Here is a 137,586-nt window from a genome sequence, read left to right as displayed (position 1 = left end):
TGACTGGTTTTCATTTCTTTTTTTTAAGTGTTTATTTTATTCAACAATTCTATACCTCACCAGGTATGCCTCACAAGTGCACTCCTAAATTCCCATCACCTATTTAACCAATCCCCCACCCACCTCTCCTCTGGGTAACCACCAGTTTGTTCCCTATAGTTAAGAGTTTGTTTCTTGGGGGGCCTGGGTGACTCAATTAAGCGTCCAACTCAATTTCAGCTCAGGTCATGATCTCAGTGTTGTGAGGTGGAGCCCCACATCAGGCTCAACACTAGGCGTGGAGCCTGCTTAAGATTCTGCCCCTCCCCACCTCCCTCTCTTTCTCCCTCTAAAAAAAAAGAGAGAGAGACAGAGTGTTTCTTGGTTTGTCTCTCTCTTTTTTCCCTTTGCTCCTTTGTTTTTTTCTTAAATTCAACGTATGAGTAAAATCATATGGTATTTGTCTTCCTCGGACTGGCTTATTTTTCTTAGCATTATACTCTCTAGATCCACCTATGTTGTTGCAAATGGCAAGATTTCATTCTGAATAATATTCCATTTTATATATATATATGCTACAAATATATATATGCTATTATATATATATATGCTATAATAGCAAAGTGCCAGTATGGCTGGATGGATAGATGATAGATGATAGATAGATAGATCTATATATCTCACAGCTTCTTTATCCCTCATCAATCGATGGACACTCGGGCTGCTTCCATCATTTTGGCTAATGTAAATAATGCTGCTATAAACATAAGGGTGCATGTATCCCTTTGAATTAGTGTTTTGTATTCCTTGGGTAAATACCCAGTAGTGCAATTGCTGGATCATAGGTTAGTTCTATTTTTAACTCTTTTTTTTTTTAAGATTTTATTTATTTATTTATTTGACAGAGACACAGCGAGAGAGGGAACATAAGCAGGGGGAGTGGGAGCCCGATACGGGGCTCGATCCCAGGACCCTGGGATCATGACCTGAGCTGAAGGCAGACGCTTAAGACTGAGCCACCCAGGCGCCCCACTGCCCATTATTTAATTAGGTGTTTTTTGGGTGTTGAGTTGTGTAAGTTGCTATATAACTCATACAACTTAAAAGTTGTAGAAGTTAGGGCGCCTGAGTGGCTCAGTTGGTTAAGCGACTGCCTTCGGCTCAGGTCATGATCCTGGAGTCCCGGGATCGAGTCCCACATCGGGCTCCCTGCTCAGCGGGGAGTCTGCTTCTCCCTCTGACCCTCCTCCCTCTCATGCTGTCTCTCATTCTCTCTGTCTCAAATAAATAAATAAAATCTTAAAAAAAAAAAAAGTAGAAGTTACACAATTATAACATTGTAACTTATACAATTATAACTTATACAACTTATAAGTTGCTCATTGTCATCTTTGACTCCTCTTTCAGATATGTCATTTGCAAATATCTTCTCCCATTCCATAGGTTGCCTTTTAGTTTTGTTGATTGTTTCCTTTGCTGTGCAGAAGCTTTTTATTTTGATGTAGTCCCAATAGTTTATTTTTGCTTTTGTACCCCTTGCCTCAGGAGACCTATCTACTAAAAAGTTGCTCTGGCTGATGTCAGGGAAGCTACTGCCTGTGCTCTCTTCTAGGATTTTTATGGCTTCACATCTCACTTTGAGATCTTTAATACATTTTGAATGTATTGTTGTATATGGTATAAGAAAGTGGTCCAGTTTTCCCAATACCATTTGTTGAAGAGACTTTTTCCCATTGGGTATTCTTCCCTGCTTTGTCAAAGATTAATTCACTATATAATTGTGGGTTTATTTCTGGATTTTCTATTCCTGGATTGCAAGAGTGGTTCACTATTCACAAATTAATGTGATACATCACATCAATAAGAGAAAGGGTAAGAACCATACGATCACTTCAATAGACACAGAAAAAGTATTTAACAAAGTACAACATCCATTCATGATAAAAACCCTGGGTTTTACTTCTAAGTGAGGCTGGAAGTCTGTGGAGGGCAGAGGGCAGGGGGGTTCATCTGATATGGCTTATCTTCCATAGTTTTATAAGTATCTTTTTTGGCTGCTGTTGAAATGAGCGAAAAGCTGAAAACAGTTGTTTGTTCAGAACACTATTGCTAGAATCCAAGAGAAAGATGATAGTGACATGGATCAGGGTGGCTCCAGTAGAATTCAGAGGAAGTGGTCAGATTTGGATGTAGTTGGGACAGTAGAGCTAACAATATGCACCTGGATGTGAGTTGTGAGAGAAAGAGGAGTCAAAGATGACAATGAGCAACTTGGGAGCATAGAATTGTCATTTACTGAGATGGGGGACATTGTGGGAGAAACAGATTTTCTGTGAAAGACCAGAAATTCAGTTTGAGACATGGTAAGTTTGAGATGCCTCTAAGTCACCCAAGTGGAGATGCAATGAGCAATTAGGTATGTGTGTGGAGTTCAAGGCAGAGGTCTGAGCTGAATATATAAATTTGGGAGTCTAAAGAGTTAATATCTGTACTGTACAAAGAACTCCTACAAATTGATAAGAAAAAAAAGAGATAAATGGACCAAGGATATAAACTGGCCATTTTATAGGATAGGAAGTGCAAGTGGCTAATAAGAAACTTCATTGGTAGTCAAGGAAATGCAGTTTCCTAAGAAAATGAGAACATTTTTCACCCTCGAATTTGAAAAAAATGGAAAAAAAAAAGATTTATATCTATTGCTGGTAAGGGTGTGAGAAAAGTACATGCATATTGCTGATGATAGTGTAAACTCTACATCCTTCTTGGGAACTTTTCTGGCAATATCAAAACTTTCAATGTGGTAATTCTTGAATATTTTTTTTTATTTATTTACTAGAGAGAGAGTGAGAGCAAGAGAGATCACAGAGGGAGAGGGAGAAGCAGACTCGCCACTGAGCAAGGAGCCCAATGTGGGGCTCGATCCCAGGACCTGGAGATCATGACCTGAGACAAAGGCAGACGCTTAACCGACTGAGCTACCCAGGCGCCCCAGTCAATGTGGTGATTCTTTAACATAGTAATCCTGCTTTGGAAATCTAGTCTACAAAAAAACTCATCAATAAGAATATTGGTATAAATTTATTGTAGCATTGTTTGTAGTAGCAAACAATGGAAGCAACCTGAATGTCTGTAAATAAGGGAATAAGGTATTGCCTTAAGATAGAATATTATGGGGATGCCTGGCTGGCTCAGTCAGTAGAGCATGCAACTCTTGATCTCGGGGTTGTGGGTTTGAGCCCTGTGTTGGGTGTAGAGATTACTTAAAAATAAAACCTTAAAAAAAGATGGAATATTATGTTACTACTAAAAGTAGTTCAGAGTTTATTGACAAGGAAGGATGACCATAATTTAAGGGAGAAAAATACAATGTAATTGTATAATGTTACATCTTTCTAAGCTATAGGGGGGAAAATCCTCCCTGTAGGTGCATATGTTTTTTCAGCAGAGAAATAACATTGGTTATGGATGAAATGGGTTTAATTTTTTTTACACTTTTCTGTATCATTAGACTTTTAATTCTTCTTCTTTAAAACTTCTAATTCTTTTACAATTAAAAAAGTACCATTTTGATACCACTCTGGTATCTTTGCAAATCCTAACTGCTGGCAGTATTCCCAGCCTGGGTATCGGCAGGCCCCTGGCCACCCAAACAAGCACAGCCATTTTAAGGGTATTGTGGGGCAGTTCTATGTTTGTTCCTATAATGCTGGTAGGGTGTAGAGTCAGAATACTGTGAAACAGAAATATAATGTAAAACCCATATGTGCTTTTAATTTTTCTGCTATCCACTTTCAAAAGAAAAAGAAAAATTAATTTTAACAATATATTTTAATCTAATATATCCAAAAAAACTATCATCATGTAATCAATATATAAAAATTATTAATATTTTACATCCTTCTCCTTGTACTAAGTCTGAAATTCATTGTGTTTTGTACACCAACTGCACTTACATCTCAGTTTGGATTAGCTACATTTCAAGTATTGAGTAGCCACATGTGGCTGCTGTTATTAGCTGCTACAGGTTGAGCCTTCCTCCTGAAATGGCCTTCAGATCCTGAAGAGACATCCTTCGGAGAAGCAGAACTTCAACATTGGTGATGTATCTGGGATTTTTTTAAAATAGCCCACCATCAAGCTGGTGGTGATAACTGGAGCTAATTCGATATTCTTTCCATTATGCCAGGTCAAAGAGTTAGATCCTCATTCAAATCACAATTTGCCTTGTGAAAACTTGAGCAAGATTCTTCACATCTATGAGGATCACCTCCTTGCAAAATAACTGGCCTTCCTACAAGGATTTTTGTGTTTTGTTTTCTCTTTATTTCATTCATTCATTTATTCATTCATTCATTCATTCATTCAGTAGGCTCCACACCCAGCACGGAGCCCATACTGGGGCTTGAACTCACTACACTGAGATTAAGACCTGAGCTGAGGGCGCCTGGGTGGCTCAGTCGTTAAGCGTCTGCCTTCAGCTCAGGTCATGATCCCAGAGTCCTGGGATCGAGCCCCGCATCGGGCTCCCTGCTCCTCGGGAACCCTGGTTCTCCCTCTCCCATTCCCCCTGCTTGTATTCCCTCTCTTGCCTCTCTTGCTGTGTCTCTCTCTGTCAAATAAATAAATAAAATCTTTAAAAAAAAAAAAAAAAGACCTGAGCTGAGATCAAGACTCAAGACACTTAACCAACTGAGCCACTCGGGTGCCCCTTGTTTTCTCTTTAAACAAGTTTTGTGTGTGCCGTAAAAATATACATGACCTCAAATCTACCATTATAACTATTTTTTAAATATCTTATTTATTTATTTGACAGAGAGAGAAAGCACAAGCAGGGGAAGTGGCAGAGGGAGAGGGAGAAGCAGGCTCCCCACCCAAGCAGGGAGCCCAACATGGGGCTTGATCCCAGGACCCCTGGGATCATGACCTGAGCTGAAGGCAGATGCTTAACTAACTGAGTCACCCAGGTGCCCCCCATTATAACTACTTTTAAGGACAGAGTTCGGTGGCATAAAGTACATTCATTCACATCGTTGCGGAACCACTGCCACACTCTATATCCAGAACTTTTTCATCTTTTCCAAGTGAAAATCTGTACCCATTATACTCTAATTCCCCATTCCCTTCTCCCCTCAGCCCCCAGCAACCACCACTCTCCTTCTGCCTGTATGAATGTGACTACCCTAAGTTCCTCATATAAGTGAAATCATACAAATATGTGTCCTTTTGTGACTGGCTTACTTCACTTAGCATAATGTCTTAAGATTAATCCATGCTATACCATATGTCAGAACCTCCTTCCTTTTTATTTTTTTTTATTTTTTTTAAAGATTTTATTTATTTGTCAGAGAGGTTGAGAGAGAGAGAGAGCAAAAGCACGGGGGAGTGGCAGGCAGAGGAAGGAGCAGGGAGTCCGATGTGGGACTCGATCCCAGGACCCTGGGATCATGACCTGAGCTGAAGGCAGCTGCCTAACTGACTGAGCCACCCAGGCGTCCCATAACTTCCTTCCTTTTTAAAGCTGAATACCGTTCCATTGTATGTATATACTACATTTTGTTTATCCATTCATCTGGCGATGGACATTTAGGCTGCTTCCACCTTTTGGCTGCTGGGAATAATGCTGCTATGAAAACAGGTGTACAAGTATCTATTTAAGTCCCTGCTTTCACTTCTTTTGAGTATATACTCAGAAGTGAAATTGCTGGATTTTGTTTTTTAATTAAAGTATAATTTACATACAACAACAATCTCTCTTCTTTTATGTTCTTTGAGTTTTGACAATACATACAGAATCACCACCACAGTTGAGATAAAGACAGGTCCATCACCCTGAAGTTTTCTTATGCTGTTCCTTTACAGTCAACCTCCCCTCAAACCCTAGGCCCTGGAAAACAATTGATCTGTTATCTTTCATTCTAGTTTTGTCTTTTCCAAAATGTTATACAAATGGTGTCATAGGGTATTTAGCTTTTTGAGTCTAGCTTCTTTCACTTAGCATAATGCATCTGATATTCATCAATGTCCTTGCCTATTTCAGTAGTTAGTTCCTTTTTATCAACGATTGACATTGTCTGGATGTACCACAGTTTGTTTTTCCATTCCCAAGTTGAAGAACATCTAGATTGCTTCCAATTTCTTTTTTTAAGATTTTATTTATTTATTTGACAGAGAGAGACACAGCGAGAGAGGGAACACAAGCAGGGGGAGCGGCAGAGGGAGAAGCAGGAGAGGCAGGAGAAGCCTGCTTGTGTTCTCTCTCTCTCTCAAATGCATAAATAAAATCTTTAAAAAAATAAAAAGACATTTCTAGTAAAATAGTACATATCATATGAAATATTTATAGCAAAATACGTCTGCTGGTCAGCTATAAATGGAGACTGATACAGAGCTATTGCATTGGCAGCTCGGATCGTACTAACACCAGTACCACTCACAATATCATTCTCCAAAATGGTGAACAACTTGGTAATATTCTAAACCAAAGAGAGAACAAGAGAAACCAGCGTATATTAAAACTGCACCAAAAATACTATGTTTATAAATACAATAATACATTAAATAAATTGGGTTCTAATTATAAACATGTTTTTCACCCATAAGGACATCTGGTAGGACACTTGAAAGTTGTGCAGGTTATGGAACAGTTCGTTCTTCATTGTGCCAGACTACCTTGCACACTGCAGGTTGGCCAGGGCCCCTAGCCTCCCCCTACTAAATGCCAGGAACCCCCCCCACACACACACACACACACTCAGCATTGTCACAACCAGAAAAATCTCCCTCACAAACTCTCAAAAGCCTCAAAAGAGCTAAGTTTGGGTAAAAATTCATTTCCTTAATAAAGCAATCTGATAGGAAAAGTCCTTATCTCTTTACAGTGACTAGAAGGAAATGTTAGAAATTCTGTCCTCCAGTGGAGGGAAGAGAGCCCAAGTTTACTTATGACATTTGCCTCAGTTAATTATATTAACAACCCAAAAGTTCTTTGGTTTAATAGATCATGGTAACAGGCCAAAGGTTTCAGGTCTTAATCCCTGGCATCTGGAAATGTTACCTTATTTGGAAAAGGGGTCTTTGCAGATTAAGTTAAGGATCTTGAGATGGGCAGATTATCCTGGATTATTTGAGTAGGCCCTAAATACAAGCACATGTATCCTTATAAGAGGGAAGCAGAGGGAGAATTGGCACAGATAAATAGAGGAGAAGGTGTTGGGAAGACAGAACAGAGAGAGAACTAAAGATCTGGGCCTTGAAAATTGGAGTGGTGTGGCCACAAGCCAAGGAATGCCAGCCATCACCATAAATTGGAAGAGGCAAGGAATATACAGTCTCTCTCTCTGGAGAGACTATGGCCCAACTGACACCCTGATTTCAGCTCAGTGATAGTAATTTTGAGCTTTTGGCCTCAAGAACTGTGAGAGGACGAAGCTCTGTTGTCTTAAGCCACCCAATTTGTGGTAATTTGCTACAGTAACCACAGGAAGCTGATAGTCATAAATTATATTTTCTTAACAACATGGATGAAGGAATTTTCACAGCATGGACGTACATGACGTTCCATAGATGTTCCTCCCTGATAAAGGGCAAGAGCTTTTCGCTTTTCATCTCCTTCCTTCCTGCTATCCACCTTGACCTTGTCATGTGTTAGCATGTGAGGAAGGGAGGATTGGCCATGCAACCAAAAAGGAGAGGGGTGCTAAGAGAAACCACAGTTCAGGATGATGTAGTGTCCTGACACCAAGAGCCACTGGACCCACTCTGAAACTTCTAGTCTGCTTATCTTATGAGATAATTAAAATGTCTTTACTGCTCTGGTCACTACTAGTCAGAATTCTCATTACTTGCAGAATTCATCCTAATACAGGATTCAACAGCCAATATTAAGATTGCAAGTAAGAAATAGCAATACAGTCATGTTACCTAAAAATATGGAAGTCAAGCCCAGAAGAAATGGCCAAGGGAGTTAGACGAATGCCATTGCCTCTAGGAACTGGATTTCAGAAGAGATGAGACAAGGAGTGCTGTTTTCATCATAAACCCAGTAGCACTATTTGACTTTTTATGTTGTATGCACATATTATTTAGATAAAAATAAAACTAAGGGGTGCCTGGGTGGCTCAGCCCCTTAAGTGGCTGCCTTCGGCTTAGGTCATGATCTAAGAGTCCTGGGATCGAGCCCCGCATTGGGATCCCTGCTCAACAGGGAGCCTGCTTCTCCCTCTTCCTCTGCTGCTCCCCCTTCTTGTACTTGATTTCTCTCAAATAAATAAAATCTTTAAATAAATAAAACTAAAAGTTAGGGGCGCCTGGGTGACTCAGTTGGTTAAGCATCTGCCTTCAGCTCGGGTGGTGATCCCAGGGTCCTGGGATCAAGCCCTGCATGAGCCCTGCTCAGTGGGGAGCCTGCTTCTCTCTCTCCATCTGCTGCTTCCCCTGCTTGTGCTCTCTTGCTCTGTCAAACAAATAAATAAAATCTTAAAAAAAAAAACTAAACTAAACGTTAGGGGTGCCTGGATGGCTCAGTTGGTTAAGCATCCTACTCTTGATTTCGGTTCAGGTCAGGTCATGATCTCAGGGTTGTGAGATGGAGCCCCGTGTTGGCTCTGCACTGGGCATGGAGCCTGCTTAAGATTCTCTCTCTCGGGGCGCCTGGGTGGCTCAGTTGTTAAGCATCTGCCTTCGGCTCAGGTCGTGATCCCAGGGTCCTGGGATCAAGCCCCGCGTCAGGCTCCCTGCTCAGCGGGGAGCCTGCTTCTCCCTCTGCCACTCCCCCTGCTTGTATTCCCTCTCTCACTGTGACTCTCTCTGTCAAATAAATAAATAAAATCTTTAAAAAAAAAAAAAAAAAGATTCTCTCTCTCTCTCTGCTTCTCCCCCCCTTCCTCTCTCTCTCTCTGTATAAAAAAAATAATAAAAATAAAATAAAATAAAATAAAATGTAAAGTACCTTTAGTGAAGGGATGCCTGGGTGGCTCAGTCAGTTAAGCATCTGACTTTGACTCAGGTCATGATCTCAGGGTCCTGGGATTAAGCCCTGCGACAGGCTCCCCCTGAGCAGGAAGTCTGCTTGTCCCTCTGCCCCTCCTTGCCAAACCACCCCCCGCTCTTACTCGCTCTTTCTCTCTCAAATGTATAAATAAAATCTTTAAAAAAACAAAGTACCTTTAGTGAATATAAAAGAAAATCTACAGGACACAATGGGCATTTGAAAAAAACTTTGAATTTTTTTTTTTTGAGAGAGAGAGAGGATGTGTGCCCATGCATGGGCGAGCAGTGGAGAGGTGAGGCAGAGGGAGAAGAAAGAGAATCTTTTTTTTTTTTTTTTTTTTAAGATTTTATTTATTTATTTGACAGAGAGAGGCACAGAGAGAGAGGGAACACAAGCAGGGGGAGAGGGAGAAGCAGGCTTCCCGCCAAGCAGGGAGCCCGATGTGAGGCTCGATTCCAGGACCCTGAGATCATAACCTGAGCCTAAGGCAAATGCTGAACGACTGAGCCACCCAGGCGCCCCCTTTTTTTTTTTTTTTAAGATTTTATTTATTTGACAGAGAGAAAGACAGCCAGAGAGGGAACACAAGCAGGGGCAGTGGGAGAGGGAGAAGCAGGCTCCCCACTGAGCAGGGCTCATGCAGCGCTTGAGGACCCTGGGATCCATGCAGGGCTCATGCAGGACCCTGGGATCACCACCCGAGCTGAAGGCAGACGCTTAACCAGCTGAGTCACCCAGGCGCCTCTAACTTTTAGTTTTATTTATTTATTTAAAGATTTTATTTATTTATTTGGGAGAGAGAGATCAAGCACAAGAAGGGGGAGCAGCAGAGGAAGAGGGAGAAGCAGGCTCCCCATTGAGCAGGGAGCCCGATGCGGGGCTCTATCCCAGGACCCTGGGATCATGACCTGAGCCAAAGGCAGACACCCAATGACTGAGCCACCCAGAGAAGAGAGAGAATCTTAAGCCGTCTCCACACCCAGCGTGGAACCTGATGGGGGGGTCGGGGGGGTTCAATTTTACAACCCTGAGATCATGACCCGAGCCAAAATCAAGCACCCAGGTGCCTCAAATTTAATTTTTAAAGTACTAAGTTTGTTATCAAATAAATTAACATTGGACATGTACATTTTGCTGACGTAAAAAGCACAGAAACAAAGAGATCAGAGAGATGGGGGAAAGATCTTATTTAATGTTACATTTATACAGATTCTACCTCCTCATGTAAATAAGCAGCAGCAGAAAGCTTCCTGAGATGGTTGCAGGTTCTTCCTTAATTCCTTAATGAATGAACGAATGAACAGTGAGTGAATAACAAAATAATAATAGTTAACAATGAACTAAATTTGCCAGGTGCTGTTCTTTGCACGGGCAATCTTATTTGATTATCATAGTAGGCCCATGAGATTGGCCTATTGTAATCCCCATTTCACAGAGAAGACTGAGAGGCATTGCCCAAGGTCACACAGCTAGAAAGCAGTAGACCTGGGATCTGGACCCAAAGCCCGGCTCATCGCTGCATATATGCATGAGTAAGAATGATTTTTTTTTTTAAAGATTTTATTTATTTACTTATTTGAGAGAATGAGATAGAGACCATGAGAGGGGGGAGGGTCAGAGGGAGAAGCAGACTCCCCGCTGAGCAGGGAGCCCGATGTGGGACTCGATCCCGGGACTCCAGGATCATGACCTGAGCCGAAGGCAGTCGCTTAACCAACTGAGCCACCCAGGCGCCCCGAGTAAGAATGATTATTAAACATGGCCATACATAGAACATAAATGCAGCATTGATAACATTAGCAAGGAATTCATTCATTATGTAAAGATGCTTCTTTGTGGTAAATACATTTTCAGAGCCAGAAAAAGATCTGGCCTTGGAATGTCTTTAGGATTATGGCCAAAAAAGAAGAAAGAAGAAGAAAAGCCAGCTTCTAATAGATTACTTGGGTTTAATTTGATCAAATCAAGAAGAAATCTACAAGCGTGGGGGTGTGGGGACGAGGAGGCAGCTTACACAATTTTTATTGCCTAAATCAGGTAATAAAATTAAGAGATTATGAAAACATACCTTACAGGCTTAATCTGAATTTAGGGACCATAGTTTGTAAAGCCAATGCCATCTGTAGGGTTTGGCCTTGGAGTTCCCTGTTACCACAGCAACTTTAAAGAAGACCCAGCAGGTACACTTATTGCGTAGGAAGAATTGGCCTTGACATGTGCAGCCTCAGAGGTGAGTAGCCCCTGTCCTGGGGACTGTAACGCCAACTTCTTTTCAGCTGAAAAAGTGTCCCTTTAGTGGGTAATCTATATCTTAATACTGGGAAGATGTAGAATTAAAACCAAACATGCTGAAGTAAATGAAACACATAGTGGTAATATTTTTAAGCTCACAAGTAGATTTTTGTCATATTTGGGGAAACCTGAATATATTTGGCATTTAAAGTATGTGTGATGTTAAAGAAATGTTGACATATTAGAGAATCTGACAGATCAGTCTTGGTTTTCTAATTTAAAAGACGTAATCAAGAAACTGATTTTATGAGCCAATCACAGAAGAACAAATATTGTATGATTCCACTTACATGAAGTCCCTAGAGTAGTCAAATTCAGAGACAGACAGTAGAATGGTGCTTGCCAGGTGCTGGGGGAGGGGGAATGGCAAGTTTGTGTTTAACAGGGACAGAGTTTCAGATTAGGAAGATGAGAAAGTTCTGGAGATGAATGATGGTATTGGTTGCACAACTATGTGAATGCAGGTAAGCCAAAAAATGTACACTTAAAAATGGTTACAATAGGGGCACCTGGGTGGCTCAATTGCTTAAGTGTCCCACTCTTGATTTCCACTCAGGTCCTGATCTCAGGGTGCTGAGATCAAGCCCTGCTGTGGGCTCCCCACAGCAGGGGGTGGAGCCTACTTAAGATTCTCCTCTCTCTGGGACACCTGAGTGGCTCAGTTGGTTAAGCAGCTGCCTTGGGCTCAGGTCATGATCCCAGGGTCCTGGAATCAAGTCCTCCAGGGAGCCTGCTTCTCCCTTTGCCTGCTGCTCCCCCTGCTTGTGCTCGCTCTCTCTCTCTGGCAAAAAAAATAATTAGTTAATTAATTAATTAAAAAAAAATTCTCCTCTCTCTCCCTCTCCCCTCATCACCACTTGCTCGGGGGCATATGTACTCTCCCCCTTCCTCCTTCTCTCTCTCTCAAGGAAAAATAATAAAAAGGTAAGATGCCTGGGTGGCTCAGTCAGTTAAGCATCGGCCTTTGGCTCAGGTCATGATCCCAGGGTCCTGGGTTCCAGCCCCGCATCAGGCTCCCTGCTCAGTGGGGAGTCTGCTTCTCCCTCTGCTACTGCCCCTGCTTGTGTTTGCTCTTTCTCTCTCTCTCAAACCAATAAAATATTTTTTTAAAAAAGGTTAAAATAGTAAATTTTATGTTATTTTTATTTTGCCATAATAAAAAATGATTTTTAAAATTTTATTTATTTTTATTTACTTAATTTTTTAAAGATTTTTTTATTCATTTATTTATTTATAAAGATTTTATTTATTTATTTGACAGAAAGGGAGAGAGAGAGCACAAGCATGGGGAGTGGCAGAGGGAGAGGGAGAAGCAGGCTCCCCACTGAGCAAGGAGCCCAATGCAGGGCTCGATCCCAGGACCCCGGGATCATGACCGGAGCCGAAGGCAGACGTTTAACCAACTGAGCCACGCAGGTACCCCAGATTTTTATTTATTTTAGAGAGAGAGACAGTGTAAGCACACGTGGTAGAGGGGCAGAAGGAGAGGGAGAGAGAGAATCTTAAGCTGACTACACACTGAACACAGAGCCCAATGCGGGGCATGATCTCAAGACCCTGAGATCTCGACCTGAGCCGAAACCAAAAGTCAGACACTTAACCAACTGTGCCACACAGGTGCCCCTATTTTTATTATTTTTTTAAAGATTTATTTGAGAGAGAGAGAGAGAAAGGGAGGGAGCAGAGTGGGGGGCAGAGGGAGAGGGAGAGAGAGTCTTAAGCAGACTTCATGCTAAGTGCAGAGCCCAAGGTGGGGCTTGATTTCACAACCCCAAGATCACGACCAGAGCCAAAACTGAGTCGATGCTTAACCAGCCGTGGCCCCCTGCCAATAAAATTATTTTAGATGCTAAAACCAGTAGGCAAAAGTCTGATGAGAAACGAGACATTTACATAGTCTCCAGGCAGCAGCTCCCTGCAAGATATTTACTAACTGCAAAGGGAAAAATTTTAAGGTTACAGTGAAGAAACTCAGAAGACCCCACCCTAACCAAGTGATCCCATTAAATCACAGCAGTAATAAGATATGTCAACACAATGTACTGAGAAAGGCACAACTTCACTTCAGTGGTATTCAAGCCAAAGAGACATAACCTCAACCTAATCACAATATGTAGACAAACCCAACTGAAAGACAACCTACAAAATACCTGACCAGGACTCATCAGAAGTATCAAGCCAAGAAAGTGAAGACAAGGAAAGTCAGAGAAACCGTCACAGATTGGAGACCAGGGAGACAGGACAGCTAAAAGCAACGTGCCATCTGGGATGAGATCCAAAAACAGAAAGCGATCATTAGCCGTATATCTGTAACGTCTGCAGTTTAGTTACTAGACTTGTGTCAATGTTAATTAACTGGGTTTGATAACTGCACTATACTTAAACTAGTATTAGAAGAAGCTGGGTGAAGAGAACAGTGAACTCTCTACTGTCTTTCTTATGTACATGATTTTAAAATATTGAGATATAATTCATATACCATAAAATTCACCCTTTTAATGTACAATTCAGTGGTTTTTAGTATATTCACAGGGTCGGGAAACCATCACCACCATCTAATTCTGGAACATTCTAATCACCCCCAAAAAAGCAACCCTTTACTCATTAGCTTCCTATTCCCTCCTTGCCCTAGACCTTGGTGACCATTAATCTTTCTGACTCTGGATTTACTTATTCAAGACATTTCAAATAGAATCATACAAATACATGGCTCTTGGACTGGCTTCTTTCACTTAGCAGGATGTTTTCAAGATTCATCCACACGGGAATTTTTTTGTTACTCTAATATAATTTCAAAAGAAAAAGTTTCTAAAACCTGATTTTTGGGTTGTGATTTTTAGCTAACACATATAATCTTTTTTAAGTTTGTAAACAGAATAGTTTCACTGTAGTTATAAATTTAAGAAGGACTGGGCCTCTTTAGCCGCAGTTCCACACTTGCTTCACAGTTGGGCCTTCAAGATGTCTGAACCGTGTTCTGTGGTTTAAAACCAAAGTTTAAAAAACTACACGGTTAGGGGGCGCCTGGGTGGCTCAGTCAGTTAAACGGCTGCCTTTGGCTTGGGTCATGATCCCGAGGTCCTAGGATCGAGCCCTGCATTGGGCTCCCTGCTCACCCCAGAGCTTGCTTCTCACTCTGCTCATGCTCTCTCTCTCTCATAAATAAAAAAAAATATTAGCCTGGTGGTGGGTATTGAGGAGGGCACATTCTGCATGGAGCACTGGGTGTTATGCACAAACAATGAATCATGGAACACTACATCTAAAACTAATGATGTAATGTATGGGGATTAACATAAGAATAAAAAAATAAAGAAAAATAAATAAATAAATAAGTAAAAAAAATAAAATCTTTAAAAATAATAATAAGGGCGCCTGGGTGGCTCAGTTGGTTGAGCGACTGCCTTCGGCTCAGGTCATGATCCTGGAGTCCCGGGATTGAGTCCCGCATCGGGCTCCCTGCTCGGCGGGGAGTCTGCTTCTCCCTCTGACCTTCCCCCCTCTCATGTGCTCTCTCTCTCACTCTCTCAAATAAATGAATAAATAAAATCTTAAAAAAATAAAAAAATAATAATAAAATAAAAAAATAAAAACTACACAGCTAAAGGGCACCTGACTCAGTGGAGCATGCAACTCTTTTTTTTTTTTTTAAGATTTTATTTATTTATTAGACAGACAGAGAGAGAGAGCACGCAAAGCAGGGGGAGCAGAGGGAGAGGGAGAAGCAGGCTCCCTGTGGAGCAAGGAGGCCAATGCGGGGCTCGATCCCAGGTGCCGCCCTGGAGCATGCAACTCTTGATCTCAGGGTTATAAGGTCGAGTCTCATGTTGGGTGGAGAGATCACTTAAAAAAAAATCTTGGGGCGCCTGGGTAGCTCAGTTGGTTAAGCGTCTGCCTTCGGCTCCAGTCATGATCTTGGGGTCTTGGGATCAAGCTCCGCATTGGGCTCCCTGCTCAGTGGGGAACCTGCTTCTCCCTCTCCCCCTGCTTGTGCTTGCTCTCTTTCTCAAATAAATAAATAAAATCTTTAAAAAATAAATAAAATACAGTCTTTAAAAAAAAGAAAACCGGGTGCCTGGGTGGCTCAGTCGGTTGAGTGACTGCCTTCGGCTCAGGTCATGATCCCAGGGTCCTGGGATTGAGTCCCACATCAGGCTCCCTGCTCTGCGGGAGCCTGCTTCTCCCTCTCCCACTCCCCCTGCTTGTGTTCCCTCTCTCGCTGTGTCTCTCTCTGTCAAATAAATAAATAGAATCTTTAAAAAAAAAAAAAGAAAAAAAGAAAAAAAAGAAAACCTACATGTTTAAGAGTTTAAAAGAGAGAAAAGCTAATGGGGATGTTGATTCTTTAAGAGCAGTAATAGAGTGGTAGGGTTTGATAAGAGGTTTGGCCATAAGAGGGTTAAACCAGCTGTCATTCCCGAACAAAGGTGAGAGGAGGTCAGGGGCTGGCTGTGGGCAGAGTCCAAGAGGAGCTCCTGCAATGATCTGGGGCGGGGAAAGACAGCCTGGGCCCCAGGCTTAAAAGGGGTTTGGTTCCCAGGAATCAAGGGAGCTGGAAAGCAACCAGCATAGGCTGGCAGGAAAGAGCAGGGTCCAAGGGCTAGGGCTGGATGCAGAGCCAGCAGCCCTGAGGGAGAAACAGGCAAGCCTAGGGAATGGGAGCAGAGCCAGGCACATATTAGCAAGGCCGGCTATCTGGAAAATCACCTGCCTAGTTCCAAGCAGACACAGTGAGGGGCAAAGTTTGTATTTTGACAGCCCACTGTGTTATAAAAACAGTTTTGTCATGGATGAGCAAGCTTGACAAAGTCAAGTGGGAGGTGGCGGGGGGGGCAAAACGACAAGTGGGGAGGCCCAGAATCCCTGGCCCCGCACATTAGCTTGGATACTGGCCATCCCTGTGAGACAGGGGCTTGGCTGGGGCAGCCTCCAGGGGCCCCATTTGGCCTCAGAAGCACAGCTACTGTTCCCTTAACTTCCCGCATGCTGGGTCTGCACCAAGCACTTTGCTTATTAGGTTAATTAAGAGTCTTTTACTTATGGGCACCTGGGTGGCTGTTGGTTAAGCGACTGCCTTCGGCTCAGGTCATGATCCCGGAGTCCCGGGATCAAGTCCCGCATTAGGCTCCCTGCTCGGCAGGGAGTCTGCTTCTCCCTCTGACCCTCCTCCCTCTCATGCTCTCTGTCTCTCATTCTGTCTCAAATAAATAAATAAAATCTTTAAAAAAAAAAAAAAAAAGAGTCTTTTCCTTATGGGCACCTGGGTGGCTCAGTTGGTTAAGCGACTGCTTTTGGCTCAGAGTCCTGGGATCTAGTCCCGCATCGGGCTCCCGGCTCAACGGGGAGCCTGCTTCTCCCTCTGATCCTCTCCCCTCTCATGCTGTTTCTCTCTCTCTCAAATAAATAAGTAAATAAAATCTTAAAAAAAAAAAAAAGTCTTTTACTTGTGAATTAAAAAAATCAACTCAAGCCAAATTAATTTAAAAAGCAGGAGGAGGGGATGCATGGGGAAAATCCAGGAGCATCTCCTGACCCCCAGGTCAGGAAGCAGCTGGCCTCAGGAAAGGCCCAGAGCGGGCACTCGGGGGCGTCGGACATTATCCAACAACTTGTAGGTTCTCCCTGTGCATCTGCCTCATCCCTCTCCTCAGCAGACAGGCTTTTTCTGATACTCAGTTGACAAGGCAGAGGGCCACCTGCAGCTCCCCAATTCCCACATTACATGTCCAACCACAGGGAGAAACTAAAGCAGGATGTGCTTTGACAGAAACATGACGGCTGTGGTCCTGCACTATGACCCCGACAAGGAGGATGCTGCCAAGGAGGGTGTGTGTAGATTTGAGTCCAGTCTTGTTTGGCTCCAAAGCCAACAGGTGGTCCTCAAAGGGAGGAGAGAGGCACAAGGACTGTGTTCAGCAAGCCCACAAAGGGACACTGGGACACGGACAAAACCCAAAGTTCTATATGAAAATAAAACTTTAATTTGCCAAGGGAACATTGCAGCGACCCTTCACCCCCTGTACCCGAGTTCTCCTGGGGCCGGGCAAGCAGGGCCTCCCTTCTCTCTGGAAGCGGATGGTGCTCAGCTGGGGGAACAGTCATAAACCCAAGGCTGAGGCCGTGCTCAGAGGTGGGCAGGGGGCTTGGCCGGCTCCTTTCGTCCCTCACCAGCGATAGGCCGGCCTCGCTCCTCCCAGATGGTGAGGCCATCGCAGGAGCAGATCTGCTTGGGGTTCTGGAAGAGGCCAGCAGAGCGTGCAATAATGCCACAAGCCAACCTGAGGAAGAACGGGTGGGCAGGAGTGGGCCCTGGGCACTGGTCCGGGCTCCGCCGGGGTTGGCCACGCATTGCTGGCCAAGCGCAGCCTCCTGCTGGGGGTGGCATCACTCACCTCTCTCCTGAGTTCCCCGTGACCTTGGATAAGGGATGGCCACCCCGGCCCAGGTCGTCTTCTCCCTCGTCGATGACCAGGCTTCGGCCGATCACATCCCATACCTTTGAGGGCACATAACAGCCTCAGACAGCCGACCTGTTAGAAGAGGTCCCCACCTTCTTTTCCACCATACCTTCAGCTGCTCATCCTCTATCCTGAAGCTGGCGCGGCCATCGGCATCAGCGTGGACGTTCCCCAAGTCTCCACGGTGCTGCAATGACACCCAGGGGAGAAAAGAGGGGCGCATGGGCACAGCTGCTAGCTTCTGGCTTCCCAGGATCCAATTCCCCTTCCCAAAAGTACCAGTGTCCTCCTCTGGGTACAGTCTGATAGGATAAAGGGATGACCTAGGACACCAGGAAGGCAACTGGATGCTCCCTCCAGGGAACTGAAATCCTGGACAGCGACTCCCTTCCTAGGAAGTCATGCCCACTGGACCACACTGTTGTCTCCTGCCAGGCTACTGCCCTCGCTGCATCTCAGCCTCAGAAGAGGTCGCTGCTGCTTTGAGAGCCCAGTTCTCCAGGCTCTTGTTGACTCTAAGCCCTTGGCAGTCTATAATTCCCCCGGGCATAAGCTGGCCAGGCTTGGCTTCCTGACCACAGAAAGCAGCCAGCATCGTTCCCTGACTCCCAGCCTCCAGGAACAGAGAGAAGAAACACAAGGAGCAGGGGGCCTGTTCCCCCCCACCCCTGAAGCTGGCTCTGCCTACCTTCTCCCTTTTAAGGTAATACAAAATGTCCTAACACATCTACCGAGCACCTACGTCAGACATACGCCGCCGGCATGGGGGTGGGGTATGCGTGCCGTTCCCACCCTCAAGGAGCTCAAAGCATGGTGGGGAGACAGACACCGAACAGACCAGTGAGTATGAAACACAGACTGAGTACGGCGGGGAGTAGGTTTTCTGCTGACCAGACCCTACTGGCAGGTCAGAGCCCCGTATCTGTGCCAATAAGCCGTCGCCAACCGGACACTTCAGGCCGGGCCTTGCTGTGATGCACGGTCAAAGTATGTCACTGCGTGGCGGGGCTGACAAGCAGCAAGATGCACCGCCTCTGCTTCATTCCGTTTTCCAGAAAGACATCTGTGCTGACACCTGGACCTCTGTGTTACCCTGCACTGGTAGCCTTTCCGGTAGAAAGATCAAGGAAAGGGAGGTGATACCGAGCCCTGAGGAACATCTTCAGGACTGGGCTGAAGGAGCGAGCTGCCTGGCAGTGTGGCTCAAAGGCATGACCCAGCAGCAGGGTCCTGTCCCTCCCCTGCACTTGGCCAGGAAGAACTGGGCCACAGGGCCTTGAATGTCACACCAAGCAGCTGGGCTGGGCCTACATACCCTCAGGCACTGGGGAGCCAAAAACAGCTGTGGACAGGGGCATGCCATGGTTACTGTGCTTTGGAGCAACCCCTCTAGCACAGTGCATGAAGAGGAAGGACTGCGGGGAGGCGAGAGAAGAGAAGGCACCTTGGAGATTAGTTGGAGATGTGCAAAGGGACAACCAGGCTCTGGGGTAAATGCCCACGCTGACTTCACTTCCTGCTGGGCAACAGCAGATGCAGAAATCCCAGAGGAACTCATCAGGCATCATGGTGGCCTCGGCAGTCCAGATGTTACTCGAGTCTTCCTCCACCTCTGCCAAGGACTTGGGGACGGTAGGGCAGCTGGTTCCAGCCCCTTCTGCTTCCCTGCCCTGAGAGGGGCCCGGGCCCCAGCAGGCCAAGGCACAGGTGGCAAGGCAGTCTCTCACCCCTCTCATCTCGACTCCACAAGAGACGCAGTGCTCCCAGTTCCCAAATGCCCCTTGCTGGTTCGAGGGCACTGCCTATGGAGTTTACCCCGCTGTGCCTGACGTTCGCACTCTCTGTTCTTCACCTGCCTAATTTCTGTGTAGCACCTTTCAAGGCTCGATGAGGACGACAGCCTCTACGATGCACCTTCCCTTGTATTTACATCCTCGTGTGCCTCCACTGAGTGTGGGCTGGACCTAGGGTCACTTGCTAGATTCGGTTACAAAAAGAGAATGGCTTGGCTCAATCTTGGATGCCCTCTCTCACGCACTTGCTCTGAGGGAAGCCCAGCTGCTGTGTCGTGAGCCGCCCTAGGAAAAGGCCCACGTGGCAAAGGACTGATGTCTCTGGCCAAAAGCCAGGGAGGACCTGAGGCCTGCCAACAGCAACCCGAGCCTTCAGATGACGGCAGCCCCAGCCAACGCCTTGATTACAAGTCACCCTAAGCCAGAGGCCCCAAGCAAAGCTGCACCCAGGGTCCTGCTCCAGAGAAACTGAGATGATGAATGTTTGTTTGTTTTAAACCCCCAAGTTTGGAGTAATTTGACGCATAGCAATAAACCGTGGCTACACTGAGCACAACCACGGCACCACAAAGTGGACCCAACAAAAACTTGTTTGGCTTCTCCAACTTGCCAGGGCAGAAGGGGAAAGGAGTCAAACTTCTAACCCTTTGAAATGTCACAGAACCGTCCAAAAAATCAGGTATGTGAAGAGAGACACATGCACCATAGGGGCACCTGGGTAGCTCGGTCCATTAAGCATCAGACTCTTGCTTTCAGCTCGGGTCATGATCTCAGGGTCATGAGATCGAGCCCCACAACGGGCTGGGCGCTCACCGGGGTGTCTGCTTGAGTTTCTCTCCCTCCCTCTGCCCCTCCCCAACATGTGTGCTCGCTCTTTCTCTCTCTCAAATAAATAAATAAATCGTAAAAAAAAAGAAGAAGAAGAAGAAGAAGAGGAAGAAGAAAAAGCAGGCCTTCCATAGTCCCCAGACCTTGCAGGCCAGAATCCAGCAGGACTCTACTAACATTTATTTGACCACCACTGACTGTTTTTACAATGAGCCTACTCCTATGGCTACAAGAACTGGTTTTCCCGTCTCTCTCGTTAAAAAACAAGTCTACCTTAATTACATGAAATGATGTCTTGATTTACTTCAAAATAATGATGGAGAAAGGCTGGAGGTATAGATGAAACAGGACCGACCAAGAGTTGGTCACTGTTGAAAGTGGGTGATGGGGACACAGGACACAGGAGCTTGGGACAAGTTTCTGTACTTTGGAATGTTTGGAACATTCTATGCTGAACTAAGACATTAAAAATAACCAAATTTACCTCAGGAAAAAACTGAGTTAACTTACAGCAGAATGCGACGTTAACTAACAGAACAAGCCGTACGCAGATAAGCAAAAACCAAGGCAGCATGCAACTCACTGCCGATGGGAAACTGGTGAAAAGTGAAACTCCAGGCCGGGAGTTGCACCATCAGGAATGGCCTTTTTAGTTCAGGTAAGATCTTCAACTTCCACACCTTCAGCTTCTCCAGGAAGCTTCCTCCCACTGCCCATGTCCTGGGGCTCAGACTGGATCGGTGCTTTACTCTGGGCTCCCAAGGCCTCCTACAGGCTCCTGCAAGGAAGGATCACCTCTCTGCCCTGCAACCACGGGGTTCTCAGGGGTCTCCCTCACAGGACTGTGAGCTCCTGGGGCGTAGGCCTTGACCACAGAAAGGGTTGATATTTCTAAATGGAACAAAATAAAGCAAGGGGACCCCACCAAAAAGGAATCACATGCTAAGGCCCTGGGAGCGGCCTGCCTTGCCTGAGGCTTCAGGCCCTCTCATAGCCTAAGTCTCACCCAGATGGACACTTACCCGGTCAGAGTCCTGAGGGCCCCCGTGAGATGCTCCATCAGGGTTAAAGTGGTCCCCACAGCTGAGAAGAAAAGGGAGCAGGTGGGCAGCAAGACAGTGGCTCCCAGGCCAGCTGACCCACCCTCTCACTTTAACTCCATTTATTTCACTTGCTCACTCACTCACTCACTCAACAAACAGACTCACTCTGTGCCAGGCTTTGGGGTGAGGGCACCAAGAATCAGATGTGGGTCCTGCCCTCAGTAAGCTTTCAGGGGAGACACAGATGAGGAAGCAACTAAGTGCATCACAGCACGACAAACACCATGGCATGGGGACCTGCCCTTCTGTGTCTAGGAGTCACTTCCACTTCAGAGGCAATAAGGTGGTTACGAATAGGAATGCTAAGGTCAGATTTGGGTTCAAATCCCACCCCACCATTCACGTGCCCTGGGGCCTTTGACAAGTCCTTTAACCCTCTGAGCCTCCGTTTCCTCGTCTGTAGACTGGGCCTGGGTGTATACGCCTCACGGTACTTGTGAGGACCAGGTGTGAAAGTGTGTGCAGGTGGCTGAATACAGCCCCAGCACATTGTGGATGCACGAGTGGAGGGATGAAGATGCCATGGGGGAGGTTACAGATGACTCACCTGTTGCAGTTCCCTGTGAGGTCTCCAAACTGATGGACATGGAGTCCATGCAGCCCAGGCTCCAGGCCATCAATGGTCCCTTCGATGAGGCAGCGTTCAGGGCTCAGCTGTAGGAAGCGCACCACCCCTTGCACAGGACCAGGGCCCTCCAGAATGGCAACTGCTGCCCCCAGATTCTCTGTAAGGTATCAGATCCCCAGGCTGGCTTACCACCTCAGCTAGCCCCACACCTCCATCAGCTCAGGAAGGGCAGGGAGAGAGCTCCACGTAACTTTCATGCCTTCCCCAAAGCCACTCGAACCCCAAACCCCCAAATCCTATGGTTTATATGTGTACCAGCTCCAGGCCACCTCCCTCCCAGAGAGGCCAAGGCCAGGGCCATAGTGGCTACTCACGCAATAGGCCACTGCCCATGCCCTTGAGCACTGCCTGCCGCCCTGTGCCTTCCAGAAGGGCCTGCACCTCTTGGCTGGGCAGGGTGGTCTGCACCAGGACCATCTGGTTCTCCAACTGCACTTCCACACTCTGGACACCTGGAAGGAGAGAGAGGGGAGAAGGCAGCAGAGGGCTGACACCCCGGCGCTGGGAGCAAGGAAGAAACAGAAGGTCATTCCCCATCCTCATCTTCACCAACCTTCCCCTGGCTGGAGGTAAGCTCGGAAGCTGCCTTCCGGCTGTGTGAAGCCCTCATCCTCTCTGAGTCTGTATTTTTATAAATAAAGTGGGGATAAGGCCTCCTTACCCCCAGGAGTGTTGTTTGTCCTTATTACGTGCCAGGCGTTCTTTATAACTTAAGAAACAGAGATAATTATTATTATTATTTTTTAAAGATTTTATTTATTTATTTGAGAGAGAGAATGAGATAGAGAGAGCACATGAGAGGGGGGAGGGTCAGAGGTAGAAGCAGGCTCCCTGCTCGATGCGGGACTCGATCCAGGGACTCCAAGATCATGACCTGAGCCGAAGGCAGTCGCCCAACCAACTGAGCCACCCAGGCGCCCCAGAGATAATTATTTTAAGATGTTTTTATAAAAGCGGGCCATCAATAAATAGTCCATTACTCATGATAGCCACAAGGTGAAAATAACCCAAATGCCCATCAATGGATGAATGGATAAAGAAAATGTGTATCCATTATTTCTCAGCCATAAAAAGATGAAAGGGAATGAATTGCTCATAATGCTACCACAGGGAAACACCTTGAAAATATGATGTTAAGTGAGCGCCAGTCACAAAAGCCCAAATGGTAGGTGATGCCATTATGGATGCAACGTCCAAAACAGGGAAAACCTACAGAGATAGAGAGTAGATTAGGGGGTGGGGCAATAGGAGGCTGATGGCTAAAGGGCACGATTCCTTCATGAGGGGCTGAAATATGCAAGTGATAATGGTGATGGCCATACAACTCTGAACATATTAAAAACCATTGAACTGTACACTTAAAATGGGAATATTTTATGATATTTGAATTATATGTCAATAAAGCTGTTATACACATCAAAAAAGAGAGGTGAGCTATCAATCACCATCATCGTGAGAGCTCACATCAACCACAAGTGCACTGGGGGCTTTTTTGTAATTTACCCATATTAGCTCATTAGACACTCAAGTAACCCTGTGAGGTGGGTCCTATTATCCCTATATTATAGATGAGAAAACTGAGGCACAGATTTAAGAATCTTGCTCAAAGGCAGCGTAGTAAATTGTGGAACTGGGAATTCGTCTCAGGCAGCCTAGCTCTGGCGCCGACCCGGACACCGCTCACCCTGATCAGCAGCCCCCACCCTCCAGGCTGGGTTGGGACCCCCTCCTCTGTCCTCCTGTAGCAGCTCCCTCTTCCCCTGAGTAACTCACGCTGCACTGATTATAATCCTCTGTGAGTGCGGGAGCTCTGTGTGGTCCATAAGGGTCAGGTTCAAAAGTTAGTGTGTCTCAATTGCCTGCCAAATCCCCGACATCACCCTGTGTGCACAGAAGACTATGGGATGATTCTGACACACGCTCGGCTTTGGGGGCCACCGACCCAACTCAGAGAAGGAAGAGAAGGGGCTTCTCTTTCATTCAGATATTTAGGGCTCCCAAGCCTTTTAAGAGAACTCTCCAACCCTTAGCCAGTGCACAGGCGATGGATTGGGAACAATAATGCTGCTCTCACCTGCAGGGCTTACACCATTCTCTCTTTGATCTTAGTGTTTGTTGCTCTGCAGGGTAAAGCCCAGGGGAGCCCTGGGCAGTCCAGAAGACAAAGGTTAAATAAGCCGATTAACGCTGTTGAGATGGTGCTCTGTGAACCGAAGGCTACAATGATTGTTGGTGTCCCCTTCCTCTTTGGTTTCCCTCTTCCGTATTCTCTCAACAAATGTGTGCTGGGCGTGGAGGAGGCCAGGGTCAGGAAAAGCACTGGTCCTTGTCCTCAGGGAGCTCACAGCCTGCTGGAGAAGCCAGGCTATGCCTGGATTAACCATCAGGCAGAGACAGAAGTCACAACCCCCAGGGTACGGGCAAGGTACTCTAGCTGTTCAGATTCTGTCCAGCTCAAAAGGGGGCAAAACTGGGCGATTAGGGAGAGGTAGCACCCGAGAGAGGAGTATCTGGCGTGTGGCTACAAAAGCTCTCACAGGCTGGTTTCTCCAGATCCCCTGTGGTGGTGGCAGGGACACTGTCGGGGGAAGGGCGGAATTTGTAAGACATCAGAGGAACACACGCAGCCCCCCACACACAAGTACAGGGTATTCTGTGAGAAGAAACCACCCAGGTTACCAAACTGGCCTTCACTTCACACAAAATTTTATCCTGCGCCAGCAGGCAGCCTGTGGAGCGTCGGGAGCTCTGGGTCCACCTAGAGATGCCTCTGGACGTCCATGGCTGCAAAGGAGGTACAGGGAGGATGACGGGGGAACTCTTGTGGTCTGAGCCTCCAGGGGATGCCAAGAGCTGTGCTCTGCCTTACACACATCAGGATGATGATTCTGTCCTCATCTGACAGGTGAGGAAACGAGGCTAGAGGGTGACACAACTGGCTTGAGGTCATAAAGCTTAGAAGGCAGACTGTCCAGGGGCGCCTGGGTGGCTCAGTCGTTAAGCGTCTGCTTTCGGCTCAGGTCATGATCCCAGGGTCCTGGGATCGAGCCCCGTGTTGTGCTCCCTGCTCGGCAGGAAGCCTGCTTCTCCCTCTCCCACTCCCCCTGCTTGTGTTCTCTCTCTCTAGCTGTGTCTGTCTCTGTCAAATAAATAAATAAAAAATCTTAAAAAAAAAAAAGGCAGACTGTCCAACCCCCAAGCTGATGCTCAGTACCCTCGCCCCAGAGAAGGTACGGTTGAGCCCTCAAGGCTGATTTTCGGAGGCTCCCAGGGCCCAGTGAAGCACACAGTGCGAGAAACTTTGTTTGCTCGCCTCATTTAACAAGCAGACACTAAGCATCTATCACAGGCAGTGTTCCAGGCTGTGGAAGCAGAGCAGGGAACAAGTCAGGCGACATCTGTGCCCCATGAAATAGCATGCGTTCCAACGCAGGGATACAAATGTCAAATAAACACGCAAGAGAGATGCAGATAGTGAAAGATGTGATCAGGAAATGGGTGTTAGGGAACAAATGGGGGGTGAACCACTGAGGCTGGTCAAGGAAGGTCTCTCTCAGACTCTAAGCAAAGGCCTGAATGTAGTCAGGTAAGGGCCTTCCAACAGAGGGAATAGCATGGACAGGAGCGACACTGACATGTTCTAAGAAGAGAAGGCCAGTGTGGCTAAAGCTGGGAGTAAAGAGAACAGCAGGACAGGGAGCTGCAAGTGGAGACCAGTCAAGCAAGGCCCAACGGGAAAGAATCTGGATTTTAATTTTAATGCAGTGGGAGGCCATTGGGAGAAGGCACAGTGTACAGCAGTTGAGAGTGTGGACTCTGGAGTTGAAATCCTGAGTCTGACACATACTAGCTGTGTGGCCTTGGACAAGTTACTCAACCTTTCTGTTGAGTTTTCTAGTCAGTTGCTTCATCTGCAAAAGGAGATACTACTACTACCTACCTCAGAGGATTATTAAAGGCCTAAATGAGCAGGGCAGTGATATTATCTAAGGTATAATTTTAAAAATCACTTTAGCTTCTGTATGGAAAAGCTATTGGAGCGGGCAACAGAGGCAACAGGAAGCCCAAAGATGAGGTTCTTGTGTGGGTCAGGGAGAAGTAAGGTGGCTTGGATTCGTGTGAAGGCCAAAGTATGGGAAAAGAGAGGCTGAATTCTGAATATATTTTATATACAGAGCAGACAAGACTTTCTGATGGACTGACTTCCACGCAGGTGGGTTACTGTCCTGGAGTCTGATTCTCTGTTCAAGTGGGAGAGCCCAGTGGGGCAGCTCCCCATAATTATGCACTTCCTGAACTCTTGAACTGCACCTGAACCAAGAAGGCTGGCTCCCCAGCTGAGCAAGATTCAGTGCGGCTGGTGCAGTGTGTGCCCAGGCCAGCCCTTGCTTAGCTCAAAGCCCAGTAAGAAAGAAAACGTAAGGCCACAGGGAACTCTAGGGTGTGTGATAAGGGTTCAAGGAAGTGGGCCTTGGGCTGGGAGCTAGCTCCTCACACTTATTCCTAGAGGAGCAGAACCCTCTTCCCCAAGCCCCAGGCCTCCTGGAAAGGGCAAATTTCTCTCTCTCTCTCTGTCGCTCTGCTTCAGTATCTGTCCCCAAATGCTTCTGCCCAATCAGATTGCCACCTGTAAGCCCTTCCTCTCATAATTTCTAAGATTTCGTGGGCTCTCACTGCATGCCAAAGATTTTTCTAAAGTGCTTTACACGTATTAACCAACTTACTCTTCGTGACAATCCTCCGGAGTAGCTTCTATTATCATGCCCATTAAAACACTGAAGAAACAGGCAAAAGTAGTAACCATGCATGAAGTCTAAGTGCCGCTAAGTGGCAAAGAAGGGATTTGAAGGCAAACAGTCTGACTCTAGGGCACATACCCTTATCCACTACTGCTGCCGTGTACCGGCCAAGTGCCACCACTGGCCCAGCTTAGAACCCATCTTCTCTCTTCCCCGAACTGCTCTTCCATGAGCAATGCTTGCATGCTCATCCTTACCTGAGGGCAGGGACTGTATCTGAAACATGTGTGAACACTTCTCCCTAAAAAGCCCCCAGGGTCTGGTCCATACATGCTGAATGACTGGACGAACATTTAACAGAATCAAAGGCAGGCAGTTCCCAGTGCCGTGCTGGTGGCTCTGCCTTCTCAGATATTTCTGATTGTGCAAGGTCACCTCCAGACCAGTTAGCTGGCTTATAAGAATTGGGAGCTGCCTAGGATGGAACAGGGCCAGGGCTGCTGTTTGTTTTGTCAAGATTACGCAGTTTCGCAAGCAAGAGCTGCCTGCTATCCAGGGAACACCCTCTGTAGGTGGGGCTATCTATACTCAGCCTAGCTCCTCATTCCCTGGGCACCTGAGATTAAGACACCAGTGTGTCAGAACCTGTAGAGGGCTCTGGCAGGGCAGGCTTGAGATCGTACTCTAGGCTCTGCCTCTGGGTCTCTATGTGACTCTGAGGACATTCCTTCCCATCTCTGGGTTTCAATTTCTACATGTGTAAATGGGAGTAGTGTTGTTGGTCTAAGAGATTTGCCGGCTCCTTCTAGAGGCCTCCAGACTGTCCGCACAAGTTTTTCTGGCTCTTACCTGCCACCCCTTGCAGGGACGTGCGCACCGCGTCCACGCAGCTCTGACAGGTCATCTGCACTGTGAACTCCAGCTGCAAGGGCGGTAGGGACTGGCTGATGAGAGTCGGGGACCCCTCTTGCGTGACTCTGTTTCGCTACCTCCCCTACGACCACCCCTAAGGCCTGGGGAAACGCTCTCACGTGACCCCTTCTCAAGCGCCCTCTTTATCAGTCGTGATCGGTCCAAGACCAAACCCCCAACGTTAACGCCAAGCTCCCTGCTAGTCTCGCACCCGTTTCCCGCGGAGGCCCCAGGCCCCGCCCCAGGTGCCTACTCCTTCCCCTTCTTCTGCGTTAACAATCACCCCAGGGGCCGAGGCTCTCTGCCCAGAGAGGCTCCCACACGAGGCCTCGACCCTCACCGTGCAGGCGGTCCCGCGGTCCCCGGAGTCCGAAGCCATCCCGGACCCAGCCACCACCCGTTGGACCTGAACTGCTCCGGCGCAGAGGTGCAAACCCCTAACCGCGTCGCGGGGAGGCGGAGCTTCGGAAGCCGCACTTTGCCCCGCCTCCTGGTGCGCGCGCGCGTCAGGCCCGCCCTCCGACGTCACGCGGTGGACGGTACTGGCTGCGCAGGCGCGCTCGGGCCCTTCGGCCGCTGGTTGCCTTAGTAAGCGCTTGGCCTCTTTTGCCCAGACCTCCCGCGCCTCCAGGGCAAAAATGGAGCCCTATAAAGGGGAGCCCGAGCTTCAGCGGTTTTATCACCGGTTGCTGGGCCCGCTGTCGCTCTTCCCCCGCAAGGCGACGCGCCCAGAATCTCAGAAGCGCCTCCCGCCGGAGGTGCCGATGCTGTTGCCCTTGCCGGTCTCCCGGCTGACGGTGGCGTCGCTGTGCAGCCAAGTGACCAAGCGGCTGGCCCGCAGTGGGCTGTCGGTGCGCGTGCCTACCGAAAGCCGACTCCGTTTCACTGAGGTCATCCTGGACGAGCTAAAGTGCAGCTGGCAGGAGCCTCCCACTGAACCTAGTCTGAGCCACTTGAACAACCAGAGACTGCGGAAGCGGCTCCTGGCCTACGTCCTGCTCAGCAGCGAGCAGCTATTCTTACGCTACCTGCACCTGCTGAAGACCATGTCGACCCGCAGAGGTGTCTTCACTGAATCAGCCACACTCACCCGTTTGACCGCCAGCCTCGCCAGGGACTGCACAATCTTTCTCACCAGCCCTGAGGTCTACCGTTGCCTGCTCGCCGACTTCCTCACCCTGCTGAAAGTAGAACAAGCCCACGGTGGCATGCATAAGCTGCGCCCGGTAGGCCCTACTGGGGCTTTCAAGCTTTACCCTATCCCATGGCTTCATAGCACCAGCTTTGCCCAAGTACCAAGCAGCAACCTCAACCTAAACTACCTCATCCAACTCAGCCGCCCGCGGGAGTTTCTCAGTGAGCCTGAACTGGATCCAGTGAAGGAACTGAAGTCCATCCCCCAGCTGCAGAGGAAAAAGCCTCTCCAATGGCTGTCCTCTATGCAGAAGAAGAGAGAGAGTAACTTCAGTTCTGCACAGATTGTGTCACTGCCCCAGTACTCTGTGACTCCCACCAGCAGGGCTCCCTCCACCTCGCCCCACTTGCCCCTCTACTCGCAGCTCCGGAGGGGCCATTCCATGCCCTCTCTGCGTGAGGGCTGGAAGCTAGCAGATGAGTTGGGCCTTCCTCCACTCCCCCCTTGCCCCTTAACCCCACTGGTCCTGGTTCCAGAAAGCAAAACAGAGCTGGCAGGGGACACAGTGGCTGAGGACCTGAAGCAGATGATAAAGAACATGAAATTGGAGAGGACTCACTACTCACCACTGGACTCAGGCCTGCCCCCACTCCTGGGGGCCCTGACCCGCCGCCCAGCTGCAGCACATCGCATGCAGGAACTGCAGAGAATGTTGAAGAGCCTCGAAGAGGAAGAAGCCACTGGGCAGTGGGGCCTCCGGTGCCCCAAATCCTTTCCACTTCAACCACAGCCAGTGACTGTTACTTTGAAGCTAAGAAATCAGGCTGTGGTCCAGGCAGCTGCTGTGCAGATCTCTGAGAGAAACTTTCTGGACTCCTTCCACGTTGACGGGGCCGGAGTCCTATACAACCACCTGGCTGGTGAACTAGAACCCAAACTTATCGAGGAAATGGATATTGATTGCTTTGTTGGCAATAACATCAGAGAGGTCTACAAGGAGTTGATGAGCCGTGTCTCTCTTGACCACTTCTCTTTTGACCAGGGACCCCTGGTTGAGCCTGCAGCCAATAAAGACTGGTCAGCCTTCCTGTCCTCAGCCTTTCTACGTCAAGAAAAACAGTATCGCATCATCAATCCCAAGTTAGCTGGGCTTTATTCCCAGGGAGCAAACATTTTACAGTCCTATGATAAGGCAGCCTCCCTCACATCACTCCAGGCAAGCAAAGGCTGGGAGAAGTGGTCCAACAAAATCTCATGGATGAACTGGTGGAAAACCACCTTGTCTGTGGATGACTACTTCAAGTACCTCACCAGCCAGGAGACAGATTTCCTCCATGTCATCTTCCAAATGTATGAAGAGGAGGTTCCTGTGGAGACCATAGCCCCTGTCAGAGAGTCCCTAAAGATTCAGTACCCACCTCCCTTACTGGAAGATGAAGAGCCAGACTTTGTTCCAGGAGAGTGGGATTGGAACACAGTGCTAGGGCACAGCCTGGGAAATAAGAGGATCAGCCTCCTGGGAGAACCCTACAAAATCCTGAGCCTACAGAAGCGTCTGGAGCGCCTGTGGTCCGTGCTTGAGGTCCCCAACAAAGACCGGCTGGACTTGGCCATCAAGTACAGCTCCAACGCCCGTTTGAGGCAGCTGCCTTCATTGGTGAGTGCCTGGGAGCAAGCCCTGAAGCCCATTCAGCTGCGGGAGATGTTGCTGGGGAGACTAGAATCATTTGAGCAACAAGCCTCTGACCCCAACCGCTTCTTCCAGAAGACTGACATGGGCCTGAGTCGCTTCCTGGAGGAGAATCAGTTCCGTAACCGTCTACACAGGAAGATCAATCTAGTGCAGGCTCCTTTGGCTTCCCTCCTGGAGGAGATTGAATTAATCTTTGGGGAGCCAGTGACCTTCAAGGGGCGGCGATACCTGGACAAGATGAAGCATGACAAGGTGGAGATGCTTTACTGGCTACAGCAGTGGCAACGGGTCCGCCACCTGACCCAGGGTCAGAAGGCCTCCCACCAGCCAAGGCTGTTCAAGAAGCTCGGCAGCCAGCCTTTAATAACTCCCGGGAATACTCCCATTACTCTGTGACAAGGCCAAGTGCCCTCCCATCCCTCCCTAACCCCTAAACACCCGGCAGATCCTCCAGACCTCTTGACCGCTTCAGAAGACAAATTATCTGGGAGTGCAGGATTTGGGAACATTATGCTTCCAACTACCCAGGGACTGAGATTAGTACTTTATTTTGACTATAAAGTGCTCATAAAAGGATCCCCAAGCCCAGAAACCCAGTATTCCCATTTATTTCAAGCCATGCACATTGCAGCCGAAATCTCATACATCCAAAAAACTGAGACCATCTGTTGGAGTTCATCGTAATGGGAAATGTCAGACAGAGGCAAACCTTCACCTTTGGAACCCCTCAGCTTAGCATTTATCACACTACATTTAAGTTCGCTGATTAGAATCCCAAATCAAGAGGTTCTATGACATGATGCTTAAGAGCTAGGGCTCTGGAGTTAGGAGGTACGGATTTAAATCCTGCTTTGTAACCTCAGGCAAATTCCCTAACTGCTTGGCCCCTGGACCATCATAAGATGAAGGCGTTGGGTCCAGGTTGTCACTACCACTTCTAAGATCCTGTTGGTAGAGCTAAAAATTTGTATTACATTTTTACCAGTTAACACAAGCACATGGTACAGAGAACACAAGGGTATATACTGAAAAGGAAGTCTCCTTCCTGTCTCAACCTCCCATACCTCAGTTCCCCTCCATGGGGAACTGTAAACATCTACATTACTCAGGAGAAACAGACCATAAGCCATAAACATAGTACCCAAGCACACTGAAAAATAGAGTGCCAGAAGGTGGTAAATACTGCGGACAAAAGAAAAAGGAGAGTAAGGTAAGGAAACAAAGACTGAGGGATGTCGTTTTAATTAGGGTAGTCAGTGCAGGCCTCACTGGGAAGGGAAGGTCTGAGCAAAGGCCTGAAGGAGAAAAGAAGTGAGCCCTGTGGACATCGAGGATAACTTCCTCAACACCCACTACAAAGCCCTAAGGCAGACAGGTGCATGGAGTGTTCCAGAAAAGCAAGGTGGCCAGTGCAGGTGGAACAGAGCAAGGGGGAGAGAGGAGTCAGGGCGGTCATAAGATGTGAAGGGGCAGGTTAGATTATGTAAGGCCTCGTAGGCTATTGGATGAACTAGTTCAGAGAGAGCCTATGCATATATGAGCATGTAGGCATATATTATCCATGCATATGTGTATAACTACACCAATAGTGGGACACTATTATGCTATTTTGCCCCTTTCTTATTTTACCTAACATGCCTTGAGCTTATCTCATATCAATACACATAGAGCTGCCTTATACTCATGATAGCTCTATAGTATTCCACTGTGTGTATTTTTATTTTATTTAACTAGTCCCACATTAATGGACATTTACAAACACAAAATGCTCTAGAAAACATCCTTGTTCATCTATTTAGAATGTGCAACTATTTCTATAGTATAAGTTCCTGAAAGTGGAATTGTGTATAAGCATTTACATAAAAGCATAAGCATTTGTAACTTTGATAAGATATTACTGATTGCCCTCCACAGAGGTGATAACAATTTGCAGTATTGTTAACATTGCAGGAGTATATTTCTTTCCCCACGCACCAATAGAATGTTATCAAATTTTTCAACCTTTACCATCTAGCAGGTGAAAAATAGTATCTCATTTGAGCTGTGTTCTCATTTCTCTTATGAGTGAAGTTGCATCTTTTATATGTTTAAAATCTGTATTTCCTTTTCCATAAAATGCCCATGTGCTTTGCTCACTTTTCAACTGGTTTTGACTTTTTCTTGATTTTTCAGAGCTCTTTATATATTCAGGAAATTCAGCTAACATGTTAATAGTTAACACTTGCTAAATTCTTACCTTGTGCAGAACACTTTCCCTACATGATTTCTTAGACTCCTCACAACTACCTTGTAAAGTACATATTTTAATCGCCATTTTGTGCTGAGGATATGAAGACTTGGATAGGTAAAGTAACTTACCCAGGGTCATAAAGGTAGTAAATGGGAGAGCCAGAACCCGAGCCCAGGTCTGACTGACCCAGAAGGCTACAGGTGTCTTTCTGGTATACTGATTCTGTGAGATACGGTAAAAGAGCTCTTAGATACAGCCTAGCTTATCTGCCTGCATAGGTACTGTGAACGCCTCTGATTTCCTTCACTCGTCATTGGCTGACACATAAACTTCCACTTTGTTTTCCCAATAAAACAGCATTTCTCAAGCGCTTCCAACCCAATTCCCCTTAGAATGGAGGAACACAAGCATTTTGGTCAGGTTTGAGGGACTGGGGTCGGGGAGGGTGTGTGGGTGGAGGGAAGCAGTGCTAGCTAGCCTGAAGCCTGAGTAATTTCTCTCTCTCTTTTTTTTTAAAGATTATTTATTTATTTATTTGACAGAGAGAGACACAGCGAGAGAGGGAACACAAGCAGGGGGAGTGGGAGAGGGAGAAGCAGGCTTCCCGCCGAGCAGGGAGCCCGATGTGGGGCTTGATCCCAGGACCCTGGGATCATGACCTGAGCCGAAGGCAGACGCTTAACGACTGAGCCACCCAGGGGCGCCGAAGCCTGAGCAATTTCTTTATAAAGTCTTTGATTTTTGAGATTTATGCAAAATATGCATTCTACTCCATAGTATGTCCATTTTTTAGATATAAAAATGACGCTTGAAATTACTTCTCTTTGAATTAAACTGGCCCTCCAGGTAGCTATGCTATATTTAGTATTTATATTATGGCTTCACATCTCTCCTGGCATAATGCTGCATTCTCCAGAAGTTACACATAACCCAGGCAAGAAACACTACAGCAGGGGTCAGCAAACTTTTTTTGTAAAGGGCCAGATAGGAAATATTTTAGGCTTTGTGATATGTTCTCTCTCACGAGGCTCAACTTTGCTTTTGTTCTGTGAAAGTAATTATAGACAATACGTTGAATAAATGGGGTAGGGCTGTGTTCCAATAAAATTGTATTTGCAAAAACAGGGCCAGATTTGGCCCTCATGCTGTAGTTTGCTAACCAAACACCAGCGCATGAGCCCCTTTATTGTTTTTTTTAAAGATTTTATTTATCTATTTGAGAGAGAATGAGATAGAGAGAGAGCATGAGAGGGGGGAGGGTCAGAGGGAGAAGCAGACTCCCTGCTGAGCAGGGAGCCCAATGCAGGACTCAATCCCGGGACTTGATCCCGGGACTCCAGGATCATGACCTGACCCGAAGGCAGTCACTTAACCAACTGAGCCACCCAGGCGCCCCTGCATCAGCCCCTTTAAAAAGCAGAGACATGGGGTGCCTGGGTGGCTCAGGCGTTAAGCGGCTGCCTTCGGCTCAGGTCATGATCCCAGGGTCCTGGGATCGAGCCCCGCATCAGGCTCCCTGCTCCTCAGGGAAGCCTGCTTCTCCTTCTCCTACTCCCTCTGCTTGTGTTCCCTCTCTCGCTGTGTCTCTCTCTGTCAAATAAATAAATAAAATCTTTTAAAGAAAAAAAAAAGCAGAGACACTCAGGAGGAGCGAGATAGGAAATTTGTGCAGCCATTTCCCAAAGTGTGTTGCATAATAAACTAATTATGGGTGACAGTCCTTGAATGAGGGTTCCATGGTCAAATAATTTTGGGGAACAGTGCATATGCATTTCTGCATTCCCTCAGAGACTGACAATACATATTAGCATATTGAAAGCTCTGATAGGTCTTGCAAAAAATACAGTTGTTTAACTTTGACCAAAGAACCCTTTTATTCCTTGATAGCCATTATGATTACTGGGAAGTAAGTTTTGGGAAACAGTACCTCACTGTGAATTAGTCCTTTGGAATTCCCACTGACAGTTCTAGATAGGGTTAGTGCCCAGAGATAGGACAGGGAGGATACATTCCTAGACACACAGGCCTAGTTGGGATATCTGGGTCTCAAGTGGCATAAAAAGGTATCTTAAAACCCAAGACAGGCTTGAGATGAGAAGCCACAGGAAATGGAGACTCTTAGGCCTGCTTCAAAACACTCACTCAGTAGGTTCTGCCCTTCTACCAGGCATTCAGATGTGGAAATATATAGACCTAGGACCGCCTCTCCCAAGGTTTCAGACCTAAGCCCACGGCTGTGTGATCCCGCACTGCTGATCCTGTTTATGGTTTATAAAGTGCTTTTCACGTTCATTTGGGTGAGAACCAATTGAATATAACTTGCTCCCGAAGTCGTAGAGTCTCAACTTAAACCCACGTCTGGGGACTTCAAATTCTTGGCCCTGCCTGTCCGGCTGTGGTGGGGGTCCTTGCTCCTCGCCAAGCCTCCCTGTAGCCAGAGGCTCCTGACCCCATCCCAGCAAACTCAGCTGTTTGCCAGGTGTCGTGCTCAGGTGCTTTAAGGATATTCTGAGCCCAGGTGTTTCTAACTCCACTAAGCCTACAGCCCCACCCCTCTTGGCCCTGAGGTTTCTGCGTTGGTCCATCTTTTCCTTGTCCTATCATTTACCCTTTTTCTTCATGTTGACTTACTTTTTAAGCTTATTTTAAAAGGCAATTTAATGGGCTCCACTCTGTGTGTGGAGCCTACTTAAAAAAAGGAAAAAGAGGGGCACCTGGGTGGCTCAGTCGGTTGAGCATCCAACTCTTGATTTCGGCTCGAGTCATGATCACAGGGTCGTGGGATCGAGTCCTGAGTCAGGCTCTGAGCTCAGCTCGGAGTCAGCTTAGGATTCTCTCCCTCTCCCTCTGACCCTCCCTGCTGTGCTCGCTCTCTTTCTCTCCAAAATGGATAAATGAATCTTTAAAAAAGAAAAAAAAAAAGGCAATTCAAATCATATTAGCTAACACTTATATAGTGATTATTAAGCACCAGACTTAGTTCTAAACATTTTACACACAGTAATTCATTTAGTCCTCATGGCAATGCAATGAGGTAGGTACTACTATTATTTCAAAGTCCAGATGAGGAAACTGAGGCATAGAGTGGTATATGACTTGCCCAAGGTCACACAACTAGGGACATGGTCTAAATTCAGACCCAGGGGTCTGACTCCCTAATACATGCTTTTAACCACTATACTGTTTCTTATCATAAAATCTAGAAAACAAGTCTGCCCAGTTGAAGGCCATAGGATGATTCTGTATATGATCAAATTTCTGACTTTCATTTTTGCCTGTACCCTGAGGAAATCTGGCTCTCAGTCAACCTGATTCCGAGAAATGACTCTGAGGCCCTCAGCATGATTCTTTCAGGTCTAGAGCCCTTTGCCTGAGCCTCTCCCGAGGGCCAGATGCTCTGCCTGGGGGAGGGAGGTAGGAAACTGGAAGAAACCAGAGAGACCCACTCCCTGTTGCTGAGGAGTTTAAAGTTTAGTGGGGAAGATAATTTCAATAATGTAGCAAGTAAAGGGCACAGTGGGACCCCACAAAAAGGACAGAGCTGGGGGTGATGGGATCGAGCCCCACATGGGGCTCCCTCTCCAGCCAGAAGTTGGCTTCTCCTTCTATCTCTCCCCCCATCCCCCACTTGTGCTCTCTCTCTCTCAAATAAATAAATAAAATTTTAAAGATTTTGTTTATTTATTTGACAGAGAGATAGAAAGAGCCAGAGAGCACAAAAGGGGGGTGGGCGAATGGCAGAGGGAAAAGGAAAAGCAGGCTCCCCGTCGAGCAGGGAGCCCGATGCAGGGCTCAATCCCAGGACCCTGAGATTGTGACCTGAGCCGAAGACAGATGCTCAACCAACTGAGCCACCGGGTACCCGAATAAAATCTTTTTAAAAAATACAGACAGGGCGCCTGGGTGGCTCAGTTGGTTAAGCGACTGCCTTCGGCTCAGGTCATGATCCTGGTGTCCCCGGATCGAGTCCCGCATCGGGCTCCCTGCTCGGCAGGGAGTCTGCTTCTCCCTCTGACCCTCCCCCGTCTCATGTGCTCTCTCTCTATCTCATTCTCTCTGTCTCAAATAAATAAATAAAATCTTTAAAAAAAAAGAGAGAGAAAAAAAAATACAGACAGGGATGGGGCACCTGGGTGTCTCAGTCGGTTGAGTATCCAGCTCTTGGTTTTGGCTCAGGTCATGATCACAGGGTCCTGAGACTGAGCCCCACGTCAGGCTCCATGCTCAGTGCAGAGTCTGCTTGGGATTTTCTCTCTCTCCCTCTGCCCCTCCCCCTGCTCTTTCTCTCTCTCAAATAAATAAATAAATAAATAAATAAATAAATAAAATCTTTAAAAAAATGCAGACAGGGCTCTCCCATGTTCTGGTGGGTGAGACACAGCAGTCGTACAGGTAAAACAAATCGTATGTGTTATGATGACAAATGTTATGAGGGAATAAAAGCAAAAGGGCAATAGAAAGTTCAGAGGGTAGCAATTTAAAATAGGGGATCAGAGGAGGGAGTATTTGAGCAAAGACTGGAAGGAGTGGGAGGAGCCCTGTGATATCTGGGGAAAGAACATTCTAGGGGGGGGAATTCGTGTAAGTGCAAAAGCCCTGAGGTAGGTGTGTGCCTGGTGGGTCTAAGGAGGCTGGTGTTGCTGGAATGGCGTGAACTAGGTGGAGAATGTTTGGGAATTAGGTCGGAGAAATAATGGGGTTTTAACAGGCTTTAGTCAGAGAGATGACATTTGGCTGCGCCATGGGCGATGGTTAGCAGGCTGCCAGGCTGGAGGTAGGCAGACGAGGGAGCAAAGCCACTGCATTGGGATGATGAGCAGGAGTGGAGTGTTTCAGAAGCAAATTTGGCAGCATCTGGTGATGACTGGGTGTGGGGATGAGGGCAGAGAGTCAAGTGCACCTCCTGGGTGTGTCTGGCTTGGGCTCTGGTGAAGCCCTTCTTGAGATGGGGAGAGGAAGGGTTTGGTGGGAGTGAGTGGGATGGGGGTAAGGGAAGGTGTTGAGTTCAGCCCTGAAAAGGTTAAGTTTGAGGTGCTTGCCAGGCATCCAAGTGGAGATCCAGGGGCATGTGTTTTTTCATAGACTCTGACAGAAACTCTGCTAAAGATAGGAATCCTCTTTGAACAGCATGCTTATCCTCATATGCCTTGTGTAGCTCCTCTCATATCTCAAATCTGTAATTTTCTAGGCTATTTTTAGAGTGAAAGTATCAATCTGGGACCTAAAATATATGTAGAAATGATTGGTTTAAAATTTTACCAAGGCTAGGGGCGCCTGGGTGGCTCAGTCATTAAACGTCTGCCTTCAGCTCAGGTCATGATCCCAGGGTCCTGGGATCGAGCCCCGCATCGGGCTCCCCCTTTTTGAAGGGTTCACTACACGCCAGGCCCTGTCCTTAACTGGCTCCGTGGGAAGCCTGCTTCTCCCTCTCCCACCCCCCCGCTTGTGTTCTCTCTCTCGCTGTGTCTCTCTCTGTCAAATAAATAAATAAAATCTTTAAAAAAATAAAAAATAAAATAAAATTTTACCAAGGCTATACTTTTTTTTTTTAAGATTTTATTTATTTATTTGAGAGAGAGAGAATGAGAGAGAGCAAGCACATGAGAGGGGGGAGGGTCAGAGGGAGAAGCAGACTCCCTGCCGAGCAGGGAGACCAATGTGGGACTCGATCCAGGGACTCCAGGATCATGACCTGAGCCGAAGGCAGTCACTTAACCAACTGAGCCACCCAGGCGCCCAAGGCTATACTTTTTTAAAAAGCTTAATACGAAGTTCACCTAATACCTAATACCACTGAGTCAGGCATTGCTATGAACTCTTTCTAACCTGCGTCACACCAACATCAGCCCCTGTTTTAGAGATGAGGACGAGAGGTACCATGGTTGGGCTCCAGGGTTCATAGCACGATTCAGGGCAAGAACACAGGCTCTCGGGGAGCTTTGCTGCAGCCCTTAGACAACTTAATCTCTCAGTCTCAGAGGCCACGAGCTCAGAAGAGCTAGGCTCTGGTGACAGAGGAGCTCTTCCTGAAGCCCAGGACTGGCTCAGGTGTTACTGGGAAATCTGTTTATAGAAAGATACCCGCTGAGGACCAGGATTTGGCCCTGGGGGAAGTTTGAGATCCAAGAGTGGACGTCAAGAAGCTTAGTGTGAAGCTCAGAAGCCAGAACACTGCTTTAATTTTTATTTTTTTTTTCAAGATTTTATTTATTTATTCATGAGAGACAGAGAGAGAGAGAGAGGCAGAGGGAGAAGCAGGCTCCCAAGGAGCAGAGAGCCCGATGCAGGACTCGATCCCAGGACCCTGGGATCATGACCTGAGCCGAAGGCAGACGCTTAACCATCTGAGCCACCCAGGCGCCCCAGAACACTGCTTTAATTTTTAGAGGCGTGTACGGGATGTGAATTCGGGCTAATTTTCATCCAGTGATGCCAGACTCCCCTCTGGCCCTGCCCCCCTGGCTCAGGGATTGTACTTTGGAAGACAGTGGCTGCGTAGGAGGTGAGCGGGCACAGGGATAGCGTCCCGTAACTTCTTGTAGGGATCTCGGCACTCGCAATGTCCAGGACCGAACCTCAAGAGCGCCACCGTGTGGCGGTGATGAGTCACAACGGTAGTCCGAGACTCCAGACCCCTGAGAGGTGCGGGAGGAGGTCTGCCCACAGCCAGAGCCTCACACGCCCAGCCCCCAATCACTCGCTATTTCGGACTGAATAAATCAGTGAGGATTCTGGACAACTTAGAGCCGGGAGGGAGAGGAGGAGCCTCAAAATACAGACATAGCTAGGCAATGGAGTTTGAGGAATTATTTAAGAAAGATACAAGAGTTTTAGTATAAGAGTGCCATACAGAAATGGATTTACATGGTAAATGAATATGAAGCTACCATTCAAGGAGCGCGTATGAGAGGCTGCCTGATCTCATTCAGTCTACAAGGACGCTGAGGCTCAGAGAGGTGAAAAGATGTGTCTCAAGTCATGTAGCAGTCAGCTTAGCCTACCAGTGGATCTCAACTGAGTCAGATCCAACAGGCCATTTAACAACAGATACTTTGCGGCGCCCTGTCTACACCCCCAGCATCTAGATAGTGCCTCGTGCATAACATGCACTGGCCTGTGTTTGTTAAATGAACGAAATGAAATTTATAGATATTATCCTACCTACCCACATAATTTTAAAAATCAAGGGAAAATAAAATGGAAATAATTTGTGCTATAGAAATCTGCATTTCGGGGCGCCTGGGTGGCTCAGTCGTTAAGTGTCTGCCTTCGGCTCAGGTCATGGTCCCAGGGTCCTGGGATCGAGCCCCGCATCGGGCTCCCCGCTCCGTGGGAAGCCTGCTTCTCCCTCTCCCACTCCCCCTGCTTGTGTTCCTGCTCTCGCTATCTATCAAAAAAAAAAAAAAAAAGAAATCTGCATTTCCACATGTACATGCCCAGTCAGGATCACAGGAGAAGATATAACTGAATCAATCGTTGTGAACTGAGTAGCTCCGAAGACACAGTCTCCTGAAATGGTGAATGCCCTTTGTAAAGATCTGGACTCATACGAGGAAAATTCTCTTGATTTACCCTTCAGTAGCATTTTTGAATAATTCAGTGTATACTAAAGCACATATAACAGGCGTTAAGGTACTTGGTGCAGATAATTAGAAACAGGTTTTTCCCACTTACTTAAATGACCGGTGGTACATTAGGAAGTTGTGTAGGACATGGAACAATTCTTGGTAATGTGGATCCATCCCAAACATTGAAGGACGTTAGGAATCTCTGGTCCCTATCTGCTAAGGACCAGAAGAGCCCCATCAATGTGATAACCAAAAATACCCCTACAAATTTCCAATTCCAAATTTCCAGGGACAGCAGATGTCCCTTTGAGACTTCTGGTAGGTTAAAAACCCAAATGTCTACACTTAGCTCTGTTGATCTTTCCCTCTTTCAGGGGCCCTCCCAAAGACCTGGGCTTCAACACTCTTACTTCTCATCCCTCCCTTTAGGATTCTCTCTGCAAGTGGTTTTTGGTTTTGTTTGGTTTTTTGTTTTGTTTTGTTTTTGCTAGAAGGTTAGAACTGATGTGATAAATGATATAGTTTTGGAACATAGGTGAGGTTTGGTGGGTTGAGGTCCAGAGTTGACAGCCAAGAAAGAATTCTTGAGATGTCCTGGGTGCAAAATGGTGGTTTTATTAAAGCACAGGGACAGGACCCGGGAGCAGAAGGAGCTGCTGCATTGGGGTTATGAGGTGTGACTGATTATATACTTGGGAATTGGGGCTAAGGAAAAAGGGAGGTTTTCAAACAAAATTTTGTATGCTAAAGAGGACCTACAAAATATGGGAGGCCTTGCCATGATCAAGTTAAGTTTGTTGCTCTCTCTAGCAAAGCATTAACATTAAAGACAGTGGGAGTTTCCTTCTGGAAGTTAGGTTATTGATAAGAATGCTTTTTTCTTGTAAATCACGAAGACATTTGTAAACTGAGGGAGACACAGATCTTGCGGGACTGTGAGCTCTATGAGTTAATCATTTGTTTTTCCTTCCCTTAGCTTTAGGGCAGCCAGGAGTGCCTAAGAAACGTCAAACATATCCCACCTGGGAGGGCGAGATTGCGGGGTGTCAGTTTGTGCTTTGCTCTCAGCTTGCCTTCTGCTCCCTCATCGTAAATGAGGTACAGTTCTATCTTCCTATTTCTACAAAAAAAGACTCAGAGAGGTGAAGTAACTTACTCAAAGTCATGGAGCCAATCTGAAGTGGCAGAACTAGAATTAGAACCCAGGTCAGTCAATCTGACTCTAAAGCCTGGGATTTTACCATCTTTTCTAATCCTTTGTCACTGTCTTCCATTTCCCAGTCCCAGAAGATTTCTGTTATGGTGGGAACCAAGGCTCAGAGGGGTCTGGAATGTGCTCAGACCATACAGTTGTTAATCATCGTTCTCATAAATCGGGTCAGCATTTGCGGAAGGAAACCCCGCTGTTTGCTCCCCTGTCCTAGGAAGGTCTGTCCCATCTGGCCATGACTTGGGTATTGCTTCATCTCCTGGATATTTTCATTTCTGGGCAGCATTTGCCTCAGTGTAAAGGGTGCAGACCTTCTCAGACCCTAGGGGCAGAAGAGAGTGAAATAAACCCCTTAGTCTGGGACTTAAGAATGAGCTGCAAGCAGCTACCATTTCATTGAATCAGGTCTTAAAAGACGTGCTGCAAATTTTACACACCATCTTAAATATTTTGGGGGCATACCCTAACAGAACATACTTTTTTTTTTTTTTTAAAGATTTTATTTATTTATTTGAGAGAGAGAATGAGAGAGAGAGAACACATGAGAGGGGATAGGGTCAGAGGACGAAGCAGACTCCCTGTTGAGCAGGGAGCCCGATGCGGGACTCGATCCAGGGACTCCAGGATCATGACCTGAGCCGAAGGCAGTCGCTTAACCAACTGAGCCACCCAGGCGCCCCCAGAACATACATTTTTAAAAAATGAAAAAAAGGGGGTGCCTGGGTGGCTCAGTTGGTTAAGCATCTGCCTTTGGCTCAGGTCATGATCCCAGGGTCCTGCTCAGCAGGGAGCCTGCTTCTCCCTCTCCCTCTGCCCCTCTCCCCTGCTTGTGCTCTCTTTCTGTCCCTCTCTCAAATAAATAAGTAAAATCTTAAAAGTAAATACATAAAAATAAGATAAAAAAATTAAATAAAATGAACTTCATCCCAGCGTAGAAAGTCATGTATGAAGGCGTACTTTTTCAAACACGAGTGCTCCTAAGATTCATCACATATTCCAGATTCCTTACCTAGACCTCCTGAAGCCGAACCTGGGACCTTGCATTGTCAATTCCTCTCCCACCCTTTCCCCACCCCGTTGCTCCCAGGTGACCCAGCCCTTAGTCCATTTAGCTTGCTTGGAGGAACAATGCTCCCTTTATGCTCTGGCTTTCAATAGCCCTCAGGGTCTGCAGAGGCCAGTTTGAGAAGCAGAATCTTTATTGGTATTAGAACTGGATTCAAACCCTGCTTCCCTTATTTACCATTTCTGCAACTTAGGGAAGTTACTGATTCTCTTGTTGCCTGTGTTTCCTGTCTCAAGGGGGCGGTTGTGGGGTTACATGGGCTAGTGCAAGTACATAGTGAGGACACTGAGGGCCTAGCACATAGTTAGTGCTCACTTAATGTTAGCCATTATTTTTACTGTTAATATTTTGGTGTGCCGGGCACTCTTCTGGGGAACGGCTGTGGCAGGCAGGCACTAAGGTGATCCCCATGATCCCAGCCTCCTGGGATTCACATCTTTGTGTAGTCTGCCCTGTAGAGGCTGCTTTTGGGCAACAGGCTTGAGCAAAGGAATATAGAAAGGGCCCATGGCAACCACCACTGAGCTGAATACACCCACCTCCATAGGCCCTAACTGACCAACGGGCTACTTACAGCCAGGCACGGTTACCAAAAAAGGGAGAAGCCCCTGTAACCCCTCACCTTCCTCCTTTAAATAGGACCCCCACCCACAGCTTCGTTGCAGTTTCTGCTTCGCTGTCCCGTCCTCCGCTCCCTTGCTGTATTCATACACTTCTATCTCCTTTGTCCTGCCTCGGGTTCACTGTCCACACCCCAGCTTCCTCCCTATCCAATAGGGAGAGACACCACATTCCCCCCTCCCCTTGGGTGTGAGAGGGATCTGTGGCTTGCTTCTTCTTCTTCTTTTTTTTAAGATTTTATTTATTTATTTGAGAGAGCGAGAATGAGAGAGAGAACATGAGAGGGGGGAGGGTCAGAGGGAGAAGCAGGCTCCTCGCTGAGCAGGGAGCCCGATGCTGGACTCGATCCCGGGACTCCAGGATCATGACCTGAGCCGAAGGCAGTGGCTTAACCAACTGAGCCACCCAGGCGCCCTGTGGCTTGCTTCTAAAACCGGTAAGAGTACATGACGGCAGGGCAGAGGTGATAGACACATGATAACGTGTACGTGATTATTTACAATCATTACAAGATTGTAACATTCTCACTTCCCCTTACTGGCTTTGATGAGGGAGCAGAAGGCTAGCTGAAGACAAAGCACGAGCTGACACCCTGTGACCTCCCCCCCCACTCCTGGGTGGGACCTGCGTCAGGTTCTTCCAGGAATCTCCCAACTATCTTATTGTTAATACCTTGCTAGAGGGGAAAACAACCTTCACTTGACAAAACGGCAAGGCCTCTGGCGTCTTGTAGGTATTTTGTAGGCTAGTCCTCTTTAGCATGTGAAAGTTCTTTTGAAACCTCCCTTTTCCTTACCTCCCAACTCCGAGTATATAATCACCACTCCTCAAGACCGAGGTGCAGCAAGCAGTTCTTTCTGTCCCCCGGGTCCTGTCCCCGTGCTTTAATAAACCACCATTTTGCACCAAAGACGTCTCAAGAATTCTTTCTTGGTCGTTGGCTCCGGACCTCACCCCACTGAACCTCACCTATATTCCAAAACCACATTAGCTTTGAGGAAGCAAGTCCATGTTGGGAAGGCTCGCGGGGCAAAAAACTGAGGACAACTGATTGCCAATCAGACAGCAAACAACTGAGGCCTCGGTCCAGCAGCCCTCAAGGACCTGAATGCTGCCAATAACCACTGAGCTTCCAAGCAGATCCTTCCCCAGGCCAGTCTCCTAGGACACTGTAGCCTTGTGAAGCAGGCTTGTGATTCATTTTGTAATGTTTCACACAGTAACATAACTAATACACCACCCCTCACCTTCCAATCTCTTTGCTCCTGCAATTCTATCCCCTTTCTCCTGAATCATCAGTATCTCCCTTAACATTTGGTCACTAACACCAACCCGTAAGCATGCTCTAGGGTCTGCCATCTTTTTTTTTAAGATTTTATTTATTGGTCAGAGAGAGCACAGCAGGGGGGGTGGCGGCAGACAGAGGGAGAAGCAGGCTCCCTGCTGAGCAGGGAACCCAATGCAGGACTTGATCCCAGAACTCTGGGATCATGACATGAACCAAAGGCAGCCGTGTAACCGTAGAATCTGCCATCTTAAAAAAAATACTCTTCCAGGGACGCCTGGGTGGCTCAGTTGGTTAAGCGACTGCCTTCGGCTCAGGTCATGATCCTGGAGTCCTGGGATCAAGTCCCGCATCGGGCTCCCTGCTCGGCGGGGAGTCTGCTTCTCCCTCTGACCCTCCCCTCTCTCATGTGCACTCTCTCTCACTCATTCTCTCTCTCTCAAATAAATAAAATCTTTAAAAAAAAAAATACTCTTCCAGTGCCTCTTTTTTTTTTTTTAAGATTTTATTTATTTATTTGACAGAGAGAGACACAGCGAGAGAGGGAACACAAGCAGGGGGAGTGGGAGAGGGAGAAGCAGGCTTCCCACGGAGCAGGGAGCCCCATGCGGGGCTCGATCCCAGGACCCTGGGATCATGACCTGAGCCGAAGGCAGTCGCTTAACCGACTGAGCCACCCAGTCGCCCTCTTCCAGTGCCTCTTACTTGGCTAATTATCACCTCATTTCTCTACTCTCCTACATGGCAAAACTTCTTGACATCCTTGTCTCTAGCCGTTGTCCACATTTCTCAAATTCTCCCCTCAACCCACCATTCTTTTTTTTTTTTTTTTAAAGATTTTATTTATTTATTTGAGAGAGAGAGAAAGCATGAGGTGGGGAGGGTCGGAGGGAGAAGCAGACTCCTCGCTGAGCAAGGAGCCCGATGCGGGACTCGATCCCGGGACTCCAGGATCATGACCTGAGCCGAAGGCAGTCGCTTAACCAACTGAGCCACCCAGGTGCCCTCAACCCACCATTCTTAGTGAGGTCTCTAGTGACCTACATGTCACCCAATCCAAAAGTCACGTCTCTCTCATCTTACTCGCCTTCTCAGTGGCATTTGACACAGTCAGCCACTTCCTCTTCCTTGAAATACACCCTCTCCCACTTGGTGGACACGACCTTCTCAGTCTTCCTCCCCACTCAATGTCCACTTCCTCCCAGTCTCCTCTGCTACCTCCCTCTTTCCTACTCAGCTTCTGAATGTTGGCATGCCCCTGGTTTTGATGCAGATAGGCCACGTCCAAGGACCCAGAGGGGGTCCTGCAGGACCAGCCAAGAGGGTCCCTGGCTTCACACAGGATGGAAATCAAACGCAAGCCGGCTGGAGGTGAAAGCAGAGTTCATTGAAGATACAGAGAGAGCAGAAACAGGTGGAATGTCCACGAGCCTCGGAAAGGAAGAAGAGTGAGTCTTTGGGGGTCTGGAGTTTTTATTGAAGATGGCGGTCTGGTGTCCTCCGTAAGTCACTTGTACCCGGAGCCAGGGGTCTTAGTGTCAAGGTATTTGGAGTCAGGGGTCTTGGAGAAGTTTATGACCCTGACCAGTCACTCCTTAGATGTTACCTGTTGTGCTAGAAGACTCCAAAGAAATTATTGACTCCTTGGGCACCTGGGTGGCTCAGTCAGTTAAGCGTCTGCCTTCGGCTCAGGTCATGATCTCAGGGTCCTGGGATCGAGTCCTGCATCAGGCTCCCTGCTCAGTGGGGAGTCTGCTTCTCCCTCTGCCTCTCCCACCCCCCACTCCTCCCACCCCCACTTGCGCACACTCTCTCTCTCACAAAAATAAATAAAATCTTAAAAAAAAAAAAGAGGGGCGCCTGGGTGGCTCAGTCAGTTAAGCGTCTGCCTTCAGCTCAGGTCATGATCCCAGGACCCTGGGATGGAGCCCCACATCTGGCTCCTGGCTCAGCAGGGAGCCTGCTTCTCCCTCTGCCTTTGCCTCTCCCCCTGTTCATGCTCTCTGCTCTCTGTATCTCTGTGTCTCAAATAAATTAAAAAATAAATTTTAAAAAAGAAGAAAATGTTTAAAAAGAAATAAAAAAAGAAAAAGAAAAGAAATCACTGACTCCTTGACCTTCACCCAGAGGACATACATAAGGCCTGTGTAAGTCAGGGGTGCAGAAAAAGGAGCAAAGAAAAAAGCCCAAGCTTTTTCTCTCATGGGGTCCCCTCAGTTTCCCTGTCTCGGTTTCAGTTTCCTACTTAGAAGGTAAGTTGTGAGAATTGCCCAAGGTAACATGTGCACCTTGGGAGGAGTGGGGGGATGGGAGAGGCAGAGGGAGAAGCAGACTCCCCAATATCCCACCCCCCATTAATTATCGTTATGCTCTCTCCCCTCACTCTGGTGACAAAACGAGCCACCCTTTTCCCCATGCACTCTTCAGGTGGTTCCGACATTCAGGAACAAACTCTGAGAAAGATGACTGTTTCCCGCAAAAGCCAATGTGGATCTCCAGAAACCTGGATCTAAGAAAAGTCCACTGCCTCTGCTGGGGACTCAGTAATCCCTTTTTTTTTTTTTTTTTAGATTTTATTTATTTATTTGAGAGAGAGAATGAGACAGAGAGAGAGCATGAGAGGGGGGAGGGTCAGAGGGAGAAGCAGACTCCCTGCTGGGCAGGGAGCCCGATGCGGAACTCGATCCCAGGACTCCAGGATCATGACCTGAGCCAAAGGCAGTCGCCCAACCAACTGAGCCACCCAGGCGCCCAGTAATCCCTAGTTTTAATTCATTCAGCTTCAGACCTTTCAGGAGATGAAGTGTGTGTGAGCGTGGGTATGTGACCTGCCACAGACGCTAGTAGGGGGCCTGGGTTAACGATAGCAGGCATTTCCGAGATGCTTCACACCATTTATCTTTCTAGAAAATGAAGCTGTGCATTAAATAACAGTTGGGTGACATCATGTCCACTCCAGGGCTTGCCGAAGGAGTCATTGATTCATTCAACAAACATCTATTAAGCAGGCAGTAAGTGTGTTGGGCGCCGTGCTAGGTGCCGAGGAAGCGGCAGTGAACAGGACGACAAGGTCTCTGCCCTGACCAGCTCCTGGCCTACCGGAGGACAGCCGCAAGTGAAAAGGAAATTGCAGCCCAGTGTGAGAGGAAGTTCAGGAGCTAGGCATCTAGGAGTCCAGAGGCAGTAGCCCAGCCAGGGGCAGTGGGGGTGGGTCAGGGAGGGCTTCCTGGGGAAGTGTCCTCTACACTGCGAAATGAAAGGTGTCTGGGTATTGGGCGGAGGGAAGAACAGTGTGAAATTTTCCGAGGTGTGCAAGAGCTTGAACTTCTGAGGAGTTAACAAACAGAGGGAGGCTGACATTTCAAGCGCACAGCACAGGACCGACTGGATGGCACTCGAGGGGCTTTAGACGCGGCATTAAGGACCTGGGATTGTCTCCTGTAAGAGACACAGACGGTGCCCCAAAGAGCTTAACCTGCATAGCAGGGAGAAATAAGCACGTGCTGGAATCCTTCAGGCCATCCCGTCTCAGAGCTCAGCCGGGATGGAGCTCAAAGCCAGCTCTGGTCTGGCTCCAGCACTTATTTCTGCGTAGCTGGAAAGTCACTTCACCTTTTTAGATAGACCTCTGCTGCTGTAACAAGTCAGGTTTGGACCGGGTGACATTTACTATTAGTTCTCCGCACTCTCTAAGCCTAAACTAACTCTCCATCCCCTTCTGGGATTTCCTCAATTCCCTTAAACTTCCTCTTCCCTGCTTCCCTCCCCAGCTGGGAACACCTTGCAGGGCAATTTCTCTTTCTCATCTGTCTCTCCACTGGAGTGCGAGCTCCAAGCCGGCAGCACTATGCCTAACGCATCTGTTCATCTATCTTCTTGCTAGGCCCTGGCACACAGCTGTGAAAGCTTGAATAAACCGAAGCACAGTCCTACACCCGGCACCCTGCTTCAGTGGTTACCGAATGCTTGCGTGCTTGTGTTAGATCCCCACAACAGCCGGAGGCACTGCCAGTCCAGGGGATACTACCTGCCATTTTGCTGACGAGCGGAGGAGCCTCTAAAGCCAGCTGTTAGTTACTATTGTCATTCCCAGGCCAGCATCCTTTCCCCTCCCTAAACGTCTCTAAGACCTAAGAGGATTATTCCAAGACTGCAGCTCGGCCCGTGTGTCCACAGACCTACCGAACTGCTGCGAGACTGCAGGGTGCCCACCCCACCCCTGCCCTGCCCTGCCCTGCCCTCCCCTCCCCCGCTTTGGCGACGACTCGCCTGCGCCGCGCGCGCGCCCCACGTGCCTCGCGTAAATAAGCGAGTGCGCAGGCGCACCCGACCCGCGTCCACTGGCCGGCGCCCCGCCGCCCCGGGCGCAGGGGGAGGGACGCCGGCCCCTCTGGCCGCGGGCTACTCCGCCCCGTCAGTTGGTCCGCGCGTCTGTCGGTCGGTGCGTCCGCGCCTCCGGCTTCGCCCTCGCAATGGCACGCTGGCTGCCGCTGCTGTCGCTGCTGGGGCTGCTCCTGGGCGCCGCTCCCGCCCCGCCCCGCCGAGCAGCCGACGCTCAGGCCCGGGAGGCGGCGTACCCGGAGCTGCTGGGGCCAGCCCGCTTCGCCCTGGAGATGTACAACCGCGGCCGGGCAGCCGGGACGCGGGCGACGCTGGGGGCCGTGCGCGGTCGCGCCCGCCGGGTGAGGACGCGCCGGGGGTGGGGGCTCCCGGGGCCGGTGCGCGGGGCCCCTGGTCGGAGGGTTGGGAACTTTGGCCTGGACCCCGGGTGGGGGCGCTGGACGCCGGAGAGACGAACTTCTGGTGCTCGGGAAAGGGAAGGGGGTAGGGCGGGGCTGTGGGAAGGACGGGCTGGGGAGGGAGTGGATGTGCCTGCCTCACCCGCCCCTCCATCCAGGCGGGCAAGGGGTCGCTGTACTCCCTGAAGGCGACCCTAGAGGAGCCTCCCTGCAATGACCCCACGGTGTGCCAGCTCCCTGTGTCCAAGAAAACGCTGGTGAGTGATAGGGGCTCTTGTGATTCCCCCGCTCCCATGATGAGTTTGGGTCAAGTGTTGAGGAGGCAGCAACTACCCCACCCTGAGTCATTTCCCAAGGCTCTGAGGGCCAGAGACTAAAATGCCCTAAGAGTGGGCATGACAGGGTGCTGACTGCCTCACTCTGCGCCGTGGGGGGGATCGCCTTGTTCCTTGGAGGTGGTCTTCACATGAGGCCCTTCCAGCGCCATCTTGCCAAGGCCTTGCTCCCATCCCAGCACCCAGACTGGCTTCCTCCTCTCCCTTCAGCTCTGCAGCTTCCAAGTCCTGGATGAGCTAGGAAAACACATGCTGCTGAGACGAGACTGTGGCCCAGTGGATACCAAGGTTACAGGTGCTGGGAGAGCCCAAGGAGGCTGGCATAGTTCAGACCAGACTTCACGCAGGGTTCAACCTTGATTTCTTCTCTGTTCCAACCCTATTCAGATGACGAAAATGAGACACTGAGTTCAGTCCTTCCACTGTTGAACAAGGAACCCCTGCCGCAGGTGAGGCGCCCATCTCCATCTGGCAGCTGGCTGCTGCTTTATTTCCTCTTCTCTTTCTCTCCCCCGGGCCTGGGCTCCCTGGTGGATCTGTGAAGGATTCCTTGTAAAGACCCCTGTGCCCTTTACAGGATTTTTCTGTGAAAATGGCTTCAATCTTCAAGGAGTTCGTTACCACCTATAATCGGACGTATGAGACGAAGGAGGGTGAGGACCCAGCCTTGGCTGTACCTGGCCCAATCAGATCAGGACCTTCCCCCCACTTGGTACCTTGGTGTCGGGGAGGGGAAGGACACACGAGGCAGAGCATCCACTCAGGGACCCCTTAAATCCCCAAGTTCTTGCCCAGCCTCACAGGACTAGACCGCTACCTCAGGTACCTGGCCCCTTCTCCCATCTGTTTTTCTTGTCAGAAAGCATGGGTCTTCATCATTCTGGATAGAATGGGAAGGGGTAAAGGCCAGATTTTCTCTGCTGGTGCCCCCACCTCCCCAGCATGATAGTCTTTTTCCCATGACCCCCTGGCTGAGGATGCCCTTTGGACCCCATTTCGGTTATGCCTTCACTCCTGGGGTACCATCAATTCAGCGTGGCCCCAAAAGTTGTTCCCACCTGCCCCTCGTCACTTGCAGGTCTGGACCTCTCCTCACCTCCAGCCCTCCCCAGAGTTCTGTCTTTGAAAAGAGCTTCAGGCCTGACCCAGAGCCCACCTCCTCCCCAGGGATACCCAAGTGCCTTTCCTTTTATCATCTGCCTGGGGTCCAAGCCTTTCCTCTCCTGCTCCTTGGTTCTCAGAAACCCAGTGGCGCATGTCTGTCTTTTCCAACAACATGATTCGAGCGCAGAAGATCCAGGCACTGGACCATGGCACAGCTCAGTATGGGATCACCAAGTTCAGTGACCTCACAGGTAGAAGTGGTGGCCAGAGCCCTCATGGAGCCCGGAAGAGTCAGGGTCTGCTCCCAAGGCCCCTGATCAGGGCTGCCTTATACTCTCCCCCGCCCCCATCCCCTGCCCACCTTTGCCCACAGAGGAGGAGTTCCGTACCGTCTACCTGAATCCCCTCCTAAGAGAGAACCGCGGCAAGAAGATGCGCCTAGACAAGTCCGTTAGCAGCTCTGCCCCACCCGAGTGGGACTGGAGGAGAAAGGGGGCTGTCACCAAAGTCAAGGACCAGGTTGGACCCCTAAGAGGCAATGGCAGGACATGAGGACTGCACTGAGGTTGAGAGGGGACCCAGCCCGTCTCTCCTTCTCTCTTGCAGGGCATGTGTGGCTCCTGCTGGGCTTTCTCAGTCACCGGCAATGTGGAGGGCCAGTGGTTCCTGAAACGGGGGGCCCTGCTCTCCCTCTCTGAGCAGGGTGAGCATCCCACTCTACACCCTTGACCCCCTGCCCAGCCCCTCCAGAGGGCTCCTCAGGACCAGCCTTCTGTCTCCTAGAGCTCTTGGACTGTGACAAGTTGGACAAGGCCTGCCTGGGTGGCTTGCCCTCCAATGCCTACTCAGCCATAAAGACTCTGGGTATGCATTCATGGGATCGGGAGGGGCAGTGGGACTTAGCATGAACTGGGTTCAGGTCTTAATGCTGACCCTTAACGAAGACCTTGAGCAAGTCAGCTTTTTGACTTCATCTGTGAAATGGGGCTCATCTTGCCCACTTCATAGAATTGCTCTAAGTATCAAGTGAGGAGGTAATACATAAAGTCCTTGATGCATAGCAGGGGTCTTGGTGTTTTTGCTGCTTGGAGGTCCATATTTCTGTAACACCACTGAGTCAGGTAGCAACACACCTCACCCATGAGAGGAGGTAGTGACTTAAACTGGCAATTCAATTCAGTGGTGGGCCTCAGCGGCCATGGGATGAAAGGCTGAGGGACTGGGGTGGCTGTACAGAGACTGAGAACCTGGTGGGTCTGGGCCACACTGGGAGCAGACTTGTCTGAGCAGGACAAGCAAGCCAAGATGAAGAGCCCCAGGAGTGCTGGGATGAGTAAGGATCAGAAGTTGGGCATCGAGTCCCATCCCCTGCCATATTTCTCCCTGATTCTTCCCTCAGCCCCCTTAGTCTCTGTTTTGTCATCCCTAGAGGGAGGCTGTTGTTCAGAGGGCACGGCCTTGGTCTGGGGCGGGCAAGGACCTTAAGACCTCACAGAAGGGGCTGGGTGTAGCCCCTGGCCAGGAGAAGACGAGTGTATGCTACACGGGGGCCCATATTTTCTCTCCCCACCCCATCCCACCCCCACCATTCCCCAGGAGGGCTGGAGACAGAGGACGACTACAGCTACCGCGGCCACGTGCAGACCTGCAGTTTCTCTGAAAAGAAGGCCAGGGTCTACATCAATGACTCAGTGGAGCTGAGCCGGAATGAGGAGAGTGAGTGAGGGCCAGGGTGAGGGTGGGGACAGACCAGGTGGGGCTGGGGCCTGGCTGTCCCTGACGCTGTTCCTCGCCTTTCTCAGAGCTGGTGGCCTGGCTGGCCAAGAAGGGCCCCATCTCTGTCGCCATCAATGCATTTGGCATGCAGGTAAGGCCCCAGCTCGGCTGCCCCTGCCTGTCCCTTGCCAGCTCCCTTCCCGCTTCTCCTTGGAGGTGGCCCCCTACTCTTTATTCTCCCCACCCCCAGTTCTACCGCCACGGGATCTCCCACCCACTGCGGCCCCTCTGCAGCCCTTGGCTCATCGACCATGCTGTGCTGCTCGTGGGCTACGGCAACCGTGAGTTCCACTGACCCCCTTTCTGACCATCCCCCTCAGATCACGGGCAGAGGTTGAACCGCAGCCTCTCAGGACCTCTGGAGAGGGAAATTGAGGGAATTCCTGGGAACCCTGTCCTTATCCCTGCTGCGGTCCATGGGCCAGGCAGGAGTCATCTGTTCCCTCTCTGGATGGGAATGCTGAGGCAGTGGAAGGTTGAACTGTTACAGATAAATGACCTGCTAGAGGCGGGGTGGGGGTGGGGTGGGGTCTGTGTGGCGCTGGGTGCCCTCCCCCACCCAGAGCCACACCACGTCTCCAGGAGGGTGGCAGGTGGGCCTGTCTGCCTTTCTGCTCCTTTCGCAGTAGGTCACAGCAGATAGTGGGAGAGTGCAAAGGGCTGGGGGCCCTGACTGGAGAATTGGGGGCCCCTGACCCCCCTGCACTCTGCACTGCTCCCCAGGCTCTGGCATTCCCTTCTGGGCCATCAAGAACAGCTGGGGCACTGACTGGGGCGAGGAGGTGAGTCTTGTCTCCTTGGCCCCGGCTCTCCAGCCCCACCTTGCCCTAGCGCACTCACCTGCCCACCTGCCTTCCCGCCAGGGTTACTACTACTTGCATCGTGGGTCCGGGGCCTGTGGTGTGAACACCATGGCCAGCTCGGCAGTGGTGAACTGAGGAGCACCAGCTCAGGACCTGGTGCTGACCAGAGCAGCCCCTTCCTCAGCCTGACCTGCGTGTCCAGGCCCCTTCCCAGGAGGCAAGCTGGCTGAGGGACAGGCACCGGGTACCTCAGGGTGAGCAAAAGGCACTGGGCTAGGGCAACACCCATACCCCTCTCCACCCCACCCCTACCCTGAAGTTCCCCAATGGCACCTTTGTTGACTTGTGGTAGCTAGAAGGCTCTTGGGGTAAAGGATGATGTCCTGGCAGCTGAAGCTGGCTGGGGCAAGAACCTTGGGCTTGGGTGAGGAGCAGGTTGGAAGAAGATATTCTGGTCATAAACCCAGCTTTGTCCTCAGCAGGCTCTGGCTTCCTGCCCTGCCTTTCCTCTGTCTGATGCTATAACTTTTCTGGTTCCCCCTGGATTTGGGGACAGTGTTTCTTTCCACATCTAGAGAAATTATTGTAACTTCCTTTTTCTAACAGCAATAAAGAGGTGTCCTAGGCCCCAGTGTGGTGTGAGTGCTCGGTACCTAATGGCAAAGGGGGGTGGTAGGGACTCCTGGAGGGTTGAGGTTGGGCAGCTGGTCCTGCCCAGGAGCCTGAGGACCCAGCTTCTGCTTCAGGAACTGAAGAGATGGAGAAAATCTCATGGATCGGTCTTTATTCAGAAGGACGTGGCTGGCCATTCTCTGAGGCCCTTGCTCCAAGAGATGGATGGGATCAGCCAGAGGGAGCTCCCTCTCTCCGACTCATGTAGAGAACCGTAGGGATTGAGGTCAGAGGTCACTCTCCCCGTAGAGGGCACTGGAGAAGGCCACATAGTCCAGGGCTCCACCTGGAGCCCCGGAGCCCTTGTAGGGTGTCATACGACGGATGCAGTACTCGGCCTGCTCAGCGGGGAGTTCCCGCCGCAGCTCTTCGGGAGTGATGTAGTTCTGGGGGAGAAAAGGTTGTTGAGGACCCACAGATCCTGTTCCCTGTCCCAGCCCGCCAGCCCCCTCCACCACCTGGGACTCACCTTATCTCCTGCCAGGATCTTGAAGGAGGCCACAACTTGCTCAGCTGTGTCGGTCTCAGCTGTCTCTCGGGTCATGAAATCGATGAAGGCCTGGAAGGTCACGACGCCGGCTGCGTTGGGGTCCACCATGGTCATAATGCGAGCAAACTCCACCTCTCCCTGCAGGGATAGAGGCCGGGCACCGTGCCCATCGTGGGTGCTAAAGCCAGAAGGCTCCTCATGTGCCCTCCTAGGGACTGTCCAGCTTTGGCTTGACAACCCGAGTTACAAAGTGCTCTCTTTCCTCCATAGACTGCCTCAGCCTTAGCTCTGGTTTTATGGGGAGTCCTTTCTATTAAGCTGAAGCCTGCATCCTGCCCCTGGCGATGCCCCCTATTGCCCTTTGACCCTGATCTTTTTCTCTGGAACTCTCTGTAGTGCAGTTTCTCTGGGTAAAAATGTTGCAAGCTCAGGCTTTCAAGTCACATACAACCAAGTCCCAATCCTAGCTGTGTTCTTGAGCAAGTTAATTTTTTTTTTTTTAAGATTTTATTTATTTATTTATTTGAGAGAGAGAATGAGAGACAGAGAGCATGAGAGGGAGGAGGGTCAGAGGGAGAAGCAGACTCCCTGCCGAGCAGGGAGCCCGATGCGGGACTTGATCCTGGGACTCCAGGATCATGACCTGAGCCGAAGGCAGTCGCTTAACCAGCTGAGCCACCCAGGCGCCCATTGAGCAAGTTAATTTACCTCTCTGAGCCTTTGATAGCCCCTACGTGAAATGGGGTCATTCTGCCTAGCCCCAGTGGGCGTGATGAGCGGGAAATGAAATGCATGTGAAGGTGGGAGGGATACAGTAGGTGATCACAATGTAGGGGAGAGGCACTGATGGGACTCCTGCAATGCAGTTGGGAGCACTCACCAGGTCATAGCCCATGGAGATGAGGCAAGCCCGGAAGTCGTCAGGCTCCATCATCCCGTTACGCTTCTGTGGCGCATGAGTAGATATCAGACTTGGTCATCCAACCCCACCAGCCCCCAGGTCCACCACCCCACAGAGCTGGGCCCCTGCTGACCCGGTCAAAGTGGTTGAAGGATGCCCGGAACTCGTTGAGCTGCTCCTGGCTCAGGCCCTTGGCATCTCGGGTCAGTACCTGGTTCTCCACCTCATTGATAGTGCGGGCAATGGAGGTGAGCAGCTGCTCCCAGCCTACGCGGATGTGCTGGAGAACGGGGGGCAAGCCAAATCAGTGGGCGGCCGGTGCCTGGCCCCTCGTTCTAGCCTCACTCCCAGTCCATGTGTGACCCTGGGCAGGTCTTCCACCCTGTTGGGCGTTAGTGTCTGCCAGAGCCCTTCCTGCCTTGACATTTGATGACTTACTGTGTATTAAGTCTTGATCACCCAGTTGTGGCCAGTCCTGGCCTGGCTTCAGACTGCTACGTGACTCTGGACGAGTCACTTTCCCTCATCTGATCTCAGTGTCCCCGTGGGCGCATTGGGGGACCTGGCCAAGCTGCACCGGGGCCCCTCCTGGGGCAGACGTGCCGGGTCCAGCCATGGCTGCCCCGGGCTTCCCCAGCCAGTGCCGCCTCCCCGCCCCTTCTAAGCAGGCGCCTCTCACCTCCATGCTGTAGACTGTGTGCTTGTTGTCGAACACCAGGCTCTCCTGCAGCAGCTGGTGGTCACCCTCCAGCCGGTCAATGTTGCTCTTATAGTTGATGATGTTCTGCTCCTGTTGCCGCAGCCCAGCCATCTGTTCTTCCAGAGAGCCGGCCGTCCCTGTGGCTAGGCGGCCCACCTCCTGTCGGGGGGCCCAGGCAGGATGAGAGCTCCCAGCTCCCTGTGGCCCCGGCCCTGGCCTCGCTCCCCCAGCTGGGCCCCACCATCCGAGCCGTACCTCCACCTTCCCCTGGATCCAGGGCCCAATGGCATTGGCTTGAGCCGCAAACTGTCGCCGGAGCCTCTCGTTGAGCTGCTGCCGGGCAAGTTCTTCCTGCAGTGTCTGGTCACGGCTGGGCACCAGCTTTCGGACCTGGGAGGAAGGGTGCTTATGCCTGGGGCAGTTCTGGGAGCCAGAAGATGGCTTTGAGGGGACATGGGCTCCAACCCCTAGCAGAGCCCCGGCTACTCTGAGCCAAGAGGTCTGGGCTTACGTGGACAAGCTCTTGGGCAAGTCACACGACCTCTCTAGGCTTGTTTCCTCGTCTGTGAAATGGGGCCGGTAACTTACTGTAGTGGTTTTATAAAGATGTCCACACCCCAGGCTTAACTCCACTTCACATCGGGCCCGACAGGAAAATGCTGCTGTTAAGGCCATTTTGCAGCAGAGGCCATGACAGGCAGGGTGACATGTCCAGTGCCCCACAAAGGCTGTGACAGACCCCAGATCCGAAGGTGGACTGGAGTCTCCATAGCTTGGGACACGTGAGGTTCCGGGGTGGTTAGAAAGCACAGGAGTGGGTGAGAAGCAAGGAGAGGTCACAGGCACCACTGACCATGTCCCACTTGGTGTTGATGTCCTGTGGTGTGAGGTTGACGTAGGGATTGGTGGAGCTGGGCCGCAGTCCGTATGTTTGGCAGATCTTCTGGATCTCACCCTGGATACCCAGGATGGCTCCTCGCTCTCGGTCAGCCTCTGGCAACGTAGCCTTGAATTGCTCATGTGCAGTCAGCAGGCTCTGGGAGCGACAGGCAGGACCCATGAGCAGCACCCTCCACTTCCCACGGGCAACGGCAAGGGCAACAGTGTGCCGCAGGCCACCCGGTGGGTCTGCTGCAGGCCTCCTGTTTGCCAGCCCAGCATTTGGGAACTGCGGTTTCCCAACCCCATTCCCCAGGAACCCAAAGAAAGGGCTGATGGGGTTCTAGGCCCGCTTCCCTGTCCCCCCCAGCCCCCCTCCCCACTTGGAACCCCCACATCCACCTGGGTCTCCTCCACCGAGTGCACCAGCCACACATCTTGCAGGTCCTCCACGGCCCCATCCAGCCAGTTGTTGAAGGGTGCTGCCCGCCGGGCAAACTCCAGCTGCAGCTGGTCGATGGTCTCCAGGAGCTTCTCCATCCGCTAGGGGCCACGGGGATGGCGAGTCAGCAGCCTGCCCAACGGGCCCCTCACCAGCCTCTGGTCTCCAGCCCCCAGCTCCCTGGCCCCCAAACCCACCTCCAGCGCGTCCCTCCTCTTCTGGGTCAGTGTGCCCAGGTTGTCCCACTGGTCGCAGATGGCCTGGCAGCGGCTATTCACTGAGGCTGCCTCATGGTAGTCCAGCTCACTGGGGGCGAGGAAGGGGATGACAAGGGGGTCAGACCACAGATTTCCTCCTGTCTGCCCTCCTGGGACTGGAAGCTGTGCCCCAGATGGTGAAGGCGCAAGGCAGCCAGGGCAGGTGTGGGTGAAGCAAGGCATTCCTGGGGGGTGGAGGTGGGGGTTCCAGTACATTCCTTGGGTAGGGGGAGCCTGCGGGTCCTCAGCTCCAGTCCTCTGGGGAGCTTCGATAGGGAGGGGGAGTGCGATTGTGCGAGAAGGGGCGGGTTTACAGGAGGAGGTGGGGAAGCCAAGGCTGATGGGGAGATTTTGAGCTAGCAGGCCAGGGCCTGAAGCTGAAGGGGGTGGCCAGGTTAGGGGTAGGCCATGGGGGTGGGGCAGCCCGAACATGGGTAGGGGAGAGTGTGGACCCCGCGATGGGGACAGGGTTACTGGAGGAGGGACGGAGCAAGTGGTGAGGGGGAAAGATGTGGAGGGAGAACTGGGGAGAACGAAGTTTGCGGAGGGCAGTGGGGAGCAGGGCGGGCGAGGGGAGAAGCCAGGTAGGGTAGTTGTCCCCCGGGGGGCGGGACCAGCAGCGGGCCACGCCTACTTGAGCTCCTGGGCCAGCGCGGCGATGTGCTCCACGCGGTCCTGGTGCGCCGCCAGGTCGCTCTCAAAGGCTTCATGGCGCCGCAGCAACGTCCGCACCTCCTGCAGGGAGGCCGACTGGTAGTCGTGCTGGCTCAGCATATCCTCCTTCCCTACTCGGAGAGAGGCCCGGCTCAGGTCACCCACCGGCGGCCGCGGCGGGAGCTGGGGTTCGAGCTGAGCTGGGTGACCTTGAGGAGTCCTCCCTCATCTGTGAAATGCAGGTGATTACACCTGCTCAGCCTATCCTCAGGGTCTGTTCTGCGATGCCAGACTGATAAAGTTAAGTGAAACTCCTGTTCTGGGCATGGCCTGTAAATGGCTTCAGCATCCCTGATCCTGCACGTCTCAGGGTGGCCCTTGTACAGTTTGGGTCTTACTGGATCGCAAACTACCTCCCAATGACTCTGAGCCCAGTGAGCCCCCGACCTGGTTTCCTTAGCTCACCAGTTTCCCCAGAGCCTGGCACAGTGCCTGGCACTTGGGAGACCTTCTAGGAATATTTGTTGGATGAATGAATGATGAATGTAAAAGTGCTTTGAGAATGAATTACATTACACAAATAAAACCATAATAATAATCGCAGCCCCTACTATTTATTGAATGCCTCTGCATTTTGCAGAGATGCTAACAGGCTTAAAGATCCAGAAACCTCCTCAGAGTCCCATAAATAGCTGTATATTTAAGGAATTCTCGTTATATCAAACCATTGTTATCCTTCATGCCCATAATCCACTATTAACGTTTGTTCATTATTTTTAGGCAGGGCTCATTTATTTGTAGGATTAAAATCCCTGATAGAATACAGAATGAATGTTTTCATACAGAGTGATATATCTGACTCATGCAGTTTTCTGCCATCAATATGCTCTGAGTCCAACATGAGTGCTGTTAAGGTTGGGGACTCACCTGCCACAGGTACAAATAAAATGCTACATGACCAATTAATCAGAGCTGACCTACAGAAGGCCAGAGCCAGGAGACAGGGGCCAGAGTTTACAGATGAAGAAACTGGGGCCCAGAGAGGAGCAGTGACGGCTGCATAGCAAGTCAGGGTGGTTCTAGAAAGCAGGTCCCCACCTTCCCAGCAGAACACCTACTCCTGACCTGTGCATTTTGCCAGGACCCCCACCACCATCATACCAGTCTCCACCCACCCCAGGACAGACTCAAGCCCCATGAGGTGTACCTACCCCGGGTCCAGGCTTCATGCAAGGAGGCCTTCTGTTGGAATTTCTCCGCCAGGTGCTGGAGCCTCTGCAGGCGCCGGATCTCCGAGAGCAGCCAGTCCTCATAGCCCTTCTCCACTTGCTCCAGCCCACGCCATGCGTTGGCGATGTCCTGTGGGGCCAGCAGAGGCACCTTCCATCATGGTTCGCCCATTGTACAGGTGGGGACACAGAGCCCCATGTCACCCGGAGGATGTGGGCAGAGGGGGGTGGTCACCCCCTCCCTGGCCTGGCTCACCGAGACGAGCTTGCCCTCGGAGGGCATGAAGGCGGGCCGGTGGCTCAGCCGCAGCTTGGTCTGCAGCGTATTGAAATTGATCTCCAGCTGGCACTTCTCCTGCACTCGGGGCGGCTTGTGCAGGCGCCGGTAGTCCCGAAAGTCCTCCAGCTTGCACTGCATGGCACTCATGCTGGGCTCGCCCACACGGTTCTCCAGCCATGGTATGGTGCGGCGGATCCATTCCAGCAGCTGCCAAGGCCAGGCAGGTGCAGTGCAGAGAGTTCTGAGCTGGCCTGCTCACCCCGCCCACCCCTCGCCACCCACACCCAGGCTGTGGCCAGAAGGCCAGGCCTCAAGCAGAATGGGGGGTCCCCACTAATCAGGGAAGGAGTCAGATGGTCAATGTCTGAGCCTGGTCAGGAAGCAATATAGGCTGGCACAGAGCAAAGGGCCAGGAGATTGCCTAAATATGGGTGAACAGATAAAGGGACGAGGGAGCGCATGAATGAATGAGTTCAGGAATGAATGAATGAGTGAATCCATGAATGACCAGGAGCTTGGATAGGCAGAAGGGGCAGGAGATGTGAAGATTGCAGGAGGAGGCAGGAGCAGGCCAAGGACACTCTGAGGTGAGGGAGGCTTCACAGGCCCAGGCCTGGGCTGGCCAGGGTTGGGAGAGCACAGGTACAGGAAGGGGAGGGACTTCTTTGGCCTCAGACTCACCTCACTGGCAAGCTTCTCGTACTCCTGCATCAGCTTCTCATTCTCCTGGTTCACGGCCAGCACCTTGCAGATCCTATTGGCGGCCGTCTCTGCCTGTTGTGGGAGTTGGAAAAGATGGACACTAGAACAAGTCGCTGCAGACACCCCAACCCAGCCTTCCTCTGTAAAGCCCTTAAAACCTGGGTCCATGCAAATAGGGCAGCACATCTTTTTAGATGAGGAGGGAGCTTCCAGGCCAGAAGCCTCTGCTCCTACGTTCCCCAGAGACTGAGTATAGGCAGATGGGACAGTGGCACTCCCACCCATGTGGGACCCAGCACCTCCAAATGTTGGGATGCTACCACGGTTGGGCCCCTCGGTCCACACGCCCAGCCCAGGCAGCAGCAGGGAACGGGGCGGGGGGGGCTTACCTGCTCAGCCCCGGCGAAGGCATGGTAGAAGCAGGAAACGTAGGTCATGATGGCCTTCTCATCAGGCTTTGGGGTGTTCACGATGTCTAGGGGACAGCAGTGAGGTATTTATTGGCCAAAGCCAGGCTTGGAGAATGGGCTCACGCCCCTAACCAGGCAGAAAGCTCCCTCGAGACGGGAGGGGTGGAGACATCTAGTCACAGCCAGAGATGCCAGCTACCCCAAACCCAGCGTCTGCCTCTTCCCTGAAGCCCTCTCTGATCACCCCAGGGCCCAGGAACATGTTCTCTATGGGGTGAGAAAAGCGCGAGGGAGCGGGTGAGTGAGCAGACGCTGCAGCCCCTGAGAAGCACCAGCCCACACTGCCTAGTGTCTCTAACCATCCCATCACTCTGTGGGTCCATCTGTCTGTCTTTTCCCCAAGTTCTCATCCATTGATGCCCACGCATCTAGGGCACCAGACACAGTAGGTGCTCAGAAAACGTTTGACTAAAGCCTTGCTTGGGCAGAAGGACAAGAGGCAGGACCTGCCCCTAAGGAGCTCCCATGCTCCCAGGTGACCCAAATAACTGAGATATGAGGCAGAGGGTGGTGCCATAAGGGAAAAGGCAGGAGACGCTGCTTCCACTGGTTGGACAGGGGCAGGGGAGCAGGATAGAGGTCTCCTGGAGGGGGGGCCTGGGACAGGAAGGATTTTTACTAGAGGGTAGGTGGAGGGGGAGAGCATTCCAGGAGGAGGGAAGAGCAGGGGCAAAGAGGTGAAGGCTGTACCATGCCTCTGGTCAGTAAGTGGAGTCCTCGCTTCCTCTCACCTTCTGCATCCAGCATCCTAGGGATGTCCAAGTATTTCTCTGACACCTCGAAGGCAGTGTTTAGGTTGCCAGTGGGGTCATCCTTAGGTGGGAGGGAGCAGGGAGAGGTGAAATGTCGGCCGCGGGTAGAGGTTGGGGAGTCAGGGTTGGGGGCAGCAGAGGCCTACCTTGCGCAGTTTGGCATAGTCGATGAGGTCGGGGCGGTGTCGGTGGATGAGAGCACAGAGGGCCAGGCCATCCTTCCAGCTGGACCAGGAGAAGGGCAGTCAGGCCTGGATTCAAGCTGAGGCTGTGTCCCACCCTCACTCCAGGAGCATCCCCATCAGGACAGCCTCATCAGTAAAATGCAGTCGTCTAAACTCCTTGGCTTGGCATCGGAGGCCCTTCATTCCCAGATCTAGACCATCTCCTCCAAGCGCATCATGATTCCTTCCCATACCCTGTGCTTGGGCCACCCCAGTATCTGGATGTTTTTGGCAGCCAGGTTTTCGCTCACAAAGTTCTCTCCGGCTGGAATGCCCTTCCAGGGATGTCTCCAATGCACGCGCACTCAGGGATCCTCCCTCCCCCTCCCGGATTCAGTTCCACGTGGGCTGAGTCCTCCTAATCTCCGCCACCACCGTTCCAGGAGCCTGGCTGGCCCCAGGGCCCTTTCGCGGGGCGCGCGGCAGGGAGAGCCCAGCGGAGGCGCGCGCGCACGTGCACGCGCACATGCCGGCTGAGGACAGACCTGGTGTGGAAGTTCTGCACGTTGACGTTGCGGTATGGTGCTGTTTTCCGCTGGCACCACAGAAGCAAGCCTTCCTTGGCGGAGGTTTCTGGGTGGGGATGTGGGGAAGTGTCGGCCGGGGAGGGGTCTGGGCCAGCCCTCTCCCCCCGACCAGCTTCCCCGCCACTCACCCTCCACAGAGATGTCCTGGATGGCGAAGCGGAGGATGATGGTCCAGATCATGCCCAGCGTCATCTTCAGGTTCCCGTCGACAATCTCTGTAGGGTGAGGAAAGGGGACAGGTTCCATCTGGCATTCAAGGCCCGTACTGCCCCAGCTGCCTCCCTCCCCTGCTCCATTCCTTGGCCCTTGACCCCCATGCCAGAGCTCATACTTAGTCATTCTTCAGTCATGGAACACCTGCTACTCCCGGGTCCTGAGCCAGCACTTAGGGCACATTTGCCCCTTAACAGTCCCTCCTATGAGGCATGGACAGTTAACCCCACAGTTGAGAAGACAGGCTCCCCAAAGTGGCTTGCTGACGTCAGGACGGCCCTCCCCCAGCCCCAGGGCCTCCCCCTGCCACCCCCTCACCTTCAGCACCGATGGACACCAGCTTAACCCCCTTGCTGGCAATGAAGTCCAGGGCCTTGTTGACATTGGCGATTTTGTGGAAGCGCATCTTGCCTTTGTCTGGCCTGGGCAGCCTCTCTCCTGGGTGTAAAAGGAGGGGTCAGGGGTCAAAGGTCACAAGAAGAAGCTGAAGGCATTGTCCTCAAACTTCCCCCTCCCCTACCACATCCCCTCCAGGTTCTCTAGTGTTTCCCCAGCTCCCTGGATTCCCCTAGGTCCTGGGGTCCCCATGCCTTGATTTGCACTCCTCACCTGAAATGACCTCCAAGAGCAACATGAGCTTGAGGCCATTGCGGAAATCCTCCTCCATGTTTTCAATCTGGGTGCCAGCCTTGCGCAGGTGTGAGTTGCACCAGGCAGTGAAGGTCTGGGGGCAGAGACAGCACTGAGACCCTAGCCCTGGGTCTGGGGGACATCGGGGTAGGTCTCAGAGCCCCCGCCCCAGAGTCAAGTCCTGGCTCAGCCACTGACTTGCTGTGCATCCAGGACCCAGTCCCTTTTCTCCCTGAACTTTCGTTCTCCTGGAAAAGGACACATGGGCTCTAGGGTCCGCACAGTCCCAGTTTAGACTTGGGGTATGCCAGCTTTGGCCTGTCTCAAGCACTGGAGGGGGTTTTAGAAAATTGTAAAGCATATGCTCCAAAGCGTGGGGACCCTCTGACACACAAGGGCCAATGCAGGGTGATAACTGCCCTTCTAAGGCCTGCAAAATTCTGGACCAAAGCCTACCCAGTTCTGAGGGTTTTGCCTGAGGGATTGTGCATCTGTATTACTGTCCTCTTAGCCCCACTGACCGCCCAGGGCTGTTGTGAATGGGCCTCCAAGTAGAACGCGAGGGTACAAGAGCTTTGCAAGTCATGGAGGACCAGCTGGGCACAAGGACCAGCCTGACCCAGTTCCTGGAGGTGACTGCCTTCCCCTCTCCCTAGAGGCAGCCTCAGCCTCAGCCTCCATCTGGGACGGGAGGGCTGCTATGCAGCTCTGTCTCTATTGGGGGTGGGGGTGACCTGAAGCCTGATAGTACATTTCCACCAACCTACGAAGCCCTCAAGCCCTGCGTTCTGCCATCATCTGTAGGGTCCTTGGTAGAGTCTATACTTGGGCTCCAAGCCCAGCTGAGATGCTCACTCACTGTGACCTGGAGTATGCCCTTTGCCCTTTCTTGGGCTCAGTCTCCCCATTTGCATAATTAACTGGCCAGACTTCATGATGTCCCAAGGTCCTTCTTCCTCCAATCTGGTAGGATTCTAGAATTCAGAGCATTCCCCCCACCACAAAGCAATTAATCCTGGGAGATGACCCTGGAAGTTATTTGGAATTATTTCCCTCACCCAGCTTCCCTTCCTGAGACCAGCTTTTCAGCTGCCCTAGAAGCTGGACATGAAAGATGATGCTTTAGGGGCACCTGGGTGGCTCAGTTGGTTAAACAACTGCTTTCAGCTCAGGTCATGACCCTGGAGTCCCAGGATCGAGTCCCGCATCAGGCTCCCTGCTCAGCGAGGAGTCTGCTTCTCCCTCTGACCCTCCCCCCTCTCATGCTCTCTCTCTCTCAAATAAAAAAAATATAAAAAAAAAAAAAGATGATGCTTTAAATATGTGAGGGACTGTCATTGCTGAGGAAAGGGAGTGAGCTTCCAATCACTGGAGGTGTATAAGCGAGTGCTGAACACTACTCGATGGGGCCCCAAGCACAGGAGAAGGTAGTTGGATTCTCCGTAGTTCCCTCCAGCCCTGGAGTCTGAGATGCTCTGGGTCTAGATAAAGCAGGGGGAAAGGCGGGACTGGGTGGGGCTTCCACGGTGGAGGAAAGGGCATCCTTCCATTTGACAAACACGACTTAATAAGATGTAGTCCCTGCCCTATAGGAGCTCGCAGTCAATCAAAGGGTCGTGTTGGTCTGAGAAGCGCTGGGAGAGACTAGTGTCAGGGAGAAGAGGGATTCAGATCAGGTGGGGGACCTCTTGGGGAAAGCTAATATTTGACCTGAGCTGCAACGGAAAAGCAGGAGTTATTCGGACAGGGAAGGGCAGGCAAGGGCATTTTGCAGGCACACAGGCAAATGCTCAGCAGTGAAAAACAGCTGCTAGGTCTGTGGGGTTACAGTTATCTGGGTGCCACTGGAATGAAGCTGGGGGTGTTGGGGTATAAGTGGTGAGAGGCAGGCCGGAGGGGCGGCAGGGGCCAGGTCATGCACGATCTTGGGTGCTAAGCCAAGGAGTTTCAACTTGATCCTGAGGGCAACAGGGCATCAGGGAAGATTTTGGGCAGAGGGAGGTGGGCAGAACCGTGTTTTAGAAATCTCTTTCTGGTGGCAGAGTGGAGGCAAATGGCTTGGCAGAGCAGGAGGGAGAAGTGAGAAGGTGACGACTGGGATGGGGTGAAGGGGTAGGGGGGAGAGGCGGGGAGGAAGGGTGTCAGGAAGGGTCAGAGCGATGGGATAGAAACACTCTTCCTTGCTGAAGTATAAGCTTCCTAAGGCAGAGGACTTATTTTGTTTCCTGCTGAAGTCCTGACACCTAACACAGTGCCTGGCCCCGAGTAGGAGCTCCCTAAGAAATACTGAATGAATGTTTTGGGATGAGGTTGAATGAAGAGGACTCAGGCATCAGGCAGGAGCTGGAGGGAGACACCAGGGGGAAGGGCAGGTGTAGGGCGGGGCTAAGCTGAGTACAGAGATGCTCAGGCTGGAGGAGAAAGAAACTCGGGAATGGCCAACTTCCAGGGATGCTGATTAATTTACAGAGCATCTACGGTTGTGCAGCCGTTGAATGAATGGATGAAGTGGGTGGCTGTAGGTTGGGTTGGAAGGGTATTCCTGATATTTTGTTAAATGATGCAGGCAAGTTACAGACTAGTGTGTGTCTCATGAAGGGCATGTGGACCTGGATCTGAGGGAAACCTGGTGGGTGCCAAGCAGATGGCAGCTGGAGCCAGGGGCAGGGATGACATCACTGGGAGACTGCCAGACCCAAGGACCGCAGCCCTGCTTGGAGACAGGTGCAGGAGGAACCAGAGGGGAAGCATGTCACCCGGGGCACTCCAGCCTAGTCAGCTGAGCCTCCCGGACTCTGGGGTCATCTCCTGTCATCTAACCCAGTAGAAGTGCTCTGATTCTAAATCCTGGGATTCTCAGATCCTGCAAATTCCACTGAGCACTCCTGTTCCCTGCCCTTTCCTGGAGACACACACTGTTGGCAAATGCTCAGCAGGGTCCAATGACTTCACGGTGTCCTCCCTCCCCCTGGCCTGCCACTCCCCAAAGTCTCCTCACTCCAGCCCGGATCATTTTCTCTTTTGGGAACCCAGGTGTCCTGCCCCCTCCACTTGGGAAAGTCTGGGAATGAAAATAGATCAGGGAGGGGGCCCCAGTGCCCTACAAGGCTGGGCCTGGGCAGCAGCTGCCCATGTGCCCCACTCCAGCTTCCCCAAGCTGCTGCCTCAGCACAAAGTGTCCATCTGGCCGGAGAGTCAGGTTACTGTGTAAGGGGACCCAGGCTCCCCTCCTCCTTGACCTTGTGGCCTTTTCAGCAGACTTAGGGCCCCTGGGTTGGGGGGGGTATCTTGGGAAGGAGTGGGGGTGGGGCAAGCAAGGGGCAAAGACCCTCAGGTTGTGGGGGTGGTCCTGTTTTCTGACAGTATATGATTTGGGTCCTATCTCTGCCCCTTTCTGGGCCTCAGTTTCCTCATTTGACAATTGGGATGGAGTGGCAATGAACCCCAGGGTGGAGAGAATAGAGAGGAGAGAGTGGGGAGGGGTCTGGGATGGTTCTCTCCTCCCCCACATTCCCAAGTCCACTAGGTGCTGGCTGCAAGTCCTCAGGGTGGGGTCTAAGATATTTAACTAGAGAGTCGGGGGCCTGGGGAGAAAGATTATTTTCCCGACACCCCCCAAACTTGGATCTCCTGGGCTTCACCCAACCCCTTTTCGCCAGCAGAAGTGGGACAGTGGGCCCAGGGTAATGAACTCCCGGGGGGTGGGACCCTAGAAACTCTCCTTGTTATCCTAAACCCCTCATGAGGGCTCCCAGCCCTCTCTTCCAGCTCTGGGAGACAGCAGAGGACTGATGGGCCGAGCTCGGGCTAGGGAGTGGCACTCTGGGTCTAGACGGACTCTGCCCCCGACTTGCTGAGTTGCCAAGGACAAATCGCCCAGATTCTCAGGCCTCAGTTTTGCCATCTGGAAATGGGTGAGCACTCACTTTCCGCTGCTGCTTCTCCCAGGCCGGGTCGAGCAGTAGGTCGCGGTCCCAGTCCTCCTCCTGTTCCATGTACTCGCCGCCCCCGCTGCCGCCCACGAAGGGCCCCTCCCCGACCCCCAGACCCTCGGGCTGCATCACCATCATCATCTTGCTCGGGCTCCTGGCTCCGCTCCGCTCGGCGCTCTCCGGAACACCGGGGCCGCGTTAAGTAGCGCCCGGCCCAGCCCCGGATCGAATTCGCGCTAAATATGGGGGAGGAGGGTGGGGCCGGATGGGGGCGAGGGCGCTCGGGTCGGGACCAGGCAAGAGGTTGCCCTGGGACCAGAGGACTGCAGGATTTGGGGGCGCTGGGGTGGATCCCAAGGCGGAGATTCGGGGCTCCCGTTCTGGCTCCGCCTCTTGGGCGCTGTGTGACCGTGAGAAAGCCATGGCCCTCTCTGTTTCCTCACGTGTGCAACGGAGATAACGATAATAGTAGACTGTAGACCGCTCTAGAAGCTGTCCCTTAGGCCTCCTCCTGACCCTCTCCTGGTGCCGCGCAGGTGGGAAACAGAGAGCCCTATCCCCATTTCACAGTCAGACACACCGAGGCGCCGACCTGTTTGAATGTTTTCTGGGGTGATGGAGACACTCGAGCATGGGGAGGGGTTCCAGGCCAGCTGGATGAGGCGATGCAGGGCTATTAATATCGGGGCGGCTGGGGGCTGAGGGGGAATGTGCTGAGCCGGGAAACCCCGACGCCACCGAAGACTGCAACTCAATCCTCCAAACCCGCCAGCGAGACCAGAGGGCGGGGCTTCTGCGGGGGGCGGGGCTCCGCGGCTGGGCGTGGCTATAACGTGCTGCCCTCCCCGGCTCTAGCGCCAACGGGATTCCAAGCTTCTCCGTGGCTCATGCGGCCGTCCAATCACATGCCTGCATCTGCCGGCAGCTCCCGGTGACTCGAAACTCCCTTCGGAGCTTCTATTGGTCGTAGCAGGCATCCGTCTGCCACTATCCCCGCCCCAATACGGAAGCGGAGGGGTACTCGGGATCCGACAGCCGGTGGGTCCAGGCCATGGGGCAGCTCTGGGCGGTGGGGAGCGCGGAGGGGACGCCCGCGCGGCTGCCTCTCGTGCTCACTGCGCTGTGGGCCGCGGCTGTGGGCCTGGAGCTGGCCTATGTGCTGGTTCTGGGTCCCGGGCCGCCCCCGCTGGGACCCCTGGCTCGGGCCTTGCACCTAGTGCTGGCCGCCTTCCAGCTGCTCAACCTGCTGGGCAACGTGGGGCTCTTCCTGCGCTCGGACCCCAGCATCCGAGGCGTGATGCTGGCCGGCCGCGGTCTGGGCCAGGGCTGGGCGTGAGTGGGGCGCGGGATCTGGGGGCTGGCGCGGGGCTGGGGGGGGAAAGCAGGAGCCTTGGACAGGGGGAGGTGCCCTAGAACCAGAAGATATTAGAACCAGATTACAATAGGATCCGCTTGTTAGAGCCAGAACACTCTTTTACAGCCTGGGATGGTAGATCCAGAAGAAATATTCATTCACTTACAAATATTTAATGAGCACCTACTATGTGCAAGGTACTGTTCCGGCCACTGAAGGTTCAATAAAATAGATTCCTGACCTCCTGGAGCTGATTTCAGTGGGGGAGGAGGCAGATGATAAGCTACAGGCATAATAAATAAGGAAATTATATAAAGTGTTAGAAGATGTTGGTATGGAAACAAAAAGTAGAGCAGGGTAAAGGGTGTGCAGGTTGCAGTTTTAAATAGGGTAGTCAAGGTAGGCATTTGAGCAAAGACTTTAAGGATGTGGGGGAGTTAGCCATGTGGGAATCTGGCGGAGAGTGTTCCAGGTAGAGGGGACGACAGTGCAAAGACTGAGGCAGTTATGTGCCTTGCATGTTCAGGAACAGCAAGAAGGCCAGTGTGGCTGGTGTGGAGTGAGAGAGGGAGGAGAGAGAGGGTAGAGATAGAAAGACCTTGTGGGACATTGAAGGTTTAGCTTTTTACTGGCAGTGAGATGGACAGCCATTGTAGGGTTTTGACTTAGATTTTTTTTTTTAATTTTATTTATTTGAGAGAGAGAGGGCATGAGAAGGGGGGAGGGTCAGAGGGAGAGGCAGGCTTCCTGCTGAGCAGGGAGGCGGACATGGGACTCAATCCTGGGACTCCAGGATCATGACCCGAGCCAAAGGCAGTCGCTCAACCGACTGAGCCACCCAGGCGCCCCTTGACTTAGATTTTTAAGGATCAGCCTGGCTGCTGGGGTGAGACCATAACCAGAAGGAACCAAAGCTGGAATCAATCAGGGAGAGTCGTTAAGAGTCTCAAGCAGGAATCCTGGGGAGAGTGCATGGTGATTGGGACCAATGTGGTGACCGCGGAGGAAGTGAGAAGTTTGCCCCTGGATGTTAGAGGCCAGAGAAAGGCCTTAGGACTGGGATGTCTGAGCTGCAAGAGCCCTCGGACCCGCAGTGCTAGAACTGGAAGGGCCCAGGCAGGGGTGTTCGGCCTGCATTTCTGTATGATGGAGCTGAGGCTTACTGAGGGCAGTGGCTGTGCCTGCTTCCCCAGGATGGGCTCAGAGGCCGACCGGGCATGGTAGGGGGCCCTCAGAGCTGGTGGCAGAACTGACGCTGTGGTTCCTTCCCTGCAGTTACTGCTACCAGTGCCAAAGCCAGGTGCCGCCCCGCAGTGGGCATTGCTCCTCCTGCCGCGTCTGCATCCTGCGCCGGGATCACCACTGCCGCCTTCTGGGCCGCTGTGTGGGGTTCCGCAACTACCGGCCCTTCCTGTGCCTGCTGCTTCATGCTGCGGGCGTCCTGCTGCATGTCTCTGTGCTGCTGGGCCCTGCCCTGTCAGCCCTCCTGCGAGCCCACGCGCCCCTCCACACCGCCGCCCTCCTCCTGCTGCCCTGGCTCATGCTGCTCACAGGTGGGGAGCTTGGGAGGCGTCCACAGAGGCAGAGGCCCTTGCAGTGGGCCATTCTGGTGGGGGGTGGGATTTCCCGCTGGTTCTCCTGGTGATGTCCGGGGATCCCAGTTCCAATGTCATTTATGGGGGGTGAGGGCAGCCTGAGATTCAACTGGGTGTGCAGTACAGTAAAATACTGGGCCTTGACCCAGGTACAGAGTTCTGGCTAGGAGAATCAGGCAAGGATTCTAGGTGTTGGCAGAGAAGGAAGGACTGGTGGGAGTTGGGGGGGGGTGGTTGGGATGGGGAGGGAGCATTCTAAATGGGGGTGCATTCTAAGTGAGCGTTGCAGACAGAACAAAGAGTTCTGGTTGGGCAAGGAGTAGGTTGGGCAAGGAGTAGGTTCAGACTGGATGGTGGAGACCCTCCCTGAATGCTGGTGTGAGGAGAGAGCCCTGACTTGACTGGACAGTAGGGAGCCATTGAAAGCTATAGGCAGAGGGAAGTTCCCGTCTTTGGAAGCTGGGAGGGGAAGACATGGATCAGGAGGCTGACCGAGAGGCCATGTTCTGGATGACACATTTATTCCTCTTTCTTCTGACACCCTCCCCTCCCTGAGATAAAAGCCCCACTGTTTTTTATACTCTTTGTTGTCTCCGCCTGAAATGCCTTCTCTCCCCTGACCCCTTCCTCCTGACCCCTCCATGGTCCCTCTGTAACCTTGTCCTGCAGTTACTAAACTCTCTGAGTACTCTGAGTAGTAGCTGTGTCTCGTCCTATCCAAGCCCAGCTCTGTCCCTACAGCCCGGAGGGGTGGGCGGGGGAATGGCCTTGGGAGGCCCAGTGGGCTTGTCACTGTCTCGCTCTGACCACACTGGCTCCCTGAGCAGCCCTCCTCTGCGTCCTTGATGACCCTGTTTCCACTGAGACACAAGCCCTCCAGCCGCACCTCCCTGCACCCCGCCCCTCTGCAGCCATTGCCTTCTCAAGCGCTGGGCCCTGCTGAAATCGTGGGCATCTGGAAGTCCGGGCTAATGGCCCTCTCAGTGCCCAGTTGGTCAGCTTTTGACCTTCTCTCCATTTGACTTCCTTTACTTACTCCCACATCCACCCTACACCTTGTCAGAAGCCAAAGCGTGTCACCTCCCAAATCACGCCATGAGCCATTCACCCCTCTCCGTCTGCTCCCCACCTCCTCTCCTAGCCAGCTCTCACACTTCTACTCCATGAGCTCCTGCCCTCACCTTTCCGTCAACACTTTCCCTCTTCACTGCCCCCACATCCAGCTTAGAATCCTCATTTCCACCATTCTCCTGCCAACATCTCAACCCTCTTGGCTCTGTCTTCCACGGTGCCTTCCTGTCTTCTCTGAGTCTGCCGCTGGTCGCTGAGAGCTGGTACTTGGTGGCAGTTGGTCCCATGCCACATTCATGGCGCTGCTGACCGCAACAGGCCTTCAGTCATGGGTGGCCATCCTGGTTTCTCATAAGCTTGCTCCCCCCGAATGACTGCAGCTCCATCCTTCCCACTCTCCTGTTCTCCAAGCTTCCACCTCCCTTGAAATCCATCACAGAAAATGAGATGTCAGTTGGTACATCCAGAATTGTCTCATCCTCAGATCCGGAAGCCAGGCTGACTGCCCCCAGCTTCTCCTGGTGTCTGGCCCTTTCTCCCTGCTTGGAAGCCTCACTATGGCCTGCTTCTCCTCCTGCTGACCCAGTCCCCCCTCCACTGGCTTTCTTCGGCTTTTCCCACCTGTACAAACCCTCTCTTCACCCCACATCCTCCTCCTCCCTATCTCTTGCCTCTTGGCTCTTCTCTTAGCAGCCAAGCTTCTTGAAGGACTTACCTGGGCTCATAGGCTGCTTTTCCTCACCTCCCACTCACTCCTGTACCTGCTCCAAACTGGCTTCTGTCCCCCCTCCCCTTCCTGAGAATGCCTCGGTCACCACAAAGCCCAGAGGACCCTTTTGAGTTCTCTTTGCTTCACGAGACCTTTCTGCCTCATTAATACTGCTGGCCTTCAACCTCCTGGAAAGGCTGTACCCTGGGCGTCTCCAACAACTCTTACTGCAGGGTTTCCTCCTAAATTTTTGGTTTCCCTCTCTTTTCTTGATCGGGTCCCAAAGGACCTGGTTTCCTGATGCTGAGGGCATGGCGCCGCTCCCATCCCACTCTACAGTCTGGCGGGTCTTAGAACTGCCAACCACCTGCAGATCTGCATGTTGGGCCTGGGCTTCTCTCCTGAGCTTCCAGAACCATCCACATACTCGTCTCACAGGCATCTCTCCATCCTGCCTCAGGACCTTCAAACAGAATGTTTTCTCCCCTCTTCACCTACCAAATACCTCCTTCAGATGCCACCCAAGATGTACTTAATTAAAGCAGATGAAATCCACTTCCTTTAGCCTCCTAATAAGTCAGCTTAGCATTTCCCCACATAGCCTCTCTTTTTTAATGAAGTAGAATTCATATAACATGAAATTCATCATTTTTTTTTTTTAAGATTTTTTATTTATTTATTTATTTGAGACAGAGAGGATAAGAGACAGAGAGCATGAGAGGGAGGAGGGTCAGAGGGAGAAGCAGACTCCCCGCCGAGCAGGGAGCCCGATGCGGGACTTGATCCTGGGACTCCAGGATCATGACCTGAGCTGAAGGCAGTCGCTTAACCAACTGAGCCACCCAGGTGCCCCGAAATTCATCATTTTAACCACTTCCTAGTATATCATTCAGTGGCATTTAGTACCTTCACAATGTGGTGCAACCATCACCACTAATTCCAGAACATTCTCATCACCCCAAAAAGAAACCCTATTATACCCATTGAGCAGTCACTTCCTACTCCTCCCTGAGGCCCCCAGCTCCTGGTAACCACTCATCTACTGTCTGTATGGATTTGCCTGTTTGGGACATTTCACAGAAATGACATCATCTATGTGCCCTTTATGTCTGGCTTCTTTGACTGAGCAGAATGTTTCATAACATCCTGTAGTTCATTAGTTCAGCAGATACTTACTAGCTACTGTGGGCCAGAAGGTGCTGTACTTTCCCATTGTAACACACATCACATCCGTAATTAAGTAACTGAGAAGTCATCTCTTAACGACTTGTCTGTGAGCTCCCTGGGGTCAGAGCTGGTGTCCACCGTTCATCCTGGTGCCTGCCACCGCGTCTGGCACGTGGGAGGTGCTCACAAGTTTGTGGTGAATGCAAGTCGGATGTTGGGCAGAGGGCTGCGTCTGCCCAGGTCACCGGCGTGGGCTGGCCCGGGAGTAGCCACTCAGCGTTTACTGAGCAGAGGAAATGAGCCCTGCTTCGTGGTGGAGGGTAGGGAGTGGAAGGAGGGCGGGAGCTGAGCTTTGGGAGGGCTGAGCCCACGGCTGCCCCCTGACCCTCTTGCTTTCTTCTTGCAGGCAGAGTGTCTCTGGCTCAGTTTGCCCTGGCCTTTGTGACCGACACGTGTGTGGCAGGTGCACTGTTGTGCGGGGCCGGGCTGCTCTTCCATGGGATGCTGCTGCTGAGGGGCCAGACCACATGGGAGTGGGCTCGGGGCCAGCACTCTTATGACCTGGGCCCTTGCCACAACTTGCAGGCGGCCCTGGGGCCCCGCTGGGTCCTCGTCTGGCTCTGGCCCTTCCTGGCCTCCCCATTGCCTGGGGATGGGATCACCTTCCAGACCGCAGCTGATGCGGGCCTCGTGGCTTCCTGACTCCAGAAGGAGCCGGAGCTGTTCAGGGAGAGGGTAGCAGGAAAGGGGGCTCCTAACTCCTTTCGGGCCCATCCCCAGCCTCCCGTCCCGTCCTTGGCCTTGCCCCTGCCCAGCCTGGACTCCAGTGTCCAGGGCTTGGGTCCTGCAACTCTGCCTCTGTTGGCCCCCCGAGTAGAGTGGACAGTTGGTAAGGGGCTGCTTGGCCAGCCTAGTCACCCCTTTGCTGGGTTAATAAAGCGCCCACTTGGTTCTTGGACTCTGTCCATCTTTCTGGGTTTCTGGTCCCTCGCTGTTGCCCAGGCTGCTGTTTCTGGTTTCCTCTGATTGCCACGCATGGGAACCACAGAATGCCTGAGGGCTTAAGGGACCAGGGCTCTTCCTGTGGCTTTGGTGTGGGGGGCTGAGGCACCAGCAGACCAAGGTGGCGTGTGGTGATCCAGGGAACGAGAATCCAACATTCTTTCCCAGGTTCAGTGCTTTATGTTTAGAAGCCTCTCCATAACACTCACTGTGCCTCCCTCTGGCTACTCTGGTACCAGGGGCAGCAATCATGACGGTTGATGTGAGAAGATCATGGGGCAGTGAATGGAGGAGTCAGGATTTGAACCCAGATCTTTGTGCTTTCTCCTTCACCCTTGCACAGCTAAGGAAAGTGAGTAGCAAAATCGAGGCAGAGAAATCAGGTGGATGTTCAAGCATCAGCTTCTTCAGAAGCTACCTGTTAAACATTTTTATTTAAATATGGTAAACAGACTTCCAGTTAAATGTAGCAGGTTTAAATACATGGGTTTACCTCTGTTTCCTTTTAAAATCTAAAATGATAGTAAAGACATAAAACAGATACAAATTTACAAGGACAAAGAAAATAGAAAGGAGACAGGAATAGATCAAAGAGCCTGATGACATTCTGAAAGATGGGAAGTGGATGGGGGCTCATTTCCTCTCTTAGCAGAGAATTAGAAGTTAATTCCTAGAGGGAGGGACCAAGAGGCAGCCAAACTGCCCCCCCCCCCCCCGCCCCCAGGGCCCTGGAGAGGCTCAGGAACTCTCCTGGCACCATGGAAGGCAGGGTTTGGGACTGACAGTAGGGACTGACCCAAAGTCTGTATGAGGAGCAGCTAATTGCCCCTTCCCCCCACCCCGGGGCCCCCTTGCAGCCAAGCAGCTACCCCTCTGAGGTACAGATGGGGGCTATTCGAAGAAGCTTTGGGTCTCAGGGGAGGGTTGGGGTGAGGGGCTGGACCAAAAATGGGGTTAAGTGAAGAAGTCTACAGATGCTGCCTTGGGTGGTGGAGATGTCATCCAAGGACATGGCAGGCTTGTCACCCAGGAACGCTCAGAGAAGCCCATCCTTCTGAGAGGCCCTGCCCATACCCACAAACCTTTGAGCTGCTAGGACTTCTTTGTTTTCCCAAATGGCACGTTCAACTGCTAGTTCTTAATGGTTAGGAAAGTGGTGTGCCTGGCATTTTGTGCTGTACGGAAGCATGGGCCGACTTCTTGTCTCCTCCGCTTTCTGTTGTTTTTATTAAATAGTAAGGAGATGCAAGAAAATATTTAGAAAATAAATTCCCTCCTTCCCCCCATTTAAGAAACGGATACCATTTCCTTTGAAGTCCCCACTGTGCCCCTCCCCGGTGGAGAAAACACTGTACTGTCTGAATCATTCCCTTGCTTTGCCTTGTAATCATATTACCTAGGTTTGTATTGGTTTTGCATGTTTTTGAATTTTATATAAATGGAATCATACTGTGTTTTTTCTTCTGTGACTTGCCTTTTCACTCAGTATTATGTTTCTGAGATTTATCCAGATGAACGTGTAGAGCTGTAGGGCATTCCATTCCTTCTCCTTGCTGTATAGTGCGCCATTGACTATACCACAACTTATTTTTCCACTGTCACCCCTATTGTAGGACTCCCTAAGATCTATTCTTGGTCCTTGCTCTTTCATATAAATTTTAGAATCCACTTGTCAAGTTCCACCAGTAAAAAATACCTTTGAGATTGTGAATGAAACCCAACTGAATCTAAAGATCAACATCCATATGAAACTGAAATTGCATTTTTCAGTTCATGAACATGGCGTGTCCATTAAATGTTTTCAATAAAGTTATATACTTTTTCTCATAAAGATCATGCCTTTTTTGGTTAGATTTATTATTATTATTATTATTATTTAAGGATTTTATTTATTTATTTAATTGACAGAGAGAGAGAGGGAATACAAGCAGGGGAAGTGGGAGAGGGAGAAGCAGGCTTCCTGCTGAGCAGGGAGCCCAATGCGGGGCTTGATCCCAGGGCCCTGGAATCATGACCTGAGCCGAAGGCAGCCGCTTAACCAACTGAGCCACCCAGGCGCCCCTAGATTTATTATTATTATTTATTTTTTTTAGAGAGAGCGTGCACGAGTGGGGGGAGGGGAGGGGCAGAGGGAGAGAGAGAATCCTAAGCAGTCTCCATGCTCAGGATGGAGCCCAATGCAGGACTCAATTTCACGACCCTAAGATCATGACCTGAGCTGAAATTGACATTCGGACGCTTAATGAACTGAGCCACCCAGCATGGGTTTCTTAAATAGATGCCCCTTAAGTTCCCTTCTAGTCCAAATATGTTAATAATTTGTATTCTTTTACTTTCAATTGTTTTGTCTCTTGAGATCAGCCTATAGATGGATTTTTTTTTTTTTTTAAGATTTTATTTGAGAGAGAGAGCACGAGTTTGGGGAGGGAGGGGCAGAGGGAGAGGGAGACGCAGACTCCCCGATGAGCAGGGAGCCTGACTTGGGGCTCAATCCCAGGACCCTGGGATCATGACCTGAGCCGAAGGCAAACGCTTAATTGACTGAGCCACCCAGGTGCCCTGTAGATGGAGTTTTAAAAATCTAGACAAGACTGTCTTCCAGTTGAAATATTTGGTCATTTATATTTATTGCAATTAATGTACTTGGGTATATTTCTACCACTTTATTTTGTGCTATTTGTCTCACTTTTTGTAGTTTTTAGTTTCTTACTCTTTTTATAATTAAAGTTACTTTTTGCTGGATGCAGAATTCTAGGTTAATAGTTATTTCCTCTCAATGTTAAAAATATTACTCTGTCGGGGCGCCTGAGTGGCTCAGTTGTTGGGCGTCTGCCTTCGGCTCAGGTCGTGGTCCCGGGGTCCTGGGATTGAGCTCCGCATTGGGGCTCCCTGCTCTGTGGGAGGCCTGCTTCTCCCTCTCCCACTCCCCCTGCTTGTGTTCCCTCTCTCACTGTATCTCTGTCAAATAAATAAATAAATCTTTAAAAAAATATATCATTCTGTCTTTTGGTTTCCATCATTGCTGTTAAGTCAACTGTCATCTATTGTTTTTCCTTTGAAGATACTCTTGTCTCCAATGCTTTTAGGATTTTTTGTCTTCGGTATTCTGCAGTTTACTGTGATGTGCGCAAGTGTGGTTTTCTTTGTATTTACCCTAAAGAAATTCCTTGGGTTTCCTGATTCTATGAATTGATGTCTTTCATCAGTTCTAGAAGATTCTTACACCACATATATTTTCTCTGTCCCTAGTGAAGCTCTGATGAGACCTTCCTATTCCATCCTCACATTTTCTATCTGTTTCTGGCCTTCTGGATAATTTCTCCAGCTCTACCTTCCAGTTAAGTCTTTCTTCAGCTGCAAAACCCATCTATTGAGTTTTTTTCTTTTTTAAGTGATTGTGCCCATTCATCCATGAGTTTTACGTGTCAAATATTTTATTCTCCTTTCTAGTTCTGTTTGGTTCTTTTTCAGATTTGCTTGGTCATTTTATATCCTCTCTTGCTCTCTACTTATATTTCAGGGTTTTTGTTTTTGTTTGTTTTTGCTTTAAATATATTAAAGACACACATCTTACATTGTTTAGTAATTCCAATATCTTAAGTCTTTGAGGCCTGAGTACGTGGGCTGTTGTTTATGGTGGCTCCTCTTCACATCTTTTTTTTTTTCAATTAGCAATAATCGCGCCTTGGATAAACCTCATTGGCTACGATACTGCCACTGCGCAAAGCTATGTCTTTTTTTTTTTTTTAAGATTTTATTTATTTGACAGAGAGAGAGAGACACAGCGAGAGAGGGAACACAAGCAGGGGGAGTGGGAGGAGAAGCAGGCTGAGCAGGGAGCCTGATGCGGGGGTCGATCCCAGGACCCTGGGATCATGACCTGAGCAAAAGGCAGACGCTTAACAACTGAGCCACCCAGGCGCCCCCACAATGTCTTATTTTCTTGCAATTTGTGGGTTTTGACTGTGAGTTCCTTTTTCTTGGCATTTTATCAAGGGGATTGTTTTTGAGATTGGGTCAGCAGTAAATTCCTCCGGAGAAGATAGGTGTTTCTCAGTCATCTGATGACAAACAAATCCTGCACCACTTTATACTAAATTTTCAGCTATGGGTCTTTTGGACCACCCAGGTATTGTCAATTTAGGTGTAAACCTATTCAGGCTGGCTGTGGTTAAAAAAATCTCAGGAGAGGTTTTTCTCCTGCTTCTACCTTGCACTTGGCTTGGAGATAGACAATTGCCCTGCTGGTTCTGATGAGATTTCCCAGAACCAGCTTTTGGTTTTGTTGATTTTCTCTGCTAATTTCCGGTTTTCAATTTTAATTGATTTCTGCTCTAATTCTTTTTTTTTTTTTCTGCTTACTTTGGACTTATTTTGTTCTTATTTCCCAAGGTGGAAACTTATTGATATTAGATCTTTCTTCTTTTCTAAAACATGCATTCAATGCTATACATTTCCCTTAAAGCACTGCTTTGCTGTGTCCCACAAATTTGGTAAGTTGTGTTTTCATTTAGTTCAAAAGATTTTTAAATTTTTCTTGAGATTTCATCTTTGACTCACTTGTTATTTAGAAGTGTGTTGTTGGGACGCCTGGGTGGCTCAGTCGGTTAAGTGGCTGCCTTCAGCTCAGGTCATGATCCCAGGGTCCTGAGATTGAGTCCTACATCGGGCTCCTTGCTCAGCGGGGAGCCTGCTTCTCCCTCTGCCTGCCTCTCCCCGTTTGTGTTCTGTCTTGCTCTCTGACAAATAAATAAAATCTTTAGAAGTGTGTTGTTTCGGGTGCCTGGGTGGCTCAGATGGTTAAGTGTCTGCCTTTGGCATGGTTCATTATCCCAGGGTCCTGGGATTGGATCCCACATGGCACTCCTAGCTCAGAGAAAATGGGAAAAAATCACTCAAGAAAACAAAATTTTGTGGGAGTGAAGGATATACATCTCCACCCAACAGCACAAAGAATAATGGCACACAGTCAGGCACGTCCTGACATTTCAGAACCTCAGAGAAAGAGAAGGTCAGGGGCAAAAATAGCATGGAACTTCTCAACAGCATTACCAAAAATGTGAACACAAGGGAATACTGCCTTAAAAATGATTTTCTTGTGTGAAAATTATTTTCAACTTCAAATGTTATGACCTGCTATCACATGTGTATGAATGGAATAAAGATTTTTTTAGACCATGTTTTAAAAATTTTAACTCTAGTGACTTTTTAGAGAAGGTACTTGTGGATATGCTTCACCAAATGAGGGGTAAAAGAACTATGAAAGATGAAGACATGGGGCCCAGGAATCAGAGGATCGAATCAGGAGAAATGTTCTGCAGCAGTTCCAGGGAGCAAACAGTCCTCACTGAGCCAGGGGATGAAGGAAAGCGTCCGGATAAAAAGAGGAACCGTAGGGGAAGAACTAACAATTGGTATGTACAGAAAACTAAGCAAATGAAACAGAAGAATGGCAATTTTTAACTCAACGAAAAATTTAGAAGTAATTTAATTATATCCCAATTTTGACTCTGCAGTGGGTAACTTTCACATAGTAATATAAATAGCTATTTAAACAGTGAGTATTGATTTACCTAAAAACGGGGGAGAGAAGGGAGCAAGGTCCTGTCACAGGAGAGCTCAAGCCTCATCTGTTACAACAGAGAGCCGACAGGTGGTGTCTAGAATGACAAGTCAAGCAAGAGAAGTATAAACAAATATATTTTTTTCCTTAGCTAGAGAACACGAGCAGGGGGCAGAGTAGGAATAGAGGGAGAGAATCTCTTTTTTTTTTAAGATTTTATTTGAGAGAGTGAGCGAAAGAGAGCACAAGCAGGGGGAGGAGCAGAGGGAGAGGGAGAAGCAGACACCCCGCTGAGCAGGGAGCCCGATGTGGGGCTCAATCCCAGGACTCTGGAATCATGACCCAAGCTGAAGGCAGATGCTTAACTGACTGAGCCACCCAGGCACCCAAGAGAGAAAGAATCCTAAGCAGACTCCTCACTCACTGTGGAGCCTGCCACAGGGCTCGATCTGACCCTGAGATCATGGCCTGAGCCAAAAATCAAGAGTTGGATGCTTAATGAACTGTGCCACCCAGGTGTCCTGAAGCATATTTTTTAAAATAAATAGCTAATGGGGAACTTGTCTGGCTCGGTCAGTGGAGCATGTGACTCTTGATCTTGGGGTCGTGAATTTAAGCCCCAGATTGGACTCAGAAGTTACTGAAAAAAATAACAGCTAAGAGAACTGAAAATGATTGTAGTAAGAGAGCAGTAGTGGGGAATGGGGAGAGGTTATTTTCTTGTTATAAACTAACTCCATAGTACTAAGTAGGTACATGTAAAAGATACCAACTCCCCTCATCCCTAATGTCCACAATCTCTTGAAGCTCTAACTAGTGAGGGCACTGGGTACCATGCACTGTCCCTGGTTTCATATAGCTTTATGTATACTTGTCCACATCGACATGTAGTATTACATCATACAAACTCTCATTAGGCGCTGGAAGTCTCTCCATTTTCATCATCATGAATAGCTACGAACAGAATCCAGATCACACTTTTTGTTCCAAGTTCACATAGTCATCACTTGATTGGGGTAGAAGAGATTCTATGGTCATGTGGCCCAGCGCACAACCCTGTGAAGCCCAGCCCCAGTGACAAGGGGCTCATTACCTTGTAGGGCAGGCCTTTCCATCTCTGATAAGCTCTCTCAGGAAGTTCTTCAGGTTAAGTTGAAATCTCTCTGACTGACAGTGACACTCCCTTTATTATTCTTTCCATTTCCAGGTTAAACCTCCTGCTTGTTCTAACTGTGCCTCACTTGGCTTGATCTAGAGACCCTTCACCATTCTGATCCAGTTGATCTATGTCTGCGAGTGGCCAGACTGTGCACAGAGGAGGGGGATGGGCTCTTTCTTTGGTCCAGACCCCATGCTTCTCTCTCTCTCTCTTTAAGTAGGTTCCACACCCAGCTCGGAGCCCAACGCGGGGCTTGATCTCACCACCCCGAGATCAAGACCGGAGCTGAGATCCAGAGTAGGACGCTCAACCAACTGAGCCATCCCCCTCCCCCAATTCTTCTCTTAACCTGGCACCAGAATGCATTCTTTGGAAGAGTTAGGGAGTGGGCTGTGAGCTGTGTCACCCCAATCCCTCACTGGTGACACACAGGTTATTGCCTGGCCACGGCAGTTAGGTGGGGCCCTTGGTATCAAGGGCAAAAGCTGTGCAGTTACTCCTGTTAAATATGCCCTTTCTGGAGTTGTCTCCTCATTTCCTCTATAGGCTGCCCAGCTCATAGGATGCTAGAGCTGAATCTGGTCAAACTGCCTCATTTCACATGTGGGGAACTAACCCAGAAGGATTTGGTTACTTCCTACAAGCCTGAGATACCTACCACATGCTAGGCTGCACCTGGTCAGACAGAGGAAGATACAGGTCCTCAAAGAGCAGGGTTCCTGGCTCACAAAGTAGCTCAGGGTGGCCCTGGTAGCACGAGCCTAACAGAGGCTGAGAGTGGGCCAGGCAGACCGGCCAGGGCTCCAGGAGGCACCGAAGGCCAGGACTGTGGGTCTCTGGTCCTTGTGGTCTAAATATGTGCCTTCCCTCAGGGTTAAGCCTCACTCAATGCCTCTGGTCCATGCGTTTCCAGCTCATTCTCTCACACTATGGCCCTGCCCAGTGAACTTCCCACTTACGTGACTGACCTGGGCTCCAGTGCATAGAAGAGCTGTTCCGGGCTTCTGCCTCCTGTGCCATTTCCCCAGGATTCCAGAAACACCTCTCCTGTGCACCCTAGCCCCACTCTGCTCTAACTGGGCCTTCCTCTCCTGGGATGCCCTTTCTGGGCATAAAATCCAAGTCAGGGGCAGAAGCTGTGTGGTCTTCAGAAGCCTTGTGGGGGCGGGGGTCACTAGCTCCCTGCATGGGCACTCTATGCCTTCCTGTACCAGTTCCTCCCTTGGCAACCCTCATGGAGCATCACAGGCCTGAGACCTTGGTTGAGCCCAAATTTCAGGAAAGCCCCCTGTGGGGAGGCAGCTATTCCCTAAGCCCCCTGAATAGAAAGAGGGGGTCCCTTGTTTAGCTCACAAGGAGAGATCAGAGCATGTGTTTTGCCTGTAAGCTGAGCTAGCATCAGCCAAGCCTCTGGAACCCCAGGCAGCAACAGAGGGCTCAGTCTTGCCCAAGAAAAGCCTCTGATTATCCCAGGTCAGGCCGTAGCCAATTCTGGCCTGGGCCTGCAGCCACACACGAGTAATGTGACTAAGGAAAGCAGCAAAGGAGAAGACTGGGCCTATGCCCCTCATCACACATTAACCACTTCAGAGATATTCCTTCGGACCTGGTGTCATTTCTGGAGAAAAGTGGGGAGGATGCAGAGAAGTCCCCTGGGATTTCCTGAGGGGGAAGGGGCTGAAACTCACTGACCTGCTTCTATAGGTCACCCAGCAGTCAGGGTGGTGAGAAAGGAGACCCTTAGAGGAAAGGAGAAGGAAACTGTAGCCCTAACACACTGCTGCTCGGGGAATGGGCCTGGGGCCACTGGCTCTGCCCAGCTCAGTGCAAGGGGCTGGATCTTCCTGGTCCTGATTCTGCAGGGGCTTCAACACCAGTCCGGGGGTCAGGCAGCTGCCAGCCCCTCGCTCACGGGCATGTTGATATGGGCGCTCAGCAGGGGCGCGCTCTGGCCTTCACGGAGCACCAGCACCTACAGAGGAGGTACCCACGGCAGTAGGGGCAGGCCCCTTGTCCTCCCTGCCCCCTGCAAACACAAGCCTGGCCTGGTCTGCACTGGGCCCAGTCACAGGCGACCAGGGCTGTGTCAAAGGGGACGGGGCTGCAGATACCCACTCTGAGCCAGCAGCCACCCGGGGGCCTTGTCCACCTCACTCTCACTGTCCTCCCCTTGTAGTACCAATGGGCCACCAACCTTGATAATGTCTGAGATGCCCTTGTCACTGAGGCTCTCCACAAAGGTCTCCAGGGGGTAGCTGAGTCCTGGCACCAGCAAGGGGACCTGAGTTTGGGGACAAAGAGGTAAGGAAATTAGCCCTCATGCCTGGACAGTGTTTAGCAGATTCCAGGGCGCTCTCATGCCTGCTATAGAAGCTGAATAATCCAGGGGGCAGGGCGGGCAGGGCTGACAGGCCCATTCACGGGGCATGCGGTTCAGTGAGGGGAGTGGATGCTCCAGGACCAAATGTATGTCCAGGATTAAACCCAGACCTCTTGACTCCCAACCAAGTCCCAGAGTCTTTCTCAGTTTCTGGTCCTCCCAACTTAGGGTCAAACCTGGACCCTGGTGGGAAAGCAGGCCCTTCACTGGAAAATTCTCCTTGGGGCAGAAAGAAGCTCCCACTCCCACTGCAGGTATGGCTGTGAGGCAGGATGGGCTCTGGGATCCCAGCACCAACAGGCTTCTGAGAGAGGCCCAGGTGGGAGCCTGACTCTAGCTGTTCTCCTAGAACCGTCTGTGTGGCTCCCCAAGACCTCTCTCAGGCAGCGAGGCAAGGCTTGGGCATTCTCCCCAGAGATCTCTGTCATACGCCAGCCTGGTCTGTGGCTGTAGCCACCTCCCAGTTCCCTCACCACTGATCTGTTCTGGCTCGGTGGGCACCGCCATGTCTCAGTGAGGTGGGCCCAGTACCTTGAAGAAGGCCCGGGGCAGGGCATAGAGCACCTCGTTGTACAGGAAGCAGACCAGGAGCCCCAGGATGGGTCGGGCTGCTGAGGTGTTCTGCAGGTGAAGTGTGAGCTTAAAGGTGGGGCCCAGGCCCTGAACCTGTGGAGAAGGTGGGGTAGGTGGAGAAAACCCTTAAGCAGCAGCCCTGGGCACTGAATCTAATGTGCCCTGGTCCTGCCCTCCGGCCTTCTCATCAATGTCCTCGTGTCACCTTCTTCCCCACCTGCTCTAATGCTTTGTCCTGCCCCTCATCAAGGGGCCCCTCGGAAGCACAGAAGGCTGGCTCCTGCTTGTACGGGGATCAGCAAAGGCCCAGAGAGGGGAAGGGGCTTGATGCAGGCCACTCAGCAAGTTGGTCAGAGGCAGAGCTGGCCTGGGGATGCATGCCCCAACTCCCACCTATGGACTCACCACTGTCCCTGCCCCTGTCTTCCCAGGCTCTCTCCACCGCCCACTCTCGTCCTGTGGTGGCCACAGACTTCATTTTCCTCTCTCTTAGCCTCGGTTGCTCTGCAGCCTCTTCCTCTCTCTATCTATCCACTTCCTTTAGGGAAAGAGAAATCGGAAACCCAGTGGGTCAGACGGCACACCTCCGGGACGCACTGAGCACTGGCCAGAGCCCAGATGACCTCATGGTCACTTGTGTCTGAGTGCAGGGTCTCCTCCTGCGTTGCCTGGGCCAGTCCCAGGACCTCCCTTCCCTGTACCAGGCAGTCCTAACACCTCAGGCTGCCCGCGGTTACTGGAATCAACAGCTTTCTTCCTCACACCATAGCTGTGAGAGTCCCTCCAGTCCTGGGAAGAAACGTCCCAAGGTGACTACTTGCATGCTCTGCCCCAAATCTGGGGGCTTGTCTGAGGCACAGCACGGGCCAAAGGAGCTGGAGGGTATGGCCCACTCTGCGGCTTGGTCTCTGGGCCTAGGGGAGGTAAGAAGCAGGCACAAGGCCTAGTGGGCTCAGAATTGGCTCTGGGGCTGAGGGGTTCCTACTCACCCTTGACCTCTGTCCCTCCGGCCCTGAGGTGGCCTGATTCCCCCCACACCTGGGTATTCACTCACCACAGCGTGCAGCTTGAGGGGCTCCCGGGCCGTCACAGACACAGGGTTCAGGCTGGACTCGAGGGCCTGCACATAGGCACGGGCGGCCCGGAGGCGCAGCAGGTAGAGGTCGGTCTGGAAGGTCCGGTGCATGGCTGAGGAGAGGGACACAAAGGGCTGGTGCTGGAGGTCAGGAGGGTAGGAGGGGCAGAGGTGGGGGAGAGGGGTGTCCTGCGTGGGCAGCTGCTCAGACACGCAAGAGGAAGGCCGGGTCTGCGGGGACGGGGAATTGGGGAAAGGGAGGACGGAGTGCAATAGCCTGGCCTTCCAGTGACACAGGATGCTATGGGCCACACGCTGCTCCCTCCTTCCTGATTTCCTACCACCACGCTACCCGCACGCACAAGCCCAGTCTCCTGGATGGCTCCTGCAATTCTGCCTTAAGGGCTGGTACCCCCTTGAGTCTTGTTCTCCATCCTCCTCCTCTGCCCTGCCCCAGTGTGAGCACCCCAATGAGGAACAACCTCGAGCTCCTGAGGGCGGGGACTCGTCACTACTGAGTCTGCGGGGCCCCACTCGGGCCCGACCCACGTCCACTCTCAACACTGTGCGCTGCATCTCTGGCTGCCTGGTGCCTGGGCCCGCCTCCCGCTTCTAACTGCCTAATGCTCACCTCCATCCGGACGTCCCACCAACACCTCACACTCAGCACTGCGCAAACCCACCTCATCGCCTTACCTCCGTCACCACGTCCCCATCCACCAAGTTACCCAGGTTCTGCCCTCACGGCTAGTCATTTGCCAAGGACTGAGGCCTCTTCCTCAAAGCCATCTCCAGAGCCTGCGCCCCCTCCGTTCCCGCCAGGACACTTCCAGACTTCGCACGCTCGTTTCCCAGCCTGTTCCTGTTCCTTTCCTTGTGTGAGGGGCCTTCTGCCACTCAGAAGTTTTATGTCTTTATGGTACCCCACCCATTAATCTTTCCTTTTCCCTCTGGTACTTTTACAACTTATTTTTAATTTACCCAGAATGAACGTTTGTGTTTGGTTTGAAGTAGAATTCTGTTTGTTTTTCTAGAAGCAAGTTGTCCTAATCATGCTTTTTGGACAGTCTCTCCTCCCCCCGCTAATCTAAAATGACACCTTTAACACATACGGACCGTCCACATGGAGGAGGGTCTGTTTTTGGACTTTCTAGATGTGCCCTGGATCAGCGGAGGTTCCTGTAGTCCTACCACACATGCCAATTCCTACAGCTTCAAAGGTCATTCTGCTGACCAGCCCTCATTCTTTTTTTTTTTTTTTTTTAAAGATTTTATTTATTTATTTATTTGAGAGAGAGAAACAGCATGAGAGGAGAGAGGGTCAGAGGGAGAAGCAGGCTCCCCGCTGAGCTTGGAGCCCGATGTGGGACTCGATCCCAGGACTCCGGGACCATGACCTGAGCTGAAGGCAGTCGTTTAACCAACTGAGCCACCCAGGCGCCCCCAGCCCTCATTCTTAAATCCCCCCCAAATTTCTTAGATTTACTCTTAGAATCAACTTGCCAAGTCCTCAAAGTAAACCCTACTGGGATTTTCTCTGTAACATCACTATGTTCCTAGATTAATTTTAGAAGCTATTAATTAATTAATCAGCAGCTTTAAGGCATTGGGTCTTGCTACCCTGAGACTTGGGAAGTCTCATCATTAAAATATTCAGGTGGTCTTTTATGTCCTAGAGAGTTCTGTAACTTTCTTTCTTAGACTGCCATTTTCTTTTGTTAAATTTATTTCTACGGATTTTGTTGCTATTGTGAATGGAAACTTTGCATTATATTTTCTGACTGGTTACAGTTGGTATATACCAAGTTATTGATTTTTTGGTATATTTTATATTTGGTCACCTTAGATAAGTTCCTAATTATTTCTCAAATGTTTCAATTGCTTCTCTTGGATTCTCTAGGCTACAAGAGCCTGCTAGCTCTTTTATCCTCATAGTTATCCCTTAAAAGTATAAGCAAGGTCCCTTTATGAGATAGAGATGGTTGAGTTACTGTATTTTTCTGTTTGACATCTTTCCCAGCCCTCACCACCTAGAATCAACCAATATCCTAGCTTTGCATTCCAGGCCCTTCCAAAGCCAGCTCTGACCTGCCTTGCCAGTCTGTGCTTTGGCCATCCAGCCTTCCTGCACGGCACCTGTCACTACATGGCAGATGTTGCTTGAATCCAGGTAGGGTTCTGTGCCTCTACTCACACCTTGGCCTGGATCTCCTTTCCCCACCCCTTTTTGGCTGGTGGACTTGTAATCATTTCAGGGCGAAGTCCAATGTCACCTCTCTCTGAAGCCTCTCCCAGGCTCCCAGGCCAACTTCCTCACTCCTGTGAGCCTCACCAGAGACCTCTTCTACACCCATCATGCAGTGTGAAATTAGCGAGGGAGACTGAGCTCCTCAAGTCGGGCCTAGCCTATTTCAAGGCACCTGGCAGAACGCCTGGCATAATCCCAGGTATTGAATGAATGGAAGAATGAGTGCAAGAGTGGAAAAAACCGAGTAGGAAAAGGAAGAACCCTGGTCCAATTCTATTCTCTCATGACCTTGGATAACAGGAAGTGTGCTTTCTCTCCCATAGAATTTCTGCATCTAGAAGCGACTGTTCTCTCCTCTGCATTCATAGGGTGCTCGCCCTCACCCACAGCATCTTCTACCTTGAGGCAGGTATTGTAGGCAGAGTATACCTCCTAGGCTGTCTCTGGACTTCCAGGGGCAGGAGACCTGCCTGGCTGCTCAGGTCTCCCAGTGCTTAGGGCACGAACCAGGGAGGGTTCACCCGTTTCTTGCTGCTTCAGACCCACCGAGAAGGAAGAGGAAGGACCTGGTCTGAGTCTCACCGGTGCCAGCCTCCCGCTCTCGCAGTGTCTGATCCACATAAAGCCGGGTCTTGCGGGGCACACTGAGTTTCATCGCCTGGGCTGGTGGGGGGCCCGCCACACCTCCTGCTTCCACAAACACCGCTGTACGCTTCAGGATCTTGATGATCAGGCCACCGCCTAGGAAAGTGGACAGACAGAAATAGACCTGTCCTTCCTAGTTCTACCCAATATTCCCAGTCTGTCCTCCCCAAACCATCTGCCTCAGATAGAGCCATCTCTGTCCATGTCTGTCTTCTTGCCGAGATTCTGGGTTTCCAGAAGGAATAAAGTGTGTTTTAACAACGTCCTACCATTCATTCAGCACTTACTTATTGACTGTGACGTTCCTGGCATCGTGGCAAGCTCTGAGACTGGGGGGAACTGGAGACACTGGCCCGTGGGTAACGCAATCACACTGATGATGAGTCAGCCCCAGACAGGACATGTGTCTGCAGGCCTTGCTTTCCAAACCCAGGCCTGCCTGTGCTTCACAGCCACCTGTTGCTTCCCGGGTCTGGCCCGTCACCTTGGTGCCTAACTCGAAAACCCCTGCCAGGTCTGAGTCCGCTCACCCCGAGTAGTCATGATGAGGGTGTTATCCTCCCGCCCGTAGCGGCCAAAGCAAAGGCTGGTCACTGCATCCTAGGACGGAGACACCAGAGTTTAGGGGGCGAAATATCTTGGAGAGGAGAGCAAGACTGGGGTGGGGTGATAAGTTTGGGAGACCCAAGATATGATATGATGAAGAGATGTGAGGTAAGGCCTGGGGCAATGCTGCCTCCGAAATATTCCCTGTATTTCTCATCTGCCTTCCAACCTCACTGCTACGGCCAGAGTTCCAGAATAAATGTCACCCGGCTTCTGGGGTCAGCTTTCTAATAGGCCCTCAGCCTAGTGTTTCTTCCCAGTCTGTCCTTCACATTTCTGCCTTTCAAATGATCATGTCTATTTTCTGCCAAAAAACTTCCAATGGCGTTTGTCCTCGTTAGAACAATTCAAGGCTTTCCACATCTGACTCCAACCTGCCTTTTCTGTTCTCTACCATTTCCCCAAACCCCAGCTCACCTGTCTCCCAGAAGCCTGCGGTCTAAATCAGCGGCTTTTAAACTTGACACTGTGACATAGGGCACTTTATACATACATACACACAAGTTCACATGTGATATACCCTGAGCTTTCTTTTTTCTTTTGCTGGTTGTGACCCATTAAATTAATTTAATGACTCACAACTTAGTGTTTGAAAAACGAGTCCAAACTCATCAAGCCACCTGGATTCCTTAATCAAGAATACCCATGCCTCTCAGTCTTTGTTCGTGCTGTTTCCAGTCTGGAATGTTCTTCCTCCATGTATCCACTTGGCAAACTGTTTCGAGGCCCAGGAGAATTGTCACTTGCTCTTGGAAATGACTCATGAGTTCCACCCCCATCTATCCTTCACCACCACCCCAGTCACCAGGCCCTCTCTGTGCTTTGTCAGTATTCTGCTCTGCTTTAAGTCTCGGTTGTATTTGAATTAGCTGTGTCTCTGTCTGGCTGTCACCTTAGATTATAAATTCCCTGAAGGCAGGATTTAGACATCGTTTTTATCCCCCACACAACAGTGACTTGTGTTTATGAGATGCTCAACAAATGTTTTTGAAATACATCGAGGGACACCTGGGTGGCTCAGCTGGTTAAGCATCTGCCTTCAGGTCAGGTCATGATCTCGAGGTCCTGGGATCGAGCCCCACATCAGGCTCCCTTGCTTATTGCTTAGCAGGGAGTCTGCTTCTCCCTCTCCCTCTGCCTGCCCCCCCTCTGCCCTCCACCTCCGCTCATGCTCGTGCTCTCTCTCAAATAAATAAATAAAATCTTAAAAAAAAAATACATCAAAAGTCAAGATTATCAGGTGGAGTGGGATCAGAAGAGGCAGCTAAGAAGCCCCAGAGGCGGGAATGGGGGGCAAAGAGGAGTGAGCAGCTCACCGGGGTGCAGATGACATTGAGCAGGGCCTTATCATGGTAAATGCGGACTTCACCATTGGCCAGCCCAGCCATGACGGCCTGCAGGCCCCGCGAGCGCTGCTCCAGGAGGTTCATGGTCAGGATGGCTGCTGGCATCTGCACTGTCCACAGCTTCTTACCCTGGGAGGGAAGAGCTTCTTACCTTGGGAGGGTTCAGGGCACAATGTGGAAAGGGTGGCTGGAGTTTGCAGGGAAAGGGACGCCAGAAGGAATCCCTTGCTAAAGGGGAACCAGGGAGACATACGTGGAGGGGGTGGGGGATGATGCTTGCCCGGAAGCCGCACCTTGTGGGTGAAGCCATGCAGGCTCTCTTCGGTGCTGCCCACCACCAGGACCTTGAGTACCCGGACAAGCCCCACAGGCTGGGCACTCAGCTCGATGCAGTACTTGGGGTGCTTGGAGTCTCTGTGGAATAAAGACACACTCTCCAAGCCCCAGAGAAACCTCCTCTCCTTCCCTGGCTGACCCTCCTCTTTCTCATCCCCACAAACTATCCCAGAAGGAACCTTGGACCAAAAGTAGATGACCATAGTATTATTTCCACCTTTACCACTTAGCCCCTGTGTGACCTTGGATAACATGAAGTGTGCTTTCTTTCCCGGTCTCCCTGCTGCCTTTACTGCAGTGATCTGTGTGAGAACCTGGCACTGAACAGTTTACAGTGAGTGTACCTTAGGCTAGATGAGGTGCTAGCGGACTTAGGCAGTTTAGCAACTCATCAGAAACGCATGGGAAGTCTGCTCTGTGTAAATGCACTGTTTTCAGTTTCCTGGCTTCTGAATCTTAGTTTCTCTCATCCAGAAAGAAGGGGTAATTCCAGCCTACCAATCACAGGCTATGGCTCCCCTTTCTTCATAACCAAGTCTGATGATCATATCCCATCTGATGACCCATCTGAGAGCCTCCCTCTGGTCTCTGGGCCTCCTTCCAATCTACTCTCCACCCAGCAGAACAATCTCTTAAAAATAGAAATGGCTCACATCATTCTTCTGATTAAAACCCCATAATAATTTTAAAATTCTAAATCCTTACCATGTCCTAAAAGGCGATGCATGAGCCAGATCTGGTCTCCACACACCTCTTTCCGCCCTCCTCCTTGCCCATCAAGCTTGAGGAGCACACACCAGTGTCTTTCCCATCTTGAATTTGCTCAAGTTTTCTCTGGCTACAACACTTCTTCCCCACTTTTATTTTTTATTATTTATTTATTTGACAGTGAGAGAGCGAGAGCAGGAACACAAGCAGGGGGAGTGGGAGAGGGAGAAGCAGGCCTCCTGCAGAGCAAGGAGCCCAATGCGGGGCTCGATCCCAGGACCCTGGGGTCATGACCTGAGCCGAAGGCAGACGCTTAACAACTGAGCCACCCAGGTGCCCCTTCTTCCCCACTTTTAGAACAACTGGCTGCTTCTTAACCTTCCACATCATCTCCACAGACAGGTGTTCACTGATCACCCTAGCCCCGTTATTTCTTCCCATGGAGCTTGTATTTTTTCCAAAGCACACAGGGACTATATTTATGTCGTTTAACAATACATCAGTACATTCCTGATACCTTATATAATGCTTAATACATAGTGAGTGCTCAAAGATATTTCTTGAATTAGAAGATGAATGTTGTAAGGAGTATCAACCTAATGCGTAAAGAAGTGTTACATACCTATAAAGCCTACAGCAACAAGAGGCTATTTTTACTTCTTCCCATCTCTGACTGCACTGCTCACGTGTAATAGTCACTCTGCCCAGTCTCTCACTTTGCCAGTCCCCATCATGCAAGCCTCCAGATGGCCCCCTAGGCACGTGAGCTCAGCCTTCTCTATGAAGTTCCCAGCTCTTTCCACTCCCAAATACCAGCTCCAAAGCCCCTAACATCACCCGGGTTCTGAGATGTTCCTCCTGGCCCCAGAGGCCACGATGCGGCTACCTTCTCAGGATATAGACGTTCCCGTTGCGGCAGGCAGCGGCAAGCCGGAACTCTACATCAAACTGGCCAGAAACCTCCAGGAAGACGGGCACACTGGGTAGGCTCATCTGCAAAGGAGAGGCTCAAATATCCCAGGTTTTCTGGCACCCCTGTCCTTCCTTACCTTGAAGTAACTCCTCTGAGTTGGTTCCTTGTCCAAATTCCCAATCTCCTCCCTCACTGTGGGTCATAGTTTAAATTTGTTCAATTTTTCTGGAGGGAAACTCAGCAACATGTAGCAAAAGCCCACAATGATGGGCTACTAGTATGTAAAAAGAGCAGGTTACATGATCCTCTACCACTAAGTCATTTTTGTAAAAAAAAATGTATTTATAAGTTATATACCTGTGTCTCAATATAAAAATTCTGGAAAGACACACCAAAACTTTAATAGTAGATATTGTGGGTGGTGGTATTTTCTTGGACATATATTATTTTCTTTATGCTTATCTACATTTTATAAGTTTTCTACAACATGTATTACCAAGAACTACGGGCAGGAGATGTAGGGGAACAGAGGGAGGGAATGCAGCCTGGGCCTCAGCTGTGCCGAGGGCCAGGCCCCACACTGACCTTGGCCAAAATGGTGAAGGCCTCCGGGTCCAGCACCAGGAGCTCCTTGTTCTCAGTGCCCAGCACCAGGCAAGACACAGCATCCTCGTCAGCCAGGTTCTTCTTTAAGGTGGTCATGGTTGTGATGACTGTCTGCAGAAGGACTTCAAGAGTCACCCACCATCCCCACAGACACCCCCAGAATACCAAAGGAGGGAATAAAGATGGCAAAGGAGGAGGAAGAGTACCAGAGATGTGGCAGAAGTTTTATGTACAAAAGTGTTTATTGCAACAAACCTAACTTTCTAAAAAAGAGGCTTAAGTCCATTACAAGTTTCCATTTGATCAAAAGCCATGTAAAAGTCACATTTTAAAAGAAGCTTCAACTGGGGCCCTGGGTGGCTCAGTCGTTAAGCGTCTGCCTTCGGCTCGGGTCATGATCCCAGGGTCCTGGGATCGAGCCCCGCATTGGGCTCCCTGTTCCACGGGAAGCCTGCTTCTCCCTCTCCCACACCCCCTGCTTGTGTTCCCTCTCTCGCTGTGTCTCTCTCTGTCAAATAAATAAATAAATAAATAATCTTAATAAATAAAGAAGCCTCAGCTTCTAATGTTTTGTAGAACACTTCTAATGTATTAAGAAAAAAAAATAGGTAAAGTGTTATGTTAGTATAATCCTAGTTTAAAAAAATATCTGAATAAAAAAACATGCTGGAAGGCATAAATAAATACTCATAAATACAAAAACTGGTTATCTCTGGACAATGAAATCACAGGTGATGTTTAATTTCTTCATTGTGCTTTTCTAGAATTTCTACAGTGGGCACATGTTCCTTTTGTGATTGTGACTGGAGAAAAAACAAAAGAGAAGAGGATGATCCCTTTTTTAGGAATTTCTCCTATGAAAATAATTTAGCAGGACCAAAATATTTCTTTGGATAAAGCTACTTATTGTGTGATTATCTTTAAGATTAAAAAAAGACGAATCATTCTCAATGCTTAGTGGAAATAGGTTACAGAAACATGGATGGTAATGGTGTCCAATTATATAATCATGACATATATATATCTTGGAAAGATTTCCTCCCTCCCCCAAACTGCATCTTTTAAGCAATAATTAATTCACTTCATGATTTTGTAAGAACTCAAAGATATTGATAACTGTGGATCTGAGCTGCTGATCAGCAGAAGAGAATAGCACTGGTCTAAGGCTAGCCAAAAACTGAGGCATGGATTGGTCCACGCATTTGGTTCAAGTGGCTTCTACAGGAATTGGAGGGATCCCATGAGGCTTTCTAAAATACAAAGAGCAGCCCTGGGACTAGACTGAGGGTCAGCCCCCAGGTCAGTAACCACCAGAGTTTAATGAATAGGTTCATCAATAAAATCATTAAAATTGTAACTAAGAAAAATATGAAGTGAATATAAAAGGGATACATTTCTTATCCAGTATACATGAATAGTTATATAAACTATGAATGAAATAATTAATAATCAATGAAATAATTAAGGGGCCATTAAGAATGGAGTTCTTAAAGACTATTTAAATGCTCAAGATATAATGTTTTGTACTCAAGGGAAGCAAATTATAAAGCATATTTATCAAGAAAATGTACCAAAATGGTAAGAACGAGTACCTCTGGATGGTGAGATTATAGTCATTTATACTTCTCCTTTATACTTCTCTTTATTCTCTAATGAAAATATGTTACCTTTACTCTTTTTTTTTTTTTATTTGCGAGAGAGAGAATGAGAGACAGAGAGCATGAGAGGGAGGAGGGTCAGAGGGAGAAGCAGACTCCCTGCCGAGCAGGGAGCCCGATGCGGGACTCGATCCCGGGACTCCAGGATCATGACCTGAGCCGAAGGCAGTCGCTTAACCGAGCCACCCAGGCACCCTATGTTACCTTTACTCTTAAGACAATAAAAGTTATATAAAGTTGTATAACTATATATCAATTCAAAGCTGCCACTGTCAGCTGGAAATGTAGAAGGCTCTGCAGCTTTGTGACCATATATGTGTGGCACAGGCTGGAAAGGAAACTGCAAAGTGAAACTAGTCGGGTTTGGTTGTAGAACCTACCACTGATGTTACATTGTCTATTTTAAAAATTGTCCATATTTTTTACAGGGAAATAAAGAGAGAAGGGATGTTACCTGCCGCTTGATGGACTTGGACTTGTGCTGGCTCACAAATGCCTCCATTTCACTCAGCTCCAGCTGTAAAAACCTGCACACACAGAGAACTGGCATCTGCATGGCCTGGGCTACTTCCCTCCACAGGCCACTCCTTAGCCACTCCCTTCCCCCTGGAGCATCGGGAGCCCTGGCCCTCCACAGGGCCCTTACCTGAGTGACTGAACAGACAAAGGCACCTCTGCCTTCTCCCTAAAAGGAGAGGGGCAATCATGGCAGATTTAGTTGAGGAACAGGACCCTGGGGGTCAGACGGAGAGCATGGGCTGAAGAAGAGGGGCTGGAGGATTGAAGGAGGGGTGGGAAGCATACGAAGGGATAAGTGGGTTCTCACCGGATGCCTTCCAGCATCTCCTTCAGGGTCAAGGGGTCAATCCGGTCCTATGACAGCAAGGAAAAAAGGTAAGCCTGTGAGCTCCACAGTCAGGCAGGGAATGAGGATGACTCAGTGGCCGCCATTTTTGCCTTCTTATTCCCATCCCCGACATCACTTACCTCCTTGGCCTGGTTCCAAAGTTCTTGTTCCAGGGGGTTTGGAGGCAACTGGGGCAGGCTGAACTTGAAGTAGGGCCTAAGATTCTTATACACATACACACAAGGGCCTGAAGCGAGTGCTAGAGCTGGTGTCCGGGGCTCGTGCTGCTCCATGAGGAAGGTGGCGGCGGCAGCTGGCAGTGCAGGTAAGGGACTTTCAGTCAGCACTGTGGGTCCTTTGAGCACCTTCAGGCGGGGATGCTGCCCACCGGGGCCAAGGTCCCCCACCACCAGCTGTAGAAAGAGGCTGGCTTATTCCAGGCTCAAGGTCTAAAGACCCCTCCACTGACTCCTTTTCACTAGTGCACATTCATTCACTGCCACACTGGTGCACCAAGTAATAAGGCTTTGTAATAAGGCTTGCAAGATGTGTGACCTTGGGAAAGTTGATTAAACTTGCTGACCCTCAGTCTTCCACCCACAAAATGGGAATATCTACCTCATGGCACTTGTAGTGAAACTCAAATGAGGTAATGAATTACGGAACCTGGTGAGTGCTAGTGAGGACTACGTGGCAGATGATGTTTTCATTATTCATTCAGTAAACATTTCTTCAGAGTCTGCTCCATGCCAGGCACTATTCTGTACAGTGGAGAGTGGCTGAAGTCAGTGGGGTGCCAGAAACTCCTATCTGGGCCTCTGAGGCCTGGCTTCCAAATGGGAACAGAGCTAAAGAAGCACACGCATGCATGCAGATTGGGATGTGATCTGTGGACAGAGAGGAGAATCAAGCTCCTCAGTCTCTCTTTTCCGCCCTCTAATCCATCCTCCAAGCCACTGTGGCTGCCATGCAAGCCCATTCTCTTGCGTGAGGCTTTCAAGGTCTCTCTGATCTGGTCTCCAGCTTGTTTTCCATCACCTTCCCATCCATGCTATGCTCCAGCCAGAATGGGGGCTGCCACAGAATGTCTGGATTCTGAGGATGCACAGTGTACCAGGAGCCACACCAGGAACTACATGCATCCTTTCAACAATTTATGAGACAGGTACTATTATTAGCCCCATTTCACAGATGGTGAAGCTGTGCTCAGAGATGTTAGATAAGAGTCATTCAAGTAAGTTGGGGAGATGGGACTGGAATCTAGGTTTATCTGAATCCAAGCCAGTGGTCCTAACTACTATTTTCTATTGGTTTTCACTTTCTAACTCCAAATTACTCTTTCCAAATATGCTACAAACTTCTAAGCCTCTGCGCCTCCACTTGCGCTGTTCCCTCTGACTAGAATGCCTTCCCCCTCCTTCCCTCTGTACCTTCTTGATACATTTCATTCATCCTTCAATACCCAGTTCACGTATTACTGCCTCCTGGTACGTCCAGATAGATCTCACCATTCTCTCCCTGCTGCTCCCATACTTTTCATATATTCGATTTTAGCATCCACTCATTTACTCCACAAATATTTACTGACTACCTAATTTGTGCCAGGCACTGGGCTAGATGCTGGGAATCAACAAACTAGCCATTAAAGAAATGATTACACAAAAGCATCTTATATTTCATGCTAGTTATTGAGGCTGTGATCTCTATACCTTTAACTGCCAAGCACACACTAGGTATTCAGTGATATCATGGATAAATGATAAACTAAGGCCAGGGTCTCCTCCCGACCGTGTACTGATTCATTTCTTAGTTTCGTGTCGGTACAATGCCTGACACACAGTAGGGGTTCGCTGTACACTTGCCAAATTGTAGAATGCTCTATGGACAGGAATTTGGAGTCAAAAGTCCACTGAATTCTACTGTACTCACCACGAAGGGTATGATTCCAGAGCTATCTTCTAATGGCCCAAATAGCAGGCCCACTGTGGGTTCACTGCCCACGGCTGAGCAACAGTGGAACAAACACATGACTGGGAATGTGACAGGCCCAGGTCTGCCACTTTTTACAAATTTACTAAGCTTACTCATCCTCTCTGAATCTATTTTCCCATTAACAAATTGGTAATAATATCTGTGTGAAAATGCTCAAAGAGGGTCTAGCCCAGAAATGGACACTAAATATAGGTTTAATTTCCTTTCTGTAAGCCCAAAATATTTCTCGATCTTTTAAAAACCTGTACCTTTAATTTTTAAATTAATTAATTAATTTACATTTTATTTATCTTTATGTTTTAAACTTAAAATTCAACCTTTTTATTATGGAACGTTTCAGTCATATACAAAAGCAGAGAGATTCATATAATGAACCTCCAAATACCTGCCATCCAACAATGAAGATTAGCTTCAGGGCTAATCTTAAATCTTAAAATCTATGCTCTTTTTTTTTTTTTTTAAGATTTTATTTATTTATTTGAGAGAGAGAATGAGAGAGAGCATGAGAGGGGGGAGGGTCAGAGGGAGAAGCAGACTCCCTGCCGAGCAGGGAGCCCGATGCGGGACTCGATCCCGGGACCCCAGGATCATGACCTGAGCCGAAGGCAGTCGCTTAACCAACTGAGCCACCCAGGCGCCCAAATCTATGCTCTTTTAATAAACATAAAACTTTCACTTCCCTCTCTTCTACTTTCTCTCCAGATTCCAATGCCCCGCCCCGCCCGCCCCGCCCCCACCAAGGGATGTGTCCTTCCAGCAAAGAATTACAAGTTAACAAAATTAAGAGGCTTTGTCTTAGTAGAATCCCCAGCAGCATTTGTTCTGCTTTCCTTTCTGCAGTCTGTATTACAGAATCAACAGGTTCTCTTCACCATCCACATAAAAGTAAAATTTAGGGGCGCCTGGGTGGCTCAGTCGTTAAGCGTCTGCCTTCGGCTCAGTTCATGATCCCAGGGTCCTGGGATCGAGCCCCGCATCGGGCTCCCTGCTCGGCGGGAAGCCTGCTTCTCCCTCTCCCTCTGCCTGCCGCTCTGCCTACTTGCGCTCTCTCTCTGTCAAATAAATAAATTAAAAAACCCAACAACACTAAATGTACTTTTTCAGGGTACGCGTGGGTTCCAGACGATGCTGAACTCCTTTGGCGCCATCAGGAAATCTCCCTTCTGATGCTTCCCCGCGCCCCAATTCTCTTTCTGCCGGGTGATATGCTTACCTTGTACTCCCCATCCCCATGCACATCTGCCAGCGCTGGAAAACACAAAAGGGCCATGAGCCAGGGTTTCCCAATCCTTGAGACTTCGCTACAGAACCGTCATTTGACTCCATCTCCTGGTCCCAGAGACTTACCCAGGCAGGAGGAAAAGGTGTGGATGTTGGCCATGGGGTCGTAGTGTGCGTCCAGCCATTTCGAACTGGCCTCATTGCTGGCAGAGAAGCGAAGAGTTGGCGGCTGAGTCCCAAGGGAGGGGAAGAAAACTGTGCGGGGGCTAGTCTCTGAGAGTGGGGTGTGTAGGGGGCTCTGAAATAGGGGTACAGACGTCTGGGGCCAAGTCCAGGCTCCACCATAAGCTCACTGAGTGACCTAGAGTCACTCGCACACGCGCATTCATTCACTCCTTGGGCCTCAGTTTCCGTTTGAACCCTCAGATCCCTTCAAGGACTGCCAGCGCTTTCTGAGAAGCGCAGGAGCCCAGATCCCGGGGCCAAGCCCCCCTCTTTACATCTGTAGGAAAGGAGGGCTCGAGGACCGCGGCCTTCACCTCTCAGCTCTGCCGCTGTCGGAATCCGACGAAGACGCAGCAGCCATCTTTGCAGGCGTCGCCGTGGCAACCGGCTCCGGCCAGCGGCTGCGCAACGCCGAAAAGAGCCCGGGCTCTGGGACGCGTGCTGGAAGAGCGCGTACAAAGGTTCCGGGCGCTCGGCCTTCCGGCCCAGGGCCAACAGGCCACCACGCAGGATACGCTGGCCTTAGTTGGGTTTCTGCCTGCCGAGGCGCAATCCCTCATCCCAGCTCGTAGGATTTATCTTTGCTCCTTCCCAGCCGGAACCTCTGGGCCCTGCGATCTCTGGATTACTGGCAGGACCCTCTGGCCTGGAGAGCAGCCTTTCTAGTGTTTCTGAGGAGCAAAACTAATACTACACCCTCTTCCTCCTCATGGTTAACCCGGTGGAAAAGGGGCCATGTCCTTTCTTCCCATCTTATTCTAGAGGTCTGGGCTCAGAGAAACAAAGCACAGGGTTAAGAGATTAAATCCTGGGACTGACTGAGATTGAGAGTTTCCAGTTTTTAGGTTCCTGGAATATTTTAAAATACAGGAAATGCCACAAAGGAGGACTGTAAAAATTGTGCCACGTTCCTCCTTGTGGCCGTGCCTGGTTGTTTAGAGGTGATACCAAAATCCTGCCGTGGAGGGGAACCTAAAACTGACCTTCCTTCCCTTCCCCATTACCCTGCTGGGAGCAAATGAGAAGTGTGGCAAAGGCAAGGATTCACACAAATCGCAAAGATGGTGGTGATTTCTTATGTTTATTTTCTGGTTATAAAAGTAATACATGAAGAGCACTGGATTGGGAGAGGCTTTGAGTCCTGTCGCATCTAGATAGGTCACTTCTCAGAACTTCCATTCCCTTACCTGGGAAGCAGGATAAGGAGCCGGGCCTTGCCCACTCTACCAAGGGCAGAGCGGATCAAATGAGATAACACAGGAGAAGCGCTCGGTAAATTGGAAAGTGCCGACAAATGGAAGGGGTTAGTGTCACCGCCCTCGGCTGAGGTAGCACCAAGGTCCGAGCTCCCGCTCCTCCCCTGGCACACGCAGGAGGGGGGCGGCCACTTGCAGCCCTGGTGTGATGGAGCTGGGGGAGGAGCTGCATAAATCTGTCTCAAGCCTGGCCAGATGGGGCCTCACTGGGGGACTTCCAGAACCGGGCATCAGCTGTGGCCAGCTGGGTGAGGACCTCCTCCAACTCGGGCCCATCCTCTGGGAAGCGCTCGGAGAAGGATCGGATGAGGCCAGCAGCCGAGGCCTCATACTCGAGAAGCTGAACTTCTGAGCCTGGGGAGACAGAGAAGAAGCAGCAGGAAAAGGTTTTAATAGGAAGCGGAGAATCGCAAGCATAATCATAGGAGCAGGTAGCTCTTCCTGAGCTCTTATCTTGTGCCAAAAATTGTATTCAGTGTTTTATCACTTAATTTAATCCTTACAATAACTCTATGAAGAAGGAAGCATTAAAGGGGGAGGATTCAATGAACTGTTGCATTCATTCATTCATTCATTCACTTAATAAGTATATACTCTGGTGCCATGTTAGGTTAAACACACAGCCCTTGGGCTCCAGGAGCTTATAGTCCAACAATTGCGTTATCTCTATCTACTGTGGGACCTTGGGCAAGTTTCACAACCTCACTAAGCCTCATTTTCCTCACCTATAAAGTGGGGGTGAGCACAGTACCTACAGTGATTAGATACAATAATGCCTTGAGTGAATTCTCAAGTGCTAGCTATCACTAGTATCATTATCTCAAGCACCCAGCAGAGCCAAAAGGGTACCAATTTAACTCATGGGCTGTTCCAAGGGTCCCTTGAACCCAAGGCTTTGGGTTCAGACAGCACACGTTCAAATCCTGGTTCTGCTGCCCACTAACTGTTGACCTCAGGTAAATACATGGCCCCTCAGTGTCTCAGTTTCCAGCTGAAAAATGGGGGCAATAACTTCCCCCTGGGGTTGTTGGGAGTTAATCCATGCAAAGTTTTACCCCGTGACTGGCACATAAAAGTCCTCCAAAGTTACTCATCATCTTTACCATCATCACCATCATCACCACCACCAGACCTTTGAAAACCCAACCTGCTCTTCAGGCTTAGTTTAACCACTTCCTCCTCAGAACCTTCCCTGATTCCCTCAAAGGGGAATGTGATCTTCCCTTCTCTAAGTGTTCTGACCACCGTTTGGGCCTCTTGGCTGCTTATTAACGCTCCCTGGGTGTGATCATTTCTCCCTAGGTCATATTCCTAATGGACTGCGGACTACTTGAGGCAAGGGCCTGGGTCTGATTCACCTCTCCATCCCCAAGGGCCCACACAGGGCTGGACAATCAAAGCAATGATGTTGTAATGAGCACTTACTATGTGTCTGGCATGATTTGTCCATTTACTCATTTGACATGCATTGAGCAGCTCCTGTGTGCCAGGCCCTATGCTAACTACTTGCTGCTAATGTGGAAGCAAGGCAGACGGGAAAATAGCAGAGGGACAGTGCGTGAAGGGATTGCTTTAGGTTGAGGGGTCAGGGACAGCCTCTCCCAGGAGGTGTCATTTAACAGAGACCAAAATGACAGGAAGGACCAACCAAAGATTGGGGGAGGACTGTGCCCAGCAGAGGAGACAGTGAGTGCAAAGGCTATGGGAGTGGAGCGAGCTCAGGGCGTTGGAGAAATGGAAAGGCCATGAGCCTGGAGGCCAGTGAGCCAGGAGGGGTCCCTGAGGCCTGGCAGGGGTCGGGGCCAAATCCCCTGGGCCTCTGGAGTGCAACATAAAGAGTTGGAAATAAGCCTTTCAAATGTGTTTTCCTTGCCAGTAGGAGGTAATTATTTCATTTAACCTTCACAACTGCCCGTGACTGTGAGAGTGAGGAGCGCCCTTCATCTGCCTCTAGGCTCCTCCGGTAAAGAGCTGTAAGCCTTGAATGATTCTGTCTCTGTGCCTCAGTTTTCTTAACTGTATTTTTTTTTTTTTTAAGATTTTATTTATTTATTTGAGAGAGAGAATGAGAGACAGAGAGCACGAGAGGGAAGAGGGTCAGAGGGAGAAGCAGACCCCCCGCTGAGCAGGGAGCCCGATGCGGGACTCGATCCCGGGACTCCAGGATCATGACCTGAGCCGAAGGCAGTCGCCCAACCAACTGAGCCACCCAGGCGCCCAGTTTTCTTAACTGTAAAATGTAAACTGTAACTACCTCATTGGGTTATGGTGAGGATTTATTTTATTCTATTTTATTTTTGTAAGTGCGCTCTATGCCCAATGTGGGGCTTGAACTCACGACCCCAAGATCAAGAGTCACATGCTCTGCTTCCTGAGCCAGCCAGGCACCCCCGTGGGGAGGATTTAAAGAGTGAAGCCATGGAAAGCAGTAAGAGCTTGAAGGAAGTAGCTAACTGTTAGCACACAATCCACACTGGCTTTATGGATGAAGACAAGTCACGGAGCAGCTGCCTGGCACCACCTCTGCTCAGGTGCCTCACGTGACAGGCGTCAGGAAAGATGGGTCAGGAGGTGAGAGGAAAGTGAATGCAGAACAGGCCTCTAATACAACAGGTGAAAGTGCAGCGCAGACAGGGTCAAGGCTTTTGGAAAGAGAGTCATCACTTGAGAAAGGAGGGGCCCATGGGGCTGCTGATCTCTCTCCCCGGCTCTGCAGTCACATTGTCCCTTGGGTTCCACCAGCCTGCTGGGTTCCAACTCATGCCTGCCCCTCACCTTGTCCCCAGGCACCGACAGGCCTGATCCTCCAAGAACGTGCCTGGCCTCCCTGTAAACCTGTGGTTTGTTTGTTCCACTAGCCCTTGCTCTGTGGGCCTTCTGCAAACCTCTGGTTGCTGTCTTTTTTTTTTTTTTTTTTTTTTTTTAAGATTTTATCTATTTATTTGACAGAGAGAGACACAGCGAGAGAGGGAACACAAGCAGGGGGAGTGGGAGGGGGAGAATCAGGCTTCCTGCAGAGCCCGATGCAGGGGGCTTGATCCCAGGACCCTGAGCGTCTGCTCAATGACTGAGCCACCCAGGCGCCCCTGGTTGCTGTCTTATAAGCAGCACAGCCCTGCATGTGTGGGGTGGTGGTAACAGATGCCAAGGTTTGGGGCCTAGGGTTTGGCATGGGGAAGCCTGGGGCAGGGAGGGAGAGAGGCAGGAGTCACCCCAGGTAGCCTTTCCTGAGCCCAGGGCCTCTGTCCATCAAAGAGGGCTCGGGTGTCCATTACCTTCTTTTTTTTTTTTTTTTTTTTTTTAAAGATTTTTATTTATTTATTTGAGAGAGAGAGAATGAGAGAGAGCACATGAGAGTGGGGAGGGTCAGAGGGAGAAGCAGACTCCCTGCCGAGCAGGAAGCCCGATGCGGGACTCGATCCCGGGACTCCAGGACCATGACCCGAGCCGAAGGCAGTCGCTTAACCAACTGAGCCACCCAGGCGCCCGGGTGTCCATTACCTTCAAGGCGAGTGTTGGGCTGAACGATGAGCTTCCGAGATTCCTTGCGGAGTAGCACTGTGTCCCTGAGGGTGAGGAAGCACTCAGGGGATGCATCAGTGACCGCCGCGTACCCCTCATACAGGGCCCGGCCTCCAGCCACATCTCCTGTGGACTTCAACACCTGTGGGAAGGCAGAAGGAATTAGTGCCTATGATGGGCACCCCTCATGCCTCCATGGGGCTTTGCCAGGGGCCCCAGCCGGTTGTGCTCACCCTGGATGGTATCTGCTCTCTCACCGTGTTACTGTGCTGAATACGGGAGAAATATAGATCAAGGGCTTAGCTGATACTAAGTGCCTAGTAAAGTGAAGCTAATGTTTCTCATTTGGTTGTCTCATTTGAACTGGAGACAGAGAAAGCATTACCATCATCCTCTTTAAAAAAAAAAATGATTTCACACATACAAAATATATAGTATATACATATTAGGTTATAATACATAGGTTATAAAGAATATAATACATAGGTTATAAAAAACAATAAGACATCCATATAACTAGCACCCAGCTTAAGAGTTAGTTCCTCCCCTTTTTTAAATTAAAAAGTTTTATTTTTTTTAATTAAGTAGGCTCCATGCCCAATGTGGGGCTTGAACTCACAACACTGACATCAAGAGTTGCATGCTTGGGGCACCTGGGTGGCTCAGTCAGTTGAACCTCTGCCTTCAGCTCAGGTCATGATCCTGGAGTCCCAAGATCGAGCCCTGCATCAGGCTCCCAACTCAGCGGGGAGTCTGCTTCTCCCTCTGCCCCTCACCCCTCTCTCTCTCTCAAATAAATAAAATCTTTTTTTTTTTTTTTAAAGATTTTATTTATTTATTTGAGAGAGAGGGAGAGAGAACAAGCAGGGGTGGAAGGGTAGAGAGGGAGAGAGAGAGAGAGAGAGAAGCAGACTCCCCGCTGAGCAGGGAACCAGATGTGGGACTTGATCCCAGGATCCTGGGATTATGACCTGAGCTGAAGGCAGATGCCCAACCGACTGAGCCACCCAAGCGCCCCTCAAATAAATAAAATAAAAAAAAAGATTCGCATGCCCTACTAACTGAGCCAGCCAAACACCCCAAGTTAGCGCCTCCCTTGACTGCATCCTGGGGCTTCCTGTCTGAGGAAATAAACAGTCCTCGATTCTGTGCTTATCATTCCCTTATGTTCCCTGAATTCTGCTCTGGACCACGTTATTTTAACTTTTGCTTGTGTCCTGTGATTTGCTTTTTCCGCTTGAGGTATATGTGAGATTCGTCTGTGTTCGGGCATGCAACCATAGTTCACCCTTCTCACTGCTGTCCACTGTTCCACTTAGAAACACCCCACAGGTGAATCCCTTCCCATGATGGGGGCAGCTTGTCCTGTCTGCCATTCAGCATCTCCATGGACACCCTGGGCGCCTCCTGATGGACAGAAGGATGAGATGCAGGTTTCTCCGGGAGAATCAATCATCTGGAGGTCAGGTGAATGTTCCACCTTAGACAAGCCCACATCGCTCTCCAAAGTTGTTGCACCAGCTGACGTTCCTGGAGGCAGTGGCTGGCAGTCCTCACCGCTCTGTATGCCAGGTGGTGTTGGCAGTTTTCCATTTTTGCCAAACTGGTGGGTATAAAGCTCATGTGGTTTAAGCTGTGCTTTCCTGATTGCTCAAGAGGCTGAACGTCTTCCCATAAGTTGATGTGTTATTCATTTTCCTCTTCGGTTCATGAGTTTTGCTTATTTTTCTGCAGGGTTGTCTTTTCTTCCTCACTGTTTTTTTTTTTTTTTTTTTTGAGTTCTTTATATGTTAAGTACTAACTTTTTGTTCACACATTATGTGGTAAATACCCTGTCTTAGTTTAAGACTTCTCACATTCTTTATGGTAACTTTTGATGAATAAAAGCTATTTTTATTTGTATTTTAAATTTTATTTATTTATTTATTTTTAAAAGACTTTCTTTTTAAGTAATCTCTACACCCAACGTGGGGCTTGAACTTAACAACCCCGAGATCATGAGTCACATGCTCCACCGATTGAGCCAGCCAGGCGGCCCCCCAAAAAGCTTTTTTTTTTTTAAAAGATTTTATTTATTTATTTGAGAGAGAGAATGAGAGAGAGAGAGCATGAGAGTGGGGAGGGTCAGAGGGAGAAGCAGACTCCCTGCCGCGCAGGGAGCCCGATGCGGGACTCGATCCTGGGACTCCAGGATCATGACCTGAGCCGAAGGCAGACGCTTAACGACTGAGCCACCCAGGCGCCCAAAGCTATTTTTGATGTAGTTAAAGGAACCGATCTTTTCCTTGATGACTAGTGCTTCTTGTGCTTAGAGAAATTTTCCTTCACTCTGAGGTCATAAAGATATTCTTCTCTGTCGGGCACCTGGGTGGCTCAGTTGTTGGGCGACTGCCTTCGGCTCAGGTCATGATCCTGGAGTCCTGGGATCGAGTCCCGCATCGGGCTCCCTGCTCAGCGGGGGGTCTGCTTCTCCCTCTGACCCTCTTCCCTCTCGTGCTCTCTCTCAGTCTCTCTCTCTCAAATAAATAAATAAAATCTTTAAAAAAAAAAAAAGATATTCTTCTCTTAAAAATTTTGCCTTTTCTATGTAAGCTGTTGATCCTGGGATTGACTTTGTGTATGGTAGAAGGTAGAAATCCAGTTCGTCTCAGCATGGTTTATTAAATGGTCCCTCCCTCTCTAGTGGTCTGCAGTGTCCCTTCTGTCACACACCAGAGTCAATGCTGATTCTTGGCTCTGTTCCACTGGTCAATTTGTCTATTCCTGCCCCAGGGCTACACTGAACTTAATTATCTTAGAATAAATTTTGGTATCTGGTGGAATGAGTCCCCCAGCTTTTTTTGCCTCAGGAGTGTCTTGGTTCTTACTGGTGCTCCTTTAGGCTTCCGTCTAAATTTCACAATCAGGGTCCAACTCTCGACATTGGCTCAGGTCATAATCTCAGGGTTGTGAGATCCAGCCCTGCACGGGGCTCCACACTCAGTTGGGAGTCCGCTTGGGATTCTCTCTCTCCCTCTGCACCTCCCCCCTACTCTTGCACACTCTTAAACTATACATAAACAAACAAATAAATAAATAATAAACTTCACAATCAGCTTGTCAAGTTCCATGAAAAACCCTCTTAGGACTTTTTTAAGACTTTATTTTGAGAGAGCAGAATGAGCAAGAGAGAGCACATGAGTCGGGGGGTGGGGTAGGGGCAGAGGGAGAGGGAGAAGCAGGCTCTCCTCTGGACAGCCAACAGGATCCCAGAACTGTGGGATCATGACCTAAGCCAAAGGCAGATGCTTAACCGACCGAGCCAACCAGGTGCCCCCCTCCTGGGACTTTATTCAACGTTGTGAAACTTTTATTGATTTCATCGGTTTGTTTGTAGATTCTTTTGACTTGCCTAGTCATATAATCTGCAACATGAAGAGTTTTATTTCTGCCTAATGCCTAAACTTTACATTTTTTATCTTGTTTCCTTTCAAAAGCTAAGCCCTTCAGCAAACTGTCAATCAGAAGTGGAAATAGGGAGCATTTTTGTCTTTTTTCTGATTTTAAAGGGAATGTTTTAGTGTTTGAACAGATGACAGTTACTGTACGTTCAATTTCTGAGACATTCTTTATCAGTTAAGAAAATTCTTTTTGGGGTGCCTGGGTGGCTCAGTCAGTTGAGTGTCTGATTCTTGGTTTTCGCTCAGGTCATGATCTCGGGGTCATGGAATTGAGACCCGAGACTCCGCGCTCCACTCAGCGGGGATTCTGCTTCTCTCCTTTTCCCTCTCCTGCTGCCCCTTCCCCATCTTTACTTTTTTTTTTAAAGGTTTATTTATTTATTTATTTATTTTTATTTATTTTTGAGACAGAGAGAGAGAGCAAGCACAAATGGGCAGAGGGGCAGAGGGAAAAGCAGACTCCCCACTGAGCAGGGAGCCCTATGTGGGACTCGATCCCAGGACCCTGGGATCATGACCTGAGCTGAAGGCAGCCACTTAAGGGACTGAGCCACCCGGGTGTCCAATTTATTTTATTTTAGAGAGAGTGTGAGTGAGCACAAGCAGGAAGGGCAGAGGGAGAAGGAGAGAGAATCTTAAGCAGACTCGAAACTTAGTGTGGATTGTGATGCAGGGGTTCACCCTCAAGACCATGAGATCAGGACCTGAGCCAAAACTAAGAGTCCAGCACTTAACCAACTGAGCCACCCAGGGGCCCCTCAAATAAATAAATCTTTAAAAAAAAATTCTTTTCAGTTCTGAGTTTTCAAAAAAGTTTTTATCATAATGGATATAAATGACTTTCAAGAGCTTTTTAAAAATCTATTGAGATGATCATGGTTTTTCTCTTTTAATCTGTTAATATGGTTATTTTCAAAAATATATTTTCTAATGTTAGATAAACCTTGCATTTCTGGGATAAACCCACGTTGGTATGTTCTGGATTTGGTCTGCTAGGATTTTGTTTAGAATTTTGGCATTTATATTTTCCTTTCTGGAACTATCTTTGATTTGGGTATCCAGGTCAAACTAGCATAATAAAATGAGGTGGAGAATATACTCTCTTCTTCTATTACCTGGAAGAGTTTATGTAAAATTGATACCATCTGTTACTTGAATATTCTGAAAGATTCACCTATAAAACTCTGTAGGCTTAGTATTTTTTGTATGAAGACTTTAGATCATTGATTTAATTTTTTTTTTATTTTTTAAAGATTTTATTTATTTGACAGAGAGAGACACAGTGAGAGAGGGAACACAAGCAGGGGGAGTGGCAGAGGGAGAGGCAGGCTTCCTGCTGAGCAGGGAGCCCGATGCGGGGCTCGATCCCAGGACCCCGGGATCATGACCTGAGCCGAAGGCAGACACTTAACGACTGAGCCACCCAGTCGCCCCCACTGATTTAATTTCTATAATGGCTATAGACTGGTCAAGTCATCTATTCATGAGTGGACTTTAACAAGTTTTATTTTTCTCAGGAGTTGTCCAGTTCACCAAAGTTGTGAATTTTATTGCCATAAGTTACTGTTACATTTGTAGTTATGTGCCCTTTAAGTTTCTACTCTTATTTGTGCCTTCACTCTTTTTTTCTTGACAAATCTTGTCAGATGTTTGTCGGTTTCATTATCTTTTCAAAAACCAACTTTGGGCTTTTTGGTCTTCTCTATACTTCTATTTCAGCTCCTGTGTGTCAACTAGTATATTTGTAATTTTCCTCCTTCTATTTTCTTTTTGTTTTTTTAAGTTAGGCTCCTTGCCCAGCGTGGAGCCCAACACGGGGCTAGAACTCACAACCCCAAGGTCAAGACCTGAGCTGAGATCAAGAGGCAGTCCCTTAACCAACTGAACCACCCAGGCACCCCTCCTCCTTCTGTTTTCTACTTAATTTCCTTCTCTTTCCTGAATTCTTAAACTTGATGAATTTATGAATTGGGCCTTTAATCAGCTCTAGGAAATTCTCAGCCATTATCTCTTTTAATATATGCCTTTTCCCACCTTCTCGCTCTCCTTTCATTTGGAGCTTTGTTTACATACCTTAGACCTTTCCACACTGTCCCCCATGACTCTTCACTTCTCTTAAATTTTCTATCTTGGTCTCTGTGCTACATACCGTATATTTTCTTTTATCTTTAGCTGGATCTCAAACCTGTTTATCCTGCCTATTTTTAGTTTCAGTGGTGTTACAGTTTATTTCTGGGAGTTCCATTTGGTTCTTTTCCAAATATCTGACATTTTGTGGGTCTGATCCTTACTTGTACTGATTTGAAGGTGGCAAAGTAGGACTCCTACTATGGCTTCCTCCAGGTAAGACCCAGGGTTACAAGGATTCTCCAGGGGATGCGGGGGAAACTCCAGAGGGACCGTTAAAGAGAACATCTCCTCTTTCTCTCTTCCCAATAGTACTCAGCACACAGAAAGTAGCGGAGACACATTCATCAAGCCGACACATTAGATCCCACCAGCTTAAACCAGACAGCTGGTAACATCAATGCCAATGGGAGGCAGGACAGATAGTAGGGAGGAGGCTGGCAAACTGGAGAGTCATGCCATGTCCAAATGCCCAAATGTGGTGGCTACTGCTCAGTTTCAGCCAGTTGTTTACATGGGATTTGAGCCTATTAATGCCAGTCCTTCCAAGAAGCCAGAAATACAGATTTATACCCAACCCTGCCAATTTTCACAATACAAGGTGGGCCAAAATGGCCCGTGTTTGTGACGCTGGCAGAAGCCTCTCCTTGTGGAAATGCCTTCATCTTCCCTACTTGCTACTTGCTGTCTCGTTGCTGTGCTCTTGGCTTTTGCTAGGGGGCTGGTAAGACGAACAGCCGCACCAACAATGCTTCCATATTCCGTATCGTCTATAAAAAAGCTATTGCTGAGGTGACTGTCCTGCTGAATGACTCCTCTCGTACAGAGACCCAACTGGTTCATTCCCTAGAATGGAACATTCTGTGCTTGTTCAATACTAAGTCACAGTTCAATATTGGACTAGGATTTGGCAGATTTGATTCCTTCATCTAGTGACTTATTATCATTAACAAACTAGAATAATTCAAGATAGATAGAAAAGTTGCAAAGATAGAACAGAGAGTTTGCCTATGCCCCTTGTCCAGTTTCTCCTGTTAACACTGTACAAAATTGGTACATTACTATCAACTAAACTCTAGGCATTTTTAGATTTCACTAGTTGTCCCATTAATGACCTTTTTTCTACTCCAGATCTAAGACCCATATTGCATTTTGCATCTACTGATTTTTTTTTTTAAGATTTTATTTATTTATTTGAGAGAGATAGAGTGTGCATGAACAGGGGGAGGAGCAGAGTGAAAGGGAGAGGGAGAGAATCTCCAGCAGACTCCATGCTGAGTGCAGAGCCCGATGCGAGGCTCGATCCCAGGACCCTGAGATTATGACCTGAGCTGAAATCAAGAGTCGGACACTTAGCCGACTGAGCCCCGCAGGCGCCCCCTACTGATTTTTTTTTTTTAAGATTTTATTTATTTATTTGTTTGACAGAGAGACACAGGGAGAGAGGGAACACAAGCAGGGGGAGTGGGAGAGGGAGAAGCATGGACCCTGGGACTATGACCTAAGCCAAAGGCAGACACTTAACGACTGAGCCACCCAGGCATCACTACTGATTTTTTTTTAAAGATTTTATTTATCTGAGGGGCTCCTGGGTGGCTCAGTCGTTAAGCATCTGCCTTCGGCTCAGGTCATGGTCCCAGGGTCCTGGGATCAAGCCCCGCATCGGGCTCCCTGCTCCGTGGAAAGCCTGCTTCTCCCTCTCCGACTCCCCCTGCTTGTGTTCCCTCTCTTGCTGTGTCTCTCTCTGTCAAATAAATAAATAAAATCTTTAAAAAAAAAAAGATTTATCTGAGAGAGAGAGCATAGTGAGAGAGAGAGCTCACGAGTGGGGGGGAGAGGCAGAAGCAGACTCCCCGCTGAGCAGGGAGCCCAACAGGGCCTCGATCTCAGGATCCTGGAAATCATGACCTAAGCCGAAGGCAGACACTTAACTGACTGAGTTACCCAAGTGCCCCTGATTTTTAATTTCTTTTTTTTTTTTTTTAAAGATTTTATTTATTTATTTGACACAGAGAGAGAGAGAGTGAGCACAAGCAGGGGGAGCAGGAGAGGGAGAAGCAGGCTCCCTGCCAAGCAGGGAGCCTGACGTGGGACTCGATCCTAGGACCCTGGGATCATGACCTGAGCTGAAGGCAGATGCTCAACCTACTGAGTCACCCAGGTGACCCTGATTTTTAATTTCTAATTTTATTGTACTTTAATGGCCAAACACATATATTTTATTAAAAAGTGCCTTAAATCCTTTCTGGAAATAGGTGGGAGTATAATCATGGAGGTATTTGCTGAACTGAAGGCTGGGCCTTTTATCAATTGAAAAAGCTGGCAGGACCCAGTTCCACTGGAAGGTACTGCAGTGAAGAGTGGGCCTTGAGTGGTCCTCAAACTTTGCTGAATGTCAGACTCACCTGGCAGGCAGGTAAACATGCAGATTCCTGGGTCCTGCTCTCACAATTTCTGAATCAAGTCTGGGGTGGTGCCCAAGAATCTGCAGTTGTAGGCTGCTTCTGGGTGACGCTGATGCTGCTAGTCCATGGACCACACTTAATGTCACACGGGCTTGGATTCACAACATTCTATTTGCTCAGTATGTCGTGTCATTTGCTGTCTGCCAAGTGAGATAGGCAATGTATCCCATTTAACAGATGAGAAAAGTGGGGCCCAGCAAGGCAGAGTATGTTGCCCCAATTACGTGGCTGGTTAATACTGACATCAGAGGGCGCCTGGGTGGCTCAGTCGTTAAGCGTCTGCCTTCGGCTCAGGTCATGATCCCAGGGTCCTGGGATCGAGTCCCACATCGGGCTCCCTGCTCGGCAGGAAGCCTGCTTCTCACTCTCCCACTCCCCCTGCTTGTGTTCCTGCTCTCACTATCTCTCTCTCTGTCAAATAAATAAATAAAATCTTTAAAAAAAAAAAAAAATACTGACATCAGAACCCCAAACGGTCCCAACTCTAAGCATCCCTATGTGGGAGGGAAGCCAAGGCCACGCTGACCACTGTCCTTCACCTACTAAGCTCCAGGCTTCCTTCTGTCCCTCAACCCACAAAGCTCAGTCCAGTCCCCAAACCAGACTTTGTGCTTTGTTTCTTCTGCTCTCAGACCTTCTCATAGCTGGTTCCTGCCTGGCACTCAAATTTCAGCTTAAACGCTATCTCCAAGAAGCCTTCCATGACCACCCAGGCTAAGGAGGCTCTGCATTCCTTTCCCCTCCAATTTCACTTGCTATCGTATCACCAAGTTTTATTGTCTTTACAGCTCTCGTCTCATTCGCTTATTGTTTACATGTTCACTACAACATAAGAAACTGCTTACGACTTATGCTCAGTGCCTGGCATATGGTAACACTCAGTATACACACTTGTCTGATGAATGAATGAATGAATGAACGAACAAACAAACAAAAGGATGATCAGAAGGCTACGAGGCAGTACTAGAGGGGAGGAGACAGGGTGAGGCTGGAAGGCAAGACGGCTCCGCTTACCTGAAGTTTCCTCAGGAACCGCTCCAGGGCGGGCTTGCCCACAGGCCGGATCTTGTTGCGGTCAAGGCGGACCCGGGCATCTGGGCGCCCATCAGCGCCTGTGGTGGGAGTGACAGTAACGAGTCCCTCGCCAGCCTCCAGCAAGACCCTCAGAATCACAAACCGGGCCTGCATGTGGGCCTGCCGGAGCCAAGAAGAAAGGAATTATTTACATCCCTGAGATAAGACATATCAAAAGCTTGGTCCAAAGCCTCATACACAGTATGTGCTCATTAACTGTCAGTTATTCTTACCCCTTCATTCTCCCTCACCCCTCTGGGTCTTTTTCTGCCTATTCCTCTCCCCTTAAATGTATCCTCCCCTCTCTGTTCATAAGGGAAGGCAGGCTGCCCTGGGAAACAGGAAGGCCATTTCCAGGCAGGTCCCAGAGCCCTGTGCGCCCCCTTGCTGCTCTAGAACCCACCCTGATGATAGCAGATACCCCCAGGGGTCCCCCACAATCCAGGTCACCAAGCACTTTCTCTTCTACAATCTTGTTTGCATTCAACAGTGGGACCAAGTGGGCATCATGAACCCCAGTTTACAGATGACAAAACAGAGGCCCAGAGAGGTGAAGTCACTTGCTCAGGGTCACACAGCTGTTAAGGGAGATCAAGGACTCAGACCTAAGTTTTCTGACTCTAAAACGTGTATTCTTCTGATGACATAAGATTGCCTCCTCGAAACAGACTTGTATGACTTTTAAGAACATTCCTATTTTTTACCCTATTTCCAAAGTACATCTCATAACTGAGCAGCCTAGCCTAACAGCTCTGGAGATAGACTGCTTAGATTTGAATCCTGGCTCTGCTACTTAACAGCAAGTTACTTAATGTCTTTGTGCCTCAATTTCCTCATCTCTAAAATGAGAGTAATAATAGCACCTACCTCCTGAGGTTGACGTGGGGAACAAAGAGTTAATTCAGATAAAGTGCTTAGAACTGTGTGTGGCGGAGTTAAGTCTGACGCAAGTCAGCTATTAGCAGTCGTATAAAATCACCTCATCTGATTTCGCCCTCAGAGGTGGGCAGGGAGATTATTATTCCCATTGCACAGACAGGGACACTGAGGCTCACAACAGTGTGACTTACCCCCATAAGCAGTGGAGTCTGGGATTAAACCCACTTCATGTGCCTCTTAGGTAGATAAGGTTGTCCCATCCTTACACCTAGAATCCTGACCTTGGCCCCCCCTGCAGGCCTCCCCCTGCTGGCTCTCTGCTGGCTCCCACCTGTCTCCAGCTGGAGGCCTCAGGGGTGTAAAACTCCAGAGCAAGCAGCCCAGCCCGAACCATGTTGAGCCAGTTCACATAGATCACATCTTCTGCATCAGCCCCCTCGAAGCCAAAGATCCTGGGGGAGGGACAGGGAGGTGGCAGGGGCAGTCAGAGGCTGCCTGGGTCCTGACCCCCGCCAGGACGCCCCCTGTCCACAGGGAGGCCCACCCCCCATGCCTGTTGCCCGTACTCCAGAACTTGGGGGTTGAGGCAGAGGTAGAGGCCCACACTTTCAGCCCGGCATTCTTCGTAGCTAGAGGCGATGGTGCTGAACTTGCTGTCCCAGGTCTCCCCGCTCCGGTACCAGCTCTGAATCTGGGAGGGGAAGCCCGGGAGGTAGGCTTAGGAGTAGCTGCCACCCCAGCATGCCCAGCCCCCCAGCACCTGGGGGCTCCGCCGAGGCCGCCCTCACCTGCTCCCCCGTCTCTGGATTGATCACTGTCTCCTGGTCAAAGTTAAATGCTCCTTTCTCATCCTGCAGAAGGGTCAGGACATAGGGCAAGTGAGGGAAAGGTGCCTCTGCCCCAGCCCAGTGCTTCAGCCCAGGGATTTGAGCACCATCCTCGTGCTGCCGCCTCCAAACCAGAGTCCTCTGACCCTGGCTGCCCTCGCAGAGCCCCCAGCACGTGAAAACCCAGACCCAGGATCTCTGGACCCCAGATATGTGCCAGCGGATGGGCTAGAAAGCTGGGATGCTGCTCCCCTACGCGCTTCCCGGGCCCTCTCCCCATGCTGGCAGAGGCCACAGCCTGTGATTCTCTACCTCCAATAAGCATCAGCCTTGCTATCCACTCCACGTGCCAAGTGTCTTTCATGCTCCATCCATTTATTCCTCACAACCACGTCCCCCCAGGAAGGTTCTATTGCCTCACTTCACAGAGGAGGAAAATGAAGTCCAGAGACTATGAGCCCCAACGTGCAATCAGAGCACATAACCTCCACGCACACTATCTCTTTACAGTAAATCCGTTTCTAGAGGGCCTACTGTGTCAGGCAAGCCCTAGGGCTTCGCTTTTATTCCTCATGATGGCCGATATGGTAGGAGTCAGGGTCCCTGTTTCACAGATGGGCCAACTGAGGCTCAGTAAGGAGAACTGACTTGTGCAAGGACACAGAGTGGCCACATTTGTCTCCATTTCCCTGTGACTTCAAAGCTTGGACAAGGACAGTTTGCCAGGCTGCTGCCCCCATTAGCTGCTCTCTGAATCGTCCTGACCTCCAGCCCCTCCTGATTCAGTGACGTGCCCCACCTCACAGGGAGCAGACCCAAACCAGAACCCTGCTCTCTCTGATGCCCTGGCCCTACCCCCCCCCAACCCCCCGCTCCCCGCTGGTCATCTCGTCTGTGCAGCTCCATGCTAGGGGTCCATCATGGGCTCTCCTCAGCCTGGCAGAAAGGCTGTCTGTCTTCTTTGTATTCCCTGAGTGGGTGTCCCAGGGGCTCCAGCCACTCTGATTGGCTGGCAGGAAGGGGCTGCTCTCGCAAGAAGTGACTCACTCCCTGTTAATACCTGGAAAGGTACAGGTTCTAGGGAACAGTAGTCCAAAGACAGACCACGCTGCAGCCTCAGGACTGGGAGCCTGCAGAGACTGCGCCTCACAGCCTCCCTGTCCCTGGGCTGTCGGGAGTCCCACCTCCAGGGCAGGCTTCCTTGGCCTGAGCCAAGCCACTCCTCCTGTGAAGGAGACCTCAGCTGGACTGTCCTGAGGGCCCTGCACCCTTGGGGCTCCTGGGACATCTCGGGGGAGGGTGAGATAGGAACTTCCCTCCTTTAGGGGCCATTTTCCCCACCTAATCCAAAGCCCGTGAGGACAAAGACGGAAGCAGCTTCACCCTGGTGGGGTTGATCGTGGGGGAGGGGAGCTGCGGGCGCGTTCTCACCTGCACGAAGAGCTTGCCGCTGCCGTGGCCCAGCAGCTCGTGCAGTCCCACCTGCACATCAAAGGAGGGCCCCTTCCAGCGGATGAACAGGTCCTGCCGAGACAAGCAGAGGCCCATGCTGTCTACAGCCCCACCACAGCCACATGGCCTGCTGATGCCCCTGCTGCCCCCAGGAGGCCGGTAGCCTCCTTCCTGCCAGGCTCCACGGGCGCCCCCGCTCGGCCCGTCCCTCCCTTACAACAACCTGGAGGAAGGGACTGCCTCCACGGTTTGACATGTGAGCAAACAGGCCAAGTCTCAGGCCACCGGGCTGGCAGCCGTGCTCTTTCCTCTCCCTGCACTGGGCCCTCTGGCTTCTTGTGGCAGCCGTCAGGCCAGGCCCGCCCCAAGCCCTTGGGCAGCTGGGGCCCACCTTGTCCTCCTCCTCCAGGAAGGTCAGCTTCTCCCGCTGAGTGGCGTAGGCCACAGCCAGGACGTTCCCCAGTGACACAGTCTTGAAACCATCCGTCTGCCTCAGGTCGTCGTCTGGAGAAGGTAGGGAGGGAGCCAGGGAGAAGGGGCAAACATCAAGGGCCACAATATATATACACAGTGGAATATTACGCAGCCATCAAAAGGAATGAGATCTTGCCATTTGCAACGACGTGGATGGAACTGGAGGGGATTATGCTGAGCGAAATAAGTCAAACAGAGAAAGACATGTATCCTATGATCCCACTGATATGAGGAATTCTTAATCGCAGGAAACAAACTAAGGGTTGCTGGAGTGGGGGGTGGGGTGGGAGGGATGGGGTGACTGGGTGATAGACACTGGGGAGGGTATGTGCTCTGGTAAGCGCTGTGAATTGTGCAAGACTGTTGAATCTCAGATCTGGACCTCTGAAACAAATAATGCAATATATGTTAAGAAAAAAAAAAAAGAAGAAGAAGAAGAAGAAGGTAGCGGGAGGGGAAGAATGAAGCGGGGGAAATCGGAGGGGTAGACGAACCATGAGAGACGGTGGACTCTGAAAAACAAACAGGGTTTTAGAGGGGAGGGGGGTGGGAAGATGGGTTAGCCTGGTGGCGGGTATTGAGGAGGGCACATTCTGCATGGAGCACTGGGTGTTGTGCACAAACAATGAATCATGGAACACTTCATCTAAAACTAATGTTGTAATGTATGGGGATTAACATAAGAATAAAAAAAAAAAATCCCAAATCTTGGGGCAAAAAAAAAAAACACAAAAAAACACAAAAAAACATCAAGGGCCACAGATGAGGAGTCTAGACAAGAGGACCAGGCTGGGATGGAGAACGGAGCGGGGCAAGGGGCCAGGGCAACTGTGTGCAGGGGGAGGGGCGACTCAGCGGACATTGTTGCAACTTGAGGAAGCTCACAGTTGGGGATGTTGATGCCAGCAGGGATGCCGGAGCCAGAGAAGGTGAGAACATCCAGGGAGGTGAAGTCGGGGGCGAGGAACTTGTCCTTCTCGAAGGTCGGGGGCCAGGGCAGTTCCTTCAGCAGCTGTTCTGCACTTGCCACCAGGCACTCAAACTTGGCACTCATGGCCTTGTTCACCATGGCCACAAAGCCTGTAGGGAGAGAGGTGGGCTGTGGGCTGGCAGGGTTTGGGAGGGGTCCCGCACCCCACTCAACTCCGTGACCCCTCTGGCCATCATGCAGGTACCACATGTCTGCTGTGTGCAGTACCCTTTGCGGGCCAGTGGGGAGAAGAGGGACCCAGGCCTGGTCTCGTCTTCGTGGAGGTCACTGGGGTGGGTGGGATATAGAGGCGGCTTCACTGGGTAACATCTGAGATGGATCTTAAAGGAGATGGCGGGGAGCACATAGAGGGTGGTGGGTAAAGATCAGATTCCCAGTGGAAGGGACTGCAAGAGCAAAAAACATGTTCTTTTGGGGGCAACTGAACTGTCCTGCAAGGCTAGAGCATCTGGCTTGCGAGGTGGTGACTGAGGCAGTATACTACGTAGGAGGCCTGGGACTGATCCTTTTAGGTTTAATGCAGTTGGAGATCCTAGCTTCCATTTCTGTTTCCAAAGTTGCACTCCGTAACATGTAGTTTCTATGAGAGCTTTCATAAAGAAAGAGCTTCCTGGTCAAATAAGTTTGGATAATACTATTTGCTCTATCTCTAACTTCTTAGAGATTCTTTTTTTTTTTTTTTAAAGATTTTATTATTTGAGAATGAGAGACAGAGAGCACGAGAGGGAAGAGGGTCAGAGGGAGAAGCAGACCCCCCGCTGAGCAGGGAGCCCGATGTGGGACTCGATCCCTGGACTCCAGGATCATGACCTGAGCCGAAGGCTAACTTCTTAGAGATTCTTAATGTACATTTGCATATTAGAGGTCCTGCAGGCAAGACCCCTTACTGCTTAGAACTGAACGCTTTTTGGTGTAATTCCTGTGAACCCTGCACGAGCTATGCCTTGGAAAGGCCTGGCCTAGACTACTGCGTGGTCAGGCTCCTGCAAAGAACAGATTAACTTGGCCAAGGGTTAGACCTGGCAAAGCCTCCCTGTCTGGAGCCACTGTGTCGGGTGGAATTGGCATACCAGGTCAGGAAGACAGGATGATTAAAACAGCAAAGAAGAAAACGCAACCTCCGGGATTGGTTAAATAAATTAGGGGGCAGCTATACGATGGCACACCATGCAACTGTTAGTCATGTAACAACAGCAGATATCATGGGAAATTATAATATTACGCAGCTATTAAAAAGAACATGGGGGGGGTGGCATGCCTATGCCTGGGTGGCTCAGTCGGTTAAACATCTGCCTTTGGCTCAGGTCATGATCTCAGGGTCTTGGGATCGAGCCCTGCGTCAGGCTCCTTGCTCAGAGGGGAGTCTGCTTCTCCCTCTCCCTCTGTGCTCTCTTGCTCTCTTTCTCTCTCAAACAAATAAATAAAATCTTTAAAAAAGAAAAATAAAAAAATAAAAAACAAAAAGAACATGGGGGAGTCTGGCTGGCTCAGTTGGTAGAGCATGTGACCCTTGATCTCAAGGTCATGAGTTCAAGCTCCATATTGGGCGTGGAGCCTATTTAAAAAAATAAAGAAGTAAAAATAAAAAGAACATGGTAGGTCTATACATACTGATATGAAAAGATATCTAAAATTTTTTTTTTTTATATCTAAAATATTTAGTGAAGAAAGCAAGTGGCAGAACAATCCATAAAGCATAATCTCATCTACCTGGATAAATTAAAAGTTCTGTGCATGTGCTTAAACAAAGCTCTGGAAAGACCTGTACTCAACTGTATGAACTGTGGTGACCTCTGGAGGGGAGTGTCACAGGGGACCAATTTCACGTTTTATCCTACGTATTTCTGTATTGTTCCAATTACTTAAAACAAACATGGATTTTTTAACACACACACACACACACACATATTTTTAAGCATTTATAGCTCTACATAAAAACAAAAAACAGGGGCACCTGGGTGGCTCAGTCAGTTGTGTGGCTAACTCTTGGTTTCAGGTCAGGTCATGATTTCAGGGTCTTGGGATCGAGCCCCGCATTGGGCTCCCTGCTCAGCCTGGGAGCCTGCTTGTGGATTCTCTCTCTCCCTCTGCCCCTCCCTCTGCTTGCACTCTATCTCTAAAATAAATAAATAGATAAATCTTAAAATAAATAAATAAAAACAAAAAACCCCCACAATGTACACTCCCAATTTTAACCTTGAGGTGGGAGCAATCACGGATGATTTCTTTAGTATGTTTTCCAAAATCTGTGACCGTGAACATGGACTACTTTTCCTTTTTTTTTTTAAGATTTTATTTTTAAGTAACCTCTATACCCAATGTGGGGCTCGAACTCACAACCTCGAGATCAAGAGTCACATGCTCTACTGACTGAGCCAGCCAGGTGCCCCTGGACTACTTTTCTTTTTTTTTTTAAAGATTTTATTTATTCATTTGAGAGAGAATGAGATAGAGAGAGCATGAGAGGGGGGAGGGTCAGAGGGAGAAGCAGACTCCCCGCCGAGCAGGGAGCCCGATGCAGGACTCGATCCTGGAACTCCAGAATCATGACCTGAGCCGAAGGCAGTCGCTTAACCAACTGAGCCACCCAGGCGCCCATGGACTACTTTTCTAATAACTACAATGAGTTAGGTAAAGAGGGGAGCCTCTGAGATCAAGGCTGCTTAGGATGTTCTGGGGTCTTGGCCCTCGGAAAGGCCTGGAGAATCAGGACCCGGGCAGGCAAGCTGCAGGTGTGCACACCTGTCCTCCCCTCTGGTCCCTGTACCACCTGTGCCCTGGGCCTGCATCTTTGGGCACAGATCTAAGCCCCCCACCAGCTGTTGGGGCTTTCCTCTCTCCTCCCAAGCTAATTTCTCCAGCTTCTAGCAGTTGGGATTTTCCAGACTCTATCCCCAGGGGCTGGGGAGATAAGGCTTGGCACAGAAGTCTAAATCCTCAGGATGGATGCCCTGCCTCGAACAGGTGGGTCTGGTGGGGGTATGGCTATAGGCATGCAGGGCCAAGGCGGCCTCCCATCTGCCCTGGGATGACAGCAGCCAAGTCAAGTTCACAGGCATGATGTTAATTATGCTCCCATTCACCCATGACCTTTTATGTGCCTGGCGTTGTGCTGAGCAGCCTGCATATAATACTTCACTTCCCACGACACCCAGAAGGGAGTGACCGATGCTCAGATATGGGGTTTACCCAGCTGGGGAGGTCACACAGCCGGTGAGTGGCAAAGCTGGGCTTGGAACGGCCGTAGCCTGTGCCCGGATGAGACAGCAGAGGCAGCAAAGTGGCTCAGAACCAAGGTGCCAGGCTCAGCCACTCGCCAGCTCTGCCTCGATAACCACTTCCATAAAGTGAGGATAGTAATTGTCACAGGACAGTGTCCAAACAAGCTCCTATAGCGAAGTGCCCAGTGCCTGGTAAATCATCAACACTGGTTCTGATTATTTGTATTATTATTGACAAGGGGGGAGGGGAGAACCTTCAGGGGACACCGGGGTAAGCGTTTGCAAGCTGACCCCCCTCCTCCCAGAAGTTACCTTCAAACTCTCCACGGGAACCAAAGGGGTCTCGGTAGCTCTCGATGAACCCGATGTAACTGGGGGAGTAAAGGGCAGAGATGGAAGAGGGGCAGGCAGGAGGGGGGCAGCCAGGGTGAAGGCTGGTGCCTCACCTCTCCACGATGGGGCCTTTGTCCTGTATCCAGAAGCGGGAGCCCCTCTTGTGGGCCTCGATGGAGCCCTGGGTGAAACTTTCTATGTACTGAGCCAGCATCTGTTCCTGCTGGCTGTTGGCTGCATATGCCTGGGGGTGAGCAGGGGTCGGTCAGCCTCAGGCCACCCACCTGTCCCGGCGCCTGTCTTTGCTGCCCAGAGGGATCTGGAGCTTGCACCCCTCAGCCCCCAGCCAGCCCTACCTTGGCCTTCTCCAGGTGCTCCACCACCTTCTGGAGGATAGGGGCATAGTCACCCCGAGTCACCTGGAAATGGCTCCCCTGGAATTCGTAGCTCTTCAGCTTGGAAGTCATTTCAGAATGCAGAGCAGGCTCTGAGGGAAGAAGGATGGCTCAGGGAAAAGGCTAGCATAAGACATCCCAGCAAGCTTCTCACTGTGACACTCTTACTCTAAGATCTTCAATGACTCCCCACTGCCTACAGAAATTAGTATAAACTTTCATTTTCAAAAAATATGTATATAGTTAACTCATTTAAGCCTGACATCAACTCTGGGGGGAGTTATCTCCATTTTACAGATGGGGAAACTAAGGCATGGAGAAGTAAAGTAAGTTTCCAAAGGTCACACAGGCAGCAAGTGGCAGAGCAAGATTCAGACCTAGGGTGGCAAACTGTATTTAGAAAGACAGCCATCACCGAAATGTAAGGAGCCTTATAAGGAGATGAGAGGGTGAACAGGAAGTAGGAGGTACGGTGAGAGAAGATGCTGGGGGGGGGGAGGGGACATGAGCCAAGGAAAGCAGGCAGCCTCTAGAAGTTGAAGCTGAGAGAGGCGAGGAAACAGATCGCCCCCTGGAGGCTCTAGAAGGAACTGGAGTCTTGTTTCAGACTTTGGACCCCCAGAGCAGTAACAGAATAACTTTATGTTGTTTTATGCCACTACATTTGCGGTGATTTGTTGTGTTTTGCTTGTTGCAGCTAAGCAGTAGGATATATTTCTAGGTTATGTTGTAAAAGAAAAAAGATAAGCACAGTGTCTCCCACCTCCCAAGGTGACATCCCCTATCAGGAAGTGGGGGCTCTTGGCCCTCCTCCTGACGCTGGGCAGGCTTGTGACTCTAGCAGAAGTGATGCCACGGGACTGCCGAAGCCAGTTCATAAAAGGTGACACAGCTTTTGTCCACCCAAGATGGCTCTCTTGGGGTGTCCGCCAAGCCACCCAAGGTGGCTCTCTTGGGATGCTCACTGGTGGAGGCCAGCCAACATGGGCAACGTGAAGAAGCCAAGCGAGGCGTTCTGGCCCATAGCCCCTGCGGAGGTCCCAGCTGACAGCCAGCATCTTCCGCCGGCCGTGGGAGCATGTCTGCAGGTGATTCCAGCCCCTGGCTGCTGATGGCACCCTAGCCTCCGAGTCTCCCCAGCTGCGGCCTCGGACATTGTCACCTGGCACAAGGTGTTCCGATTGTGCCCCATCCCGATTCCTGACCCGCAGAGTCTGTGAGCGTGAAGAGGTGGGTTTATAACCCTAAATCTGGGGGTCATCCGTACACAGCAAGAGATAACACACCAGGTGCACTCAGGCAGCCTGGCTCCAGAGCCTCACTCTCCTTGGTCAAATCCAACAATGTGCCAATCCCTAAACTTTCCCTCCACCATGCTCTGGGGCTCACACTGTTCCCTCCATCAGAGGGTGCCATCTTCATCTATTCCCACACCAAAGATCTGAGTTTCTACCAAGTGCTAGCCACTGGGGAGACAGTGGTCAGTGAAACACACAGTTCCTCCTCTTGAGGAGCCCGCAGTCAACAGCAACAACAAAAAAGCCTGGGCAATTACTGGGTGTGCTGATGGGAAAAGAGAACGTCATGGAAGGACAGGGCAAGGTGCTGGAGAAGGTGATGAGCAGGTGTTCATCACGTGAATGTGTAGACGAGAGGGAGGACTTCGAGGTGGGAAAGGGGACAGACCGTGCAAAGTTCTGGACGGCAAATGTGACAGCACGGGGTTTTCAGTAAACTACGAAGTACGGCTTGGGCACAGAGTCTAAGTGGGAGGTGGGCAGGGATATGGGGCTGGGGGCTGGCAAGTGGAAAAGGGAGGGTCAGGTTGCAAAGGTCCTCATAGGGGTCTGGACCCCAATTTTCCTCTGAGAATCCTCCTCCCCCCACCTCCAATTCAGGTGCATGGGAGGGGCTGACCTCATCGTCACCTGGCTCTGAGGCAGGCTTGGGATCAGGGTCCAGACAGTCAGAGATCTATCTGTCCCTTGACCACAGGGATTGGTTCACAGATAAATACGGGACCCAAAATAGAGAAACTAGAGCCACTCCCAGACCTTATTGAAGAAACTTCTGGGAGAAAAGGGCCCTCTTTCTGCTGGAGTGGCCAGGCTGGTGTCTATCAGGCCCTGTGTGGGAGGAATAGGCCATGGATGAAGTGAGAGAGCGGAGCCCAGACACAGAGAAATCTCTCGGAATACGGTCCGAGCAGCTGGGTCCAGCTGTGCTCGAAGCCATCCTACTCCGGGCTTCTTAAGTACCCAAGCCTGTTAAGCTCCTTCTGGTTTAGGCAAATGTACAATAGAGTCTTCACTTGTGAAGAGTTCTGAGTGACAGAGCCCTCGGAGGTGGATTTGGGCTTTACCCCGAGGGTACTCTGAGAGATATTTAGAAAGCGGACTCCAGGACGTTCGCCATCTCCCCCTTTCTATTCTCCCGAAACTCCAAGACCCATAGGGTCACCTCCTCCACTAAGCCTTCACTGATGTGCAGTTTGGATTTCTCTTCTAGCCTGTGATGGGGCAGGTGGCCCAGCCTCTGTTCCCATTGTTCACATGGATTGTTATCCTTTGTGCCACTGCCTGAAGGATGGGGACCGTCAGAGGCTTGCGGCAGTAACATCCACCAAGTGGCCTGGAACCCCTCTCCCTGTCCTCATGTCTCCCCCTGTATCTTTACTGTCGCAGCCAGCCCCGGGGCTCGTGTCCCCCTCCTAGGTACCACCAGACGCAGAGCACAGCAGGGAGCACGGCGCCTAGTAGGTCTGCAGTCAACGTGTGCTGGAACTATTAGGTCCGTCACTCCCTGGGGGGCCCGGTAACCCCTGTCCTCAGTCCGGCCCCCTCCCCCTCCCTGGGCCAGGAGCGCTGAGGAAGGAGTAAAGGGGTGTGTGAAGCATCTCACCCATGCCGAGCACAGAAGCCAGCCGCACCTCGTAGCAGGGCTTCCCATCCTGGGGGACGCCCTTGAAGAGTCGCGTGTTGTAGGCACTGAGGTTCTGGAAAAGACCAGGGCAGGGGTTTAGGGAAGAAGAGTAAGTCCAGAGGGCGCCGCAAGGTGGGAGGAGGGAAACGGGTTCACACCAGGGAGAAAGGTACAGAGGCAAAGCAGGCTGGGGCGTCCGGGGGATCGTGCCTGAGTCCGCAGCGATGGGGAGAGAGCAGGTGGGCAGGCCAGGCCGGGCTCCCCGAGACGCTCTGCTCTATACGCTGAGCAGTGTTTACTAAGCGCTGACCCCACAGTGTCAGCTGACCCAGGGCTACGCGAGGCAGCACATGTGGAAACTGTCGCTGGGAGGTAAACCCCATGAGGGACTCCAGGACCTAATCGGAGCAGCTCTGATGTCTCCGCTGTCCTGCCCTCAGGCTGTCACGAAGGCCTTCGGCCTGGGGCGGGCAGGGGCAGCTCCATCACTGGCACGTGTGGGAACGTCTTCCTCGCTGGAGCCAGGCCAACTCTTAGACAAGGATTCCCAAGTCTTTTCTACTTCAAATGCCCAGGATGCCGTGTCTCCGGACCCAAGCTGAAACCTGGGAGTGGGTGCCAATGGCGAGGGGGCCCTGTCAACCCACTGTCCCAAGTTCCCCAACCCTCAAACCTGTGAGTCCAGAAAGTCTTGGGCCAGTTTGGCATCTTCCATGGTGCAATCCCCAGAGAAGTAGGTGGTGATTCCCTGTTGGGGAAAGGGACAGATGGGAGGAGGAACTGCCGTGGTCGGGACACATTGCCCCCAGCCCCTGGCTTCCTGCACTTCCTCCCGGCAGCCTCCAGCCTGCTCCCTCTCATCTCTTTCCAGGGGAGAAAACCGTAACACAAATCACACACAGACGCCCATCTCCAGCCTTCCTGCAGCTCTGCTCCAGCCTTTTGCCGGCTGGCCCACCCCGAAGGCTTGCTCCTTTCCCATCTTCCCCCTCCTCAGCTCCCTCGAGCTCTCAGCTCTTTTCTTCCCTTCTGCACACACCACCCCAGGCTGTCAGAACCAGAAGGGCATTCAGAAAGCACTCCATCCAACTTGCTTCCTAGTTTACAAATGACAAAACTGAAGCCCACTGCCTCCTTATGCAGTATCCTTCCCTCCATGCCAGGTGACTCCAAAGGATGCCCTCCACTCTCCTGTACGGTTGGGGGGCCTCACCTCCTTCCCCAGCCCGAGGTGTCGAAGCCTTGGCTCCAGAGAGAACATGAGCTCCCTGCAGGTCTGCCAGAGGCTCCGGACTTCTTCCGGGTGCTGCTGAGCCGCCTCACTCCCCAGGATCACACGTTCCAGCTTCTCCTGCAGGGGAAGAGGCCATTGGCTCGGCCACACCGCCAAGCCTGTCTTCTGGACCTTCCACACCCACCCCCCAGCTCCTCTCCTGCAGTCTAAGACCCGGCTCAAAGTGCGGCTGACAGACTAGCAGCATCGGTATTGCTTGAGAAATGTTGAGCCTCAGGCCCCACAGCAGACCCGTTCAGTCAGAAGCTGCATTTCAACAAGACGGCCAGACAACTTGTGTGTGTGAGTGCCGAGAGCCCAGGTGTAAGAGTGGCCTCTGCCCTAGATGGGCCCAAGCTCACAGTGCCATTGAGGGACTCACCATGCCTGGGCCTCTCCACCATGCCCAGTGATGAGATGACCAGGCTCCATTTTCGCAAGCACTTAAGTTCATACATCCTCCCCTTGTATGCCCTCAGGTCAGCATAGTCAGGAAGAAACACTGCTTTCCCTTTATATGTGACAGGCATGGCAGTGACAGGGTCAAGGTTTTACTTAGGCCCCCACTCCCATCCCGCCGGCCCCAAATTCCTCACCTTCTCCAGCCCTCCCTCAACTCACCTTGGGCAGGTTGGGAACAAACTTGGTGTCGCCAAAGGACTTGTAGTTGCCCATGTTGGAGTAGACACCTGCAGCATAGACCAGGAACGCCTGGGGGGAGGTGGGCATCAGAGACCCGGAAACACAGCCCCCCCCACAACCAGACCCCACCCCAGGGAGGTTCCCTCCTGAGATGTTAACACCCAGAGGAACCAGTATAGGCAAGGCTGGGAAATCTGGGGGCAGGACCCAGATCCCGGCAGGCCCCAGTCTGGTCCCAACATACTTTCACAGACCAATCTTCACACACCCAGTGTCCAGCCAAACCAGTCTTCTCAGCAGCCCCCAAACACACCCACCTTTGTTCCCGCTATGCCCAGCACCCTCTCAGCCTCCCGCGGCCGTTCTGTATGAGCTCTGAAGCCCAGCTGAAACACTGTCTCTGCCTCCTTCTGCAGAAAGCCTGTCTTCTGTCCCCAACCAGCCAGGCAGCTGGAACTGGAAGCATCCAATGTTAGAGCTGGAAGGGCCTTGATCATCTGCTCTATAGCTTTTGCAGGCCGAAAACTTAGTCTCCCTTCCTCTGGCAACAAGACCTCAATCGTCCTCTTGGGAAGGGGGGATCTCCCTTCCCTGACTCCGGGGGTAGTCCCAGGCTCAAGCTAGACAGTAAGAGCCCTACCCAGGCGTTTCCTAGTGGCAAAGAGCCTCTGTTTTTATACTAGGGATCATGGAGCCTGGAGCCCCTGGAGCTCCCCTGTTGGAGTGAAGAAAGAAAGTAGGGCTGAGAGATGAAGACTGCATCAAAATGGTATCCCTGATCCCCTGAATCCAGCCGTGACTGAAGCCTTGCACTAGCCCTGGACTTTTCAATTATGTGAGGCAGTAACGCTCTCTTTTTTAAAGTAGACTTTATTTTTTAGAGCATTTCAGATCCACAGCAAAACTGGGAAGAAAGTATACAGATTCCCCATGTACCTGCTGCCCCCCGACACGAAGAGCCCTCCATATTATCAACGTCTCCCACTGGAGTGGCACATTTGTGACAACTGATGAACCTACCTGGACACATCATCACCCAAGACCACAGTCTACATTAGGGTTCACTCTTGGTGTACACTCTATGGGTTTGGACAAATGGATGGCATATATCCACTCCTACATACGATACATTATACTATAGTTTCACCGCCCTATATATCCCTCCCCTCAATGCCTGGCAACCACTGATCTTTTTTACTATCTCCATGGTTTTGTCTTTTCCAGAATATCATATAGATGGAATCAAACATATGTAGGCTTTTCAGATTGGCTTCTTTCACTTAGTAATATGCATTTGACTTCCCCCTGTCTTTTCATGGCTTGATACCTCATTTCTTTCTAGCACTGAATAATATTCCATTGTCTGGGTGGATCACAATTTGTCAACTCAGCTAGTGAAGGACATCTTGGTTGCTCTCATTGTTGGCAGTTGTGAATAAAGCTGCTACAAACATCCATGTGCAGGCTTTTGTGTGGACATAAGTTTTTACCTCCTTTCGAATTTCACCTCAGTAAATGGCAAGAAGCATGATTGCTGGATCATATAGTAAGAGCAGATTTCTTTTGCAAGAAACTGCCGAACTACCTTCCACAGTGGCCGTATGAGTTTGCATTCCCAGCAGCAATTAACAAGAGTTCCTGTTTCTGCACATCTGCAACACCATTTGGTGTTGTCATGTTTTGGATTTTGGCAAAGCTAATGGCTGTGTAGTGGTTATCTCATTATTTTACTTATTTGCAATTCCCTAATGACATAGGACGTGGAACATCTCTTCACACGCTTACTTGCCATCTGCATTTCTTCTTGGGGAAAGTATCCGTTACAGTCTTTGGCCCATTTAATTGGGTTGCTTGTTCTCTTACTGTTGAGTTTTAAGAGTTCTTTATATATTCTGGCTAGGAGTCCTTTATCAAATATTATCTTTTGCAAATGTTTTTTCCCAGTCTGTGGCTTGATTTTTTATTCTCTTGACAATGTCTTTCACAAAGCAGAACTTTTTAATTATATTGAAGCCCAGCTTATCAACTATTTCTTTACAGATCATACTTGGTGTTGTATCATAAAAAATCATCCCCATACCCAAGGTCATCTAGATTTTCTATGTTATCTTCTGGGAGTTTTACAATTTTGTATTTAACATTTAAATCTGTGATCCACTTTGAATTAACTTTTGTGAAAGATGTAAGGTCCATGTCTGGTCTAGATTCTCTTTCTTTCTTTTCTTTTTTTTGCATGTGGATGTCCAGGTGTTCCAGAACCATTTGCTGAAAAGATTATTTTTACTCCATTGTGTTGCTTTGCTCCTTTGTCAAATATCAGTTGACTGTATTTATGGGGGTCTATTTCTGGGCTCTTTATTCCTTTTTTTTTTTTTTTAAGATTTTTATTTATTTATTTGAGAGAGAGAGAATGAGAGAGAGCACATGAGAGGGGGGAGGGTCAGAAGGAGAAGCAGACTCCCTGCCGAGCAGGGAGCCCGATGCGGGACTCGATCCAGGGACTCCAGGATCATGACCTGAGCCGAAGGCAGTAGCTTAACCAACTGAGCCACCCAGGCGCCCCTGGGCTCTTTATTCTATTGCATTGATCTATTTGTCTGCCCTTTTGCCAACACCACACTATCTTGATTACTGTAGCTTTAGAGTAAGTCTTAAAGTTGAGTGGTGCTGATCCTCCAACTTGGTTCTTCTTCTTCACTCTTTCCCCAATATTGTGTTGAAAATAAAATAACTTGCTGGGATTTTTTTTTTTTTAAAGATTTTATTTATTTTTTAGAGAGCGAGCGAGAGGGAAACAGCATGAGAGGGGAGAGGGTCAGAGGGAGAAGCAGGCTCCCCGCTGAGCCGGGAGCCCGATGTGGGACTCGATCCCAGGACCCTGGGATCATGACCTGAGTTGAAGGCAGACGCTTAACCATCTGAGCCACCCAGGCACCCTAACTTGCTGGGATTTTTAATCACATTGCATCAAATCTATAGATAGAGTTGGGAAGAACTGACATCTTTTTTTTTTTAAGATTTTATTTATTTATTGGAGAGAGTGAGAGCACAAGCAGAGTGAGGGGAAGAGGGAGAAGCAGATTCCCCACTGAGCAGGGAGCCCAACATGGGGCTTGATCCCAGGACCCTGGGATCATGACCTGAGCCAAAGGCAGACGCTTAACCAACTGAGCCACCCAGGCGCCCCAAGAACTGACATCCTGACAATACAGAATCTTCCTATTCATGAACATGGACTATTTATTTAGTTCTTTGGTGTCTTTATTTATTTATTTAGTTCTTTGGTATCTTTCATCAGGTTTGTAGTTTTCCTCATTTAAGCTTTGTACAAGTTTTGTTGTATTTTTAAACTACATATTTCACTTTCTTGTGTGCTATTTAGAAATGGTATTATGGTTTTAATTTCAAATTCTTTTTTTTATAATTTTTTTTTAAGATTTTATCTATTTATTTGACAGAGAGAGACACAGCGAGAGAGGGAACACAAGCAGGGGGAGTGGGAGAGGGAGAAGCAGGCTTCCCACGGAGCAGGGAGCCCAATGCGGGGCTCGATCCCAGGACCCTGGGATCATGACCTGAGCCAAAGGCAGATGCTTAATGACTGAGCCACCCAGGTGCCCCTTAATTTCAAATTCTTATGGTTCCTTTCTGGTATATTAAAAGCAACTGACATATATATATATATATACATATATATATATATATATATATTTAAAATTTTTCTTTATTTGTCAAAGGGGGTGAGAGAGCACAAGCAGGGAGAAAGGCAGGCAGAAGGAGAAGCAGGCTCCCTGCTGAGCAAGGACCCCAATGTGGGACTCAATCCCAGGACCCTGGGATCATGACCTGAGCTGAAGGCAGACACTTAACTGGCTGAGCCACCCAGGCATCCCCTGACTTTTTCATATTAACTTTGTACCCTGCAACCTTGCTATAATCGCTTATGAGTCCCAGGAATTTTTTGGTCAGTTCTTTTGCATTTTGTACATAGATGGTCAATCATATTTTCTGCGAACAAAGACAGTTTTGTGTCTCCCTTCTTAATCTGCATACGTTTTATTTCCTGTTCTTGACTTACTGCATTAGCTAGGACTTCTGGTACAATGCTGAAAAACAGTGGTGAGGGGACTTGCATGCCTTGTTCCTGATCTTAGTGGGAAAGCTTTGAGCTTTTCACCATTAAATATGATGTTAGCTGTAGGGCTTTTGTAGATAGGCTTTATCTTTATCAAGTTGAGGAAGCTCCTCTCTATTCCTAATTTACTTAGTTTTATCATGAATGGGTGCTGAATTTTATCAAATGCTTTTTCTGCATCTATTGATATGATCATGTGGTTTTCTCCTTTAGCTTGTTGATGTGATGAATTATTTATTTCCAAATGTTGAACCAGATTTGCACACCCAGGATAAATCCTACTTGGTCATTGGTTTTTTATACATTGTTGGATTTGATTTGCTAATGTTTTGCTGAGGATTTTTGCATCTATGTAAATGAGAAATAATGGTCTGTAGTTTTCTTTTCTTGTAATGCCTTAGTTTGGTTTTGGTGTTAGGATAATGTTGGCCTCATAGAATTAATTAGGAAGGATTCCCTCTGTTCCTCTCTTTTTGAAAGAGATTATAGAGAACTGTATAATGTTGTCCTTAAATGTTTTGGTATAATTCACCAGTGAACCCATGTGAGCCTGGTGTTTTCTGTTTAAGAAGATTATTAATTATCGATTCAATTTCCTTAAGGCCCATGGGATTTATAGTGATGTTTCATCTTTCATTTCTGATATTAATAGTTTATGATTTCTCTTTTATTCCCTTAAACTGGTCAGAGGCTTATGAATCGTTGTGGTCTAAATGTTTGTGTCCCCCATCCCAATTCATACATTGAACTCTAACCCCCAAAGTGATGGTATTAGAAGGTGGGGCCCTTGGGAGGTGGTTAGGTCATGAGGCAAGAGCCCTCATCATTGGAATTAGTGCCCTTACAAGAGACACCAAAGAGCTAGTTCATCCATTCCACCATGATAGGACACAGTGAAGTCAGCAGTGTGCAAATCGGAAGAGGGCTTTCACCAAAACTTGACCGAGCTGGCACCCTGAACTTGGACTTTCATATGAGAAATAAATTTCTGTTTATAAGCCCCTCAGTGGTATTTTCTTATAGCAGCCCCAAAAGACTAAGACATCAATTTTGCTGATCTTTTCAAAGAACCAGCTTTTGGTTTCATTAAGTTTCCCTACTGATTTCCTGTTTTCAATTTTATTGATTTCTGCTCTAATTCTTTTTATTTCTTCTGCTACTTTGGATTTAATTTGCTCTTTTTTTTTTTTCCTAAGATGGAAACAGACGATTGATTTTAGATCTTTCTTCTTTTCTAATATATGCTTCAATGCTATAAATTTTCCTCTAAGCATTGCTTTTGCTGCATCCCACAAATTTTGATAATTTGTTTTCATTTTAGTTCAATATATACATATATATATGCATGGGGGTGGGGGAGGCAGAGGGAGAGGGAGAGGGAGTCTTAAGCAGATTCTGTGCTGAGCCCAGAGCCCAACATGGGGCTCAATCTCACAACCCTGAGATCCCGACCTGAGCCAAAACCAAGAGTTGGATGCTTAACTGACTGTGCCACTCAGGTGCCTGTAAAAAAATACATATATTTTTAAGTAGTCTCCACACTGGGCCATCAATGCAGGACTTGAACTCACAACCCTAAGATCAAGACCTGAGTTGAGATCGAGCAGTCTCCCTCTGCTGCTCCCCCTGCTTGTGCTCACTCTCTCTCTGTCAAATAAATAAATAAATAAAATCTTAAAAAAAAAAAAAAAAGTCAGCCACTTCACTGACTGAGCCACTCAGGCGCCCCTTAGTTCAAAATATTTTAAAATTTCTCTTGAGATTTCTTCTTTGACCCACGTATTATTTAGAAGTGTGTTGTTTATTTTATTTTTTTAAGATTTTATTTATTTATTTGACAGAGAGAGACACAGCGAGAGAGGGAACACAAGCAGGGGGAGTGGGAGAAGGAGAAGCAGGCTTCCTGCTGAGTAGGGAGCCCGATGTGGGGCTCTATCCCAGGACCCTGGGATCACTACCTGAGCCGAAGGCAGATGCTTAACGACTGAGCCACCCAGGCACCCCAATCTCTGTCTTTTAACTGGTACATTTAGACCACTGTCATTCACAGTGATCACTGATATGGTTGGATTAGTATCTACCATATTTGTTACTGTTTTCTATTTGTTGTCCTTGTTCTTTGTTCCTACTTTTGTCTTCCATTCTTTTTCTGCCTTTTGTAGTTTTAACTCAGCCTTTTACATGAGTCCATTTCCTCTCTTTTCTTAGCTTATCAGTTATACTTTTTTACTTTTTAGTGTTGCCCTAGATTTTGCAATATGCCTTTATAACTAATCCAAGTCCACTTTCATATAACACTATGTTGCCCCATGGATAGCATGATACCTTATAATAACCTTATAATAACAAAGTAATTCTAATTCCTGTCTCCTCTCCCTTGCATCACTGCTGTCATTTATTTCACCTATATAAAAGCACACATAAGTTTTATATAGGTATAAATATGTAAATTACATATAATGTAGATAAACATAAGCATGCATAATCAAATATCCTGTTCCTATTATTTTGAACAAATGGTTGTCTCTTAGATTAAGAATAAAAAAAAAAAGTACGTTTTTTTTTTACCTTCAGTTTTTCCTTCTCCAATGCACTCCCTTTCTTACGTAGATTTCAGTTTCAGACCTCTATCATTTTTCTTTTTCCTGAAGAACTTTTGACCTTTCTTGCAAAGCAGGTCCACCGGCAATACATGACCTCAATTTTTGTTTGTCTGACAAAATCTGTTTTTCCTTCACTTTTGAAGGATAATCTCACAAGGTACAGAATCCTAGGCTGGTGGCTTTTTGTATTAACACTTCAAATACTTCAATCTACTCTTTTCTTGCTTGTGTGGTTTCTGAGGAGTTGGATGCAATTCTTATCTTTGCTCCTCTAAAGGTAGGATCCATTTTTCCTCCAGCTTCTTCTTCTAGGACTTTTACTTTGATTTTCTGTAGTTTTTTTGGCATTTAATATTCCACTTAGTGTTCGCTGAGCTTCATGGATCCATGGTTTATTATGACATTAATTTGGGGAAATTCTCAATCATTATTGTTTCAGATATTTCTTTGTTTTCTCTTTCTTCCTCTTCTGGTATTCCCATTACATATTCGTTATACCTCCTGTGGTTGCCCTACAGTTCTTAGATACTCCGTTCTGTGTTTTTCAGTCTTTTCTCTCTGCTGGTCAGTTCTTAAGATTTCTATTGGGATAGCCTCAAGCTCAGTGAGTCATTCCTCAGCTGTGTCAAGTCTACTAACAGAGACTATTAGTAAGCCCAGCAAAGGCATTCTTCATTTCTGTGTCTTCTGACTTCTAGTGGTTTGGGTTCTTTCTTAGGATTTCCATCTCTCTGCCCATCTGTTCTTGCATGTTGTCTGCTTTATCCATTAGAGCCCTTAGCATATCAGCCACAGTTGTTTTAACTCCTGGTCTGGTAAGTCCAACATCCCTGCCATGTCGGAATCTGCTTCGGGTACTTTCTCTGTCTCTTCGAACTGCGTTTTTTGCCTTTAGTATGTTTTGTCATTTTTTCTTGATAGCCAGACATGATGGACTGGGTAAAAGGAACTGCTGTAAATAGGCCTTTAGTAATGCGATGGTAAGGTGTGGAAGCAGGAGAAGCATTCTCCAGTCCCACAATTAGGTCTCAGCAGTCTTTCAGTGAGCTTTTACCTCACTGAACTTTACATGTGCTTCTCAGTCCCGCGTCCCCACCCTCCCCCTTAGGTGGGACAGGATGACAAGAACTGTCTGGAATGGGATATTTTCCTCCACCCAGGTCAGTTAGGCTCTGATAAAACCCTAGCAGGCTAGGTTCTAGAGATATAGTTTCTCCTGAGAGCAAACTGTGAAGAACAGAATGTTCTGGCATTTTTTCAAAAATGATTCCCTTTCCCCTCCCCCTGCCAGAAGCACAAGGGGCTTTTTCTCTGAAATTCATTGTGAGGACCAAGATCCTGGAGGTAAAACTCCCCAAATTCCCAAAAGTGTGGAGGCCCCTCCTCCGCGTGGGTCCTCCTGGAGTTTTTAACTCTCAGAGCTGTCCACACTGAGCCTCCAGTGATTTGTCAATCACAGTTCAGGTTTTCCGACTCCAGCACCAGCTCTGGGGGAGGCTTCTGTTCATGAATTTTTACGCTGGTGAGTTGTGATTCTCTGTACCCACCTGTCTGTCTCTCCAATTTGGGGACAGCAGTTAGCCCTGTGCCCTCACTTCTCTTAAGGACATAAGAAACGTTATTGATTTTTCCAGTTAGTTCCACATTTTACTTGCTAGGACAGACTGGTGACTTATAAGCTACTTACATGCTGGACTAGAAACTGGAAGTCATGATTTTCATTTTCACTTAAGCCAATTTGAGGTGGATTTCTGCTATTTGCAAGCAAAAGTATCCCACTGAGAACAGTAATACTTAGCTTGCACTTTCCCCAGCCATTAACTCTTTTAATGAGTAAGTCAAGGTCTAGAAATGGGATGTGATTACTAAGTTAAAGAAAGGGAGAAGAAACAGCCTGGGCCTCAGCTCAGAGATAAGCAATCCAATCCCTTTATTTTACATGTAGAAACACAGGCCATTTTCTCATACATTCTTGGTGAAAACTTTTGTAAAGATGGTTTAACAACATCAATCACTTGTAAACGTACAGAGCCTTTGATCCAACAATGCTACTTCTAGAAATAGATCCTACTCACACAGGGGCACAAGTATGCTCACTGTGGCACTATTTCTAGGAAGAATCAAGAACAATCCAAATGTCCAACAATAAGGAAAAGATTAAATTGATTATGGTATACACTACAGTGGAGTGCTTCACGGTCAACAAAAAGGATGAACTGGATTTATATGTACCCCGTGGAAGTTCTCCAAGACGTGGTGTTCAATTAAAAAAAAAAAAAAGAAAGAAAAAAGCAGAACTCCTAAGAACATGGAGAGCATGATCTCATTTACATAAAAGACAAAATGAGGAACCAGTGCACGTGTGCATGTACATGTGTAGGAACGCAATACACAGACAGAGGACTCAAAAGGCTGTACACCCCACCATCCAACATTCGTATTTCATTTTGTGCCTTTCTGCATTGCGGCAATGCACTACAAATACATCTAAATATTACTTGGCCAACAGACCCACAAACAAACAAAAGCCAGGGGACAGGCAGGGACCCACACATGCCAGAGAAAGATCTGGTTCGGATCTCAGACCTCCTGATTCCTACCCTGGACTCACTCCTCTACCATCTCTGAGTGTCCATAGCTGTTTCCTTTACTCACAGTGGCCACCATTTATCTTGGAGTCAGGTCACTGCAACCCTAGGAGGTACAGACCCTCATGCACATTTTCTAGATGAGAAGACTGAGGCTCCAGGAGAGGTTCCTGTATTTGTAGCCCTTGGTCTAATCTACAGAGAAAGACCTTTGTACCTCTGCTTGTGGTCCCTCATACCCAGAAGCCACTCAGGAAATGCCAGATGACCTAAAAGAACTGACCTGATACTCCTCCTCGGTAAGGCCCTCAGCCAGGGCATGCTGGCGCAGCTGGTCGGGGTCCTGGGCACGGAAGAGGCGGCTGAGCAGCGCATAGATGTAGGGGGCCTCAGGGGAGGTCTGCAACAGCACAGCCAGGCCTCCATACCAGGCAGCCCGTGACAGATGGTGGGCATAGAGGCGCTCTGTGGGTGACAGCAGACGGAAGGCCTCCCGGCAGTCCAGGCTAAACACACCGATGTCATTGGGCAGGATGTACTGGGCGTCCGCCATGGGCCCTGCTGAGAACCATCACCATCATCACAGCTGTCATTTACCACACACCAACTACACACCTAGCTAAGCACTCTCATGGTCTCATTTAATCCTCCCCCAAACCCATTCACAGATATGCTAACTGAGGCTCAGAGGTTAGGTGACTCATGCGAAGATATTACAAAATACACTGGTGGGTCATATTTGGCCTGGGGCCCCTCAACCTTAAAGATTGAATTCAACTACCTAGTATTACAGATAGGGAAACTGAGTCCCAGAGAGGCTAGGAGCTTTGCCTACTAACACAAGGGAGAGGACAGAAGCAGAGACCTGCATCTCTAGACTCCCAGCCCAGGCCCTTCAGGCTCCCCTTCTCTTTCTCTGACTTCCTAACCTCCTCTTCAGAATTCTCCTGTAAGTTCTTCAATTCCACCCACCACTGCGTTCACAAGGATAGAGTTCCAGGCTACCAGCTGGAAGACCCAGGTTCCAAACCTGGTTCAACCCTAGACTCCTAAAACCAAGTCAGTTGTTTCACTTTTCTGTGCCTCAGTTTCCACCTCTGTAAAATGGGGGTGATAATAAGGCCAACCTCATCAGGAGGGTGTGCAATCTGTCTCACTCTCATCCTTCTAAATGCCTTTCCTTTGGCCCTCCATCCTCCCACCGTCTCCCTGTGCTTCGCCAGGGGAGCTACAGAGCCACATTAGTTCGGAGCTGGAAGAAAACTCATTTTACAGACAGAGAGACTGAGGCTTAGAGAGGCCACGAAACTTACCGAAGTCTCACAGTTCCGCTGGGACCCGGGATCTCCCAACCCAGCGCATTTTCCACACCGCCCTCCCTTAACCCGAAAGAGTGTCCAGCCTCCCCCACCACTCCGGATGCTCCGCCCCAGTAGCACAACCCTCGGGGTTAACTCTTTGCTGCCCGGGAGGGTTCCTTGGCCTCGGGGCCGCGATGAATGTGGAAGGGGTACTGGATGAAAGGCAGAAACAGAATAATCTTGCGTTCGGTCCAGACTCGCCCTGTCCCCCGAGGATGACGCATTGTGACCCCGAAACCCGGGCGCCGCTCCTCACCTGCAGCAGCTGCTCTCATCGCAAACTCACTTCCTGCTTCCGGCTCCCCCATTCATTGGGGCTCCACGAACTCCGCCCCCCGCGGCCAATTGCCGGGCTTCGGGGCCCGGATGGGCGTCAGCTCCAGCCAATAGGCGCACCACGGCGCGCTCCGCCGGCCCGCGGCTCCCCGCTCCCGGGCCCTACTGGGCCGCCGGCGGGACGGCCCCTGCGGCCTTAGCCTTTGTCCGCGAGGGTGCAGGCTCGGCGGCCGGGAAACCGAGTGGCCGGCCTGGGCGCGGCCCAGTCCCGGCAGACCGGGCTGACAGGGTCCCTTCGAGTCCGTGCGGGGCGGCATGGGTGTCAGGTACGGACCGGCAGGGACCCCCCCACAGAGCCCCAGCGCTGCTCTCCTTTGGGTCCCCGGACCTCAGTTTTGCAGGTGGGAACCTGCGCTCTGGAAGTGATGTGACTCCCTCTCCCTCACTGGATTCGAGGGTTAGGGGTGGAGACTCTTAGGACACTGCGAACCTACAAGGCCAGCTGCCGGGCCTGAGCTGAGGCGATCACCCCCGTGCGGGGACAAGCGCTTCACTGCCCCGCCATCGATTCGCGGGGGCTTGGAAGGCAGCCGCTAAACATCTCTGAGCCTCAGTTTCCTCAGCACAAAGGGACGAGGGGCCTGGAGTTGGTTGGTGCTTGCCCGATGCCTGATGGAAGGAAGAGCTGCCTGTGACCCCAAAAGTCTGCCCAGGACAGAGCTGGGCCTGAGGTCCACCTTTGCACGTCTGGATGGACTCACAAGAGGACGACCTGGGTTGGGCATGGCATGTCCAAGTGCTGGCACCAGGCCTGGGCTCAGTGGGGAGCATTGAGAGGGGCCTGGGTCAGCGTGGGCAGAGGCAGGCCATCTAAGGTCCAATCAGGTCCCCATCATCTACTGGCTGTGTGGCCTTGGGTGGGACACTTTACCTCTCTGAGTTTTCCTCAGCCAGAAAACCCAGCTAACAATTGTCTCCACTCCGAAGGATGCTGTAGCCCTGAGTGAACTGATGACTGGGCAGTCTGCTCCCTAGTGTTATGCCCAGAGGGGCTGGAGAAAGGGAATACCTGAAATCCACACACTCTCCTT

The 137,586-nt window shown here is 49.8% G+C and overlaps 7 protein-coding genes and 1 pseudogene across 12 annotated transcripts; 3 read left to right on the top strand and 5 right to left on the bottom strand.

Moving 5' to 3' along the window:
• Positions 1–17,218: 17,218 nt before the first annotated feature.
• On the bottom strand, positions 17,219–28,183 carry CCS (copper chaperone for superoxide dismutase). The gene is made up of 8 exons (XM_035013338.1): positions 28,062–28,183; positions 27,659–27,731; positions 22,385–22,522; positions 21,990–22,167; positions 21,362–21,422; positions 17,828–17,905; positions 17,653–17,756; positions 17,219–17,538 (listed from the first exon to the last, which is right to left on the bottom strand). Exons 1-8 carry the CDS (start codon positions 28,098–28,100, stop codon positions 17,385–17,387), a joined length of 825 nt encoding a protein of 274 aa, XP_034869229.1. The 5' UTR covers positions 28,101–28,183; the 3' UTR covers positions 17,219–17,384.
• Positions 28,184–28,324: 141 nt separating this feature from the next.
• Positions 28,325–30,913, top strand: CCDC87 (coiled-coil domain containing 87). The gene is given in 2 exon segments (XM_035013337.1): positions 28,325–30,888; positions 30,890–30,913. Coding segments are annotated over 2 exon segments (2,553 nt in total). The 5' UTR covers positions 28,325–28,359.
• A 17,972-nt stretch (positions 30,914–48,885) lies between these two features.
• Positions 48,886–53,917, top strand: CTSF (cathepsin F). The gene is given in 14 exon segments (XM_035013336.1): positions 48,886–49,211; positions 49,427–49,525; positions 49,814–49,939; positions 49,942–50,052; positions 50,181–50,256; positions 50,845–50,958; positions 51,081–51,226; positions 51,314–51,410; positions 51,491–51,571; positions 52,304–52,423; positions 52,510–52,574; positions 52,674–52,764; positions 53,207–53,265; positions 53,347–53,917. Coding segments are annotated over 14 exon segments (1,470 nt in total). The 5' UTR covers positions 48,886–49,001; the 3' UTR covers positions 53,422–53,917.
• A 136-nt stretch (positions 53,918–54,053) lies between these two features.
• On the bottom strand, positions 54,054–67,444 carry ACTN3 (actinin alpha 3). The gene is made up of 21 exons (XM_035013326.1): positions 67,235–67,444; positions 63,288–63,402; positions 62,997–63,116; positions 62,594–62,680; positions 62,424–62,511; positions 61,861–61,939; positions 61,694–61,775; positions 60,882–60,967; positions 60,472–60,564; positions 59,767–59,997; positions 59,493–59,640; positions 58,262–58,412; positions 57,568–57,676; positions 57,331–57,471; positions 56,903–57,085; positions 56,305–56,439; positions 56,029–56,208; positions 55,483–55,629; positions 55,329–55,394; positions 54,428–54,586; positions 54,054–54,344 (listed from the first exon to the last, which is right to left on the bottom strand). Exons 1-21 carry the CDS (start codon positions 67,379–67,381, stop codon positions 54,186–54,188), a joined length of 2,706 nt encoding a protein of 901 aa, XP_034869217.1. The 5' UTR covers positions 67,382–67,444; the 3' UTR covers positions 54,054–54,185.
• Positions 67,445–68,221: 777 nt separating this feature from the next.
• On the top strand, positions 68,222–75,969 carry ZDHHC24 (zinc finger DHHC-type containing 24). The gene is made up of 3 exons (XM_035013335.1): positions 68,222–68,572; positions 69,870–70,147; positions 73,543–75,969. The coding sequence occupies exons 1-3, from the start codon at positions 68,292–68,294 to the stop codon at positions 73,836–73,838; spliced, it is 855 nt and encodes a 284-aa protein (XP_034869226.1). The 5' UTR covers positions 68,222–68,291; the 3' UTR covers positions 73,839–75,969.
• Positions 75,970–77,688: 1,719 nt separating this feature from the next.
• Positions 77,689–77,867, bottom strand: LOC118016364 (annotated as a pseudogene).
• Positions 77,868–81,136: 3,269 nt separating this feature from the next.
• On the bottom strand, positions 81,137–98,652 carry BBS1 (Bardet-Biedl syndrome 1). The gene is made up of 17 exons (XM_035013334.1): positions 98,554–98,652; positions 98,141–98,217; positions 98,007–98,041; positions 94,942–95,214; positions 94,781–94,827; positions 94,601–94,639; positions 94,409–94,481; positions 92,276–92,407; positions 91,664–91,770; positions 90,027–90,147; positions 89,704–89,862; positions 88,312–88,381; positions 87,719–87,877; positions 84,868–85,001; positions 83,772–83,906; positions 83,055–83,141; positions 81,137–82,832 (listed from the first exon to the last, which is right to left on the bottom strand). Exons 1-17 carry the CDS (start codon positions 98,598–98,600, stop codon positions 82,746–82,748), a joined length of 1,782 nt encoding a protein of 593 aa, XP_034869225.1. The 5' UTR covers positions 98,601–98,652; the 3' UTR covers positions 81,137–82,745.
• A 649-nt stretch (positions 98,653–99,301) lies between these two features.
• Positions 99,302–136,509, bottom strand: DPP3 (dipeptidyl peptidase 3). Of its 6 annotated transcripts, none has more exons than XM_035013327.1 (20): positions 136,476–136,509; positions 136,172–136,371; positions 135,142–135,419; positions 125,850–125,988; positions 125,512–125,601; positions 124,831–124,968; positions 124,291–124,365; positions 123,597–123,690; positions 120,657–120,787; positions 120,414–120,544; positions 120,280–120,338; positions 116,641–116,835; positions 115,673–115,785; positions 115,261–115,353; positions 113,791–113,853; positions 113,569–113,693; positions 113,334–113,454; positions 112,064–112,243; positions 102,997–103,159; positions 99,302–99,849 (listed from the first exon to the last, which is right to left on the bottom strand). In XM_035013327.1, exons 1-20 carry the CDS (start codon positions 136,492–136,494, stop codon positions 99,677–99,679), a joined length of 2,580 nt encoding a protein of 859 aa, XP_034869218.1. In that variant the 5' UTR covers positions 136,495–136,509; the 3' UTR covers positions 99,302–99,676. The 6 variants fall into 6 exon arrangements, with proteins under 6 accessions (XP_034869218.1, XP_034869219.1, XP_034869221.1 ...); XM_035013328.1 differs by having other exon boundaries at positions 135,142–135,416; XM_035013330.1 differs by lacking the exons at positions 125,850–125,988; positions 136,172–136,371 and having other exon boundaries at positions 135,142–135,416; positions 136,476–136,505.
• Positions 136,510–137,586: the final 1,077 nt, after the last annotated feature.

This window comes from Mirounga leonina, unplaced genomic scaffold (assembly GCF_011800145.1).
Source record: "Mirounga leonina isolate KUSES-001 unplaced genomic scaffold, KU_Mleo_1.0 Mir_166, whole genome shotgun sequence".
NCBI classification, from domain to species: Eukaryota; Metazoa; Chordata; class Mammalia; order Carnivora; family Phocidae; genus Mirounga; species Mirounga leonina.
Note: the sequence above shows the minus strand (reverse complement) of the source record. Positions and strands in the feature narration are given on the sequence as shown.

Coding starts and splice junctions, on each gene's coding strand:
- DPP3 (XM_035013327.1), bottom strand. Junction 120,339..120,413: donor AAAGGCCCCATCGTGGAGAG/GTGAGGCACCAG, acceptor TTACTCCCCCAG/TTACATCGGGTTCATCGAGA. Junction 116,836..120,279: donor TTCCCGTGGAGAGTTTGAAG/GTAACTTCTGGG, acceptor CTCTCCCTACAG/GCTTTGTGGCCATGGTGAAC.
- BBS1 (XM_035013334.1), bottom strand. CDS start 98,600: ATGGCTGCTGCGTCTTCGTCGGATTCCGACAGCGGCAGAGCTGAGAG. Junction 95,215..98,006: donor ATGGGGATGGGGAGTACAAG/GTAAGCATATCA, acceptor CTCTTTCTACAG/CTGGTGGTGGGGGACCTTGG. Junction 88,382..89,703: donor TCAATGTCATCTGCACCCCG/GTGAGCTGCTCA, acceptor TCTCCGTCCTAG/GATGCAGTGACCAGCCTTTG.
- ACTN3 (XM_035013326.1), bottom strand. CDS start 67,381: ATGATGATGGTGATGCAGCCCGAGGGTCTGGGGGTCGGGGAGGGGCCC. Junction 58,413..59,492: donor GCATGAAGCCTGGACCCGGG/GTAGGTACACCT, acceptor CTCTCCGAGTAG/GGAAGGAGGATATGCTGAGC. Junction 56,440..56,902: donor TCAACACCAAGTGGGACATG/GTCAGTGGTGCC, acceptor CCTTCCTCCCAG/GTCCGAAAGCTGGTGCCCAG.
- ZDHHC24 (XM_035013335.1), top strand. CDS start 68,292: ATGGGGCAGCTCTGGGCGGTGGGGAGCGCGGAGGGGACGCCCGCGCGG. Junction 68,573..69,869: donor GGTCTGGGCCAGGGCTGGGC/GTGAGTGGGGCG, acceptor CCTTCCCTGCAG/TTACTGCTACCAGTGCCAAA. Junction 70,148..73,542: donor CTGGCTCATGCTGCTCACAG/GTGGGGAGCTTG, acceptor TTCTTCTTGCAG/GCAGAGTGTCTCTGGCTCAG.
- CCS (XM_035013338.1), bottom strand. CDS start 28,100: ATGGCTTCGGACTCCGGGGACCGCGGGACCGCCTGCACG. Junction 21,423..21,989: donor CTCACAGGGAACTGCAACAG/GTGAGTCATCTG, acceptor TTTTCTTCTCAG/CTGTGGGGACCACTTTAACC. Junction 17,539..17,652: donor ACGGGGAACTCAGGAGAGAG/GTGAGTGATGCC, acceptor GTTCTTCCTCAG/GTTGGCTTGTGGCATTATTG.